The 116,532-nt window shown below is 41.7% G+C and overlaps 3 protein-coding genes across 17 annotated transcripts; 2 read left to right on the top strand and 1 right to left on the bottom strand.

Moving 5' to 3' along the window:
* Positions 1–1,485: 1,485 nt before the first annotated feature.
* POMK (protein O-mannose kinase) lies at positions 1,486–21,058 on the top strand. Of its 9 annotated transcripts, none has more exons than XM_086703562.1 (6): positions 1,486–1,577; positions 4,465–4,555; positions 8,374–8,442; positions 9,006–9,103; positions 10,529–10,831; positions 19,574–21,058. In XM_086703562.1, the coding sequence occupies exons 5-6, from the start codon at positions 10,550–10,552 to the stop codon at positions 20,342–20,344; spliced, it is 1,053 nt and encodes a 350-aa protein (XP_086559688.1). In that variant the 5' UTR covers positions 1,486–1,577; positions 4,465–4,555; positions 8,374–8,442; positions 9,006–9,103; positions 10,529–10,549; the 3' UTR covers positions 20,345–21,058. The 9 variants fall into 9 exon arrangements, with proteins under 9 accessions (XP_086559688.1, XP_086559682.1, XP_086559687.1 ...); XM_086703561.1 differs by lacking the exon at positions 1,486–1,577 and adding an exon at positions 1,635–2,464; XM_086703563.1 differs by lacking the exon at positions 1,486–1,577 and adding an exon at positions 2,906–3,354.
* An 11,809-nt stretch (positions 21,059–32,867) lies between these two features.
* HGSNAT (heparan-alpha-glucosaminide N-acetyltransferase) lies at positions 32,868–77,029 on the top strand. 4 transcript variants are annotated; one of them, XM_086703552.1, is made up of 18 exons: positions 32,868–33,122; positions 44,026–44,141; positions 53,559–53,695; positions 53,898–54,019; positions 57,064–57,133; positions 59,315–59,384; positions 60,070–60,179; positions 62,317–62,393; positions 63,369–63,399; positions 64,775–64,935; positions 66,088–66,203; positions 68,453–68,574; positions 68,956–69,082; positions 70,451–70,537; positions 72,737–72,814; positions 73,431–73,501; positions 73,597–73,709; positions 74,436–77,029. In XM_086703552.1, exons 1-18 carry the CDS (start codon positions 32,903–32,905, stop codon positions 74,615–74,617), a joined length of 2,010 nt encoding a protein of 669 aa, XP_086559678.1. In that variant the 5' UTR covers positions 32,868–32,902; the 3' UTR covers positions 74,618–77,029. The 4 variants fall into 4 exon arrangements, with proteins under 4 accessions (XP_086559678.1, XP_086559677.1, XP_086559679.1 ...); XM_086703551.1 differs by having other exon boundaries at positions 44,023–44,141; XM_086703553.1 differs by lacking the exons at positions 57,064–57,133; positions 59,315–59,384; positions 60,070–60,179; positions 62,317–62,393 and having other exon boundaries at positions 44,023–44,141.
* Positions 77,030–81,282: 4,253 nt separating this feature from the next.
* Positions 81,283–114,188, bottom strand: INTS10 (integrator complex subunit 10). Of its 4 annotated transcripts, none has more exons than XM_025922346.2 (18): positions 113,972–114,188; positions 113,346–113,413; positions 112,017–112,120; positions 111,178–111,317; positions 108,655–108,736; positions 108,017–108,157; positions 107,418–107,589; positions 106,816–106,985; positions 105,895–106,028; positions 101,080–101,233; positions 99,183–99,265; positions 97,963–98,115; positions 94,631–94,739; positions 89,525–89,604; positions 88,046–88,208; positions 86,916–87,009; positions 83,886–83,963; positions 81,283–81,682 (listed from the first exon to the last, which is right to left on the bottom strand). In XM_025922346.2, exons 1-18 carry the CDS (start codon positions 114,098–114,100, stop codon positions 81,526–81,528), a joined length of 2,211 nt encoding a protein of 736 aa, XP_025778131.1. In that variant the 5' UTR covers positions 114,101–114,188; the 3' UTR covers positions 81,283–81,525. The 4 variants fall into 4 exon arrangements, with proteins under 4 accessions (XP_025778131.1, XP_086559675.1, XP_086559676.1 ...); XM_086703549.1 differs by lacking the exon at positions 113,972–114,188 and adding an exon at positions 113,748–113,965; XM_086703550.1 differs by lacking the exon at positions 113,972–114,188 and adding an exon at positions 113,748–113,965 and having other exon boundaries at positions 112,017–112,103.
* Between the last annotated feature and the right edge of the window lie 2,344 nt (positions 114,189–116,532).

The raw sequence follows: 116,532 nt of genomic DNA, 5'->3' as shown, positions 1-116,532 counted from the left end.
AGCCCTTGGATAAATGCCTAGTAGTGCAATTGCTGGGTCTAGGGTTGTTCTATTTTTAGTTTTTTGAGGAACCTCCATAATGTTTTCCAGATTGGCTGCACCAGCTTGCATTCCCAACAATGCTATTTTTTTTAATGGTTATTTTACTTATTTTGAGAGAGCGAGAGCACACATGTGGGAGGGACAGAGAGAGAGGGAGAGAGAGAATCCCAAACAGGCTCCATGCTATTAGCGCAGAACCCAACACAGGGTTTGAACCCACAAAATGTGAGATTATGACCCAAGCCAAAGTCAGATGTTTAACCAACTGAGCCACCCAGGCATCCCTACCATTTTAACTGTTTTTAAGTGGTATTATGTACCTTCGTCTTGTGCAACCACCACTACCATTCATCTCCTGAATTTTTTTACCTTCTCAAATTGAAACTCTGTACCCATTATACAGCATCATTTTTAACAGCTGCATAGATATAATCTCTTTCAGAAAGCCCTATTGTTAAATATTTAGGTTTGTTTCTACAGTAAACATTCCTTATCCACAACACTTCATACAGTACATCTTGCACATGTATTCAATTATTTCTGCACGATAAACTCCTAGAAATGGGATTTGCTAGAGCCCTTTATATATAGGAGGAATTGATACGGGTTATACAAATTTACACTAATATATGGCTGTGGGGAAACTTTTAGATTCTGTACATCAACAGTAGGTATTACCATTCTCTTTCCTATTTGCCAATCTGAAAGCAAGTTGCTTCTAGTTATTTTACTTTTCGTTGTTCGGATTCCCAGTACAGGTTCAGTTTTTAACCTGCATCGAATTACACTCTTGATTCTGAACTTGGAAAATATGTCCGTGTAGAAGTAAATAGCACTTCTAGTTTAACCCACAAAAAGTTATATAGTCTAACTTTCAATGTTGAAACTTTTCCATCAGGTACAGATGCCAGTGCGATGCATTGAGACCTTCCAGCTTCCCTCCCCCTTTCCAGACAGTACTGTACACCTCCTTTGGCGTTTGTCAAAGTTCTTGCCTGCCACCCTTTGAATGCGTGAAACTCAGCTTTCCTGCGCAGGCTAAGCCCCTGAGTTTCCCCTCCACCAGTGGTTCTCAACCTTCAGAGTCTTCAGCATCACCCAGAAGCACAGATTGCTGGACCCCACCCGCCGCCAGGTCTGGGATGGAGCCAAGAATTTGCACTTTTAACAATTTCCCTGGAGACGTGAAGCATCTGCTTCTGGTCTGAGGACCACCCTTCGGGACCACCGCTTTGCAATGATCAGGAGCTTTTTGAAGGGTTTAGATCTTATAGCTCCACTCCACTGTACGCAACTCCAGGCTGGGCGTCCAGACTAAAGCAATAATAGGTCAACACATCATTGTCCTCAAGGACTCAGAGAGAAGCCAAGGAGAGGAGACCGGTGGGGCGCACCGGGGCTGGAATCCTGTCTGCGAGGGCCTCCAGGTGCGCGGCGGGAGGCGGACGCCAGAGGGCAGCCTCGCGCTCTCTCTGCCCCCTCTGGTTTCCGGCCGCGCCGGCGCTGGAGGCCGCGTGCCGGAGTGGGGGCCGCAGGTAGGCGCGGCGAGCGGGAGGTGGGGAGACGGGGAGGCTGGCGAGAGAGCGCGGGGAAGCCACGGGCCCGGGCCCGGCGTCCCGCTCGGACTCTAGAGAGACATGGGGCTGCGGGGCGGGCAGGCGCGGAGGGCAGAAGAGCTTCCTGCGGGGCCTGCCCTTGGCCGGCGGCGGCCGCGGCCCCAGCAGCGAGCGACTACCCTGCGGCCGAAAGTGGCACCTTTACGTGACGGACGCCTCCGCCCGGGTCGGCCTTGGGCTCCCGCTTGCGGGCTCCTGTGCTGCCTGGGGTCTTTCGTGCCGCCACTCCCTGGGGGCGGGGCTCCGTGTTAAGGGTATAGTCCAGTGCCGCCCGGTTTTTAAAGGCCGGCCAGCCCTTTTGTTAGTAGTCTTGTCTTCTCCATCCTTTACCTTGGCTGTAGCACCTTTAGGTTAAGAACGCATCTGGAACATTTAAAATAATTATTTTAATGTGCCTCGTGTTCTACCGGCAAACTGAGATTCTATTCTCAATTTTTTTGGGTAACGCCAATTCGTTTTTCCTCTGGTTGAATTCAGTATTCAATCAATTGGTAAAAACTAATTTTGTTCCATTGCCTTCTTTTAAATAAGCTGTGATTGTAGAGCAGTGGTTTCCAGTTTTTTCTGTTACCAGCTTTTTCCTATCAATGTCAGAAATCCTTTGTGTCTAAACATCGCCTGAATTTCTCTTACCCAGCCGGCCCCACAATCTTTATTCCCTAACTTGCAAAACCAGCAGCAACTTTCAGTGTCATTTATGCTTATTTCAGGACAAAATTCCTTCAGCCATACAGCCTATCCACAGCCCTTGGCAGCCTACTCCAGAAATACTCCTTTCAAAGAAAAAAGGCCCATCAGGTGTTGGGGTGGGCTAAAGCTTTCTTTAAGAAATGGGCAGTCTTGGGGCACCTGGGTGACTCAGTCTGTTAAGTCAGTCTCTTGATTTTGGCTGGGGTCATGCTCTCTCGGTTCGCGGGTTTGGACCCCGCATTGGGCTCTGCATGGACAGCAGGAGCCTGCTTAGGATTCTCTCTCTCCCTCTCTCTGCCCCTCCCCCATCTCTCTCTCTCTCTCTCTCTCTCTCTCTCTCTCCAAAAAAAAATAAAGTTTAAAAAAAATACTAGAATATTAAAAAAAAAAAAAAAAAGGAGAGAGATGGATAGGCAGCTTCACAGCATCCACCCTCAACCCCTGCAGTGACCATGCTATGTTCAATTCCTGAACCTTCAACACCTGAAGGTTGAAGGATTTAGGGGAAGAATGTGAGGCTGGAAAACTTGGCTCCTCCATGTACAGTTTAGTGACCTTGGCTAAGTCACTTCACCTCTGACTCAGTTCTCTTATCTGTTAAATGGGAATAGTAACAATTATATATGCCTCACAGAATTAGTGTGAGGTTGACATTGTGTAAAAGTTGAGTTTTTGGATGAGTCTTTTTTTGAGCATTCGGAAGTGGATGTGAGGACTTAGGGATAATTGAAAGACTATTGAAGCATATAACTAACTGCAGGGCCCATAAGAAATGCATTAAATGGTAACTGGGTAATGGTGATCTAAGGTAGATTAAAAAATATGAATTTTTACAGAATTTGTACCTGATGTTGGCACCCTTTGCATGGAAGTGAAGAAAGTGTTATGCCTCCAAAAGAAAAAATATGGTATAAGCTTCAGGCCCTATACAACTGAATCTACTACCAGTGGCGAGGTGGAATCAGTGGAAGGTTGTCGGCAAGGGGGTTTGCGAATTAAAAAGATGGTGAGTTCAAATTGGAGTTGGTGCTGGATGAGAGCATCAGAGGACAGGCACAAGAAGAGATGAAGAGCAGATTTGGTGGGACTGAGAAAGCAAAGAGGAGTCAGTGTGTGAGGCTGTGAAGACAAGGAATCCTGGGTGATCAGTCAGTGCATTTTTACTGAGTTCTTGGCTATTTTCCAGCTGCTGAGGATACAGGGGTGTGCAAAGCAGGCAGATAGTCCTCCGGGAACTCACAGTTGAGGAAAAAGGAACCCACGTACTGGAGCCTGGACTTCTCAAGAGGGGCGCCTTCAAGGGTGGAGGAAAGCTCAGGGCCTGGAATGTGGGGTGCAAGGAGGGGTCTGGAAAGGCAGACAGGCTGGATCTCAGGGGACCTTATAGGAGTTTGGACTTTATCATGAGGACAGAGGAGGACTGTTAGATGGTTTTAAGCAAGGGGTGATCAGATTTGTGCTTTAGAAAGACCGCCCTGTGTATACCAGCAAGAAACTTCTGCACATGCAGGAGTGTGTACAACACTTGCTTTGCTAGTTGTGGAGTTGAATGTGGCAAACTCGAGCTTCATGTGTCTGTGTGGATAAACCTCATAAACTTAATATTGAGCTTTTAAAAGAGCAAGTTGCAAAGGGTATATACAGTACAATACTACTTGTGTGAAGCTCGTGAAAACATCCATATATTATGTTATTGTTTATAGGCACACTGGTGGTGAAAATAAAAAGCATGTGTGGGAATTATATACGTCAGTGGTTCTTGGACTCGAGCATGCCTCTGAATCACCTGGAAGACTTGTTAAAACACAGATTTCTGGGCTTCACTTCAGTTTCTGATGCAATCGGTCTGGAGTGAGGACTCAAGGACTCACATTTCTAGGTGATGCTGCTGCAGGTCCTGGGACCGCAGTTTGAGAACTCTGATGTACATCAACTTGTGGATGGTGATTACTTCTTGGGAGGGAGAAGAATAGGACTGGGAGGGGTCCAAAGAGGCCTCAACTGTATTTCTTTTTAAAAGATCTTCAAAAAAAAATATGATGCACTGTTACTTGACAAAGCTTGATGGGTGTTCATGATATTATTTTTTAGATTTTTGATGCTTTAAACATTTCAGGAAAGAAAAAATCCTGTTTGCTGTTTGGAAAATGGACTGGAAAAGAGAAAGAAGTGGGAGTCCATGTAGAAAACTGTTGGCAGAAGCCCAGGTAAGAGATACTAGAGGCTTAGACCAGGGTGGCGGTAATAAGAAGGGATTTGAGAGAGGTTTGGATGATAGAACTGACTGTACATGGTGACTGGTTGATTTAGAGGTCGGGGAAAGAGGGGACCAAGTCACTTGCTTTGTGACTGGAGCCAAGTAGGTGGATTATGTGTCTGGCACTGTAAGGGAATCCTGGAGGAGGGGCATGCTGGTGACAAGAAAGAGCTCAGTTATGGACATCCCCGGCCTTGAGGAGCCAGCTGAGTGAAGTGTAGGAGAAAGACCTAGGCCACAGTGGAGACTTGGCAACCAATAGCATCACCATGTCTGTGAATGAGATTACGTGGAGGGAATGTGTAGGATGGAAAGATGGTCTGTGACAGACCCAGAGGAATAGTGTCAGCTAGGGTAGGGCCCAGCCAGCTTCTGCTTGCCACTTGTATTTGTATGACCTGCAAGCTAAGAATGCTTTTTACCTAAAAATGTTGGGGGGAAAGGTCAAGAGAGGAATAATCTTTTGTGACACAACTATATGAAAACTACATGAAATTCAAACTTCATTGTCCATAAATGAAGTTTTATTCAAACACAGCCACACTCATTTGTTTATGTACTGTTGCAGGCTGCTTTCACACCCTGGTGACAGAGTTGAATGGCACGATAGAGAGCTTGTGGCCTCTTATCACTTTGCACTGCTGCTTGGTGGGTCATAAGTCATGTGATGCCGTTGTCACTGGATTTCAACTTTTCGCTCCTAAACCTAAATATTTACTGTGTGGCCTTTTATAGAAAAAAGTGCTGATTCTTGACCTAAGGTCTTAAGTTAAGACACACTTGGTCATTTTTTGAATGTTGTAAAAGAGAGATGGCAGCCGTTTTATCCATTTCTTTAAGAGCATCTTGTGAGAATCAGGTACTGGTGGAAGAAGCTCAAGAGACTGTGAGGCCTGAGTGGTCAAAGTCGTCATTGTTCCAGTTGAAATCCATGAAGACAGGAGGGGATGGGCCAGGGGGAAAGATGCGGGCCTGGAGTCTTTATGAGAAAGGTAAGCGAACATCCATCAGAACACTGATGGGTGTAGCTGGAAAGACTGAGGGCAGGTTGAGCAGGTGGCATTGTTTCAAGAAAAGAAAGAGATTTGAGGCTGGAGCAATTCAGTAGAGCCGGTGTTTACTGGACACCTCTTAGTGACAACCAGGACATGCAAAGCAGCATTTTTAAAAATTATTATTAATTAGGAAGAACTACACTGGGTGGTAGAAGAGTCCCCTACTTCTAAGATTTTTTGCTTAGAGGAAGCAGTGTTGCTGTGCTGACCCTTGACATGCAGCCTCATGGGCTGGGTCACTGGAAGAATAAAGTTGTCATTTACTGAGATTCTGACCACTAGAAACAGCGGATTTGTGGGGAAAGAGCAGACATTGAGTTTGGGAAGTATTTCTGTTATCTTTTTTTTTTTAATAAATTATTATTTTTTTAATGTTTATTTTTGAGAGAGTGCAAGCAGGGGAGGGGCAGAGAGAGAGGGAGACAGAGGATCTGAAACTGATGTGGGGCTCAATATCATGAGCTGCAGTCAGACCCTTAACCGACTGAGCTATCCAGGTGCCCCGTTTTGTTATCTTTTTAAGTTGAAATATAATTCATATGCCATAAGTTGTTTTTAATTAATTAATTTATTTTTATTTTTAAATCTTTATTTTTGAAAGAGAGAGCATGAGTGGGGGGAGGGGCAAAGAGAGAAGGAGATGCAGAATCTGAAGCCAACTCCAGGCTCTGAGCCATCAGCACAGAGCCTGACGTGGGGCTCGAACCTATGGACTTGTGAGATCATGACCTGAGCCAAAGTTGGACGCTTAATCGACTGAACCACCCAACCGCCCCTAAAGTTTGCTTTTTAAAGTGTATGGTTCAGTGATTTTTAGTATATTCACAAGGTTTTGCGACCATCACCACTAATTCCACAACATTTCATCCACAAAAGTAATCCAGTGCCCATTAGCAGCCATTCCCCTTCCTCTTTCACTCAGCCCCTAGCAGTCACTAATCCACTTTCTGTCTCTATGGATGTGCCTGTTCTAGATATTTCATATCAGTAGAATCCTATGATATGTGATCTTTTGTGTCTGCATGTTTCATTTAGGATAAAGTTTTCCAGTTTTATCCATGTTGCAGCATGTATTAGTGCTTGATTTCTTTTTGTGGGTGAATCCTATTCCATGTTTGGATATATCAGATTTTTTGTCCATTTATCATGAGGGACTTTGGGTTATTTCCGCTGTTTGGCTGTTATGAATAATGCTGCTGTGAACATTCACCTACAAGTGTTGGCATAAACGTATGTTTTCAGTTCTCTTGGGCATATACCGAGCAGCAGATTTGCATGGGGAACTCTATGTTTAACCTTTCGAGGAACTTCCAGACTATTTTCCACAGTGGCTGCATCATTTTATATTGCCACCATCACTGTAGGAGGGCTCCTATTTTCTCACAGCCTCCTCTGCACTCGTTCTTGTCTCTTTGATGACAGCCATTCTAGTGGATATGAGGTGGGTCTCATTGTGGTTTTGACTTGCATTTTCCTGAGGACTGTTACAGTTGAGCATCCTTTTGTGTGCCTATTTGCCATCTGATATCTCCTTTGGATAAATGTCTGTTCGAGTCCTTTGCCCGTTTCTAAATTGAGTCATTTATCTTTTTATTGTTGAGAAGAAATATTATTTTTGCATTGTCTGTCAGATGTTTAAGTGATGTCAAGGAGCCAAGGGTGGTGTTCTGAGGAGGCTGGGACTAGGGCTTTACAACTGGGAGCTGTCAGCAGGTGGGGACAGAGAGCCAGAGTCTGGATGAGGTCACAGAGCTTGAGGGAGAGGTCTGTCTGAGCCCTGAGCACTACAGCAGCTTAGAGTCAGAGGCAAAAGGAGCCCCCAGAGTGCACCTTCCTGGGAACCAAATAATAAAGGCATTTCAAGAAGGAGAGAGTGATCAGCCATTCCAGATGCCACTGAGCAGTCAAGAGAAAGAAGAGAAAGGGCTGAGGCCATAGGAATGAACTTGTCAGGTGTATTGACCCATTTCAGTGGATGTGACTGTGGAGCAGTGGAACATGGCATCTCAATCACAGGAAAAGAGAGTTATTTTTATAGAATTTTGGGGGTGAGGCGCCTGGGTGGCTCAGTCAGTTAAGCGTCTGACTTCGGCTCGGGTCATGATCTCGCAGTTTGTGAGTTCGAGCCCCGGGTCAGGCTCTGTCCTGACAGCTCGGAGCCTGGAGCCTGCATCGGATTCTGTGTCTCCATCTCTCTCTGTCCCTCCCCCAATTGTGCTCTGTCTCTATCAAAAATAAATTTTAAAAACTGTAAAAAAAAAAAAATTAGAATTTGGGGGTGGGTGGAGTTTAGGCAAAATTGAAAGGAAACAATGTTTTGATGGACTCAAAGTTAAGCAGGGCTGCCTGTAAAGATGTCAAGATCTGGTCCGGACTGCAAAGTGGACCCCAGAGTCTGGTTCCTGGGAGACCACAGGGTTCACATAGATGTTGAATGCCTTCTCCAGAAACTGCTCATGTGCAGTTCTGCACCCAGTTGGAAGCAGAGGTGGCTTCTCTGTATCAGAGAGACTTAGCTCCTCCAGGCAAGAGTGGGATGTTTCCCTGTTCTTGGTAGGACTTTGGATGGCAAAATTTTTGATAGTGTGTGACTTTAGAGAGCAGAGTTTCTCAGTGAGTAAGAAAGCAGTCTTCATTCAAAGAAGGGAGTTGTTGATACTTTATACCTGTAGTGTGTCCTTAGGAGAAATGCTGCTTTCTATGAATTTTGCAGTTGGCTTGATCCATGTCTGGTGTCCCAGCTCTATGAATGGCAAGTGGATTTTACTTTCTCCAGGAGAAGGTATGAGAGAGCTGTCCCCTCTCAAGCTTCTGTTCTCAGTGTGAATCCTCAGAGAGGTCTTCTGGCCCAGTATCATCCAGGGAATTTCTTCTGTTATTCTCTGTCCTTGAAAGCTTATCACAATATCTGAGAAGCTTTTTTGTTTACTTGTTTATTGTCTGCCTTCTCCACTGGCTTTCCTCTAAGGTCCTAGAAGATAAGAACCACATCTGTTTTATTTACTCACAGATCCCCAGTGCCTAGAGTTGAGCTTATGGAAACGGCTTAATACATGTTGAGTGAATGAGAGGGCTGGAATTTAGTGATGGAGTAGAGGGAGTGGATTATTGGAACCAGATGCAGGACTCTGAGCTCACACCAGCTGGCAGGGCTTCACGATGGAAGCCAGGCTGTCGCAGGATTTCCCACGGCTGCCACTCCATCCTGGAGTTCAAGGGCCTGAGGGATACCTGGACCCTAGGAGGGCCCCTGAAGAAGGTGGACCATTTGAATTATTGCCATTTGTCTATGTGCAGAGTTGAAGTTTTTATTCAGCAAACCTCCTTTTTGGTACTTTGTGACAGAGTATTTTCAAACCAGTGCCTGGGGCCAACCAGAACGCTGAGTGACCCAGGTGTCTGGGTGGAAAACTGAGCTGGGAGAAGGAAGACGCCCGTGGAAGGTAACTGTTCATGTCACAGTCATTTCAGACATAGGAAGCACAGAGTCAATTCTGTCACTAGTGTTCCCCATGCATCCCAGTACTGATTTTTTTTTAAAGTTTATTTATTTTTGAGAGAGAGAGAGAGAGAGACAGACAGATAGAACGTGAGCTGGGGAGGGGCAGAGAGGGAGGGAGACACAGAATCCAAAGCAGGCTCCAGGCTCTGAGCTCTCAACACAGAGCCTGACATGGGGCCCGAGCTCACAAACCATGAGATCATGACCTGAGCTGAAGTTGGACGCTCTACCAACTGAGCCACCCAGGTACCCCTTTCCCAGTACTGATATTAAGTGAGCACACTGTTATGGCCATCTCCTGTGTCAGAGTACTGACATGCTTCCGCTCTGATTCTGAAACAGCTTCTGCCTCAAGCATTCTTGAGTGTCAAGCATCTGATGTCCAGGGTCCTTCCATCCCTCTCCCTTGCCAACCCCTCTGCCATCCAACAACTAGGCAGTAATGCTCCACTGCGGGCCTCACACTGGCTCTGATGCTAGAGCTGAACTGGTGAGTGTCCAGCCTTCCTGGCAGTTACTTGGTGCAAGGATCACCACCATCATTCCAGCTCGTGTGCTCATCAGCTCTTACCCCGCGGCACTGCCAGAGCCTTTTACCTGGTCTCCCAGCCTCCATCTGTTCCACCCCAAACACATCTTTCACACCTAACCTTGCTTGTTAAAGATGCTAGGGAGCGGGACACCTGGGTGGCTCACTCATTTAAGCATCCGACTCTTGGTTTTGGCTCAGGTCATGATCTTATGGTTTGTGAGTTTGAGCCCCGTGTCTGGCTCTGCACTGACAGCGTGGAACCTGCTTGGGATTCTCTCTCTCTCCGCCCCTCCCTCGCTCTCTCTCATAAATAAATAAACTTTAATTAAAAAAAAATCCTTAAAAAAAATTTTAAGGAGCTTTCTAGCACCTTCCAGGGAATATCCCAGCTCCTTAGCTGGGTTCAGGAGACCCTCACCATCCAGCCCCTACCCCTACCCCTACCCCATCTCCTCTCTGGCTCCTCTCCTTTGTCCATCTTCTGCCCTGGCCCCGCTAGACTAACAAAAGCAGTTTTCTCTCATTTTACTAATTATTCATTAAATATCTATTTAGTGCAAATTGCCGTGGGAGAAACAAAGACACCTTCCTTTTAGTTGAATCTAGAGTGGATGAACCCAGACGTTAGTTTGTAATAAAAAGACAGTGATCTTGAAAACAGCTGACATTGAGCATTCTGTACCTTCTTTAATCCTAACAAAGATGATAAAGCATGCAAGATCCTTGGGCATAAGAGGCATGAGAGGCTGTGTTGTCCTTAACCCCTTGTCACCCAAACACCTTAATGGACGTAAAAATTGACTGGTATTATTTCTTGTTTCATTTATAATTCAGGAAATTACAGGTGATAACAGTATGGAAAAGAAAACCCAGGACAGCAGAAAAGGTGCCCCCCACAGAGCAGTGCCCCCAGCTGTGGGGCTGCTCTTCTCCATGGCCCTCATGAACACGCTCCTCTACTTCTGCCTTGATTGGTTTTTCATCTCCCGTCCACGCTCTGCTCCCAGCTCTGCTCACTGTCCCCACGGACACTTCAGAATGGGACAGATGAAAAACTGTTCACCGTGGCTGTCCTGCGAGGAGCTGAGGACCGAAGTGAGGCAGTTGAAGCGTGTTGGAGAAGGAGCTGTGAAGAGAGTGAGTTCTGGGTTACAGCTGAGTGTTATTGGGGTGGTGTTTCAGGATAGCAGCTTGGCACGATGTGTTAAGAGCCATCAAAATACTTTTGGCCCAGTGATCTTGCATCTGGGACTTTATCCAAATAATCCATTGGAAGGAAAAAAGCTAAATGCATAAAGGAGATTTTGCTTTGTTATTTATAGCAGTAGAAAACCAGAAATAATAACTGTAAGAGACTAGTTAATTATGGTCCATCCACTTGATAGAATGTTCTGCAGCCATTAAGTGTAGTTAGGAATCTCGTGTGAAAAAAACATATGATGAGAAGTAAAAAAATGCAACATGCAAAATTGCACAATACATGATTTTCAACTGCAAAATTAATGTATTTATGTAGAAAATATAGAAATTACAGAAATTGTGCTATAGTGAAGGATTATGAGCAATTTTTTTCATTCTACTTTTCAAACTCTGTCATGGTATTATATTGATGTTTTAAAAATTTTTTGTTTATTTTTTTTAAGTTTATTTATTATGAGAGAGAGAGAGCAAGAGAGCAGGGGCGGGGCAGAGAGAGAGGGAGAGAAAGATTCCCAAGTGGGCTCCATGTTCATTGTGGAGCCCCACACGGGGCTTGAACTCAAGAACCATGAGATCATGACTTGAGCTGAGATCAAGAGTCAGACACTTAACCAACTGAGCCAGCAAGGTACCCCTAAAGTTTTTTTATTAAAAAAATTTTTTTTGTTTATTTTTAATGTTTATTTATTTTTGAGAGAAAGAGAAAGAGCACGCGCATGAGCGGGGAAGGGGCAGAGAGAGAAGGAGACACAGAATCCAAAGCAGGCTCTAGGCTCTGAGCTCTCAGCACAGAGCTCGACATGGGGCCTGAACTCACAGACTATGAGATCATGACCTGAGCTGAAGTCGGACATAGCCTGCCAGCTGATGTCTGGGGTACATAGGGTTTGGTGGGACTGGGAGGACCGTTGGAGCAGTTTGAATAGAGGGACAAGGTGGTGTGTGTGTGTGTGTGCGTGCGTGCGTGCGTGTGCATGCACACTTTCACACGTGAGTACAGAAGAGACCGAGCTGATTCCTCATAAAATAAAACACTGGTTTAGCTTTGATGGTTTCCTCAATATACAGACATGCAGCCAACCTCGTCTTTCCCCAGACTGTGTTTTTGATTTGTGTTTGGGATTGCCTGGAGCAGTGTGCAAATTTGCCCCTGAAAGGCAGATTGACTTGTTGCTTTTTCTTCTCTGATTTTCTTTAATTATAAAAGCAGTACATTCAAATATTCAGAAGGAGGTGAAACACAAAGTAAATTTCCCTTCTACCTCTTGGATTCCCCATCTCTGATCTTATTCTCTGGAGATAACAGTGAGAGATTCATCTCTTTTAGATTTTTTTTTTTTTTTTTGGTAAAATTTATTTCATGTGTATTTTTTAAGTTTTTACTTTTTTATTAAATTTTTTTAAATTTTTATTTGAGAGAGAAAGAGAGCACCCAGAAGCAGGGGAGAGAGGCAGAGGGAGGGAGAGACAGAGACAGAGAGAGATCTCAAGAGAGAGAATCGCAAACGGGCTCCACGCTCAGTGCAGAGCCCAACTTGGAGCTTGATCCTATGACCCTGGGATCATGATCTGAGCTGAAATCAAGAGTTGGACACAGGCCCCCCTTCAATTAGGTTTTTAATTTTAATTCTAGTACAGTTACCATACTATCCCTTTTAGATTTTTTTTTTTTTAATTTACGAGAGAAAGAAAACATGAGTTGTGGAGAGGGGGCAGAGAGAGAGAGAGAGGGAGAGAATCTTAAGCAGGCTTCATGATGAACACAGAGCCTGACATGGGGCTCGATCCTACAACCTGAGGGCATGACCTGAGCCAAAATCAAGAGTCGGATACTCAACCAACTGAGCCACCCAGGCACCTCTCACTTCTAGATTTTTATTTATTTGTTTGCTTATTTTTAAATAAATTTTAAGACATATTTTATTTTTGAGAGAGAGTGTGCAAGTGTGCTCTATGAAGGGCAGAGGGGGAGACAGAGAATCTCCAGCAGGCTCCATGCTGTTAGCACAGAGCCCTGGGCAGGGCTTGAACTCACGAACCATGAGATCATGACCTGAACTGAAATCAAGAATCAAGTGTTTAACCAACTGAGCCATCCAGTGCCTGCATTTTTGATTTTTAAACCCAAGATTACATTAAAAGAATGAGATACATACTCTGTCAGCCATCTCAAAGACAGAAATACCCACATCTTAAGGGCCTGTGCATTTTCTGAAACAGATTTGGTGCAACAGTACTCGTGAGAGAGAAGAAAGATTACAGTGGAACCAATTCTTCCAGAAGGCAGAAGGTCCTGCCATATTGCTGTGGATAATGAAAGCATGATTCAGGTCACACCCTGTTTTGAACAGGGGTGAGCAGAAGGTGGTATAACCTCATGTGTCATTCCGTGTGCCCAGCCCATGATGTTGACTTTATGAGATCACAGATCACTGTTAGAGTCTTTACAGCTGCATGTTTTTCCTTTAAAATTAAAATATAGTACAGGGATGCCTGGGTGACTCGGTTAAGTGTCCAATGCTTGATTTCAGCTCAGGTCATGATCTCATGGGTTCTGACAGCATAGAGCCTGCTTGGGATTCTGTCTCTCTTACTCTCTCTCTCTCTGCTCCTCCCTGACTCATTCTCTCTTTCAAAATAAATTTTAAAAATATAATACATCAAAAAGCCATAAAATTTGGGTTGGATCCTTTTAGAAGAAAGAATTTGATTCTCTTAAAATTACTCTGTAGTCCTCTAGTTTTCTGTAACATTTAGAAGGATGTTATGTGATCTATTTTTAATACTTCAGGCTGAAAAACAGATGTTACATGAATTGTCTACTTAAAAGTATGAAATAACAGTGTCCACTTCTCAGTCCCTTTTGCAGGGTCTACCTCCTCATCCCCCTTAACCTTGGATCCTTCTTCCTCTATGTTCAGTCCCTGAATGACTTCATCCAGCCTCTTACATTTATCTGCACAAAGACCTCTGCCCTGAACTCTCTAGATTTTTCTATACAGCTGCCTACCCCACATCCATCTCCACTTGCATGTTAGAAAGGCTTCTCACATTGACTGTGTCCCAGACCATCCCCCCAGCCTGCTTTTCCTTTATTCTTCCCCAATGTGGTTAATGACAACTCCGTTAGCCCAGTTGCTCAGGACACACACCTGGGAAGAAGCATCCTTCACATGTTTCTTTCTCTCACATCCATGTTTAGTCCATCAGCAAGTTCTATTGTCTCTGCACTCAGAAGAGATCCAGAATTTGGCCAGTCTTCAGACTTCTCTGCCTGTCTCCCTCCCCCCATTCAAGCCACCATCATCTTGTACCTGGATTATTTCAGTAGCCTCTCAAGTGGGCTCTGTGCTTCCACACTTGTCCCTCTCTCAGCCCTTCACAACCAGAATACTGCCATTAAATTCTAAGTAGCATCTCTCCTCTGCTCAGAATTCTCCAATGGCTCTCTTTCTCATTCAAGTAAAAGCCAGAGTCCTTTCACCAAGTTAAGGGTTTTATGAGGTCTGCACCCTTTTTCAACCTTATTCCTACTCCGTTCCCCTTTGCTTATTCCTCTCCAGCCACTCTGCCTTGCTGATATGGCAGCCTGTGGGCATGCTGCCACCCCAGGGCTTTCGCCTTTGCTGTTCTTTCTGTCTGGGCCATGGTTACCCCAGATAGGACATGGCTCATGCCTCTACCTCCTTCAGGTTCTTGCTCAAATGTCACCCCAGTGAGAGCTTCTCTAACCCTATTTAAAATTGAAAACCGGGGCGCCTGGGTGGCGCAGTCGGTTAAGCGTCCGACTTCAGCCAGGTCACGATCTTGCGGTCCGTGAGTTCGAGCCCCGCGTCGGGCTCTGGGCTGATGGCTCAGAGCCTGGAGCCTGTTTCCGATTCTGTGTCTCCCTCTCTCTCTGCCCCTCCCCCGTTCATGCTCTGTCTCTCTCTGTCCCAAAAATAAATAAACGTTGAAAAAAAAAATTTTTTTAAATAAAAAAAATAAAAAAAAATAAAATTGAAAACCCTTCCCTGCTTAATTTTTCTTCAGAGCACATTTTACCCTCCAGTATACTTTATACATGTCCTGTTTATTTTCTTTATTATCTGCCTCCTACATTAGAATGTGAATTTCATAGAGGCAGGGATTTATATCAGTTTTTTTATTAACACAAATATTTGTTAAATTTACGAAGACACAATAGTTATTTTTTTACTACAAAAGACCGCATAAAGTAAACTAATTATTTTCTAAAATTTATCCTTTACATTTGTAATAAAGGATCACAAGAGCTCCTAGAAATTAATAAGCACAAAACAACCCCATAGAAAATTGGATATAGGACAATGAACATACTTTCTGCAGAAGACCTACAGAAATGTCAACAATGATTAAAAAGTGCTCAGTCTCATTAGTAATCAGGGAGATATAAATTGGGACAGTAAAATGTTTTTCATTTTTCAGATTGGTACATGTTAGCAAGATTGATAATATCTAGCGTGATTAAGGCTGTAGAACCTAAGATTCACTCATACACGACGAGAGTGCCTGCTGGCACAGACTTTGGAGGGTCATGTTGGCCATCCATATTCCTCATTCAGTCACCTGTCTACTTACCCAGCTTATAGAAATGCTTGAGACATGCACAGAGTTATGAATATAGGGCTATTTATTGTAGGATTGTTGTTAATAAGAAAAAAAGGGAAATAATTTAAATGCCCATCAAGTCTTTAAAATAGATCACATAAAACCATGTTAAAGATTATAGAGCTGCATGGAAGAAGGAACTAATTCATCTGACTACATCCATTACAGATTTCATGAGTCTTTATTATATTACACTTCAGTTTTAAAGAAATGATCATCTGAAAAATCTCACTGAAAATACACTAGCATAGGTAGTGTACCCATACTGTGAAATATTGTGCAGCTTTAAAAAGAATGACCTTTAGGGGAACCTGGGTGGCTCTGTCAGATAAGTGTCTGACTTTGGTTCAGGTCATGATCTCATGGTTTGTGAGTTTGAGCCCCATGTTGGGCTCTGTGCTAACAGCTCAGAGTCTGGAGCCTACTTCATCATCTGTGTCTCTCTCTTTTCTCTGTCCCTCTCCTTCTCATGCTCTGTCCCTCTCTCTCTCTCAGAAGTAAACATTAAAAAAAAAATGACCTTTAGAAAGAATATATATACAGGAAAGTGTAAGGTATTAGTTATGTGAAAAAAAACAAGTTGCAATATGACATGTATGTTATACTCTTATGTCACTGTAAACTCAAATGCTATTTATAAAGTATGCATTAACACATATACACACATAAAGAAATGGCTGTGAGGTTACCAACCAACCAGTTAACAAGTTTCCTTTGGGTGAGTAAAAGTAGGGGAAGGAAATCTCCTTCTGTTTTTGAATTTTTACCAAGAAGAGTATTCTTGATTAATTTTATAATTTAAAAAAAAGGTAAAACTGCTCTCTCTAAATAAGAGAATTTTAGAAAGTGTAATAAAGCAACTCAATTAGATATTGCTAAGAAATGATTTTTTTTATATAAAATTTTTTTAGTGTTTATTTATTTTTGAGAGAGAGAAACAGCACAAAGGGGGGAACAGGCAGAGAGAAAGAGAGTCAGACGCAGAATCTGAAGCAGGCTCCAGGCTCCAAGCTGTCAGCACAGAGTCTGACACAGGGCTCCAACCCATGAACTGCAAGATTATGACCTAGGCCGAAGTCGGCAGTCAACCGAGTGAGCCACCCAGGCACCCTGCTAAGAAATGATTCTTAAACAATCCCTGACCTGCGGATATTTAACTTGGAAGGTTTCAGATATTTGTGAGTGATTCCAAAGACTTTCATTTATCTGAGGCACAAAAATTCAATGTAAACAAGGGTTTAGGAGGAAGTCATAAGGCCTGTGGTTGAGCTTCTTCCAACATTTATTTATTTACTTATTTAATGTTTATTTTTGAGAGAGAAAGAGAGCATGAGCAGGGTAGGGGCAGAGAGAGAGGGAGACACAGAATCCAAAGCAGGCTCCAGGCTCTGAACTGTCAGCACAGAGCGCATTGTAGGGCTCAAACTCATGAACCGTGAGATCATGACCTGAGCTGAAGTTGGACACTCAACTGACTGAGCCACCCAAGCACCCTACCATTTATTATTGAATAATGTATGAATAAATTGTAGCAGCTTCCCTAAAGTGATCACTGTTTTTATGTGAAAAATGAGCCTAGGATACCAAGGCGTCTGCTGGAGTTGGTGGTCACCATGAGGAGATAGGTCTAAGGAACTGAAGGCCCTCAACAAAAAATAAGATTTTTATATTGGAGTCAGATGTCGAGTTCAGTGTTGATGCAGGTCTATGGAGAGAACGTGTTCCATGTCAAAAAATATATATACGAATAAAATATATATATGAATAAATATATGTATTCATGAAACTTTTAGTGAATTTAGCAGCCAGAGCAAAATGGCTTTTGAAAAATTCAAATATAGTTAACATACAGTGTTATACTAGTTTTCGGTATACAAGTAAAATGGCTTTTTAATAGAAATTATGATCCAGGGGCACCTGGGTGCCTCAGTCGGTTAAGTGTCCAGCTGTGGCTCAGGGCATGATCTTGTAGTTTGCAGGTTCCAGCCTGGCATCAGGCTCTCTGCTGTCAGCATAGAGCCCACTTCGGATCTTCTGTACCCCTCTTTCTCTGCTTCTTCCCCACTCAACACTGTCTTTCTTTCCCAGAAATAAATGAACATTAAAAAAAAAAAAACTATGGGGGCATCTGGGTAACTCAGTCGGTTAAGCGTCCAACTTCAGCTCAGGTCATGATCTCGTGGTCTGTTGAGTTCGAGCCCTGTGTTGGGCTCTGTGCTGACAGCTTGGAGCCTGGAGCCTGCTTTGGATTCTGTGTCTCCCTCCCCCTCTTCCCTTCCCCCACACTCTCTGTTCTCTCTCTGTCTCTCAGAGATGAATAAATGTTAAAAATAATAATAATAAGAAGAAGAAATAATAAAAATTGTGATCCATAGTGAAATTTCTCAATTTTGAGTTTTTGAAAAGGTCTTGAAAGATTTCTTTTTATTTATTTATTTTTTAAGTTTTATTTATTTTGAGAGAGAGAGAATCCCAGGTAGGTTCTGTGCTGTCAGTGCAGAGCCCGATGCGGGCTTGAACTCTCAAACCGTGAGATCATTACCTGTGCTGAAATCAATAGTAGGGCGCTTAACTGACTGAGCCACCCAGGCGCCCTGAAAGATTTCTCTGTAAATATTAAGGGTCAACTGTCGGTACCTGGGTTTTTCCATTAATGAACCTCTCTTTTCAGATCCCAAAGAAATCTTCACAGGTCTCTAACTCACCTCCATTTGATATATTTTTGATTCTTTTTAAAAATGTTGTTAAATATGAAAGTCATGTATATTCATTCTAGAAAAGTTGGAAAATACTGTGACTCATAAAGGAAAAAATCGCCCAGGATCTTAGCATGTGAAGAGAACTGAAACAGCCTATTTCCTTTGATTTCCATGTAATTTTGACTTGTTCTATGCAGTTAGAACAACATAAATGAAATTTTGTATCCTTTTTCATTTGTGACATTACTTTTATCTGTGAAAACTCTCTCAATATGTGCATTTTGCTGACCCCATCGTCTTCTTTTGCGTGGTCTACCATTACTGAACTACTCCCCATTTTTTGATGGACTGATAAGTGCCAGTTTACGCTTTTATAAGTAGTGCCAGATTTTTATTCCTAGAGATTTGTTCTATCTCAGATTACTTCCTTAGATAGATTTTAGATTTGATGTTAAAGGCACTTGATAAATCATGCTCCAGATTGGTTTCGAAAACCGTAAGCTTTGTTTTAAAGAGTAAGTAGAAGCACAGAGAAACAGCCCGCTAGCAGCAGAAGCAGCCTGGGGCAGCCATCTCCCCACTTCTGAGCCCGTTTTCTCTTGTGCAGGCTTCTGCCTTCCCTTTGGGGATTTAAGCAGAAGATCAGAGGTTCTTAATGACAGTACTTCCCACAAGCCTTTCCTGGCTAATAAAATGGAGAACCGAGGCTTCCTGTGCAGTTGTTCCCCTGCTGGCCACACCAGGATGGGCAGCTCTAGTGTCTGCGTGTGTTTCAGCTTCTGCTGTTAAGTTGAAGTAACACAAAACCACACGCCATGTAAAATTGTTTTCCTTACCTAAAACTGTTTCTGTGGTTTTCTATACTACCTTGAAAAATGAACAAGTAATATTGTGATGCGTGAGGTGCTGGCCAGGTGGACTCCCCACTTTTCCAGTCTTCTCCCCTGGTCCTCCCCATCCTCAGCCCTTTCTGCTGCAGGAATTTGGACCTGGTCATTTTGCCACTCCGTGCCTTTATACAGCAGCCCCCTCTTCTGGGAGTGCACTTCCCATTCTCCACATCCACCCTGCAAGCCCCAGTCATCCTTCAGCCCAACTCCCAGGAACCTTCCAATACCCTCTCCAGATGGCCCTCAGCATCCTAAGCACAGTCCCTCCTGGGCCTGCCCTAGGCCTTCTGTACTGGGTGCCTGTGTTTGCTTAGCAGTGAGTCTTTGTGACCAGGCTGAGAGCCACTCTAGGACTGGGTTTGTCTGCCTAGTTTCTACCTTCTCTGCACCTGTGGGGTTGGTTTCCTGCTCACTAACACAGGTGACGGTTTCAGGTTTGATTGTCTCTGGCTTGGTTTCAGGTCTTTCTGTCTGAGTGGAAGGAACGCAAAGTCGCGCTGTCACGGCTCACCAGTCTGGAGATGAAAGATGACTTCCTGCATGGGCTGCGGATGCTGAAAACCCTGCAGAGTAAACATGTTGTCACCTTGCTTGGATACTGTGAGGAGGACAACACTATTCTTACCGAATATCACCCCTTAGGTTCCTTGAGCAATCTGGAAGAAACGCTCAACCTTTCCAAGTACCACAGTGTGAACACGTGGCAGCACAGGCTGCAGCTGGCCATGAATTACGTGGCCATCATCCACTACCTGCACCACAGCCCCCTGGGTACCCTGGTCATGTGCGATTCCAGTGACCTGCCCAAGACCTTGTCCCAGTATCTGCTGACGAGCAACTTCAGCATTGTGGTAAACGACCTGGACGCCTTGCCCCTGGTGAACCACAGCTCAAGGACGTTTGTGAAGTGTGGCCACAGGGAGCTTCACGGGGACTTTGTGGCTCCAGAGCAGCTGTGGCCCTATGGAGAAGACATGCCTTTTGACGATGATCTCATGCCGTCATATGATGAGAAGATCGACATCTGGAAGATTCCAGATGTCTCTAGTTTCCTTTTGGGGCACGTTGAAGGAAGTGATATGGTCCGATTTCATTTGTTTGATATTCATAAGGCATGTAAGAGCCAGACTCCTGCAGAAAGACCCACTGCTCAGGAAATTCTAGACACTTATGAGAAGGTTTTGAATCTGCTCAGAGAAACTGTGATGTCCCAGACAAGAGAAATGCTATGAAAACCATTCAGTCAGTGAAGAATGGGTTTCAAAGAATAAATGGAATCATTATAGCAATTCTTACTCTAATGGTGAGTTTTTTGCTGTTCAGTGTGTGGTTCTTCCTCTGTATCCACATCCACATGCACGTGTGAGCGTTGCTTATCCCCTGGTGGGACCTGGGCAGATGCCTCACCTTCTCACACTGATTACTCCTGCTGAACTTGAGAAGCAGTGGATCTAGCCATATCTGAAGGAGGTAACAAAAATGTCACTACATAGGGGCTTCACCTGCCCTAATTACTGAATTTGTAAACTTGTAAGAAACATATAAAGAAAAGATCCGTAAATGGCAGGATATGAAAGAAATGTACAGTGGTTTTCCAAAGAAGTTTTTTTCCTCATTTTTTTAGATAATAGTCAACATTACCAGGGTCATGGGAGTATTTGTGGCCTGTCAACATCACATGGTGTTGATGAGGCCATCTTTACTGTTTTAAATGATTGTTTAAATGTTTAATGAATGTGAAGCTCTTGTGCCATCCTCTTTCCAAAAATCTAAAGGAGAACTATGATAGCTTGCTCTTTGAAATTTTGAATGGGCAAGGAATATTTAGAACAGCAGGTATGAGGGAAATTGTATTTATGTTACTGCCTTGGATGGTGTTTGTGAAATTCCTATTTACCTTCCAGCTAGGTTTTCTGTGTCCAAAATAAATTATTGTGAACAGTTTACATCAACAGTGTCACTCATTACTGGAAAGTATCAAATCCTTCCACTTGAGTTGCATGATGGAATCCTTTAGAAAGTTCTTTCTTCGTCACTGTCATCTTCCTTTGTAGGGGATAATGGATTTGGTGTGTATTAATCATCACTAATAAGATGGTTAAAGCTGACATTGAGGGACAAAGATGCCCTGCAGCAGATGCTGCTTTCCCTTGAACTTGAGCAGGTGTCAGGATCACTAGACTCACAGGAAGCTGTGTCTCACCCTAGAGTCTCTGACTCAGTAGGTCTGGGGCAGAGTCTGAGACTCTGCATTTCTAACTGGTTCCCAGATGATGCTGGTGCTGCTGGTCTTGGGACTACATTTTGAGAACCACTGCCCTTAATTGTTAGGGAGGGCACCACAGCAGTAGGATAGGGTAGTACAATCAGTATTATGTCCTGTTCTACCACCTGTGGGGCTCAGTGGGTCATGTGCTTGATCAGAGAATGTGCTTGCCTAGAAGATTTTAACTGTCACTTTTTGTTATGAAGACTCTGCCACAACCAACTAGAATGGCTGTGATCGAGAGGATGGACAATAACAAGTGTCGACAAGGATGTGGAGAATTAGAACACTCGTACGTTGCTGGTAGAAGTGTAATGTGGTGCAGCTGCCTGCAGAACAGTCTGGCAGTTCCTATGACCCAGCAATTCCACTCAAGACAATTACCCAAGACAATTGAAAATATGTCTACAAAAAATATTGTACATGAACATTCATAGCAATGCTCATAATAGACAAAAGATGGAAATAACCCAAATGTTCATCCACTGGTGAATGGATAAAGATGTTACCAGGACACCTGGGTGGCTCAGTCAATTAAGTGTCTGACTCTTGATTTCGGCTCAGGTCATGATTTCACTTTGTGAGTTTGGGCCCTGCAGCGGGCTCTGTGCTGACAGCACGGAGGCTGCTTGGGATTCTCTCTCTCTCCCTCTCTGCCCTTCCTCTGGTCGCTTTCTACCACTCTCTTTCAAAAATAAATAAAGCAACCTTAAAAAAGAAGAAGATGATACCATACAATAAGATATTATTCAGCCATAAAAAGGAATGAAGTATTTACTGATATATGTTCCAACATGGATGAACCTTGGAAACATTTTAATTGAAAGAAGCTGGTCACAAAAGACCACATGTTGTATGCTTCCATTTATATGAAATGTCCAGAGCAGACACATGCATACAAATAGAAAGTAGATTAGTGGTTGCCAGGAGCTGGCGGGGTTCGGGATGAAGAATGGGGAACACTTGCTATTGGGTACAGAGTTTCTTTTTGGGGTGATGAAAATGTTTTGAAATTATATAGTAATGGTCATATAACTGAATATACTAAGTAACACTAAATTGTATAAAATGAAAAATCTTATGGTATGTGAATTCTATCTCAGTAAAGCTGAGGAAAAAGAACCCCACCTCTCTGACAAGGCTATGTATCCTTTATGACTCTTTTCACTTGATGTAGGTGGTTATTGTGTGGAGTTGTTGGTTTGGTATTACCCTGTTCATGATGCAATTCTTGTTTGGGGGTTTTCTTAGCTTTTGGACTTTGTGTTGGAGCAAACTATCAGTTTAAACAAATTTGTTTTGAAATATTGACAGTAGAGCTAAAATAAACAACATGGTGTTGGGGAAGGGACACTGTGCTAAGGCAGAAGACCCAAGTTCTAATCCCAGCTCTGCCTCTGATTCATTGTGTGGCCTCAGACCAACTGATTTTTAAAAAGAGAGGGGCATTTGGTTGGCTCAGTTGGTAGGACATGTGGTTCTTTGATCTCAAGGTTGTGAGTTCAAGCTCCCACCCTGGGAGCCATTTCCTCCACTGTGCCTCTCTTAAGTTCTCTCTGATGCCTTGTAATGCCAGTGCCAGATGCCAAACAGGACCTTGCTGTCAGGGTTCAGTCATTAGCTTGTGCTCAGATATAATTCAGTACCCAAAGAACTGTAAAATCCTAAGAACAAGTTACATCCTGGCTAAAGCCTAGATGGGGAGTTCACTGCCCATTTAGCTTGCTGCCTTGGCCTTCAGCTAAAGTCTAATCATAAGAGGAGGTCAAGAAGGTAAGCCATTCTTAAAGCACAGCCAAGGATTCAGTGCTCTTTCCCTGTTCACCTTATTCCAAGTGTTAAAAAAAAATCATCAGGGGCGCCTGGATGGCTCAGTCGGTTGAGCGTCCGACTTCGGCTCAGGTCATGATCTCACAGTTTGTGAGTTCAAGCCCCACATCGGGCTCTGTGCTGACAACTCAGAGCCTGGAGCCTGCTTCAGATTCTGTGTCTCCCTCTCTCTCTGCCCCTTCCCTGCTCATACTCTGTCTCTCTCTGTCTCTCAAAAATGAATAAACGTTAAAAAAAAAAATCATCACCACTCTATGGTTTCTAATGGGCTTTCTCAGTTATCTCATGTGGTGTTACAAACACCCCAAGCCTCTGGGGGCACCCAGTGATTATTAACGATTCAGCAGAGACAGAATACAGGCTGTTTCCAAAAGGAGACACATGCGTGCAGATAGGAGTGAGGCGGAAAGCTCATCTGCGGTTCTCTCTAGAAAGTTCTTCTTTGTATCCCCCCCTTTATTTATTTTAAAAATAAATTCCCTCAATTTCAGTAATTACTATTCTATGCGTTTTGATCATTTAAGGGTAATTTTAAATGTGAAATTTTGCTTTTCTACCCCCTTTGTAATATTTTGTGAGGACAAACAGAAAGAAGGAAATAACTTAGATTCTTTGGAGCTCTACAATGTAGTTTGGGATCAAAACTCCAATATCAGCAGGAGTACTGCATCCAAGTTTAATGTTTTTATTTATACCTTAGGCCCTGGTCAGAGTTCTACCTAGAATTAACTCCTCTGGAAAGAAAATTTGGTTCATTCACTCCTAATTCCATGTGATTGATTGTGTAGTATTTCACATGGATAAGGTACAGTACTCATTTTTAACTTCAGAAGGACCTGGTGCCTGTGAAAAACTGCACAGTTCAGCTGACTTTTTGATTATAGCCATCCTTATGAGTGTGATGTGGACATTTCATTGTGGTTTTTCTTTTGGGTGGGTTTACTTTACTATATTTTTAGATGTGGCTTCTGAAACTTGGAATTTGAATGTCTTCAACCTTTAAAATTGTCTCACAAATCCTCATTTCTTATATATCAAGTAGAAATGATAATAACTTTCTTCCAGGATGGTTCACTTCCCCACTTTTTGTAGTAATGTATACATAAAATTTAGCATTTTAACCATTTTTAAATACGTACTTTTGTTGAATCAAGTATATTCACATTGTTGTTCAACCATCACCACCACCCATCTTCAGGACTTTTTTATCTCAACTGAAACTCTGTATACATTGAGCACTGATTCCGCATTCATCACCCACCTCTCCCTACACCAACATATTGCTGTTATAAACATGAGCGTACAGATAATTGTTTAGAGTCTGCTTTTATTTCTTCCAGGTATATACCCCAAAATGGAATTCTGGATCATATGGTAGTTCTATACGTTTAATTTTTTTAGGAACTGCCATACTGTTTTCCATAGAGCTATTCCACTGTACGTTCCCACCAGCAATATACACAAGTGTTACAGTTTCTCCACATCTTTGTCAGCACTTGTTATTTTCTGGGTTTCGTTGTTGTTTTTATTTTTTTTTATTTTTTTAATGTTTATTTTTGAGAGACAGAGCATGAGCAGGGGTGGGGAAGAGAGAGACACACACACAGAGTCCTCAGCAGGCTCCAGGCTCTGAGCTATCAATAGCGCAGAGCTCAAACTCAAAAACCGCAAGACCGTGACCTGAGCCAAAGTTGGACACTTAAACAACTGAGCCACCCTGGCACCCCTATTGTTTTTAATAGCCATCCTAATGGATATGAAGAGCTATCTCATGGTTTTCATTTGCATTTCCCTAATGATTAGTGATGTTGAACACCTTTTCATGAACTTATTGGCCATTTGTTTATCTTTGGAGAAATGCCTATTCAAGTTCCTAGCCCATCTTAAAATTGGATTGCTTGTGCTTTCAACAATAGCCAAATTATGGAAAGAGCCCGAATGTCCATCAACTGATGACAAAGAAGATGTGGTTTATGTATACAATGGAATACTACTTGGGAATGAGAAAGAATGAAATCCTGCCATTTACATCAATGTGGATGGAACTGGAAGGTATCATGCTAAGTGAAATAAGTCAGAGAAAGACAGATATCATGTTTTCACTCATGTGGAACTCGAGAAACTTAACAGAAGACCATGGGGGAAGGGAAGGGGAAAAAAAGTTTCAAACAGAGAGGGAGGCAAACCATAAGAGACTCTTAAATACAGAGAACAAACTGAGGGTTGATGAGGGGGATGGGGGAGGGGAAAATGGATGATGGGCATTGAGGAAGGCACTTGTTGAGATGAGCACTGGGTATTTTATGTAAGTGATGAATAACATGCACCAAACCAAGAGCACACTGTATACACTGAATCTTAGCTAACTTGACAATAAATTCTAAAATAAGTAAAATTGGATTGCTTGTTTTTGTTGTTTTTGAGTTGTAGGGGTTCTTTATATATACTGGATATCAGTCCATTATCAGACATATGATTTGCAAATATTTTCTCCCATCCAATGGTTGTCATTTCACTGTTGATCATGTCCTTCAATGTACAAAAGTTTTAAATTTTGATGAAGTCCAATTTATCTTTTTGTTGTCTTTGCTCTTGGTGTCATATCTAAGAAATAATTGCTAAATTTAATGTCATGAAGCTATTCCCCTATATTTTCTTCTAAGAATTTTATAGTTTTAGCTCTTACATTTAGGTCGTAGATCCATTTTGAGTTCACTTTTTTATATAGTGTAAGTTAGGGTCCAACTTCTAGTTTTTTTGCATGTAGCTATCCATTTTCCCAACATCATTTGTTGAAAACATTGTTATTTCATGTTGACAATTATTTGATCACATATGTGAGTTTATTTCTGGGCTCTCTATTCCATTGCTTGGTCTATAGCTCTGTCTTCATGCCAGTACCACACTGTTTTAATTACCATAGCTTTGTAGTTTTGAAATCCAAAAATGCAAGACCTCCAACTTTGTTCTTTTAATTTTTTTCCCCAAGATTACTCTGGCTATTTGGTGTCCCTTATGATTCCATCTAAGTTTTAGACAGCCTTTTCCATTTCTGCAAAAAATGCCATTGGGATTTTGATAGATATTGAATTGAACCTATAGATAGCCTTGCGTAGCATTGACATCTTAATAATACTGCCTTCCAATCCATTAATAGGGCTCATTGGGGCTTTGATTTGCATTTTCCTGATGATCAAGGATGTTGGGCATTTTTTTCATGTGCTTACTGGCTATTTGTGTATCTTTCATGGAGAAATATCTATTCAGACCCTTTGCCCCATTTGTTTTCTTTGCCTATTTTAAACTTAGGTTGTTTTGTGGTGATGGTGGTGGTGGCAGTGGTTGTTGAGTTGTAGTTCATTATATATTTTGTGTACAAGTCCCTTATCAGATATATTATTTGCAAATATTGTCTCACATTTGATGGGTTGTCTTTTTACTTTCTTGAAAGTGTCTTTTGAAGCATAAAAGCTTTAAATTAAAACAAATTATTTTTTATTTTAGAATGGGAGCATGGAGGAGAGGGTCAGAGGGAGAGAGAAAGAGAATCTTAAGTAGCCTTCATGCTCAGTGTGGAGCCCGATGCTGGGCTTGATCCCACAACCTGGGATCATGATCTGAGCCAAAATCAAGAGTTGGATGTTCAACCACCTGAGCTACCCAGGCACCCCCCCAAAACTTTAAATTTTGATGAAGTCCAATTTATCTATATTTTTCCTTTTGTTGCTCATGCTTTTGGTGACTAAGAATCCATTATCAAATCCAAGTTCATAAAGACTTATCCCTATGTTTTCTTCTAAAAGTTTTATAATTTTTACTCTAATGTTAAGATCCTTGATCAATTTTTGTTTAATTTTTATATATGGTGTAAAGTAAGGGTCCAACTTCATTCTTTTGCATTTGGCTATTTAGTTGTCTCAGTACCATTTTCTTGAAGTGTCTATGCTTCTTTATATTCCTTTGACTCCTCCACTCACTGCAGTCTGATCTTTGCTGCTACCCCTGTACAAAAACTGCTGTCACCACATCACTAATGTCCTCGTAGCTAAACTGAGTAGATAATTTTTGGTCCTTTCCTTCTTGAAATACCTCTTGACTTCTGTGATGTCACACCCTCCTAGATTTCTTCCTACCACTCTGGCTTCTTTTTCCTAGTCTCTCACCATCCCAAGTGTTCCTGAATGTTCTGTTGTCAGCCCTACACACATTATTTGGGTGATCTCGTCCTCTTACATGACTTCACTTGCCATCTCTGTACTGATTTTTTCCAAAACTTAACTCTCCTGACCTTTATATCAATTTTATTCGCAAATCATATATTTGATAAGAGAAGTTTAATCCAGTATACATAAAGAACCCCTATAACTGAACAATAACAATACAGCCATCCAATTTAAAAATGAGACTTGAATAGATAGACATTTCTCCAAAGAAGAGCATCTCAAACTCAACATTTCCCAAATAACTTTATTCCTCCAAATCTGCTTCTTCAATGTTTCTTACATCTATAAGTGGCATACAATCCATTTGATTTCCCAAGGCAGAAATCTGGTTTATATACTATCAAATGCAACCATTTTGTACATCTCAGTGAGTTTTGATACATTTCTGTACTCCTGTCACCACTGCTACAGATGAAATACAAAACATTTCTATCCCCTGTAATTTCCTGTGTCCCTTCATGTTCAATCTTTCCCCCACTACTGGCCCCATGAGAGAACTCTGCTTTCTTCCTAGAAAGATTAGAATTTATTTTCCAGAGTTTCATATAAATGGAACTATATAATATAGTATATTCCTTTTTTTTTAAATTTTTTTTTTAACGTTTATTTATTTTTGAGACAGAGAGAGACAGAGCATGAACGGGGGAGGGTCAGAGAGAGGGAGACACAGAATCTGAAACAGGCTCCAGGCTCTGAGCTGTCAGCACAGAGCCTGACACGGGGCTCGAACTCACGGACCGCGAGATCATGACCTGAGCTGAAGTCAGCCGCCTAACCGACTGAGCCACCCAGGCGCCCCAGATTCCTTTTTTTTTTTAAGTTTTATTTTATTTTTTTTAAAAAATTTTAACATTTATTATTTTTGAGAGACAGAGCACAAGTGGGGGCTCTGCGGAGGCTCCAACTCACGAACTGTGAGATCATGACCTGAGCTGAAGTTGGCTGCTTAACCCACTGAGCCACACAGGCGCCCCAAGATTTTATTTTTAAGTAATCTCTACACCCAACATGGAGCTTGAACTCAACCCTGAGATCAAGAGCTGTATGCTCTACCGACTGAACCAGCCAGGCACTCCAGTATATACCTTCTTGTGTCTGTCTTTTTTCATTAAGTGTAATGTTCTTGAGATCTATTCCTGTTGTATGTATTAGTAGCTTATCCCTTTTTATTGGTGAGTAGTATTCCATTGTTTGTATATACCATAATCTGTTCATCCATTCATCTGCTGATGGACATGGGTGTTTTCCAGTTTGGCAATATCATGAGTAAAATTGTTGTAACATTCAAATACAAGTCTTTGTGTAGACTTTGCATATTTACCCATTTGTCTTGGGTAAATACCTAGGAGTGGTCATATGTAAGTATATGTTTCACTTTACAAGAAACTTCTGAGCTGTTTTCCAAAGCAGTTGTACCATTTTACATTTCTATTAGCAATGGATTCTATTAGCAACCTTTTTTTTTTCTTGCCAACCTTTTTATTATTATCAACCCATTTAATTTTAGCTATTCCAGTGGATGTGAGGTAGTATCTCATTGTAGTTTTAATTTTCATTTCCCTGAAGACAAATGATGCTAAGACATTTTCATATGTTTATTGGCCATTCATATACCCTCTTTGATGGAGAGTTTAAATCTTTTGCCCATTTTTAATTTTTTAAAGTTTATTTATTTATTTTGAGAGAGAGAGAAAGAGCACAAGCCAGGGAGGGGCAGAGAGAAGGAGAGACAGAATCCCAAGCAGGCTCCACACCATCAGTGCAGAGCCCAATGTTGGGTTCACCTATGACAATGAGGTCATGATCTGATCCAAGATCAAGAGTTGAATGCTTAACCAACTGAACCTACCCAGACACCCTTGCCCATTTTTAAATAGTCATTTGCTTATTACTGAATTGGAATTGGAATTAAGAGCCTGTTATCAAATATGTTTTCCAAATCTTTTCTCACAGTCAGTGGCTTTCCTTTTCTTTTTCTTAAGTGTCTTTGTCTTTTTTTTTTTTTTTTTGTAGTGTCTTTAATTTTTCAAAAAATGGTTTATGTGGGGTGCCTGGGTGGCTCAGTCGGTTGAGCATCTGACTTTGGCTCAGGTCGTGATCTCACAGTTTGTGAGTTCGAACCCCACGTCAGGCTCTGGTGCTGACAGCTCAGAGCCTAGAGCCTGCTTCAGATTCTGTGTCCCCCTTTCTTTCCACCCCAACCCTGCTTGTGCTTTGTCTCTCTCTTTCAAAAATGAATAAACATTAAAAAAAATTTTTTTAATCAAAAAATGGTTTATGTACTATTTAAGAAGTCTTTTACCCAACACCTAACTGATTTGCCTTTTAATAAACAGTATACGGGAGCGGGGTTGGGTGGATAGGAAAGAAAAGTAAATCCTTGCTTAATCCAAGGTCATAAATATTTTTCTCCTATTTTTTTTACAGAAGTTTTATAGTTTATATATAGTTTTATAGCTTTTATATTAATCTAGTTTTGTGTGTTTGGGTTTGTTGTTGTCGTTTGTTTTGGTATATGGTATGAGGTAGGGGTCAAGGTTCATTTTTTCCCCCATGTGAATCATTTAATTGTGGCATCATTTGTTGAAAAGAATATCCTTTCCCCTATTAAGTTCCTTTGGTACCATGGTGAAAACCCAGTTTTATGTGTTTATTTATAGGCTGTCTATGCTCTTCTTTGATCTGTATTATCCTTATGCCAAAAACAAACACTATCTTGATTACTATAGTTTTATAATAAGTCTTGAAATCAGATTATGTAATTCCTACAAATTTTTATTCAAAATAATTTTGGCTATTCTAGGTCCTTTGGATTTCCCTATAAATTTTGGAATCATTTGTCAATTTCTACACACATGCAAAACAAAAACAAAAACAAAGAAACAACCCTGCTGGAATTTTGATTGTGATTGATCAGTTTGGGGAGAATTGCATCTTAACAGTAAAGATACTTTCATTTATTTATTTTAAAAAGTTTATTATCTGAGAGAGGTTTTTTTTTTTCCTGCACATGTTTCCTTCACATGTAAAATGTGAATGCAAATCACAGGCATCTCTTCTGCAAAGGGGCTTTAAGAGCATTTGTTACATTATCTTCCCAATGCTTCAGTAATGATAGAAACTCTTATTGAGGTGAAGCATTGGACATAAGTGTGAGCAAGAAATGAACTTTTGTTGAGATAAGTCCAGGGATTTGGGGGCTGTTCATTATAGCCTAACTGAGAAAGGTCTTAGCCTCAGGACAAACTCTTTGCCTTTAAGGAGTTTACATTTTGGTGCAAGAGAAACAGATAAATCCACATTATAATGTCAGGTAGAAATGAGCACAACACAGAAAACAAAGCAGATACAGTGACACAGAGGGTTAGAGAATGGTTTAACTTTAATGGGGAAGGCTTCCTTGAAAATAGAACAGTTGAGCTGAGACCTGAAGTGAGGGAAGGAACCACGAGGTGGGTGCCTGGTGGAAGGGTAGACAGGTAGATAGGTAGACAGTCATGCACTAAGACGGGAACTCCAGACTCTCCTGGGCATGGGAGATTAGGACAAAGCTGAAAGAGCAGTCCTCAAGGTGAGAAGAGAGAAGGGCACATCTACCCAATGGCCCCTGTGGGCCATTCTGGTTCTGTGGGAACCAGAAGCAGCTGCTGGACAGTAGACAACTTGTCAGCAATGGTCTTGCCAGACTGCTTAGACACCACTGTCCCATGACTTGAGATTTTGAACAGTGGGACAAAGAACAAAGAGGGAGTAACTGAACTTTTTCCTGACATTCAGGCAGGCTTGTTTTCTCTGAGAAAAATAATGTCCCTGACCTTTGTGAGACTTCATGACCATTATTTTCTTGAAAGTTATTCTCCACCTTTAAAATTCATCAACAGCTTGCTACCGTCCTTAGGAAGGAAGCCAAACTCTGTTGTCTAGCTCTGTCACAGAATTCTGCTTCAGTCACACTAGGTTTCTTTTAGTTCCTGCACTGGGCCCTCCTTTCTCAGAGCCTTTGCAAAAGCTGTTCCTTCTGTTAGGAACATTCTTCATCCCCTGTCCTGGCTAACATCCCTCAAACGCAGTTTAAAGGTCAGTCCTCCTGGGAGTCTTCCCAGACTAGTTTCGGTGCTTCTGTCAAATGTTATCTTAGCATCTTGTTCTTCTACCAACATAGCACTCATCATACTGTATTGTAGCTTTAAAACTTGTCAAGTAAGTCAGACATACAGAGAAGTATAAAAAATAATAGAGAGAGCACCCATATATGCCTGTCACCTTAGTTAAGCAAGGGAACATTGCCAGCTGAAGCCCATCGTGATAACATTTTGCTCTCTCCCTACTCCCAACCATTACTTGAATTTAGTGTTTATCTTTCCATATGTCTCTATACTTTTATTACTTAGGCAAATAATCTAAAGAACACATAGTACTTTTTTCTTGGCTTTACACTTTACATATAAATTATTACAAAGGTATTTCTGCAACTCGCATTTACTCCTCAGCCTTATTTTTGTGATTCAACCATGTTGATACTTGCAACGCTAGGTCATTTCTACAGCTGTATATATTATACAATTTGCCCGTTTTCTCCTCTGATTGACATTTATTTATTTAAAAAAAAACTTTGTGCTTTAAATTTATTTTAACGTTTATTCATTCTTGAGAGACAGAGCGCAAGCTCAGGAAGGGGAGAGAAAGAGAGAGACACAGAATCTGAAGCAGGCACCGGGCTCTGAGCTGTCAGCACAGAGCCTGATGTGGAGCTGGAACTCACAAACTGTGAGATCATGACCTGAGCTGAGGTCGGATGCTTAACGGACTGAGCCACCCAGGCGCCCCCCGCCCCCCCCCCCCCCCACTGTTAGACATTTAGAGTGTTTATAGATTTTTGCAATTTCAAACCACTCTGCTACAAGCATTATTGTACCTGTCCCCTTATATGAACGACAGTTTCTCCGGACATATTGCTAGGAGTGCAACTGCGGAGTCATAGTACCTGCGAGCCTCTTTGTATCAGAGACTCTTCAAAGTGGTGGTACCACATAGTGGCTTCGAAAGCGCATCTCTGCACGGTGAACGCCTTGGGGTCTGGGACTCCGCCTGTCTTACTCACCATGGCATTTCCAGAACTGTGAGCAGCGGACACTAAGCCGTTTGTGTGGTGAATGACTGGACCCAGGAACTGAGCAGAATGTTGCTCAGGGGGGTGGCCAGAGACTGGGGAGCAATGGCTCGAAGCCTGCAGGAGGTCTCTCCCCCCGCGACAAAGAACACTGCGCGAAGGGTGCGAATGTGGACTCCTTCTCGGTGAGCGCGTCCCCCAGCCCCCGCAGCGACCGGCCCCGCCCCCCGCAGCGACCGGCCCCGCCCCAAGCCGGGACAGGCCCCCGGTCCCTCCCGCGCGGGCCGTCCCGCCCCCAGCTCCGGCTTTGCCCCCGCCCCCGCGGGTGACTCAGGCGGTGACGGCAGCCGGGAAGGAGGCGATGACGGGCGCGCGGCCGTGCGCCGCGGAGGAGCGCAGGTCCCGGGAGCGCGGCAGCTGCGGAGGAGCGGCGGCCGAGGCGGCGGCGGGCGGCATGGACGGGGCGCGGGGCGCTGGCCGGGCGCTGGCCGCGCTGCTTCTGGCCGCGTCGGTGCTGAGCGCCGCGCTGCTGGCCCCCGGAGGCTCCCCGGAGCACGGTGCCGAGGCCGCCCCGCCGCGAGGTGAGTGCGCGCCGCGGCTCCGGCCCGGCCGGCTCGGCGGACCACTTGCCGCTGCGCCCCCCTCCCGCCGCCGGTTCCGCGGGGGGCGCGCCGCAGGCGAACGCTTGGAAAAAGCAAGTCTCCGGAACTAGTTGTTTCCTCTGCGTTGTAGTGAGCGTCCCCGGACCAGGATTCTCTCGGTGTAACCGTGTTTGGCCGTTGTCGCAGGCACCGCGCGGGGCGGCGTCGCGGGCCCAGGGGAGTAGTGCAGTGTGTGTGTGTGTGTGTGTGTGTGTGTGTGTGTGTGTGTGTGTTGGGGGGGCCCACCTGGAGTAGTGCAGTGTGTGTGTGTGTGTGTGTGTGTGTGTGTGTTGGGGGGGCCCACCCGGAAGGGAAAGACGCGGGAGCGCTGCAGGCCGCGGGGAGAGCCGCGGAGCTGACCAGCCCTGCGCTCCCTCACGCACGCCCCGAGGCTGCGGGGCGCCGAGGTCTCCGGGCGATTTTTGTCTAAATAGTAAAATGTCTGTGATTGGGAGACCTGTTACTCCCCAAATGCAAAGCTAAATAAGAGATGCACTGGCCAAGAAGCTGGTGTATCCGGCATTCAGTCCTCATCTAGCCTATGGTTTGCAGGGACTTCTGCGCAAATGAAGTCCGTTTCCCGAAGAGGACGGAGAACTTGGCGGGTGGCGTCCTGCGCGGTGGGATGGCAGGAGCGCGGGCCGCTGCCCTGCCAGGCCGCTGGAATTGCGGGGCACCAGAGCAGGGCAGCCACAGTCCGCAGCCGGATGGCGAAAAGCCTCCCGCCGTGCTGGGATTAAACTCCCGAGTAAATGTCCGACATAGAGTAAAAACTCATAGCGGCGCGGGGAGGGTGTTGACTGCCGGAGCTGGTTGTCCAAACTCGAAGCCAATCTCGAGGGCCCTTAGGGAGATTTTACAGCTACGGGGATGCCAGGGACAGTTGATGTCGCGGTTTGCAGGAGCCCTGCGGTTTTGCTGGGAAGCCGCGGAACCAGGTCTTTGGCCTGGGAGGGGCTGGACGGGGTATTTTGCTGGGGGTGATTTTACTGTGTGGCTGGGAGTAGAAGCATCAGCTCCTCTAGTGTTTTCCTAATTTGCCTGGTCTGGGGGCGGGGTGGGGAGGATGGTGAAAAATAAAGTCCACGGCTTCCCCTAGACCCCCTGAAAGGAGAATCCCAGGGCCCCAGAAGATGATGGTCCCCAGCCCCTCCCCAGGGGATTCAGGGATTGTGGGGAGCAGTCAACTGCAGCAAACACTATTTGGTCAGGGTTTGGGGAAAGGTCTGCCTGTAACCTGCCTGTCTTCTCCGTCATCCCCTTTTCTGTATCCGAATAGGGGGGTCTTGGTGTCAGTGTGTGTAGTTCAGACTACCTTTCCTCCCCAATCAGAATCTTGTAGGACAAAGAATGCATTTTGGAAAAGCATTTTAGCTGATTACTTTTTGTATTACTGCTTCCCCCATCCCTGACCTCAAGTCTCCATACTCCCCTTCTTTGATAATGGAGGAAAGGGACCCTTAGAGATTACATAATCAGTCCATTCATAAGTTGTCAGGGAAAGATCCTGTGCAAGGCTTTTTCTTTGTGCTTTAGCACCAGTTAATAACCATAATTATTTTAGGAAAAAGGTGGTTTGTAAATAGTAACTCTATGTAGTGAGGGAGAACATATGAATATTCTTCTTTTTTTTTTTAAGTTTATTTATTGATTTTGAGAGGGGAGAGGAGCAGAGAGAATCCCAAACAGGCTCTGCACTCTCAAAGCAGAGTTCCATGCAGGATCCAAAGTCACAAACGGTTAGATTGTGACCTGAGCTAAAGTCGGTCCAACTGACTAAACCACCCAGGGGCCCCACATATTAATATTCTTAGGTGATCCACTCCAGAACCTTCATGAAGCTGTGTTGAGAGGACAGCTAGGCTTTTAGTGCCACCTGGAGTCCAGGTTTGGGTTGGACAGCTTCCTACTAAGAACTCCATCTTCATATGATTTGAGGACTCAAGTTTACTTTGAAAGAAAAAAAATAGAGTATGTCTTCAAAAATTTGCCCCGCAGGGATGGCTTAGTCAGTTAAGCATCCAGCTTGGGCTCCATTCATGATCTCGTGGTTTGTGGGTTTGGCCCCTGCATCCTGCTCTGCACTAACAGTGTGGAGCCTGCTTGGGATTCTCTCTCTCCCTCTCTCTCTGCCCCTCCCCCACTCACACTTCTGCTCTCTCTCAAAATAAATAAATAAACTTAAAGAAAAAAAAAGAATTCCTCCCCCCCCCACACTTGAGCAGAGAGCTAGAACCATAAATTAAATATTTAGAAACAAAAGTCTCCTATACAAACAGCACAGTTACTTGGGTACCTATTGAAGGATGACTTTATTTGGTGTATGTCCTCACCAAGACATTGTGGACAGGAGAGGAGGAGAGAATTGTTCTTTTGTATATAAAGCTTCTTATGTGTTGTCCTGGTATTTCTAAGGTCAGCAGTATCACAAGTTGGCAGCTTTTTCTTGAAACTGAGCATTTAAATTCAATTTAGATGTCATATTGGATGGTTTGGGTGTTGCATCCTTATGATGACAATTAAGAACAGTCAGAGTCTGAAATTCATATGGAAAATTGAAGCATAAAACAAGAACCTTACTCTACCCCCTACTAAGGACTCATAGGAAACTGAATAAAAGCATTAGTTATTCCAACTATGAAGGGATGATGATATGTAAAACAATTATAAAGGAAAAGGTCAGTGGATAGTGACTATAAATTTGAAAATGAAAACTATCAAAATTGAACCAGGGAAGTTAAAGAGAAGTATTTGAAAACATGGTATGATGTGTGTATGACAGGTATGACAGAGGATTTAATATCTGTGCTATGTAAAGAAATGATACAAATCCCAAGAAGAGTGCCAAGATGGAAGGGGTGTTAAATAATAAAACCCACCTGAGTAAATATAAAGAGCAAATTGTCTTTATTTAATAATTCATGACTGGGAGGGGGGATGGGCTAAATGGGTAAGGGACATTAAGGAATCTACTCCTGAAATCATTGTTGCACTATGTGATAACTAATTTGAATGTGAATTTAAATAAATGAATAAATACATAATTCATGGTATCCTGTCTAACAAATAGAAAGGAGCTCCCTCAAGCTGCAGGAAAGGAAAGGTTTTTAAAGGGAGAGAGAGAGAGGAAAAAAGGAAATCATTAGCAAAGAATGCATGTTAGGCCAGGATGCTCTCCCAGGGGTAATGCAAAGGGACCCTCAGTGGATTGATTACCCTTGGGTGCTGACCAGGAAATTCCAAGTTGCCTGCCTAAAGGTCACTTTTCTAGGAGAGGGTGAAGCTGCAGGTAGTTCAGGTATTAAGTCTTGGTGGGGTGTAGCATAAGTGACTCCATTTTGGGCTTGCTATCTCTTTTCTAACAATTTTCACTGTTTGATCAGACTCTCAGCTTAACTAAGAGATGTGATCAAAGCATAAGGCGCTAATGCCATGCTCAGCTCTGCAGTTCTCGCAGCTTTTTATGAAGTTTTGTTGCTACTTTCGGTGGTATCCATAGGTCATGACTGATTTTTTGTTTTTGTTTTAATTTCTGTGATATTCATAGGCCACATCTTCAAGGTTTACAATCTTTAAGTTGGTCATTCTCTTCACTCCTTTTCTGATGTTCTTATATTAAGGAGATCATTTTCTTGCTGCTTAGTGGCTGCAAACATGTATTGAGAGCTTTTAAGAGTATATAACGTGCCAGGGAAATTACTAAGATTATTATAAGCAGGGTAATTCCCAATGTCTGGAGTGCATTTCAGACCCAAACCAGTTGAAATCAAAATCAAATAAGTCAGAGAAAGACCCTGTTGAAGGAGTCACCTTTGTAAGCCAAGTCGCTTGCTCAGTGATCTTATGTAATTGAGTTTCAACTTCCCCAAAAGTATTAATTCAGGTGCAGTAGGTGGTTTTGGCCACAGTACAGACAACTCTTTTCTTGGCTAAAATAAAACTAAGGGCTATCCTATTATCAAGTACAACTTTGGCCAAAGAGGCTAAGGATCTTTATTGAGCAGCTGTTGTCTTGGCAATAAATTCTGCACAAACCTTAACCATTAAGGAGAGGCTTCTGATCATATTCTCATTTACACTTACTCCTACCCAGGGAAGTATGACCCTGCCAAAGGAAGTGAGTGTGAGTCATGAATACCTCCTGGTAATTCCTTTCTAACTTGACAGTGTAAATCCAGGGGTGTGGACCATTGAGGTGTGGTAGTTCATTTGTGGTAAGTTCAGTAAGCTAAACTAAGAGTCGTTGACCAGCTTTGTAGGCATTCATAATGATAACCACAACAGACGAAGACAAACTCTGTTGGGGCACATATCACTTCCCACTATGGTGGCGCTGTTAATGGGTTCATTCACAGGGATTGTTTGTATGTGCCTGTTCAAGTCAAAGAGTCAACTAGGTTTCCTCCTTAGCCTAAAATATAAAGTTATTCTCAATAAAGAAACAAGGGCCCTGAATGAGACATTGGATCAGATGGACTTGACAGATATATTTAGAACTCTGCATCCCAAAGCAACAGAATATACTTTCTTCTCGAGTGCACATGGAACATTCTCCAAGATAGATCATATACTGGGTCACAAAACAGCCCTTCATAAGTTTACAAGAATTGAAATCATACCATGCATACTTTCAGACCACAATGCTATGAAGCTTGAAATCAACCACAGAAAAAAGTCTGGAAAACCTCCAAAAGCATGGAGGTTAAAGAACACCCTACTAACGAATGAGTGGGTCAACCAGGCAATTAGAGAAGAAATTAAAAAATATATGGAAACAAACGAAAATGAAAATACAACAATCCAAACGCTTTGGGACGCAGCGAAGGCAGTCCTGAGAGGAAAATGCATTGCAATCCAGGCCTATCTCAAGAAACAAGAAAAATCCCAAATACAAAATCTAACAGCACACCTAAAGGAAATAGAAGCAGAACAGCAAAGGCAGCCTAAACCCAGCAGAAGAAGAGAAATAATAAATATCAGAGCAGAAATAAACAATATAGAATCTAAAAAAACTGTAGAGCAGATCAACGAAACCAAGAGTTGGTTTTTTGAAAAAATAAACAACATTGATAAACCTCTAGCCAGGCTTCTCAAAAAGAAAAGGGAGATGACCCAAACAGATAAAATCATGAATGAAAATGGAATTATTACAACCAATCCCTCAGAGATACAAGCAGTTATCAGGGAATACTATGAAAAATTATATGTCAACAAACTGGACAACCTGGAAGAAATGGACAAATTCCTAAACACCCACACCCTTCCAAAACTCATTCAGGAGGAAATAGAAAGCTTGAACAGACCCATAACCAGCGAAGAAATTGAATCAGTCATCAAAAATCTCCCAACAAATAAGAGTCCAGGACCAGATGGCTTCCCAGGGGAGTTCTACCAGACGTTTAAAGCAGAGATAATACCTATCCTTCTCAAGCTATTCCAAAAAATAGAAAGGGAAGGAAAACTTCCAGACTCATTTTATGAAGCCAGTATTACTTTGATTCCTAAACCAGACAGAGACCCAGTCAAAAAAGAGAACTACAGGCCAATATCCCTGATGAATATGGATGCAAAAATTCTCAATAAGATACTAGCAAATCGAATCCAACAGCATATAAAAAGAATTATTCACCATGATCAAGTGGGATTCATTCCTGGGATGCAGGGCTGGTTCAACATTCGCAAATCAGTCAACGTGATACATCACATTAATAAAAGAAAAGATAACCATATGATCCTGTCAATCGATGCAGAAAAGGCCTTTGACAAAATTCAGCAACGTTTCTTAATAAAAACCCTTGAGAAAGTCGGGATAGAAGGAACATACTTAAACATCATAAAAGCCGTTCATGAAAAGCCCACAGCTAACATCATCCTCAACGGGGAAAAACTGAGAGCTTTTTCCCTGAGATCAGGAACACGACAGGGATGCCCACTCTCGCCGCTGTTGTTTAACATAGTGTTGGAAGTTCTAGCATCAGCAATCAGACAACAAAAGGAAATCCAAGGCATGCAAATTGGCAAAGATGAAGTTAAGCTTTCACTTTTTGCAGATGACATGATACTATACATGGAAAATCTGATAGCCTCCACCAGAAGTCTGCTAGAACTGATACATGAAGTTAGCAAAGTTGCAGGATATAAAATCAATGTACAGAAATCAGTTGCATTCTTATACACTAATAATGAAGCAACAGAAAGACAAATAAAGAAACTGATCCCATTCACAATTGCACCAAGAAGCATAAAATACCTAGGAATAAATCTAACCAAAGATGTAAAAGATCTGTATGCTGAAAACTATAGAAAGCTTATGAAGGAAATTGAAGAAGATATAAAGAAATGGAAAAGCATTCCATGCTCATGGATTGGAAGAATAAATATTGTCAAAATGTCAATACTACCCAAAGCTATCTACACATTCAGTGCAATCGCAATCAAAATTGCACCAGCATTCTTCTCGAAACTAGAACAAGCAATCCTAAAATTCATATGGAACCACAAAAGGCCCCGAATAGCCAAAGTAATTTTGAAGAAGAAGACCAAAGCAGGAGGCATCACAATCCCAGACTTTAGCCTCTACTACAAAGTTGTTATCATCAAGACAGCATGGCATTGGCACAAAAACAGACACATAGACCAATGGAATAGAATAGAAACCCCAGAACTAGACCCACAAACGTATGGCCAACTCATCTTTGACAAAGCAGGAAAGAATATCCAATGGAAAAAAGACAGTCTCTTTAACAAATGGTGCTGGGAGAACTGGACAGCAACATGCAGAAGATTGAAACTAGACCACTTTCTCACACCATTCACAAAAATAAACTCAAATTGGATAAAGGACCTGAATGTGAGACAGGAAACCATCCAAACCCTAGAGGAGAAAGCAGGAAAAGACCTCTCTGACCTCAGCCGTAGCAATTTCTTACTTGACACATCCCCAAAGGCAAGGGAATTAAAAGCAAAAGTGAATTCCTGGGACCTTATGAAGATAAAAAGCTTCTGCACAGCAAAGGAAACAACCAACAAAAGTAAAAGGCAACCAACGGAATGGGAAAAGATATTTGCAAATGACATATCGGACAAAGGGCTAGTATCCAAAATCTATAAAGAACTCACCAAACTCCACACCCGAAAAACAAATAACCCAGTGAAGAAATGGGCAGAAAACGTGAATAGACACTTCTCTAAAGAAGACATCCAGATGGCCAACAGGCACATGAAAAGATGCTCAGCGTCGTTCCTCATCAGGGAAATACAAATCAAAACCACACTCAGATATCACCTCACGCCAGTCAGAGTGGCCAAAATGAACAAATCAGGAGACTGTAGATGCTGGAGAGGATGTGGAGAAGCGGGAACCCTCTTGCACTGTTGGTGGGAATGCAAATTGGTGCAGCCACTCTGGAAAACAGTGTGGAGGTTCCTCAGAAAATTAAAAATAGACCTACCCTATGACCCAGCAATAGCACTGCTAGGACTTTACCCAAGGGATACAGGAGTACTGATGCATAGGGGCACTTGTACCCCAATGTTTATAGCAGCACTCTCAACAATAGCCAAATTATGGAAAGAGCCTAAATGTCCATCAACTGATGAATGGATAAAGAAATTGTGGTTTATATACACAATGGAATACTACGTGGCAATGAGAAAGAATGAAATATGGCCCTTTGTAACAACGTGGATGGAACTGGAGAGTGTTATGCTAAGTGAAGTAAGCCATACAGAGAAAGACAGATACCATATGTTTTCACTCTTATGTGGATCCTGAGAAACTTAACAGAAACCCATGGGGGAGGGGAAGAAAAAAAAAAAAGAGGTTAGAGTGGAAGAGAGCCAAAGCATAAGAGACTCTTAAAAACTGAGAATAAACTGAGGGTTGATGGGGGGTGGGAGTGAGGGGAGGGTGGGTCATGGGTATTGAGGAAGGTACCTTTTGGGATGAGCACTGGGTGTTGTATGGAAACCAATTTGACAATAAACTTCATATATTGAAAAAAAAATCACAACTAAAATGGAGAGGATTTTGGCAATGCAGAGCAAAAGCTATTTAAAAAGCTGTAAAATTTTGCTCCTGGAAGTTAGGGAATTATGTCGAAAGGAGAACAGGTTAATATTCAGATGTATGTAGTATCATTTCTTACAACAGGAAAAAAGAGGAAATGGGAAGAAATCGGAAATGAAGTTAAATGAAAAAAGAAGAAACAACCAAAAAATATTCATATGTTCGTAACCCTAATGAAGCCCTGTGTTGGTTAGATGTGGCCTGGACATTGTAATTATCATGTGTTGAATACCTGCTTTGTTTCAGATTCTGTGGCAACACATTACATATATTATTAACTTTAGCCTTCCCAGCAGTACTGTGAAGGACATGCTGTTACAAGTGTGGTTTTTATCAAGAAATGTATGTATTTGGTTTTCATCTTGCACAGGGGCTTCTACAACACTTGTAATTTCCTCAGTGAAGAGAGCTGCCAAAGTATTCCTTGTTATGTTAATTAGGTGATCTTTGGCCTCTACTGAAGGATGGGACTGGTGACCTGGAGAACCCACCCTGTGATTTGAATGTTGGAACTCTCTCTCAGTCCCACAGCCAGCATCTGGGGAAGGGAGAGGGGCTGGAGGTTGAATTAGTCATAAACGACCAATGGTTTAATCAATTGCCTTGGTAATGAAGTCTCCATAGAAACTCAAAGGATGGGGTTCAGAGAGCTTCTGGGTTGGTGAACACTTGGAGATTTGGGGAGAGTGGCAGCCTGGGAGAGGACATGGGAGCTCCATACCCTTTCCCTGTGTCTTGCCTTGTGCATCTCTGCCATCTGGCTGTTCCTCAGTTATACCCTCTTATAATACACCAGTAATCTAGTAGTAAAATGTTTCTCTGAGTTCTGTGAGCTGCTCTAGTAAATTAATCAAACGTGAGAAGGGGGCCTTGGGAACCTCCAATCCATAGCTGGTCGGTCTGAAGCACAGGTGGTACCTTGTGCTGGTGACTGACATCTGAAGGCAGAGTCAGTCTTGTGGGACTGAGCCCCTATCTGTGGCATCTGACACTGTCTCCAGGTACATAGTGTCAGAATTGAGTTGAATTGTAGGACACCCAGCTGGTGTCTGAGAATTGCTTGGTAGTGTGGGAACCTTCACCCAACAATGGAAATTGAGTGTAGAACCTTTGGACTCTTAATTTATTGATGAGGAAGCTGAGACAGGGTGTGATTCAAATTCCAGTTGGTCTAACTTGGAGTCCAGACACTTAACCCACCATGTTACACCCTTGGTCCCAAACACTGCTTCCACTAGAAGACACTCTTCAGAAGGAAAGGATAGAAAAAGTGAGTATAACTTTCTTTAGTGTAGAAGGGGGACAACTTTCAATAGATTATTAAGAGTGATATATTGTGGGTTTTGTATTTACCAAGAGCTAACTAAATAAGGGTACATTAGGGTAAACCTTAAAATGAGGGATTTAGGGGCATCTGGGTGGCTCAGTTAGTTAAGTGTCTGACTCTGACTGTTGATTTCAACTCAGGTCATGTTCTCATGGTTCTTGAGCCCATGTTGGGCTCTGTGCTGACAGAGTGGAGCCTGCTTGGGATTCTCTCTCCCCCTCTCTCTGCCCCTCCCCTGCTTGTGTGTGCACACACTCTCTCTAAATAAATATCTTTTAAAAATAATAAAATGAGGGATTTAGGCTGGCTACAGTGAAAAATTTCCTGAATTAACCATTCACATGTGTTCCTGGGGAGCCCTAAAATAAGCTTTCATATTACAAAATAAAAGAGGCTAGATTATTATCTTTCTCATTGTGTTATTAAATAGTTTCTCTCTCTCTCTCTCTCTGTCTCTCTCTTTTTTGGCCTAGAAGCTAGAGGGCAAATTAATTTCTCTTTTGTACCATATAATAGTATAAATGAGGAGGTTGGTCTAAATGAAACATTTTGCTTTCACTTTAACCAATAATAGTTCTCTTTGTTTGCCTACCATATTGGCAGGTGTAAATGTAGAATGTGCATTGTCTTTAGATTGTCCTAAGAGCATCTAGTAAAGTGGTAAGCTCTAAGCTTAGGGACTCTGGAGTGGTGGGACTTCTCCCTTCAGACTGAGGCTCATCTTGTCTTCTGCTGGAAGCCAGAAGGAGATTCAGAAGTCCAAACCAAAGTGATAGAAGGCAGAGCATCTCAAACTTTAAAGGCATGCAAATCCCCACAGAGCCTTGCTCACCCGGTGTCCTGACTTCTCCCGAGCTGCACTCATAGGGGGGTGGGATTAACATGATTGAAGAAAGTTTGGACTTTGGAATCACACAAATTGATTGGGTTCACACAGTGATTTTGCAGAACCCTGGCCATGCACAATTATCTAATGCTTGTGAGCCTCCATTTTTTCATGTGCTAAATGGAGAAAATACCCAGATTGTGAGGTTGACATATTGCCAAATGGAAGATATGTGAAACTAGTAAATTCAGGGCCTGCCACACCTTAGCACGTGATGAATGTAAGGTCCTACGTAGTCCTGGTACACACAGGACGTGAATGATGTTAACCAAATTCTGTTTTATAGTAGAGGCACATGTACAAAAGGGCAACTCTTTGTGTGTGTGTGTGTGTGTGTGTGTGTGTGTGAGCGCGCGCACGTGTGCACGTGTTCAGGCACGCATGTGTGTGCAAGCACAGTTATGTGTTCACAGAGTAAGGAATGAGACACCCTAGAACCTTAGAGGGCAGGCATTTGAGAAGCACTCCTGTGAAGTTTACACAGGTGCACTTCGTCTCTTATGTAGTCTTTCAGATGCTTTGTTTTTCTGCTTTTTAAAACTTTTTTTCTAATTCTTAGCAGACTTAGATAAAAAAAGGCATGTAGAGCTGAAGATGGACCAAGCGTTGCTGCTCATCCATAACGAACTACATGGAACAAACCTGACTGTCTACTGGAATTCTGAACGCTGTTATCATGTAGGTATTATGTTCATGCTCACAGTTTTGTTTGCTTTGGGCTGTTTGATATGATCCTCAGTGCTCTCACAGTTGTTTTCTTGTTAACTTCAGTTCTATAGGTAAGGAAACATACAGGCTGTATACCAGAAGATGTATAATCAGGGAGAATGCCTAGCAGTGAACAATGCCAGTCTCTTAACTTTCCCCCCACCCATCTTTTGAAAACTCAGTTCTCAGTGATGAGAAAAAGGGATAGACCATATTTTATTTTACTCCTCTAACACATAACCCTCTTGTTGGACCAGAGAATAAAGGAGTGGGACACCTGGGTATTCTCCAGGGGCAAAGGTCGTGAGGACAATGGGGAAGCTCAGGTTGAGGCATGGCAGTTATTCCAGGGATCTGCCCTCCTGATGATAAAGGATTTATTTTTATTAAGTTCTTTAGTACAGTTAACATACAGTATTATATTAGTTTCAAGTGTACAATATAGTGATTCAACAGTTCTGTACATTGCTTAGTGCTTATCAAGATTTGTGTATTCTTTTTAAAAAAATTTTTTTAATGTTTATTTATTTTTGAGAGAGAGAGAAGAGAGAAGAGAGAAGTTTTGAGAGACTAGCAGGGAAGGGGCAGACAGAGAAGGAGACAGAGAATCTGAAGCAGGCTCTGCGCTGTCAGTTGAAAGCCTGACATGGGGCTCGAACCCGTGAACCGAGAGATCGTGACCTGAGCTGAAGTTGGACACTCAACTGACTGACCCACCCAGGCGCCCCAAGATCAGTGTACTCTTATCCCTTCACCTATTTCACCCATCACCCACCTCCCCTCTGATAACCATCAGTTTGTTCTCTATGGTTAAGAGTCTGTTTCTTGGTTTGTCAATCTCTCCTTTTTTTTTTTTTTCAATTGTTGATAAAGGGTTTATTTTATCTCAAGGTATACTTACTAGACCTTGCTGCTTTTTAAGTACAAGACTGTTCTTCAAGGTAAAATAAAATCATCTTCATTTCCAAATTGATCACTTCAGTGTACCACCTTCAGAGGAATTTTAATGTACAGATTTTCCTCCCATGGATTGCATCCCCCTGTAAATTGAAAATACTTTAAGACAAAAATGCATTGAATACACGTAACTTACTGAACAGCATAGTGTAGTCCAGCCTTCCTCACACATGCTCAGAGCACTTACACTAGCCCACAGCTTCTCATTCACTGACCCCCAGGGTTACATGGCTGACTGGGCTTTGTTTTGCTGCTGCTGACTTCCATCATGACAGAGGGTCCTACTGCATAGTGCTAGCCCAGGAAAAGATGAAAATTCAAAATTCCAAGTACAGTTTCTACTGAATGCATATTGCTTTCATACTGTGATAAAGTTGAATAACCATAAATCGAACTACAGTAAGTCAGAGACTGTTTAGGGACCTGTTTACCATAAATAGCTTTTAAAAAACAAACAAACAAACAAAAAAATCCCCAGTGTGCATACCAGCTGAAGAGGTGATGGATGGTCCCCCCTCTGTTTGATTAAACTCACTGAGAGCTCTACAAAGTTATATGAAGCAAAGAAAATGTATAGTGTTAAAAAATATATATAGCAAAGACAAAGGAAAGCTTTATCTGTCTATGTGAAGGACCTAAAAGAAACTTGAAAAAAATATCAATAATAGCTGAATTTCAAAGCCACAAGAATCATAGATAATTCAGAGAATGAGCAAAATGTCTTCTAAACAGACAATAAAGGCCTAAAATTTACAGAAAAGCAATGTGAGGGGGAAAAAAAGAGTGCATTGCCAGGGTATTAGCCATAGGACAACTAAAGCATCTTTAGAATAAAAACAGTAGAATAACTGATACAAAACAGTGATGCTGGTGACAGTAAAGAATCAAAAAACAGAATTAGCTACCTGAGACCAGCTCGGGGAAAAAAACTGCTAATTTATTTACAAGAGCATGGAGATAATTTTGTTTTAGGAAAAAGTGTAAAGGGGTGGTAGAGTTTTCATTGAAACATAGTTGTAGAAAATGTCCCATAATTCCAGAGAAGACTTTATAGTCTGGAAATTGGAAAGACACTTTATGAGCCTTAATGGTTAACCAGAAAATAGAATTGAGACATAACCTGTTTTAAATTTGGAACAGTAATGATAATTTTTAAATCTTTAAGCAAATATAGAAATACATATTCAAAGGAATGCAAATTTTAATAATTTGTTCTATAAGCCAGATAATAAATACCTGGGAATGGTGGGCTTACCAGTTGAAGATATGTCCTCAAGATAAGTTATCTGGCTAAATGAGAATTTCCTTTCCTTAAAGTAGAAACACTTAAGAGACATACACATTAAAAAACACATAAACATTAAAAAAAAACGTGTCGACTAGATTTCATAGCTTCAAGACAGCTAAAGATCCCATGTGTCAGCAAGTGATTTGTGTGTGTGTGTGTGCTTTAAAAGAGAACAAAAATGGGAAGAAGGTTAGTATTGTAATGTTAAATATGAGTAATTATTATAGTTGACTTAAAGTAAGGTGTAAATGACAAAAAAAGAAAACAAAAATTGTTTTTTAGCATCATAAACAGTATTCCTCAGCAGATCTGGAGGTGGTGAGAAGGGAGAAGCAGTGAGTGGGAGACAGAAGGCTTTCATTGCAGTGAAGGAATCCAAAGTGGTGATCTGTTACTTTTGACTGTTAATTATTTTCAGACGTAAATTAGTATAAGCAGGGCCATTTAGTTTTCTTTTTTTTCCTTAGGTAGATATGTTCTAAGTATGATAAATATAATAATGTTACTGTATCTTTAAAATATTATTAAAAAAGAAGAATATACAGGGGCGTCTGGGTGGCTCAGTTGGTTCAGCAACCGACTTCAGCTCAGGTCATAATCTCATGGCTTGTGAGTTCAAGCCCTGAATTGGGCTCTGTGGTGACAGCTCAGAGCCTAGAGCCTGCTTTGGATTCTGTGTCTCCCTCTCTCTCTCTCTGCCCCTCCCCTGCTCACACTCTGTCTCTCTCTTTCAAAAAATAAATAAACATTAAAAAAAAAAAAGGAACAACATCAGAATCATAGGGGTCCCAGAAGATGAAGAGAGAGAAAAAGGGGTAGAAGGGTTATGTGAGCAAATCATAGCAGAAAACGTTCCTGACTTGGGGAAAGATACAGGCATCAAAACCCAGGAAGCACAGAGGACTCCCATTAGATTTAACAAAAATCAACCATCGACAAGGCATATCATAGTCAAATTCACAAAATACTCAGGCAAGTAGAGAATCATGAAAGCAGCAAGGGAAAAAAAAGTCCTTAACCTACAAGGAAACACAGAAGCAGACCTATTTGCTGCAGACCAGGTTTGCAGCAGACCTATCTACAGAAACTTGGCAGGCCAGAAAGGAGTGGCAGGATATATTCAATGTACTGAATTAGAAAAATATGCAAACAAGAATTCTTTATCCAGCAAGGCTGTCATTAAAAATAGAAGGAGAGATTAAAAGTTTCCCAGACAAACACAAATTAAAGCAGTTTGTTACCACTAAGCCAGCCCTGCAAGAAATTTTAAGGGGGACTCTCTGAGGGGAGAAAAGACAAAAAAAAAAAAAAAAAAAAAAAAGACCAAAATCAACAAAGACTAGAAAGGACCAGAGAACACCACCAGAAACTCCCAACTCTACAAGAAACATAATGGCAATAAATTCATATTTTTCAGTAGTCACTTTAAATGTCAGTGGACTAAATGCTCTAATCAAAAGACATAGGGTAATAGAATGGATAAGAAAACAAGATCCATCTATATGCTGTTTACAAGAGACCCACTTTAGACCTAAATACACCTAAATACTTCAGATTGAAAGTAAAGGGATGGAGAACCATCTATCATGTTAATGGTCAACAAAAGAAAGCAGGAGTAGCCATACTTACATCAGACAATCTAGACTTTAAAATAAAGACTGTAACAAGAGATGAAGAAGGACATTATATCATAATTAAGGGGTCTATCCATCAGGAAGACTTAACAATTGTAAACATTTATGTGCCAAATGTGGAATCACCCAAATATATAAATCAATTAATCACAGACATAAAGAAACTCATTGATAATAATACCATAATAGTAGGGGACTTCAACACCCTACTCACAGCAATGGACAGATCATCTAAACAGAAAATCAACAAGGAAACAATGGCTTTGAATGACACACTGGACCAGATGGACTTAACAGATATATTCAGAACATTTCATCCTAAAGCAGTGGAATACACATTCTTCTCCAGTGCACATGGAATGTTTTCCAGAATAGGTCATTACTGGGACGTAAATCAGCGCTCAACAAGTACAAAAAGATCGAGATCATACTGTGCATATTTTCAGACCACAACGTTATGAAACTTGAAATCAACCACAAGAAAAAATTTGGAAAGGTAACACATACTTGGAGACTAAAGAAAGTCTTACTAAAGAATGGATGGGCTAACCAAGATGTTAAAGAGGAAATTAAAAAGTACTTGGAAGCCAATGGAAATGATAACACCACAGCCTAAAACCTCTGGGATGCAGAAAAGGCGGTCATAAGAGGAAAGTATATAGCAATCCATGCCTTCCTAAAGAAGGAAGATAGGTCTCAGATACATCAACCTAACCTTACACCTTAAAGAGCTGGAAAAAGAACAGCAAATAAAACCCCAAACCAGCAGCAAACAGGAAATAATAAAGATTAGAGCAGAAATCAATGCTATTGAAACCAAAAAAAAAAAAAAAAAAAAAGCAACAACAAGAACAAAAAAAAACCCAGTAGAACGATCAATAAAACCAGAAGCTGGTTCTTTGCAAGAATTAACAAAATTGATAAACCACTAGCCAGTTTTACCAAAAAGAAAAAGTAAAGGACCCAAATACATAAAATCAAGAATGAAAGAGGAGAGATCACAACCAACACAGCAGAAATACAAACAATAATGAGAGAATATTATGAGCAATTACACACCAATAAAATGGGCAATCTGGAAGAAATGGACAAATTCCTAGAAACATATAAACTGCCAAAACTGAGACAGGAAGAAATAGAAAATTTGAACAGACCCATAGCCAGTAAAGAAATTGAATTAGTAATCAAAAATCTCTCAACAAACAAGAGTCCAGGGCCAGATGGCTTTCCAGGGGAATTCTACCAAACATTTAAGGAAGAGTTAACACCTATTCTCTTGGAGCTTTTCCAAAAAAATAGAAGTGGAAGGAAAACTTCCAAACTCTTTCTATGAAGCCAGCATTACCTTGATTCCAAAACCAAAGACCCCACTAAAAAGGAGAACTGTAGACCAGTTTCCCTGATGAACATGGATGCAAAAATCCTCAACAAGATATTAGCCAACCATACCCAACAATACATTAAAAAAAAGTATTCCCCATGACCAAGTGGGATTTATACCTGGAACGCAGGGCTGGTTCAATATCTGCAAAACAATCAATGTGAATCACATTGATTGATTTTCACATCAATAAAAGAAAGGACAAGAGCCACACGATCCTCTCAACAGATGCAGAAAAAGCATTTGACAAAATACAGCATCCTTTCTTGATAAAAACCCTCAAGAAAGTAGGAATAGAAGGATCATACCTCGAGATCATAAAAGCCATATATGAAAGACCCAATGCTAATATCATCCTCAATGGGGAAAAAATGAGAGCTTTCCCCCTAAGGTCTGGAACAAGACAGGGATGTCCACTTTCACCACTGTTATTCAACATAGGATTGGAAGTCTTAGCTTCAGCAATCAGACAACACAAAGAAATAAAAGGCATCCAGATCAGCCAGGAGGAGGTCAAACTTTCAGTCTTTGCAGATGACATGATACTCTATATGGAAAACCCAAAAGATTCTGCCAAAAAACTGCTAGAACTGATCCATGAATTCAGCAAAGTTGCAGGATATAAAATCAATGCACAGAAATCAGTTGCATTCTTATACATCAACAGTGAAGCAACAGAAAGAGAAATCAAGGAATCGATCCCATTTACAGTAGCACCAAAAACCATAAAATACCTAGGAATAAATCTAACCAAAGAGGTGAAAAATCTATACACTGAAAACTATAGAAAGCTTATGAAAGAAATTGAAGACACAAAAAAATGGAAAAAGATTCCATGCTCCTGGATAGGAAGAACAAATATTGTTCAAATGTCAATACTACCCAAAGCACTCTACATATTCAATGCAATAGCTATCAAAATAACACCAGCATTCTTCACAGAGCTAGAACAAACAATCCTAAAATTTGTATGAAACCAGAAAAGACCCCGAATAGCCAAAGCAGTCTTGAAAAAGAAAACCAAATCAGGAGGCATCACAATCCCGGACTTCAAGCTGTGTTTGTTACAAAGCTGTAATCATCAAGACAGTATGGTACTGGCACAAAAACAGACACTCAGGTCAATGGAACAGAATAGAGCACTCAGAAATGGACCCACAAACGAATGGCCAACTAATCTTTGACAAAGCAGGAAACAATATCCAATGGAATCAAGACAGTCTCTTCAGCAAGTGGTGCTGGGAAAACTGGACAGCGACATGCAGAAGAATGAACCTGGACCACTTTCTTACACCATACACAAAAATAAACTCAAAATGGATGAAAGACCTCCATGTAAGACAGGAAGCCATCAAAATCCTCAAGGAGAAAGCAGGCAAAAACCTATTTGACCTCAGCTGCAGCAACTTCTTACTCAACACGTGTCTCTCTGGAGGCAAGGGAAACAAAAGCAAACATGAACTATTGGGACCTCATCAAAATAAAAAGCTTCTGCACACTGAAGGAAATAATCAGCAAAACTAAAAGGCAACTGACAGAATGGGAGAAGCTATTTGCAAATTACATATCAGATAAAGGGTTAGTATACAAAATTTATAAAGAACTTATCAAACTCCCCACCCAAAAAACAGAATCCAGTGAAGAAATGGACAAAAGACATGAATAGACCCTTCCCCAAAGAAGACATCCAGATGGCCAACTGACACATGAGAAAACGCTCAACATCACTCATCAGGGAAATACAAATCAAACCCACCTCACTCCTGTCAAAAGGGTTGACATTATCAACTTAGGCAACGATAGATGTTGGGAAGGATGCAGAGAAAGAGGATCTCTTTTGTACTGCTGGTGGGAATGCAAACTTGTGCAGCCACTCTGGAAAACAGTATGGAGGTTCCTCAAAAAATTAAAAATAGAACTACCCTACGACCCAGCAATTGCACTACTAGGTATTTATCCAAGGGATACAGGTATGCTGTTTCAAAGGGGCACATGCACCCCAATGTTTATAGCAGCACTATCAACAATAGCCAAAGTATGGAAAGAGCCCAAATGCCCATCGATGGATTCATGGATAAAGAAGAAGTGGCATATGTATACAATGGAGTATTACTCAGCAATCAAAAAGAATGAAATCTTGCCATTTGCAACTACCTAGATGGAACTAGCGGTTATTATGCTAAGCAAAATTAGTCAGAGAAAGACAAATATCATATGACTTCACTCATATGAGGACTTTACGAGACAAAACAGATGAACGTAAGGGAAGAGAAGCAAAAATAATATAAAACAGGGAGGGGGACAAAACATAAGAGACTCTTAAATATAGGAACAAACAGAGGGTTACTGGAGGGGGTGTGTGAGGGGGGATGGGCTAAATGGGTAAGGGGCGTTAAGAAATAAACTCCTGAAATCATTGTTGCACTATATGCTGACTAACTTGGTCGTAAATTAAAAAAATAAATAAAATGGTAAAAAAAAGAAATATAAAAGAATATTGAATTATTTAATAACTTAAAATGTAATCTTAATGCTGTGATGTCATAAATATTTGGTACATGAACAAAAAGAAAGATTTTTAAATCTTGGTAAGGCTAATGAGGAACTAATATATTGTAATTTTTCTTATTTGACTACTGTTTGGGCACATATGAAAAGAACCATTAAAATGATTATTTTTTATCCAATAATGTAATTTTTGGAAATTTATTTTAGGGAAAGAATTTAAAGGAATAAGAATATCATGTGTAGGAATGCCTGGGTGACTCAGTTGGTTAAGTGTCCAACTCTTGATGTCCACCCAGGTCATGATCTCATGGTTCATAAGATGGAGACTTGAGTCAGGCTTCACGCTGACAGTGCAGAGCTTGTTTGGGATTCTCTCTGCCCCTCACCTGCATGTACATGTGCATGCACATGCTCTCTCTCTCTCTCAAAATAAGTTAATTAAAAAAAAAAAGCACAGGGACGCCTGGGTGGCTTAGTCAGTTGAGCATCCGACTTCAGCTCAGGTCATGATCTCGCCATTCATGAGTTCGAGCCCCACGTCGGGCTCTGCGCTGACAGCTCAGAGCCTGGAGCCTGCTTCAGATTCTGTGTCTCCTCCTCTCTCTGCCCCTCCCCTGCTCATGCTCTGCCTCTCTCTGTCTCTCAATAATAAATAAATGTTAAAAAAATTTTGAAAAAAAGCACATCATGTACAGATCTTTAGAAGCAATATGTTATATAAATTATGTATAACATAAATTAAAAATGTAATTACATATACTGTATGTTTATCTTTTTTTTTTAATATTTATGTATTTATTTTGGGAGAGAAAGCATGAACGGGGAAGGTATGGGCAGAGAGAGAATCCCAAGCAGCTCCATGTTGTAAGCTCAGAGCCCAACATGGGGCTTGATCTCATGAAGCCTGTGAGATCACGACGTGAGCCGAAATCAGGAGCTGGTTGCTTAACTCAATGAGTTACCCAGATGCCCCTATATTTATCTTTCAGAACATAATTTATACAAATTACACATAAGAAGATTAAAAAAGTTTTGAAAGCAGCCTAAATACATTTTTAGTATGTAATGGACTATAAAGCAATCATTAAAAATTTTAAATATGCAAATTAGGTAGAATGATGGAAATTTACTCATTAAACAATATGTAACACAATGGAATGCAAGGCAATATATGCTCTATTTATTAATTGTATGAAAAATTTACCCATGAGTAAAGATTGTATGGCAACACATAGTTATATAGGCAAATTTTATCTAAATTATTGCAATTTAAAAGTTTTTTTGTAAGTATGAAGGAAAATGGGCGCCTGGTTGGCTTAGTCACTTAAAGCATCCAACTCTTGGTTTCGACTCAGGTCATGACCTCGTGGTTTCGTGGTTTTGAGCCCCACATCGGGCTGACAGCATGGAACCTGGTTGGGATTATCTGTCTCCCTGTCTCTCTGCCCCTCCCCCTCTTGTGCTGTCTCTGTGTCTCTCAAAAATAAATAAACTTAAAAAAAATTACAAGTATGAAGGAAAAGTCACCTCAGGATTTCAGATGGGTGGGTGTTCATGTGCTTCAACAGCCACCTGACTTTCAAACACCTCTCACAGTGGCTTGTGTTTTTGTTTTACAGTGCTCATTTCAGGTTCTAGTAAATGTTTCCTGGAGTGGAAAACCTGGGAAGCCTAGCACTGCGGCGGTTGCTGTGAGCACCCAGCATGGATCTATCCTGCAACTTAATGACACTGTGGAAGAGAAGGAAGTTTGTAGGTTCGTATCTGCTTTAATGTGATCTGCTGACACCTGCATTTTCTATTTTTTCATCCCTATTTAGTTTTCAGCTTTTCCTTCCTTCAAAATACAGTATTTTTAAATATCTTTCCTGGTCTGTCACTGCCTTGATGACATTACCATAATCCACTCCTTATTTCCTAATCTAACCATTTTTCTTAAATTTACCAAATTTTTGTAGGCTGGAATATAAATTTGGAGAATTTGGAAACTATTCACTCTTGGTAAAGCACGTCCATAATGGAGTCAATGAAATTGCTTGTGACGTAGTTGTCAATAAGAATCCAATTGACAGTAACCTTCGTACGTATATGCTGTTTGTTAATTTTTTAAAATTTGTATTTCAAAGATTTTAGTTTTTGAGTACTGCTTGTGACACTTTGTGTACTTTAAAACCGGAATTATAGGTTATCTGTCTTATTTAGTTATTTATAATGTATTTATTGTATTTATTGATATTTATTGTACAGTTGTATTATAAGTACATTATATTTATTGTATACTTATGATGTATTTATTGTATTGTTAGTGTATGCTAAGAAAATTATGTGATATTTAAGAAAATTATATGACCAACATATTCTCATAGGTGTTATTTAGTTTAATTATGAAGATAAATAACCAAAAAAAAGTGAATGCAATGGGAACAAACTGGAAATAGGGAAAATGACTGTCAAGTAACTTCCTTGTTTTAGGATATAGGGCACAGTATTCTCTGTATGTGTCTTACATGGACCATCCAGAAGTCCCTTAGATTAAGGAGGGACTGTTCATTCTCTAATAACTCCACTGAAGAAAATCTGTCAGTCTGAGCCCCCATTAGATAATATAATAACCCCCAGGAGCATTAATAAGTACTTGTCTACAGTGAAGCTTTTGAAGACCATAGGGTCAGGTCAAAAGAATGTAAGAGCCCCCCCAAAAAGAATGAAAGAACCAACATGGGACAGTTGAATCATTAAAAAGAATAAGGAATGTCATTGATGGAAACACAAAGTTTGTTATGAAAAAAAAAAAAAACAAAGCTGAGGGTGCCTGGGTGGCTCAGTCGGTTAAGTATCCTACTCTTGGTTTCAGCTCAGGTCATGATCTAATCGTTCATGAGATTAAGCCCCAAGTTGGGTGGCTGTGTGCTGACAGCATGGAACCTGCTTGGGACTCTCCCTCTCTCCCTCTCTCTCTCTCTCTCTCTCTCTCCCCCCCTCCCCTACGCACTCTCTCTCTCTCTCAAAATAAATAAGTAAATTTAAAAACAACAACAACCAAAAAACAAAGCCCCTTCCCTACACAAAAACAATACTTTGGTTGCCTTCGGAGATAACAAGGACCACCTGATGTTAACTGGAGTGACTTAAAATTATCAATTGAAAGGAAGGATCTAAGCATTTATCCTGCCTTTCCTGTTTTTGTTTGTTTGTTTTGTTTTGTTTTTGTTTTATTTTTATTTTAGAGCAGGGGAAAGGGGGCAGAGGGAGAGAGAGAAAGAATTATAAGCAAGCTTCTTGCTCAGCACAGAGCCTGATGCATGGCTCAATCCCACAACCCTGGGATCATGACCCAAGCTAAAATCAAGTCAGATGCTCAACCGACTGAGCCACCAAGGCATCCCATGCCTTTCCTGTTTTAATTGTATTTTAGGATAACTATGTAGTCTGAGATGATAAGGGTAAATTCTTTAGGGAATAATTCCAGCTAATGCATGTGACAGAATGGCAGAATATATGGTAATCCTTAATGAAGGAATTGATGTACACAAAAGTCATGAGTGGATGAAACCATCACATGAAAGGGGAACTTGAGGCTTCCCCCAGCTGACACGTGCATTGGGCACATGGGCATTTGCAGCAGGTGCTCCTGATGTGCAGTGGGAAAGACACAGCTCCATCTGTGAAGCATTCTTGCCAAAAAAAGTTGAACTTTTTTTAGTCAAGTCTTTACAGCTAATTTCCCCTTTATAAAACCTTTGAGGATAGAAGAACAAGTCCAGTGACACCATGAGGAAATATACTGACAGATCTAGAAAAGGAGACGTACTAATAGACGACTTATTTCAAACAGGTCAATGGCTACTTATGATTAGCCATAACATCAGCTGACTGAAGAGCCATAACAAGCAAATACAAAATGGGAACCATGTTTGGGTCCTGATCTGAACACAGTAACTACAAAAAACCTTTTTGAGATAACTAGAGAAATTGGAATATGGTCGCAGTGTTAGCCAGAGAATTGTTAATGACATTGTGATTATATAACAAAGGGTCCATTTTTAAGAAACTTTTAATTTTGAAGTAATTTTAGAAACATTGCAAAAAGGAGTTCCCATTTACTTTTCTCCTAGCTTCCCCTAAACTATGTAATCATAGTACAGTTATCCCATATATACGATCGAAACAAGGACGTTAACATCGGTATAGTGCTATTAACTGATGTATAGGCTTTTCAGATTTCTCCAGTTGTCCCTTCTAAGGCTCCCCCCTTTTGGTCCAGGATGCAGTTCAGGATCCCACAGCCCATTTAGTTGTTGGGTCTCTGCAGCCTTTTTTTTCTTTCATGATCTTGACACTTTTGAAGAGGACTGGTCAGTTATTTTGTTATTTGCACTTGCTTGCAAAGTGCAACATGTTTTTTCTTAACTAGGTAGAGGGCATGCATTTTTGGTAGATTAAGCCTTCTCAGTGTGCCATGTCAGGAATTGCATGATGCTGACATGTCTTTTATGAGGTCTGTGCTTTAGAGATACATATGGAAGATGGATGGAGGAGATGACGTGATGTCTGGGATTTGCTTAAAAATACTATAGGCAAGGGGTGCTTCTGGGTGGCTCAGTCGGTTAAGTGTCTGGCTCTTGATTTAGGCTCAGGTCATGATCTCACGGTTTGTGTGATCAAGCCCCACATCGGGCTCTGAGCTGACAGTGCGGAGCCTGCTTGGGATTCTCTCTCCCCACCTCTTTGCCCCTCCCCCACTCATGCTCTCTCTCTCAAAAAAAATAAATAAATAAAAAGCAGAGGGAGAGTAGCAGTAGATGAAGCAAGAGTGACAGTATGTTGATAATACTAGATAATACTACGCATCTAGGGATGTGTATATGTGGGCGTATTATACAAATCTCTGTTCTTTTGTAGATGTTTTATATTTTTCATAATGAAAATTAGCATTCCCCTAATGATGAGTGTTCTCAATTGTTTATAGGAATATAGGAAAGTTAGCATGAGAATATAGGCTTTTCCCTCACTTGTTTCCATTTTTGTTTGCTTTTTTGACTTACAGATGAAATGTAGTGACGTGACAGCTTCAATGCTTATGATGACGTTTTGGTGATACCGTGTTTTCTTTGATTTTTCTAGCTGTGTGTGTCGCTTTCCTTATTGGTGTGGCAATCATCATTGCAGTCTCATTTCTCAGGTTTTTACTGAGGTAAGCAGATGTTAGGGGAGGACACAGTTGGTGGGAGTAGAATATAGAAAAAGGATATTCAGGATAGTTTGACTCTTTAAATGACTGTTATTCTTTGATTAAATGAATGCTTATGTGTCCTCCATGGCCAGTCTAGTCCTGGGTATTAGGGACCATTGTAGAATAAGCGATGGTCCCTGACTTCAGGGAAATGATAACTAGTTTGAATGGATCTTTGCCTTCAATCCTCCCAAATGGCTAAAAATTAGAAGAAAATGCTTGAGAAGGCATTATTTCCAGAAAGAATCTTGCAGCTTGCTTTTGTAGTGAGTGGGAGAAGCCTGGGCTGATTTCAGGAAGCGGCTGCCCCACTGTGTTCTTCGTCCCCCTCTCTGGCTCTGAGCCTCGAGGCCGCCCTCTGGGCCAGCATCCCAACTCCTGCCAGCTGGGCATCCAGCGCAGATGGAAGATGGGGGGCTGGACCTTTACACCTCGGCATGGACTCGCTTTGCCCTGGTTAGGACGGGCAGGCAGCTTGGCGAGGGGATTCCTTCTCCCCTGTCTGTCTGGTTAACAGTGAGTCGGGTGAGAGTGAATTAGTAGACTGGAAAAATAAAAAAACAAGAAAGTAAAATAGATCCAGGCCTGTGGTGCCTGGGTGGTTCAGTGGGTTTAGAGTCCAACTTCGGTTCAGGTCATGATCTTGCGTTTTGTGAGTTTGAGCCCCACGTCAGGCTCTGTGCTGACAGCTCGGAGCCTGGAGCTACTTTGGGCTTTGTGTGTGTCTCTCTCTCTCTCTCTCTGCCCCTTCCCTGCTCACGCTGTGTCTCTCTCTCTCTCAAAAATAAATATTAAAAATAGATCTAGGCCTGGCAGATCACCGTTCAAAGGAAAGTTCTTTCATGTTTTTAAAGAAATAAGATTGATTGGAATGCTCCGCCTGTTAGAGTCTCATAGATCACAAGGTGTTATGGGTGAGCCATATCTAAACTAGAAAAAAGAAAACCTAGTCTAAGTCTGCCTGCCACCTTGGGGAAACCCAGCAGCTTTGGGGAGTCTATGAAGTCTGGCCCTCTTCCCTTTGTGCATCCCAGAAATATAAGGGTCTGGAAGGGTAAAAGGACTACTACTTGCTCAGAAGCATATTTTTCACTTAACTGCTTTTTAGGGGCAGAGTGTAATTTTAGCAGAGGGGTTTCATTTCTTTGAATTAAGCCATTGTCTTGTCAATCTTTTGATAAGATAAGATGCAGATACTGTTCCAGTTTATTACAGTGTATTCATTTGGTGCTTTCAATATGAATGGCTCTATGACATCACTTTCTAAGGTAATTGGTCTCTGATCTTGAGCTCTTGCACAGGGAAGAAATCACACCTCACTCCACTGTGGAATTGAAATTGCATGTGATTCTGCCTCTGCAGCCTTGTAGGCAGAATGCTCTGCTGGCAAGCGAGAGTCCCTTGTCCCTTGCTTATTACTTTTCAGTGTGCCCGTGGGAGTCCCGGAATGCTTAGGTTTGTCTGAACCAGAAGAATCTGAGGCAGTAGTAAGAATACAGGGTCGCTCGCCTTTCACTGGGAAGACAAGAAAATACAAGAAAATTAAGGGCGTTTTAAAAATTCTAATTTTTAAATATCTTAAGTTCTCCTTTCGGCCTTCCTTAGATGTCTCTGTTTTAATATTTTCATGTGGTGGTGATGTTACCAATGCTGAATGAGGTAGAAAGAAGAGTATGTTGTAGGGAAAAAAGAGAAGAAATAAGAATATGTGCATTAAATATATGGTTCATGTTTAGAAACTGATCTGAACAAATGAACTGGAGAAAAAAACTTATGAGACAAATTGAACCAGCTGTTTGGTGATACTAGGAATTATTGATAATATTTTAAAATGTAATAATGGAACTGTAGTTCTGTTTTCAAAAAAAGAGTCTTTTATTTATTAGAGATCCATACTAAAATGATAAAATGATACCATGTCTGGGATTCTTTAAAATAATCAATCTAAGGCAGGAAAGGGGGCGGTGGGTGGGAGTGTGGATGAAGTAAGATCGACCACACATAATGATACTTTAAAATGTTTATTTCTTTGACTCGTATAGAATATGAACTTCAAATTAATTTTCTTTTAATATGCTATCCAATCGTTTTGAAAAATTTGCCAAAGGGAATAAATTAACAGACTTTTTTATTTATTTACAGTTTGGATGACTTTCATAATTGGATTTCTAAAGCAATAAATTCACGGGAAACTGATCGCCTGATCAATTCTGTGAGTTATTAGAATGCATCATGTGTGGTCTGGGTGGTTTTCTAGATTTGGAATTTATAATTCTGTGTTTAATAATACTTATTGTCTGGCTTAATTAATGTTATTTATATTGTAGAGGGCCAGGTCCTGTGTTCTGTATTCTTAATAAAGAGCAAGCAGCCTTCTCTTCGGCTCTGGTAAAGGGCAGGATCCCCTTCTCTTTTCTAGTGAGTTGGAACTTTGGGCTGCATTGTATGCAGGATGTGGAGACATTTTTTCACTCTGCAGGCAGCACTGTTGAGTCAATACAGTTAGGTAGAGGGTGTCAAAAATAAGAGACATCCATATGAAATCTATAAATCAGTGGCCTCCTATGATGGTTAAACATATTGTGTTAAATTCATTATGGACATACTGCTGTCCATTTATGGACATACTTATTTGTAGCCTTGAACCAGATGCACTCATGGACCAGTTTTTTGTGGTCATTGATCAACATGGCAGCTGCAGGCTCAGCAGATAGCACAAAAACCAAATAACGTGGAAAACTAAACCTCTGGGTGGAATCTTTACAAAAGCAAATTAAAGGATTGTGCAGGACGAGTTTTACTCTCTATTCTGTTAATTTCTTCCCTAAAAAACAGATAACTGAAATTTACTTGCCAGCATTATGAACCGGCATGTTTCTCTCCCCGTTTTTCTGAAGGAGCTGGGGTCTCCAAGCAGGGCAGACTCACTCGGTGGCGATACTCAACCAGGAGGATGGTGTCCACCTGCCTCACCTCCGCGCCTCCGCTGTGTAGACACATTCAGGGGGTATGTGGGGCTCCCTTGGGACACGGTGGGCACAGGTATTCCAGGATCACATGTTTGCACATAAACACACTTCTAACTTAAGGTGTTTTTACATATCATTTACCTTGTAGGGTAGGCAGGACTTCTTGCTGTAAAAATAAATCAGTGGTCTCTCCCTTCTCAAAAACTGTCGTGATAGCAAATATAATAGTTGCAAGAGAGAGTCGAGGGGTACAGCCAGAACGTTTCCACTGGTATGTAGATTCTTCTGAGTTAAGGTCATTCACCTGTGGGCAGGCAGCTGCACACGGAGCCTCTATGACCACCTGCACCCCTGTGTCCGGTGAGCAGCTTGCCAAATGGGAGGGTGTGCCGGTCTGGAAGTGAAGCACCAGCCGTTGCTGGTGTCTGTCCTGGCCCTTCCCCACTGCTAGCAGAACAGCTAGAATATCAGGCCCTTTTGGTAGCAAATCCACAGAGTCATACAACAAGTTGTTTTTCTTTTAGAGTTCAGGTAGAAGAGTGAGGGCTAGGACCCAACTCTGAAAATAAAGTGTAAAACTGTATAGCTTGAGCCATTTGCAATGACCTGGATGGGGCCAGAGAGTATGATGTTAAGTGAAATAAGCCAGTCAGAGAAACACAAATACCCTATGATTTCACCCATATGTGGAATTTAAGAAGTGATACTAATGAGCAAAGGGATAAAAAAAGAGAGAGAGTGAGGCAAATGGAGAAACAGACTCTTAACTATAGCAGACAAACTGATGGTTACCTGAGGGGAGGAGGGTGGGGGATGGAAGAAATAGGTGATGGGGATTGAGGAGTGCACTTGTGATGAGCACCAGGTGTTGTATGGAAGTGTTGAATCACTGTATTGTACACCTGAAACTAATATTACACTGTATGATAACTGGAATAAAAGTAAAACCTTAAAAAGAAAAACCTATATAGCTGAAAATAAACATCTAGGTGTCAGGCCTTCCATTTCTGCCCACGGAGGGCTTTTAAACTCCAGTGATAACCTTATAATTCTGTCCCAGCCTCACCAGATGCTGAGTGCTCCTGGGGTATATATTTGAAGCCAGGCAATAATGAGAGTAATGAACATTGGTAACAATTTTTGAATTCTTGCCCTGTGCCAGGCACTTCCTTGTCATAATTTATTCAGTCTCTCCACCACCCTATGAGGTATAAACTTTTAATATGCCTGTTGTACTGATGAAGAGTTAGGTAATTTGCCCGAGGTCGGCTGGGGACTAAGTGGGATAGCCAGGCAATAACCTCACTGACACACTAAAGTCTTCATTCTTCAGTATCCTGCAGAATTAGCATCAAACAGTCACGTATTCAGTCTATTTTATCATATTCCTCTTTCTTTTTTTAATTCTCATTTTGCTGCTTTTAGAAATGAGATGTTCTCAGGTAGACTAACATTTATTAAGTGCCTAAAATATGCCAAGCACTGGTTAGGCACCAGGATATACATTATTCTCCTCAGTAGTCCCAGTGGCCCCTGTGGGTGTGTTTCCTCTCTTACAGAGAAGCACATTGAGGTAACTGATAAAAGTCTTGCCCTCGTAAGAGAGGAGGGCCCATGATTTGAGCCCTCAGCTCTAACAACTGTATGCCTTCTATTACAGTTCTTTAACCTGAGACTTCTAAGTGATTAGTGTGAAACTGAGTGATGGGAAACGTTTGCTTTGTTTTCAAGTTACACAGTTTAGCGTCAGTGTAACTTTCTTTTAAGAAATCACGTTGGAGGGGTGCCTGGGTGGCTCAGTTGGCTAAGCGTCCGACTCTTGGTTTCAGCTCAGGTCATGATCTCAGGGTTCATTAGATCAAACCCCATATTAGGCTCTGTGCTTACAGTGTGGAGCTGCTTGGGATTCTCTCTCTCTTCCTCTCTGCCCCTCCCCCACTCATGCTGTCTTTTGTCTCTCTAAAATTAAGGAAAAAAAATCATGTTGGAAATGTTGGCAACAGAAGGGTTTTGTGTTAGGGCCTTAATTACAGTGATTAGAAAGAATGGCTTCCTGCTCTGTAAGTGTCCTCTGTGTTGTGATTGCCCCTTGTGAGTATAAATGTGTCTCTTACAGTTGGGCCATTCCTTGTCATGTGTGCAAGCTCTGAAAGTGTGCCCTTTGCTGCTTTACAGGATAGCTCTCATCCTTATGGTCTTCGTTAATTATGGAGGAGGAAAATATTGGTACTTCAAACACTCAAGTTGGAATGGTAAGATATTTCCTTAGGGTAGCATTGCTTGTGTAGAACCCCTCAAAGAAGCGTGGGCAAGAGAACCTCTCGGCATCCCCTCAGGAGCTCAGAGATGATGCCCCACCAGCCTCCTTTGAGTGCTGAGCTCCTGCCCCCATAGGATGATCTTTGGATGATTCCATTAACCCTTTTTGTTTTGTTCTTGTTTTTGTGTGCTGTGGCCTTGCAGTGGTTCACTGTGGTAACATGTAGACGTCTGAGCTCTGCTGCAGGACCATGGGCCTCTGCAGAAGCTGTTAAGAATTTAGTTGTAAACGATTTTTGTCATATTGTTGATATGTCTTTTTAAAAAAAAATCCTTAAAAAAATTTGTTTTAATGTTTATTTATTTTTGAGAGAGAGAGCACAAGCAGGGGAGGGGCAGAGGGACAGGGAGACATAGAATCCAAAGCAGGTTCCAGGCTCTGAGCTGTCAGCACAGAGCCTGACGTGGGGCTCGAACTCATGAACTATGAGATCATTACCTGAGCCGAAGTTGGACACTTAACCGACTGAGCCACCCAAGCGCCCAGATATGCTTTTATTCCAGCCACATGGGAGCTCTATCTTCTACGACTCATGGTCCTCCTCAGGGGTGCCATTGAACTCAGGTTGGTCCTGAGTGGTGGTTAGTAATGGCTGTGAATCTGCTCAGTAGTTGGTTTAAGAATGGATTTTGAGTAGCACTGCTTGAAGATAACAGACTTGTCTACACACTGCTACTTTGGCTGTCCCATGCCCAGTTATGTTCTTAGGAAATGTCTCAGGCCTAGTGACCGGTTGCAGAGTCTCCAGGGAGTATCTGTGCGTGTTACTTCCCAGTGTTTTCCTGTGAACTCTTTGCGTGAGTTTACTTTCCATATATATCAGTATATAATGGTGCCAATCTAGATTTAGGATGTATTTACATTCTAGAGTACTTTTCCTTACTCTTGTTCTTGTGTTATTCTCCAGGACTGACGGTGGCCGACCTTGTATTCCCATGGTGAGTTGCAGTCTCCCACCAGCTCTTCCATAGGTCATCCAGGTTTTTGTTTTTTCAGCGGATGCTGGAGCCTTTCTCTGAGACCAGCCTTGAGTTCTGGGCCACAGGCCTATGTTACTCACAGGTGTCTGCTCTCATGAGGTCCTTCTGTAAATTGTGTTACTGGATAGTTCCTATACTTGGCACAGGGCTTGCATAAGGCCTGCTTATAAAAGATGAGTGATTTCAGAGGGAACATTTTGTTACTGTAGATATGGTATTCGAGATCCTGGAATCTTGTAGGAAATCATAAATTCTGAATATGTAGTTACATCCCATTCATCCTGAAAATAAATATAAAAATCAGTTCCTGAAAGAAATGTAGTGTATTGGCATCAGGAAACTCTGATAAGGTATGTAACAGGGTAATGATAGTAATAAATTAAAATGTAAAATAATCCTGGAGTGAGTGACCCACTCCATCACTGATCATCTGTGGTTTGTTCACCTTGTTAAGGGACCTTGACTTCCTGTACAATGTGGAATTTGTGTCTTTGCTTGTGACTCTTGGAGCAACTTTGTTCCATCTTTAGGAGGTAGTACTGGCTGTTGGTTTAGGTCTTTGATCCCTTGGGTTCCATCACTAATATGTGTTCAGGGTTTTTTGCAGGAGAGCTAGGGTTCTTTTTTGAGATGGGTTTGGGGAGGAGGAAGTTTTATATGTCTGAAGACTGGGTAATTACTTATGTATATTCTTTACAAGGTTCCCTATAGGTTTCTGTTCCTGTTATTAGACACTTTTATCCAATTAGGTGACCCCAAGAAAGGAAGCTGGGGGAACCAAAGAGCAAACTCTTATCTTCTGTTAACCCCACATCCAGTAATTAGAAAGACTGCTATTCTGGCTTTTTTTTTTTTTTAAAGGATTAGTATAGTAAAAAGGAAGGAAAAGAGGTGGGTGGCTCAGACAAAATTAGAAAAAAATAAAACTTCCTTTTTTTTTTTTTCCAGGCAAAAGAGTGAATTTAGAAATGATTGAAATGCATTGTTTCTCAAGGACTTTGAGGGTGTGCTAGTGAATGTCAAGTTCTGCAGATTGTAGCATCTTCTTCATCATTGTTGTCTTTGACAACTAAAAGGGAGTCTTGTCCTTGGAAACTGCACTCAGCCCTGAAGAATTTTCCTTCTAGGATAGGACTTGACGGTGCACAAACCTTATAGTCCAACAGGGTTACCTTCTGACTCCTCCTCCAATGTTACTTCAATAATTAGCCACTTTGGAAAATCAAGTGTTGCTTCTTGTATGTAGTAGATTATAAAATAGTGATGACATATAGATAAAAAAGTAAAACCACCCTAGAAATGGCCACCTTTTAATAGCTGTCTTTTTTTTTAGGTTTGTATTTATTATGGGATCTTCGATTTTTCTGTCAATGACTTCCATATTGCAGCGAGGATGTTCAAAACTCAAATTGATGGGGAAAATTGGATGGAGGAGTTTCTTGTTAATCTGTATAGGAATGTTCATTGTGAACCCCAATTACTGCCTTGGTCCATGTAAGTATTTTTCCCCTGTTTTTTGTATATATTTGGGTTGAAATAGGAAAACTATGTATCAGAATTAAAAAGAAATATAATTCCTTCATCTCAGGTTCCTGCAAAAAGAACAGTTATTAGAAAAGTGTAAGCATGCTTATATAGCATCGGGTATTATTATTATTATCTTGGGACTTCAGACCTGGGAGGAGCTTCCAAGACTACTCAAATCCTTCTGCTGTCCAAAGGAAGACTCTGAGTCCCAGAGAGATTAAAGTGCTTTCTGTGGATCTTCCAAGTGCAGGGACAGAGTAGAGCCAGATCAGGTCACCTGGTTCTCAGACTCTGCCCTCCTGCCTCTTTGGATTCATCAGCTTTCATAATAAGGCTGTTGTGTGGTAGTTCAACAATCCACCTTGGTTATCACCTGTATGCCTGCTGGGTTGCTGGGAAGGAATATCTTTGTTGTTGTTTAGCAGTGTGAGTGACACGGGAAGCTTGAGGGAAGGACACACACCTTGTGCCTGGGACCAGCGTCAGAGTCAGGGAAATTGGTGGTGGCTGTACTCAAGGTTGCTGTACTCAGTGTCATTAGTAAAACAGGACATAGTTACCTGGACAAGAGTCATATGGTCCCTTCAGCTCAGAAGCACATTAGGAGGAGGTAGAGGTCACTTCCATTTGGGGTCTATAAGGAAAGGTGTCACATAATAGTTGATTCAGTGGATCTTCAAAAAGTGAACCACTGCTCCCAGGAGGATACATTGTAGGGCTCATTACATGGTCACACTCTTCCAGTGAGTAGTCACGTAGCCTGTAGGACAGGGAGAATCTATTTGTGGCCTGTGCTGGCTCTGCAAGTTGATGGTGGATGTGAGAGCTGGTTGAACCCATGCCCGGTGTGACAAAGGGCCAGGGGAGGAACCCCAGGGCCCAGGTAGTCCTTGCTTTGTCCCACACCCAAGGAAGACACGTATTCTTGTCCCCATGTCCCAGCCGGCCACTTCCAGCTGTGAGGTTGAGCCGAATCCCATATGTATTACTATCTCCAAGAGCTTCAAAGTGTACTTAAGTACAATAGAGGTATGCTTTCCCCCTTAGAAAAAAATAATGTTGTCTTGGGCAGGAAGAGGAATTCTGGCTAACACTTTACTTAACTTGTGCCTTCTATAGTGTCTTGGGATAAGGTGCGAATCCCTGGTGTGCTCCAGCGGCTGGGGGTGACCTACTTTGTGGTTGCCGTGTTAGAGCTCATCTTTGCCAAACCTGTGCCTGAAAGCTGTGCCTCGGTGAGAAAACCTACTTTTAAATATGGTGGGGCTGGGGGTGCAGAAATCACTGTATGATTTTCAGAACCTACTTTAGTGCTGAGCACAGTACTGTATGTCAGTAGACTCAGAGTCAGTAGACTCTGTTAGTCAAATGCATTATTTTTTTCCTTCAATTAGTTATTTTTATTTAGTCTTTACATCAATCGTTTTTCTTTATTATGGGGAAAAAACACATAACATGAGATGTCCCCTCCTAATAAAATTTTAAGTGTCCAGTGATCAGATGCATTTTGACGGCATTAAATAATATCACCATCATCCAGTTTGCTAGTTTAGTCTTTTGGGGCATTACTGCCAATTTTTTAATTCCTTGCAGTATAAGATATATAGAAACTCATGAAACATTTCAGTGTCTATATACATGCTGTGAAGATTCAACTTGGAGGAAAAATGCCAAGGTAGGGTGGAGGAGAATGACAGTATTGTCTTTGGCTAGTTAGTATTTATTTGTAGGAGGTATGTGAGAGTTTCATTTCTTTCATGATTGCTTTCTTTCTTTTTTTTTTTTAATGTTTATTTTTGAGAGAGAGGCAGAGAGACAGAGTGTGAGTGGAGGAAGGGCAGACAGAGGGAGACCTAGAATCCAAAGCAGACTCCAGCTCTGAGCTGTCAGCACAGAGCCCGATGTGGGGCTCGAACCTCGAACCGCAAGATCATGACCTGAGCTGAAGTTGGACGCTTAACCAACTGAGCCACCCAGGCGCCCTTGTGATTGCTTTCTGTCTTAATATAAATTGCTCAGTGAGTTTACCCAGGTGGAGCTTTTTTTTCCCTGGTAGAGGTAAAAATTTAGGAAGAAGTGTTAAAGTTCTTCCACTTAGGATCCTACTTAATTTATAAAGTTGTCTTTGCTTTCTAGCTCCTTTCTGTATATGTAACTAGCATATTCATCACTGAACCCCACACTCACTTGGCCTTCCCTGCATTGATTGTTCAGTTATATGTCCTTGGAGGGGATTGGATCATTGTTCCTTCACCTGTTCTGCCCACTCTGTTGTTGTATGTGTCCCCTCTGCTATGGCTTTTCTTGAGGTGAAGCGAGAGTAGACATGAACATGGGCTTGGTTAGCCATGTGTGGGACCTAAGGTCTGTGGAGGCTCCTCCACAGCCACCATGATAGAGTAAGGGGTGGGGTGTGACACCAAGAATAGGTGGGCTAGGGGTGCCTGGGTGGCTCCGTTGGTTGGGCATCCAGCTCTTGGTTTTGGCTCCGGTCATGATCTCATGGGTTTCGTGGGTTTGAGCCCCACGTGGGATTCGTGGGATTCTCTCTCCCTCTTTCTCTATCTCTCTGTCCCTCCCCCACTCATGCTGTCTCTCAAAAATAAATAAACTTAAAAAAAAAAAAGGATAGGTCGGCTATATTCCTTCTTTCAACCAGGACAGCTTCAAAAGTTTAAATTTCATTTTCCTTTTTAAAAATGTATTTTTAATTGCTTTTTTAATGACACCTTTATTGAGATATGTTTCACATACTGTAAAAGTCACAAGTTTGAAATGTGCAATTCAGTGACATGTAGTATATTCACAGAGTTGTGCAGTCATCCCCCCTATCCAGTTCTAGAACATTTTCGTTATTCCACAAGAAACCCTGTACTCACTACCAGCCACTTGCCGTTTCTCCACAACTCCCCCAGCCCTAGGCAACTCCTCATCTATTTTCTGTTTCTGTAGATTTACCTGTTACCGACATTTCATATAAATGGAATTTTATAATATGTGCCTTTTTTGTTTGGTGGCTTTCACTTAGCATATTTTTCAAGGTTTATCCATGTTGTGCCATGTTTTAGTTCTTCATTCGTTTTTACTGCTGAATAATACTCCATTTTATGAATGTCCCACCTTTTGGATACATTCATCAATTGATGGGCATATGACTTATTCCCATTCTTTGCCTAGTATGAATAAAGATTCCATGTGTATTTGTGTATAAGTTTTTGTGTGAACATCTGTTCTCAATTTTCTTGGGTATAGGAGTGGAATTACCCAGTGCTGTCTTTTTAACTAATGTTTTATTATGATATTTCATGGAGAGGGGCAGCTAGACCATATGATACATATGAAATAAACGTGCATCTAGTTTTATATTACTACCATCAAGGCCAGAGAGGAATCACACAGAATTTCCCCAATACATATATGCATCTTTTTTTTCCTGTTCTACTTGCATGTAGTTCATATATGTGTTTTTATGCCCCTCACTCAGGAGAGAAGCTGCTTTTCCCTTCGAGACATCATCTTCAGCTGGCCCCAGTGGCTCTTCATTCTGATGCTGGAAAGCATTTGGCTGGGCTTGACATTCTTCTTGCCTGTTCCTGGATGTCCTACGTAAGTGAGCTCATGTACGTAATCCCTTTTTGCATGTCATTTTCTGCCAGGTCAGAGCTTCTGGGGTGATAGCTTGCAAATTTCCCAAGAGGAATTCTCTTTTACTCTTTCTTCTTTGAGTCATAGTGCGTATTGGGAGAGGAGTTGGGTGGATGTTCAGAGGAATGTCTCCGTGAGGCTTTTTCAGGGTCAGTTTGAACGCAGGCTGGCCTCCCACCTTAGCACGCAGGGAGCAGTCAAGTCCAAAAAGCATTGCTGTAGGGTAACATGGCTCCGAGGGGTTGCATTGTGTGAAGCCACTTGTTGGGCTGCAACAATTGCCAGTATATACCCTGAGCCCCTCTGAAGTCTTGTCAGTGAAGTACATGTTCTCTTTCCCAGTGGTTATCTTGGACCTGGTGGCATTGGAGATTTGGGGAAGTATCCAAATTGTACTGGAGGAGCTGCTGGCTACATTGACCGCTTGCTTCTGGGCGATGACCACATTTACCAGCATCCTTCTTCGGCCGTGAGTGAGCCTAGCTTGCACTTAGAACTAGACATTTGGGGGGTTTGAAGTGAGAGAAAACGGAAGGGGCTGGTCAACTGGAAACTGTCCGTTTAGCAGACTGTGATGGGAACTAATTTTTAGTTGAACACTTTGCTGATTTTGGAAATTTAATTTTCATTAAATGTGTGTATTCATTAATTTGGATTGGAAAGTCTGAATGCACTGTGTCAAGCATGCGGCAGGTGCTTTTTCCTGTAGCTCAGTTAGGCTTCCTGGCAGCCGAGTCTGAGTCTGAGATTCGTATGCAGGGAGCCTATCAGGCCGTACTTTTGGGATTGACACCTGCTAGGGATCAGAGGGATCAGGAACTCGCAGAAGGGGCAGTTGGACTGCCTCATAGTCATACCGCCTTAGTTAATCTCCTGGGGGGGCTGTGCTGGTGCTTTACAGTTGTTCTGGAGTGAGAGATCGGGCCCTTGTTAACCCTGGTTGGATACAGACTACCCCCAGCAAGGGAGTGTGGCTCCTGGAGAGGCAGCTCTCTTCAGTCAGGGACAGATCCAGAAAAGGGACTTGGCTGAGAGCTTTCTGGCCATTAATATTTCTACCAGCTCAGGAAACAAATGCTTTAGTCCTGAGAGAAGTGGGGCAGGGGGATATCTATGTGATGCACTGTGGCATCCACTACACTGTATATTTCCAAATTTCTGCAATTTCCATAATAACATTTGTTTTATAATAAAATAATACATACACACACACGTATTTAAATATTTATTTTGAGAAAGAGAGAGAGAGAGAGAGAGAACATGAGCAGGGGAGGGGCAGAGAGAGGGAGAGAGAGAATCCCAAGCAGGTTCCGCACTGTCAGCACAGAGCCTGACACAGGGCTCGAACTCACAAACCATGAGATCACGACCTGAGCCAAAATCAAGAGTCAGATGCTTAACTGAATGAGCCACCCAGGTGCCCTAGTACAGGTATGTTTTTAAATGTTAATTTGCCATAAGAGAAGTTAGGAAAGAACATCTTTTTGATGTTACAGTAGGGTTGACCAGGTTGAATAAGCCTAACAGTTATGAAGGTATTATGCACAGTTTTGGAACTGGGCGGGGAAGCATTGTGTCCCAGGGCACATGAGGTTGAAGTGGCTGCTCTGGACCACGGCTTGTCCCTGGGCTCTGTGTTCCTTCTGGTGTCACACACCCCACACTTTGTCACCCAGAAGTATTCTGCCTGTAATCCCCACAAATTGGCAGTGAATTTCTGCAGCAAAAACAAAAAACATTGAATTCTGGAGTGTACTCAAGTTTGTATTTAGTCTCTGAGTTGTTTGTGTGCGTTTCATGGTCAGTGGGTTCTGCCTTCTTTTTCTGCTTTGTGAAGGTGCTTTATCACACCGAGGTGGCCTACGATCCAGAGGGAATCTTAGGGACCATCAACTCCATTGTGATGGCATTTTTAGGAGTTCAGGTATTTGTTTATTTTATATAGCTTATGATTATTGATTCATCACTAATTCAAAAACTATTTCATTAAGTAACTGGAAGCATATCTTCTGTGGTATAATACATTCTGTTTATATGTGACAAATGGTCAAAACTAGAATTTGCTAAAATTTAGCACATTGAAATAATTCCATATAATTCCTATATGCTTCCCCAGATTCTCATTATTTATGTGGCTTATCTTAGCAATAGAAGCACAGCAGTTTGTGGGCAAAAAGGTTTCCCTGCTGGAGTGTACTGGTGATGTTGGGAAGCCTCAGTGTCACTTGGCACATTTCTTTCATATACACTTTGTATGGTTTCAAGTTATGCATATTTTATGCCAGAGTCAATATAGGTGGTTCTTGGTGTATCTTATGTGCAATTTTGTTAAAATTCTGAACAGCCTAGACTTTTATCCCCTAATGTTCTCCTTATTGATGTTTGAAACTATTGTTTGAGCAGAACTAACTGGAAGAGGAAGAAGCCTGTAAAGCAGCACTAATGGAATGTTCCGTGACAATGAAAATGTTTTTTATGTCCATATGGCTTTTAACTTGAAATGTGGTATACGAGCATGACTGAGGAACTGAATTTTTAATTATATTAAATTAAGTTTTATTATTAAATTTTTAGAATGTTTACTTTGACAGAGAGAGAGAGAAAGCATGAGCAGGGGAGGGGCAGAGAGACAGGGAGAGAGGGAGAATCCCAGCAGGCTCTGTGCTGTTAGCTGTCAGCATGGAGCCTGATGCGGGGCTCAAACTCATGAACCATGAGTGAGATCGTGACCTGAGCCAAAATCAAGAGTCGGATGCTTAACTGACTGAGCCACCCAGACATCCCATGTTTTATTCTTTTTTTAAATGTTTATTTATTTTGAGAGAGAGAGAGGAACGGAGTGAGCACACATGAGTGGGGGAGGAACAGAGAGAGGGAGGGAGAGAGAGAATCCCAAGCAGGCTCCGTGTTGCCAGCACAGAGCCTGATGTGGGGCTTGATTCCACGAACTGCGAGATCATGACCTGATGAGCCGAAATCAAGAGTACGATGCTCAACCGACTGAGCCACCTAGGCGCCCCTAAATTTCATTTAATTTTAATTAATTTAAATTTAATTTCAAATAGGCTCATGAGGCTAGTGGCTCCCATATTGGATGGTGCATGTCTAAAGCATATACATTTTGGTGATTTCATATTTAGAAATACTGCTTTATACTTATCTCTGTTGTACTTTATGGTTCACAGTGGGTACTTTTACATACGTTCATTTAATCCCCGTGTTTGCTCTTGAGGTAAGTCTGTGCCTGTGGGAGCAGCCTAGGATAGGGTTCAGAGCGCAGACCTGGGTCCACACCGCCTGGGTCTGAACCACATTCTACCACTTTCCAGCTGGGTAGCCTTCAGCACGTCCATCCGTCTGTGCTCCAGCAGCATCTACCTCATGACGGTGTTGAGAGGATTAAATAAGCTAATTTATGTACAATTCTAAGAACGGGCATATAGAAAACATTCATAAATTTTAGCTTAATTACAAATTATTATGAATATTTTCTTATCCTTTTATGCTTTCAGAAGTCATTTCCTAATTTCAGGGAGTTTTTATGCAAAGTCCAGATTGTACTGTTTCTAAAGTGTTTCTCTGCCTCTAGTTCCACCCTGTCCCCTTCTGTACTGCTGCCAGAATGGGCCATCTGGCAGGCCGTCAGAGGTCGTCCCTTGTTACTAGTTTTTTTTGGGGGGGTAGGGGGGGTAGGGGAGTGACTTTCCTCAGCTCCCTCTCACCTATGGGAGAAAGCCTGTGCCTCACAGAGAGACCCACAAGCCCACCTGCCTACCATCTTCCTGCCCATCCCAACCCTCTAGCCTTTGACAATTACCTGCAACTCAGGGACACATGCTCTTTCAGCCATTTGACATGCTTCTGTGCATGCTGTTCCATTCTGCCCAGATGCCCTTCCTGCTCTGCAGTCGTAGCCTCAACCCGATGGCACTTCCTCTCTGGCGTTTCCTCCCCTCCCGAGTTGTCCCCTGTGCCTTGGTGTCTAGCTGTCTAGGGCAGGGGTGACGTTCCATCCCAGCATCTAGCAGCGTGCCTGGCAGACGAGTGATTAGGACACTGGATGAACATGAAATACAAATACACCTTAAGCAGGTCTCTTGGTCATCTGTGTTTTCCTCTCCAGGCAGGAAAAATACTCTTGTATTACAAGGACCAGACCAAAGACATACTGATCAGATTCACTGCCTGGTGTTGTTTTCTAGTAAGTAACCTATGTTCCTCACTGAAATTCCTTCCACACGTATATTTCAAAGAAATAAAATGTTTAGCAGCAGCGGATAGCAGCTATCACCACATCACAGTAGCTGCGTTCTTCACTGGAGTAATGGAGAGAAACAAATCTTTATACCTAAACTCTCAGGTTAGTTTTCTTAGCCAAATGTCTTTATAAATGAGAGTGTTTGCTGTCAACCAGCTGGCCAGGAATGCCTGAGGAAGTGGTGTGGGTTCTGGTGGGGAGCCAGACCAGAAAGACCAGGCAGACAGCACATTTCCAAAGGTCCGCTTCCAGATCTCCAGGTGGCAGAGTTGAAAGTTTGGCTGTTTGTTTTATCCCTCATGTTTCCTCTCTAATTTATCAATTACTTTACCTTCAACTCAGAAGAATGCTTTGGAGATGTTTTTAAGAATATTTTTTTGAGAATATCTTTAGCTATGCATCTTGAAAATATTTTTCCAGTTAAAAGAATAAAATATAAAACACAATTTTCAGCCCTCCTTAAGCAATTAATGTATTTTCCAGTTTTGAAACACAGTGGTTTTTTTGAGATAATATAAAAAACTAACGTTCTCCCTCCCCCCCCCCCCCCCCATTTCAGGGGCTTATTTCTATTGCTTTGACGAAAATTTCTGAAAATGAAGGCTTTATTCCAATAAACAAAAATCTGTGGTAGGTACAGAAAACCATGTCATTTTCATGTGGGTTGGTCCTGCTGATACTGGATGCGTTCCTCGGGAGCCTGAAACACCCCGTTCACCTCGTAGGTCCATTTCCTATGTCACCACACTGAGCTCCTTTGCCTTCTTCATCCTGCTTATCCTGTACCCTATTGTGGACGTGAAGGGACTGTGGACAGGGACCCCGTTCTTCTACCCAGGTAAGTCACCCAGAGTCGATGATGGCGACCAAGTGGGTCAGCCCAGAGACGCTGAGCACGCCCAGTGCTACGTCCCTGGGCCCCCGGCCTCAGTGGCAGATTTCCAAGATGCAGGCTGAGGGAGAAAGCAGCCGGGGCCACACTGTCCCAGGCCATGTGCAGGACGTCCTTGGCCTGTTCTGATGCCGTCCACCCATTTTATCTGTTTAGATTGTGGGGTCATAACCAAGCTCCACTTGTTTCTTCAGGAAATGCCGAGTTACGGAGCATCAGAAACCATCCAGGGCATATTAGCCAGCTTCTGACACTTCAGCAATGGGGCCATGCTTGCCTTCTGAGTGTAAATATACTACCTTACAGATTACGCATAAGAAATATCAAGAGATAAACAGAATGGTTTCCATGCAGTTCTACTTGAAGACTCGCTTTAGCCCTTTGATTCTTGTAATAGTTACATTTTTCTAACCCTAGAAAATAGAAGTTCATAATTTTGGCTCTCCTGGCAGATTTGGTATTCATGGATTACACTGTCATAAATATTTTCTGTTTTTGATCGAGCTTACATGTAATAGTATCTAAGATACACATCATGTATTTTTGGCAGTAGCCAATAATGTAGGTGCAAGCTTTTTGTTTTTTTTCACTGAACCCAAGTCAAATTTCCAGAATTAAGTAGATGATCAGATGTGGCTCAGGAAAGCCTTACCTTGTGCATCTCTCCTCCAGGAATGAATTCTATTCTGGTGTACGTTGGCCACGAGGTGTTTGAGAACTACTTCCCCTTCCAGTGGAAGCTGGGGGACAACCAGTCACACAAAGAGCATCTAACTCAGAACATAGTCGCCTCTGCACTTTGGGTGCTCATTGCCTACATTCTCTATAAAAAGAAGGTTTTTTGGAAAATCTGACAGCTCCCACCCAGATGTGTTGCTGGCAGACTCTAGTGGGCCTGGGGGATGTGTTGAAGCAGCCTTTATTAGAGGGAACCATTAATTAAAAATCGATAGGACGTGTGTTTCCAGATGATGGGGAAGAACCCGATGTACTCTGGCTGGTTTACTGTGACACAGCTGTTCATCAGAACCCTGCCTGGATATTTGGGACTTCTGTATTTGCAATGGAGTTGTCTTTTTTTCTCCATCTTCTATGTAAATGTATTTAGAACCTCATTCTGAGGATTTCTCATATAACTTTCCAACAGGGAATTACCGTGGGCATTTTGCGTCTGTGACGGATAAAACAACGTAAAGTCTAATTTGTATTGACCTTGTTTTCCTGCAAACGGCCTTTCCACATGCACACGTGCCAACCAAGAATACCATCATTTCTGTTGCGGCTGTGAGGCTTATCGAATATGAGGTGTAGTAATGTAGCCTAATATTTTCTGGTTAAGTGCACTTTAATATTTCAAGAGAGAGTAATTTCCTTTTCAGATCTGCAAGGCATTGCTGGGTCCAAAAAATGCCTTTCTATCAGAAGCCATTCTCTCCTGTTCCCCACTTGAAAAAGAAGTTAAAATATAAGTGTGTTATTCCCAGTCACTCTTGCTCCTAGTTCCCTACTTACGTACCTGTTTGTTTGTCTGTCTACCCATCTATCTGTCTTTCTGTGTGTCAGATGGTAGCTGGCACCCAGGGTACAGTCGTGGCAGAGAGAAAACACACTGTCTTGCTTGTGGTGCCAGTTCCACCATCCTTGCCATGTGAGATGCCAGCAAGTCTTGTGGCCTCTCAGGGCCTCGGTTTCCTCATTTGTGAAATGAGGGAGAAAGTGATGACCTCTCTGGTCCCTTCCAGCTCTTAGGCTCAGTGAGGCAGGATGATACATCGATCGTTTTTCTGAAATCCTTAGGAAAATAATTTTATTACAGAAAACTTCAAAATAAGTGATAATGAAAAGGTTAAAAAACTCTCATTGGAGTAAATCTTTTCAGAATGACCCTCCACAGTGGAGGCAAGCAACTTTCCCGCTTGGAATCCTAACACCGAAGACATGGTTTCTCAGGAGTGAAGACAGGAGAGCACGCAAAGGCAAACAGCACGTTTCATATGATGCATCATCATGCTTCTGACTTTTCTGGGAGAGTTCCGTATAGAAGGAAAGGTGGAACAGGTTGTACTTCGCGTGGTAACCCGGGGCCACCTCCACGGGGCTGTGGCTGTTGCCACTGACAGACGGCTGTCTGGCTGGTGTTCCAGCTTGGACCTCTACCCCGGACCCTCAACTCCACTGTAACGGCCCGCTAGACCCTCCGCCTGGACGCCCGCCAGCACCCATCCTCCCTTCTTCCCGCCTCTCTTCCCACATTCAGACTTTTCATCTGGATTTTCCTAGCTCGTGGATGGGTCTGTTTGTCTCTAGGTATGAAACTCCGTCACATTTCACCCCCCTTTACCTCCTCTATCCCCCTGTTTTCCATATTTAGCCATTCCCCTCTCTTGTCACTTCCATCCCATCTTCCATCTGAAAAGCCTGCATTCTCACTGTGGCTGCCTTGTTACTTCAATCCGGGCTCTTGTAATCATTTGTTTTTAAACCTCTTTTTATATATTTTGAGAAAGGGAGAGACAGCATGTGAGCGGGGGAGGGGCAGAGAGAGAGGGAGACACAGAATCCGAAGCAGGCTCCAGGCTCTGAGCTGTCAGCACAGAGCCCCATGTGGGGCTCAAACCCATGAATCGCAAGCTCATGACCTGAGCTGAAGTTGGACATTTAACCAATTGAGCCACCCAGTTGCCCCTGTAATTATTTTTAAACGGGCCTCCTCCCTCAGCCCTTCCCTCTGTAAAGTCGCTATCCATTGCCTCTAAGTTAAGCTTTATAAAGCAGAACTTGAGTAAGATCACCTCTGCAACAGCTTTGCCTGGCATTATGTATAGAACCACCCTCAGGGGAGCCCACACGGCTTCCAGACACATCTTCCAGCCACCTGTCCCATGCCGGGCCCACCTTCCTCCTCCTGTCTCAGCACTTAGCACCTCCCGCTTCTGACTTTGGAGTCTTCTGGTTTATTTTTTCCCCTTAATTTGCTCCCGTGTACACCTGACCTGTAGACCCCCTACTTCTAAGGCAACTTCTCTAATCTCGTATTTTCATCCAAAAGTAGTATTTTCTTCCTCTCATAATACTCTACTGGGATCAATCCCATGGCATTTTATCGCTTTCTGCCTCGTATGATGGTTCCTTGTGTACATGTCTAATTTCCTGCACTAGACTGTGAGCTTGAGGGCAAGAATTATGCCTTGTTCATCTGCGTATTCCTCCTGGTGCAAACACAGTGCCTCGTACTTAGGCGCTAAATAAACATTTATTAAAGCAAAGCAATGGTGGTGGCTTTTTTGACAGTATTTTAAATGCTGATAAAATGAGTGTGTGTGGTGTGCCCCATGAAAATGTGCATGGAGCTAATGCGTACAGGGACAGGTACTGAGGAAAGCTGCCGCTCCCCTTCTCTTGCAGTGAGCCACCGCACATGGTCACGGTGTGTCATCATCCCAAATCGCAGCAGGCAGAGCTAGTTGGGCCTCTCCAGATGAGTTATCCAGAAGCATTTCTCGAATGGGGGAGTATTTCAGGGTGTATGGAATCGGAAGGACCAGGTAGTCCTGATTCAGCCTGCTTGCAAGGAAAACTTACCTCACGGAAGGCCTGAGGTGGGCTGGCTCCTGCACACCTCCAGGGGCTCAGCCAGCTCTCTTCACTCTGAGGGAAGTCACAGCATGACTCCTAAGATACCTGACACCTTGCTCTTGTCAAGCTAAGGTTGTTTTCCCTCTGGTAAGGCATTAACATTATGACTGAGGGGGGTTCCTGGAGAAATGGTAAACTCTGTATTTGCCTCAGTTATTTGTCAATGGGCTGCAGGTTATGATGAAATTTAATTTTACCTGTCATTTCCTTCTTGCCTTTTTTTTTTTTTTTAAATTTTTTTTTTCAACGTTTATTTTTGGGACAGAGAGAGACAGAGCATGAACGGGGGAGGGGCAGAGAGAAAGGGAGACACAGAATCGGAAACAGGCTCCAGGCTCTGAGCCATCAGCCCAGAGCCCGACGCGGGGCTCGAACCCACGGACCGCGAGATCGTGACCTGGCTGAAGTCGGACGCTTAACCGACTGCGCCACCCAGGCGCCCCTCCTTCTTGCCTTTGTTTCCCACATCACTATGGAGGGGTGATGTTGAGGCTCCAGGAAACTGAGTCGATAGGTTTCTGGAGGTGGCTGTTGATAACACTGCCTTTTAAATCTTGTAATTTACCAAGCAAGATATTTGTAAACTGGGACTCATGTCCAGTAAGACTGTGATCCCTATCAGTTGGCCATTTGTTTTCTTTCCTCTCCTTTGTCCTGGGGCAGCCAGAAGTGCCTGAGGAGTTATCGCACACATCCCACCTGGCAGGGGGGACGGGGCAGTGTGCTAGCCTGCACTTTGTCCTTAGCCCACCGTTTGCTCCCTCATTATCTAATTGTGTATGTCAAAACACTGCCGTTGACAAGAGATGCCATTATCTTGCTGGCTTTCCTTTGCCAGCAAAGAATTCCATCCAAAGTGCGGGCTGTGAGGACAGCTGGCCTCACTCCCAGCTAGTGGTGAGCACACGGCTTCCCAGTGTCTCATTACCATTTTGGGTTCTGGTGGAATTCTGTCCTATTGGAGCTTTCTGTATAGAAATCAGTTCTGTGGGTTTCCCACCTTTTATGGCTGTTCTTAAATTTGCTGTGGTTTGTAGCCACGCCCTTCTACTTCAATACAGGAGGTAGTTTTCCTTCTGATATTTAATTGAACTCCAAAGGTGGTTCAGCTTGTGAACTGGTCCCTCCGTCTAGCCAAATCCGGCCTGTGTCAGCTCTGCGCAGGGACAGTTTGTATCAGTTTAACATATCCCAGGTGATGCCTCCCAGGTCAAAGAGAAACAAAGCCAGCTAATGAAGAGCTGAGGGCAGACTAATACTACTGCAGTGGGGGCTGGTGTGAACGGAAATCGTTTCCTGGAAAAAGAGTCTGGAGACTTTATTTTTTTTTTTTTTAATTTTTTTTTTTCAACGTTTATTTATTTTTGGGACAGAGAGAGACAGAGCATGAACGGGGGAGGGTCAGAGAGAGAGGGAGACACAGAATCGGAAACAGGCTCCAGGCTCTGAGCCATCAGCCCAGAGCCTGACGCGGGGCTCGAACTCACGGACCGCGAGATCGTGACCTGGCTGAAGTCGGACGCTTAACCGACTGCGCCACCCAGGCGCCCCATTTTTTTTTTTTTTTTTTAAATTTTTTTTTTTTCAACGTTTATTTATTTTTGGGACAGAGAGAGACAGAGCATGAACGGGGGAGGGTCAGAGAGAGAGGGAGACACAGAATCGGAAACAGGCGAATCTGGAGACTTTAAAGGCTGGGTGTGCGGGAAAGCCACCGAGGGCGTGATGGGGTCGGTCTGTGTGACTGGATTTGAGTTGGCGCTTCTCCTTGTGATGGGAGGTGGTGGTGCCAAGTGCAAAGTGCCCGCCTAAGTGAGGCCCTTTTTCTCCTGGATATTTACATTTCAGAGACAGCTCTGGGTGGTAGTTTTACATCTCAAAGGGCAGCGGAAGGATTTATAACTGCCAGCTTTCTAAAAATGCTCTGGGGAGGGGGGTTTTTCAGAGACCTATCTGTTCATCACCATGTTTTGGCTGGAACATGTTTTGGCTGCAGCTTTCTCAGGCAGGCATTTTAAGGGGGGCCTACATCACCCTGGGTCCATGGACTTATGGACCAGCTGCTAGAAGCTGTCCTGGAGTTGGGTTTGGATGACTCCTCATGTGCCAGAGGTCTGCAGCCTCCTCCTGGCCCCTGCCTTGTCTGCAAACTTGATCTGAGTTTCGTTTTACTCTATGGCATTTCCCCTGCAATTCTTCACACAGGAGGGGCACCACTGAATTATAAAAGATGATTGGTTCTTTTTTATACCTACACATTTGGGTATCAGAAAGTCTTGTTTTCATGTATACTGCCCCCAAACACTGATCTGAGGAAGGATTATAAAACCAAAAGGTAAGAGTGTTTAATTTGAAAGCTGTTTTGGGTCCAACACACTCCTCGATAAAAACAGGATGGTTTATATATTTGTAATCAACTTATATTAAATTGGCAAAAACTTTTAAAACGAGCTGGGGGGAATATTTTCTGAAAGCAGATGTCTATTAAACCACTTTACTTATTTTAATACAGTTGACCTGTAGCAGGATTCTTGCACAGGGAGTCGTGACACGGAGGTTTTTCTTTCCAGGAAGCAACTTTATTCCTGCCAGCACCATTCAGTTGGGTTCCTACCCAAAGAACTGAGTCCCGAACACCACATGGCATAGTTTTTATGTATTTTTTACTTCTTTGTCTCCCATATTTGGTAACACAAAAACACGTAGTCTGATTAAGTGGTCTCATGTTACAAGGTCCCGAGGGATGTGGTCAAGTACTAGAATAGCAAGGTTGTCTTGAGGTGTTTTTTTTTTTTTTTCTTTCTTTAGGGATGGGACCCTACCACAGACCCTTGAACAACAAAGGTTTGAAAAGCACGGGTCCATTTATACATGGACTTTTTACAGCACAGTACTGTAAATGTATTTTTTTATGATTTCCTTAATAACATTTTCTTTAGCCTCTTTTATCTTAGCGAGAGACAGCGCGTGCAAGCAAGGGTGAACAGGGGAGGGGCAGAGAGAGGGAGAGAAAGAATCCCAAGCAGGCTCCCAGATGCAGGGCTTGAACTCACGAACCATGAGATTATGACCTGGGCTGAAATCAAGAGTCAGACGCTTAACAGACTGAGCCACCCAGGCGCCCCTCTAGCATACTTTAAGAATATAGTATGTAGTACATATAATATACAAAATACGTGCTAACGGTTTATGTTATCAGTAAGGCTTCTAGGCAACAGTAGGCTATTAGATAAGTTTTGGAGGAGTCAAAAGTTGTATGTGGATTTCGACTGTGCAGTGAGTGGGGGGCATGCCAGCACCCTCAGGAGCCCCTACATCGATCAAGGGTCAACTGTGTATCTTAAATTTTTAATGCACATAACTGAATAACTTCTTAGCCTTTCATTCTTAGCCCCTAGAAACAATATTTGTCTGATGTTTACCTGACATACTTCAGGACAGCAAAAGGAGATAAACCTGAGAGCTAACACTGCCGAGCACTTGGGACAGTTGTTCATCCACACATTTCACAAGAGGTAACACTTCTTCACAGCTGTGAGGGGAGTGCCTGAGGCACAGAGTTAGCCTGTCCCAGTGTGGGGGGTGGGGGCGTTGGGGAAGGGCAGGAAAGGGCTGGGAGTCAAGGGCTAGGTGATGGGAGGAGGTGCCTCACCCCCCCACTGGCTGCTCCTTCACTGGAAGTTTACTCAGGTTCATTTTGGCACAAAAGTTTTCGGTATTAAAACTTCCTGAATGAAAAGGTCTGAAAAGTATTTTGATATGTAATACCTACCAAAGCCTAACTACGGAAAAGAAAACCTTGAGGTCATGAATACTATCCCTTTAAGTAAAGTACACTCTTGTTCAGAATCTCACAAGAACTGAAATAAATTTTTAAAAGCCCCAAATTTAGAATGACTTTTATTTACAAAACAGGTTCTTTTGTTTTACAAAACTTAGAAAAATGACTTAAAAATAGAAATAGCTTCTCAGGCTCTTGGGAACTACTTTTAAGCAACAAGGAGTCAGAACTCAGATGGTTTTCTTCTTTCTAAGAGTTGTAACAGCAACATTTATGAATGCTTTATCGCTTCACAAAAAAATCACACGGCTCTGAGCTGCCTTCCTCTGGTGGAAAGGGCTCTGGTCAGGCCAGAGTCTGAAGGAGCAAGATCTTCTCGTTGATGCAGAACCTGTGTAGCACCACCATCAAGTTCTCGCCACAGCGGGACACCTGACGCTCCATGGCCAGGCGGAAGTCCTCCTTCACGCCCTTGGTGATGCCCCGAGTGACCGTGTGGTGCCTGAGGGCAGCGACAGGGAAACAGGTGGACACCACAGTTAGTGCCGGCATCACCGGTCAGTGTTTCTGGGGCAGGAGTAAAACCTGACTGAAATCTACGTATAAGTAAAACATTTAAAAAAGGAAGAAAAGCCCTAACCAAACAACCCCCCCTGCCCATTCCTTCTCAGAAAGTTAAAACTAGACAGACATTTCCCCATTCCATTAAAGTCTCTTTTAAACACCCAAACATCCAGTAAAGTGCCACCCGCTTTGCTTCTGAACTCTTGCAGGTCTGATGCTAACGCATCCCTGTGCTGACTTGTGCACAGTTCTGTTACTCTGGGCCGCCTGGGTCCAGTCCACGTGGCCACACAGCTCCCGTCCGGACAGGCCAGCCGAGTGCGGAGGCAGCAGCAGGGAGGAGGGAGAGCAGAATGAGCCAGTCACCACACTGAGCTCAGGCCTGGGGTGCTGTGATAAGGCTCAGAGAGGCCAGGGGCTTGTACACAGCCACTGTGGTTCCAAGCGGGTCTCTCTCCCGGTGATGCCAGAACAGGACAGCTCTGCTAAGTGCTGAGCCCACCCAGACTCGGTCTGTGTGAGAAGCAGCGGGAGGAGCTGGAGGTCCCAAGACAAGAGTCTGGCAGGGGTGGGAAGAGAGAAGCAAAACCGCCGAAGAACAGCCAGTGGCCTGCAAAAGCCTACTGGGGACCAGATGCGGTCCACGCGCTCAGGAGGCGTGCACCTTTGTGGAGGCTCAGTGGGAGCGCACGCAAAGTGTCTAGCTACGCCCGGAAGTTGTGCTGCAGAGAAGGAGCTCACAAAGGAAATCCCACAAAATCCCAGAAGACTTAAGTCACCAAAATGAAGAAAGGAAAAGAAAACTCTAGCAAAACTCAATGGATTCAGTTAAGAGGAGAGGAGTTTTAACTACCAGGTGAGTAATGTAGTAGGTGTAGACCAATAGAAGGCACCTCCATTCCCCATGTCTCTACTGCCTCACTTCCCTCAGACACACTAACAGGGATTTTAACTTAGCTTTTTATATATTGGCCAAAATAAAACTGTTGAAACCACTTTAAAATGTTCCTGATTTTTTAAAACTTGTATTATCATATAAAATAAAATACAACAGAAGTCAAAAAGTTACAATGCAACAGAAGTAAAAACAAAACTAGGCTCTGTCAGGCTAGCGAAGATATTACAGGACACTCTACAATGCCCATGGGCATTTTAAAGAACTATACAGTAAAACAGCAGCAGTGCCATGGAGAAAACACAGGGTCCTTTGTGGACATTTTCAGTGAAGTTGGCTGGTTCACTCAGTATTAAGGGCAGTGTCAGTAAGGCTGAGGCCATGAGTCACACTGGGAATAGACATGGACCCATTTCAGCAGCCCTGAGATCCTCTTTTCTGCATCTCAGACTGCAACCCCAAATGGGAGCCAACCCACTGACCACCCGGAAGTTTTTGGTATTTGCAGACAGCAAACTAACAGACAGGCTTTGAAAGCTCAAAGCAAATTCTTCCTTTAACACCAGTAAAAATATAATAAAATGTGTATCCTGCTGATGGCTCAATGGCATTGTTTCTACCTATAAAGCAGTGCAACTCAATTATATTTCTATCAGAGTCTCTATTCCTCTGGTAAGTTTGGATGAAGATGAGAATTAGTTAGCTTTTGTAGTTTAAGGGCCAGATAAATCAGCTAATAAAGGCAGCATTCCAAATATTTTCAATTTAGAAAGGGAAGGTCTGAAAATCAGTATCAGTGGCAGGGAAATAGTGTGCTAAGGCCCAGTTAGACCAGAACATCAACACTGGTCACTAAGATGAAAAATCCACAAATAAAAATTTATTTAAAATAAGCTTCAGCATCCTTACATATTTATGAATGAATGCCTTATGTTTTATCAAAAGAGATAACACAGTCTAGTGCCTAACCTAATGTGCACTTTAACACAGTTTTTTAATATAACTTCCATTTTTTTCCAGATCCATAATGATTTTTAAATTGAACACAAAAACACTGGCAACTTATGGAAAAAAATAAGAAATGTTACAATATTACAACCAGATGGTTTGCCAAGGAATGCAGAACAAATTAAAAAAAATAAATAAAGCATGAAAAAGAGCACTGAGGCACAGAGAGCTGAAAACCATGGGCAGTACAACATGTGGACAAAACGCACACTATGAGCAGGTGTTTTCCACTTGGTACCTGTCAGCAGTCTGTATGCTGGGCTGAAGCACAGGTAAGAATTCCTGCTGCAGTAACCCCATGGGAGGGCTAGAAGGCCTTTAAAAAACAGCAAACAGCAGCATTCAAACACCCACACCGACTCACCCTGCACTGCAAAAACAACACGCCAGAGAAAATGCACAAGACTGGAACAGACTATGCAGAAACCCTTGAACTTCCAGAGGGCCCCTGGCAACAGTGGTGTCTTGGGGGAGGATGGGAGAAGCTAGCAGCCTTCTCCCTGCACCTGCTGCTGGGGCATGTCCAGAGCATCTTGTTCCGGGGCCCCGAGCTCAGCCCACTCAACATCTGGTGTAAAAGCCACCGAGGAAGAGGATGGCGGGATGCAACTGAACAGCAGTGGGGCTAACACGTGAGAAGACACATTTCAAATCCAGCCTCCTTCACTCTCCACTCTGCTCAGGCCCCCGCCAATCCCACTGATAAACCTGGGGATTGCTGGTAACCATCGTTGCCAGGACTGAAGCCTCCAAATGAAGAGGCACTTCCAAGAGGCCTAGAGGGGCTGGCAACGTGTTTGATAAAGAAAGTTTGAGCCTGAAAATCAAAAAGTATTGAGAAAAGGAATAGATGGGGGCAAAAAAAGTCTGGGACCCATGGCTTTGCAGAATTTCATAACAAAGATTTAGTGCACAGGACACTGTTTTTTCCACTTTCATCTAGTCTAATGCCAACTAAGAGACTGCAAATATCAGCATAGAAATAGTTCTCTATTTTAAAATATGTAACGACAGAATGTCTATGTAATGAATAAAGAGTTTATTCCTTCTGTTGGTCAGGCCCCGGGTGCCCTCAGCATCGGTACTGTCCCCACTTGGCATCTGAGCAGGCCAGGATGGACTCACAACCTTACCCAAGGGGAGGGCTGTATACTGCTCTCAACACCTCTGCTACTCAGCTGGAGGCACCCCCCAAAGATCTGCAATGGCTTCAGAGAATTTGTTTGGAACCCAAAGGGAAAAGGAATATAGATAGTTTTACTCAAGATTCAAATCCTAGCCCCCTTAGACGAGCTCTCTGGCTTTCACAGCATGCTTCTCCTGATGTAGTTTATGGGTAATTTGAAATGCAGGTTTCAAATGGACTTTGAGATTCACCTAGCAAAGACTGGGCAAATTCCTACAAGAAATACAGCTAAGTAACAATCCCTATTCCTGCTTCCATGATGATAGAACAGCAGGCTTACCAAGAGGCTTACTGGTCTTCGACAGGGAGTTAGAAGAAATTGAAGTTTATAGTGACCAAGGTGGGGGAGCACGGAATTATCTCTCAAAGCCTAGACACGCATGCTGCCCATCCCTACCTTACTCTAAACAACCCTTTACAATGAGATCATCTGGGCGCTGAAAAGCCCCTGCTTTCGCTCCTTGTCCTAGGGGTTTCTGCAGGTAACCAGGTCACTGTTCAGCACCATACAAACTGCCTATAGAAGAAAGGTTCAGTATAATGAAATCTGAGATCCAACTGTTGATTTTTTAACAGCCCGTTCCCTCACATCTCCACAAATGGTTAAGCATTATCTGAAGTGAGAGATCACCTGTAAGTATAACCCTAAGTAAATGGAGTTGATGCTACTAAGGCTGTCTCCAGATTACGGTGATTTGGATGGTGACTGTTACTGTGAATTAACTAAAAAGCTATTAATAATAGATATATTTTGTATATCCAGCCTCAAAACCTAGGAATCTTTTAAGCCCACAAACGGGGTTACCTAAGCTCCCATATCAAAAAAGTCATCTTTATTCTCAAACACTGTTAAGAGTATTTTAATGATGCAATTATTTTCCCCATAATTCTTAGTTGTAGTCTTGCAGAAGAGAATGGAGAGAGGAAGAGGAGCATGTCCAGACCGGCTCGCCTAAGCATCCTACTGTATAAAGGTCTTGTGTTTTTAAAAAAGAGCATTTTGTTCTGTTATTTTAGATATTTAGAATATTTATTAATAATATTTACAAGATGAAGGACAAAAACCCCATTTAATCTCCTCTCATTCTTTAGAATGGATTCCACAAGACCCTTTTCTCAACAGGAGTAATGTTTGCTATGCCCCAAATTACTGAGGTGATACATATCCAGAATGAGCATCTCATACTTCCCTCTCAACATCTCTAAGGCTCTACAAATATAGAACAAGATGTGAATTTTTGCTCTCAATAACTGAAAACTTGTTCATGTCACAATTGAAAGAAAAAGGAAAATGTTTTCAGCCTTAGTAACACTCCCTTCTCACTCAGGGCTCAGTCTCTTGCAGTGACTCTGACAATGACTCACAGCCATGCTGAGTATGCAGGACGCAAAGGAGGAAGTATGAAAATAAAACTACACGTGGCATTTACAGCACAGAGGATATATTATCCAAACTACAATGAGTATTGAAGGATAGAAGCAAGATTTATGAGCTATTTAAAAATCATAAATGGTCACTAACTTTATCTAGGGGTGGGAGGGCATGCCTGAGACCAGGCACCCCACCATTATTTCTTGGGGCAGGTGTGTTTTGCGTGGGGGCACTAGACCCAGCTACTGACCCTTGTGCTATGTAAGCAATTACTGCTTAGAAAGGCTTCAAATAAACACTGAAATCCAAGTATAGTTTCTAAATAAAGTCTGTAGTTTTCCCTAATCCAATACAACTTTAATTACACATGACTCTTCTTAATTAAAAACATTCTATGTCTAACCAGAAATTTATAGGGTTACCCTGTCAATTTTGGAAAGGAAAAGATAATCATGAATGAGACTTCTGTTTAGTGAAAAGGTTTCAAAAGTGACAGAGGTACCCCAATTTGAACAACGTTTTACTGGAAATGTACTTAAGGAAACACCAAGTTTCAGAGGGTACCCAGAATCAACTCTACTCTCAAAAACAGAGACCAGGTTTGGATTCCTTTCTATTACATTTCTGAAAGACACAGGAACTTATAAATACTTCCTACAAGCACACAAAAGGTGAGCACTTAGCACAGAAGAGCAAGACAGCATGCTTACTTGATCAGCATTCCTTGATTGGGTAGTAATTCCAGATGGATTTTCCCACCTTCTTGAGTTCTTAAGTAGGCGAATTCCTCCAGCATATCGATATCTGCAGGCCAGATTCAGGTTAACCACATGTAGAAACAAGGTGCCCTGCTCTCTGAGATGTGGAACAGGCTTGCAGTGACTGTGTAACTTGCCCATGGCCAGCCCGCTAACTAGAGTCAGTACTGGAACCCGGGTCTGTCTTGTTGCCAAATTAGTGATTCTTACACTAACCAAACCACCTCATTAAGATAAATTTATTTCTCATACAGATGCTAATAAAGACATTCTGTATGGTCATAACAGCAAAACCTGTTTTTCTTTTTTTTTTTTTAAGTAGGCTTCACGCTCAGCACGGAACCCCACGTAGGGCTTGAACTCACAATCCTGAGATGAAGACCTGGGCTGAAATCAACAGTGGGACGCTTAACTAACTGAGCCACCCAGGCACCCCAGCAAAATCTTTTGTTTTCTTAGTAAGCAATGAAAGTGGCAGTGGTGTTGTATCCCCGAAAATAGTTAAGAAATCCTGCTCTAGGTGCTTGGACAAAGACAGCACATTCCTCACACCACAGGTGGTCTTTCCCTAGGAAGAGTATGAAATACAACACTTCCTCCCTATTGTCAAAAACAACTGCTGGGCTACACGCATGTTTGGTGGGGACTCAGTGGCAGCTGTAACAGCTGTGACATGGTGCTCTAACAGCTGACCCCGGGGGGGACAGTCAGGGCCCTAATAGAGGCCCCAGGTAGATGAAGGCCAATGAACTGCTATATTCTATGGCCTCACAGCCAATCTGGGCCTGTCAGGAACTTGAAGGCTATTAATTTAGGCATCTTGGGTATCTTCCCAGAAGTCGCTGCGAGTGGAAAATGTACTTGGGCTACTAATATTCCTGATTCATTGCATCACCTCTGTGAAGCCTTTTATGACTCTCATGAGACCAACTGCCACAGTCCCATTTTTAATCACCATTCTGTCTTTCTTTCCCCCGGAGAAAACCATTATTTCTACCTAGAATGGTTGATTTCTTGTACCATGTGTTCATTCTATAAAAAAAAAGTCAGAATTTCTTATCCTTAAATAAGAAAAAGGATACTTGTAACATAATTGAAAAAATTCTCATATTGGAAATTTCCTTGTTGGCAAATCTTATTGACAGCTTTCAAGAAGAGATTCTCTCCCCGTGGCCACTCTTGCTGAAGCAAGACGATCACATGCCCCAGTGCCATGTCGTCCCTGCTGTCTGTGAAAGCTCGCAGCTGCAAGACAAGGATTTGTGCAGACACAGAAGGAAAAGGAAATCATGGGGTGATCTTAAATATATCAAATATCACTTCCTTAAAAAATGCTGCTATATGGGGCACCTGGGTGGGTCAGTTGGTAGAGTGTCTGACTTTGGCTCAGGTCATGATCTTGTAGTTTGTGGGTTTGAGCCCCGTGCTGGGTTCTGTGCTGACAGCTCAGAGGCTGCAGCCTGCTTTGGATTCTGTGTCTCCCTCTCTCTGCCCCTCCCCTGCTTGCACTCTGTCTCTCTCTCAAAATAAAGATTAAAAAAAAAGCTGCTGTATGAAAATGTGTGATATCAAGAACAAAACAGAATACCTGCTTGCTAAATGCAAACATCACAACTGCCTTCTGATGGGGGTGGGTCCTAACCAAAGAAACCTCGGTTCCCTCTGTGCTGTGAACAAGGTCTCTGGCAGGGCACTCCGTGAGCATTGTGATGGGAGCTGGATGTGCATGGTGGGCTGGAAGCTTTGACTTTGGGAAAAGGGCAACAGAAGTTGAGTCGTTCTGTATATCAGAGAGAGGAATTTGGGGATTTCTTTTAAGGGGACGGTTGTGGGCCAGGGTGGGCAAGAAGCCTTGTAGGAGAGGAGGGTATGAGGAGAACATGGACTGGGGAGAACAAAGGCACTGAGCAACAAAGAAGGAAGCAGGAGTGTGAACTGGAGAAACGGCAAAAGAACTTTTTTGTTCTAAATGAGCAGCGAGGCTTCAAATCACACTTCAAATGGTTTCTGTCTCCCCAGGGAATTCCGACCATGAGTTAAGTCTGGGAATTATGGCCCTAAAGCAGAGACCCAATACTGCTGTTCTCCTGCTCACAAGCCTTGGTGAAATGCAGGCCGAGGCTCCGCTCCACCTGCAGCCACAGGCCTGGTGTTCTTCCGACAATCTTTAAACTGGCCCAGTGGTCATCTGGTGGTGGTCATCCTAATGCCTAGAATGCTTTTACCCCCCACATCTTTAGGATAGTAAACTCACATCCCTCTACGAACCCAATGGCATTTGTATTCTCTTCTTCTAGCCAATACATTCTGACATACGTTAATGCATAAAGTATTTACTGAACATCACTATGGGCAAGGATATTTGCATAACTGTCCCACTATTCTTTGTAAACTGCTCAAGGATGGGGGTCATCTCCTATTCATTAGTGCCTAGTACAGTTCACAACTAGTATTTGTCAATTCCTAGCTCATGTAATCTCCCCACTACACCAAGTCACTCTAGATCATCACAGCAATGTTCCAAATTAAATTTCTTTAATGCCAATCAACTTTCAGCTTACCTTAAAACAAGCTAACATTAAATGCAGGCAGTACGGCATGATGGCCTTACTGGTACAAGGCAGAAGCTTCAGGTCTGAACCTAATAAAAAGTCCACAATATGTTTGTTATTATTGAAGAAAACAGCTTTGAAAAGCAAATGTTTAAGACTTTTTCCAGAAAAAAAGATAAGCAACAGTCATATGACTTCAAATATAGTTAAACCATGATTATATGTAGTGATGATGAAATTGGTTTTTTGAAGGGTCTCTGGATTTCACTTATCAATCTTCTTTCCTAACCCTGCTTAAATACTATTTATAAAACATTTCAAATGTATAGAAAATTACATAAAGAATATTACAAATACCACTGTGATCAACACTCAGCTCTATAAAATGTTAACATTTTGCTTTAAAAATTTTATATAAAATATCACAAATTCAGTTGAAGCCTCCTGTGTACCTTTTCAGACCATGTCCTCTTCCATCACCCTAATGTAACTATTATCCTGAATGTGATGTTTTTCATTTCTATGCAACAACAAAGAAGAAAGTTTTGCAAGTTCTCAGTTTACTAAATAAATGGCATCGTATTATATGCATCCTTCTGAAAACGGTTTTTGGTACTAATACCTATAGTTCTAGCTGACCGTTTTTACTCTTTATGTATTATTCTGCTATTTACATATGCCACAATTCATTTATCCATTCTTTTATGGGGGACACTGAGCTATCCAATTTTTCACTATTACAAACAATGCTGAAATAAACATTCTTATATACATTTTCTTGTGCACTTGTGGAAAAAAAACTTCAGGCAATAATTTTCCAACCAAGACCTTAATCCTTTCCTTTATGGTGTATGCTCTTTATATCCTAAATCCTTCTCTACCCTGAGGACAAAAGTAGCAAGAAATAATGGAGATGTTATGCACACATATTTACACATGTTTATGTATCTAAAACAAAAGGTTCATTGAACAAAAGGTTCAATGTAGCCTTTGTACAGGAGATGCACTCATTTTAATGATACTATTAGACTCTACGTCATTAAAAAAGAAAACATCTGGTTGAAATTCATGACCCAGTGGGTAAGGACCCAAGTTGGAAAGGCACTGATCTAAGAAATTTAACTAGAAGAGGTATACAACTAGGTTATGAGATGTTCAACTGCAACAGCTAAATTGGTCTCCAAAGTGTTGGTGTGAGTTTCTATACCTTCCAGAAGCAGACAGGCAATGTGTGTCTTCATATCCTGGTAACCAGGGTTGCTACTCTCTAATCCCTGCATTCTGATGTGTGTGAAATGGTAGCTTACTGTTTTAATCTGAAGTCCCCATATTGCTAATAGGTTAAAAGTTTTCTTTTTTTTTTTTTTTAAGTTGAACCTATGAACCCACAAGATCATGACCCGAGCCAAAATCAAGGGTCGGATGCTTAACTGACTGAGCCACCGAGGGGCTCTGAGCGTTTTTTCAAATAGTTTGTGGCCATTTGGATTTCTGCTTCTGTGACTCTGTTCGTACTCTTTGCCTGTTTTTCTGTGAGGGGTTGGTTGGTTGTTTCTCACTGGTTTGAAGGAGCTGTTTCAAAATTCTGGAAGCTCACTTTTTGTTGATTCTGTGTGCTGGACAATTTTCTTACAGTCCATGGCTTAGCCTTTCACTTTGATGACACTATCTTTCATTGGTATTTTAATTTTACTGGGACTAAATTTATGTTGTATGCTTTCTGTAGCCTAAATCCTTCTCCACCTAGAAGGCACAAAGAATCTTTTCTGTATTTTCTTCTAGAAGTTTAGAAGTTTTAGTTTCCATTTTTAAATCTTAAAATTTAAAGAATTTTTGTGTAGTGTGAAGAAGGGATCACATTTCTGTTGTTTTTACATTTGGATCAATTATCCCAGCACCACTGATTAGATAAATTCACTCTTCCTCCACTTAATTGCAATACCACGTGCTTCTCGGTTCTCTATTCCATCAGTCAATTTCTATGCCAATACTACACTATCTTTATTACTATAGCTTTAAAATAAGTCTTGATGTCAGCTAGGTCCAGTCTTACCCCCTAGACCTGCTTCTGTTTCACAGAGATACTTAATTTTCAAGGGGTCTGGGCTATTTCTTTCTTTTTTTTTAAGTCTCCCAAGTACCTTAGAAAGCTTCAATAATGATCAAAACTGTCATGCTTTTGTCTTCTAGGAAATTTTTAGTGTCTTAATAAATCTACCTACTAGTTGCAAAGACCTTTTCTTATAAAACATGTTATTGTTTTAACTTTTCCATTTAGTCTCGGCCCCATCTCAGCTTTCCTTTCTCCAAAGAATTACTCTGGTGTCTTCACTAAAAATCACCTCACCATATTTGTGTGGGTCTCTCTGGGTTCTCCATTCTTCTGCCCATACTGTTTGGATAACTGTAGCTTTACTTAAAAGTCTTGCTATCAGGGGGTGCCTGGGTGGCTCAGTCAGTTGAGTGGCTGACTTTAGCTCAGGTCATGATCTCACAGCTCATGAGTTTGAGCCCCACATTGGGCTCTGTGCTGACAGCTCAGAGCCTGGGGCCTGCTTTGCATTCCGTGTCTCCCTCTCTCTCTGCCCCTCTCTTGCTCGCACTCTTTCTCTCTCTCAAAAATAAATAAACATTAAAAAAAAAAAAAAGTCTTGCTATCAGGTAGGGTAAGTTGCCCAGTTTTGTTAGTCTTTTTCAAAACTGTTTTGGCTATTCGAGGTTGCACTTCTATATAGATTTTAGAATCAAGCTTCTCTGGGGGCACCTAGGTGGCTCAGTCAGTTGAGCATCTAGCTCTTGGTTTTGGCTCAGGTCATGATCTCATGGTTCTTAAGTTCAAGCCCCGCGTCAGGCTCTGTGCTAACAGTGCAGAGCCTACTTGGAATTCTCTCTCTCTCTGCCCCTCCCCTTCTCTCAAAATAAAGAAATAAAAAAAAAAAAAAAGTCTGATGGGATTTTAATTGGGATTGCATTGAATCTGTACACACATTTGAGGAGGACCAGAACCCTAAAACATTGGAGTCTTCTGATCTATGAACATGATTTTGCATACTTTTCAATACATTTATCCCTAAGTATTTTATGTTTTTTGATATTATTCTATTTGGAGATTCCTTAGACTTTTCTTTTCTTTTTTTTTTTTTTTTGTTTTAAGTTTAGCTATTTTGAGAGAGAGAGAGAGAGAGAGAGAGAGATCACACACGTGAGTAGGAGAGTGGCAGAGAGGGAGAGACAGAATCCCAAGCAGGCTCTGTGCTATTAGTGCAGGGCCTGATTCAGGGCTCAGTCTCACCAACTTAAGATCACGACCTGAGCCGAAATCTAGAGTCAGACACTTAACTGACTGAGCCACCCAGGCACCCCCCCTTAGGTTTTTCTAACATACGTTGCTGCAAATAAAGGCAGTCATATCTGTGAATGAAGATAACTATTTTTCAACCTTTATACCTTTCCTTTTCTGCCTATTGTACTGGCTAGAATCTCTAGTATGTTTAATTCAAGTGGTAAGAGGAGATAGATACTCTTATTAAATTGTTGCTGATCTTGGGGAAAGCATTTGATATTTCATAGTTAAGTATGATGTTGAGGAACATGTTTCTAGTTTGCTAAGATTTTTTAATAATCATGAATAAATGCAAACATAACTGCATAAATGCATATAGATGCATTTCTATCTGCATCTATTAAGAAAATTATGATTTTTCTCCTTTAATATATTAAAGTGGTAATATTACAGGGACTGATTTTCCTATGTTAAACCACTTTTGCATTTCCAGTATACTTGGATATGTATTACCCTTCTTATATACTGCTGTATTCTATTTGCTAAGACTTTGAGGATTTTAGAATCTATGTTTATGATGGATACTGGCCTTTAATGTTCTCTTCTGGTAATGCTCTTACACGATTTTGCTGTTAGGGTTATGTTGGCCTTAAAAACTGAATTGGGAAGTGTTCTCTTTTACTCTATTTTCTCAAAGAGTATGTGTAAGATTGGTGTTACTTCTTCCTAAGTGCTTGACAGAATTCATCAGTGAAGCCAATTCATCAGTGAAGCCATTCAGATCTGCAGTCTTGTGGGAAGGTTTTTGATAACAAATATAATTTCTTTGATAGATGTAGGAACATTTATATTTTCTATTTCATCTGTGTCAGTTTTGATTAGTTGTGTTTTTCAAGGAATTTTTCCATTTCATTAAGTTGTTGAATTTATTGGCATAAAGTCATTAATAATTTATTCTCCTAGTGTCCTTTTGATTTCAGTAGGATCTGTAGTGACATTCCTGCTATTGGTAATTTGTGCTTTATTCCTGATCAATCTTGTTAGGAGTTTATCAATTTTATTTTTTTTTTCAAAAAACCCAACTTTTAGCTTCATTAATTTCCTCTATTTCATTTTCTATTACGTTGATTTCTACCATTACAATTATTTCTTGTCTTCTATTTTCTTTGGGTTTAACTTGCTTATCTTTTTCTAACTTCTTTTTTTTTTTATTTAAGTTTATTTATTTTTGAGAGAGAGAGAGAGAGAGAGAGAGAGAATGAGAGAGAATGAGAACACAAGTGGGGGGAGGGGCAGAGAGAGAGAATCCCAAGCAGGCTCTGTTCTGTCAATGCAGAACCTGATGCAGGGCTCTAACTCGCAAATGGTAAGATTATGACCTGAGCTGAAATCAAGAGTTGGACGCTTAACTGTCTGAGCCACCCAAGCGCCCCTCTTTTTCTAATTTCTAAGTATTACAACTAAATTTATATAGTTTTATAATCAATGTGCTACTTGAGGTGAAGCTCAAAATAGCCTACAAGCGATATGCCAGGAAACACTTCTTAACGAATCATCTGCAAATTTTCCGAGAATTGATAAAGATAGGAAAAGGAATTATCAGATATTCTGCAGAGATAACAAACTCAGGAAGTGAAGAGAATTTTGGAAGAAAGACAGATTTGCAGCTGCTTATGAAATCAGTGCCAAGGACAAGCTTGGCAAGGGATTAACTTTTTATATAGTCTGTCAAACCCTGCAGATCATGTATCATCTCATCAGGAATTGTAAAGAATTTTCCAGCCTTGGGTAAAGCCATTTTTACAAAATAAGAATAAAACTTGTCACTGTACCTTTTCTAAATTTGGGCTTTATTTTTGAGGGTTCTTCCTGTGATTTGCCTCCATCTTGAATGGGGAGTACCATGTAGCACATCAAATCAAGGACTTTTTCACATGTCATCTAAAGAAGATCAGATTTGAAAAGGTACTAATCTGAAATTTTCTCACTGGAAGTAAATCAACATAACAACTAACATACTTATAGCATACAACAGGGCAACGTGTGTACATGTAGGTCTACAGTGCAGCCTCAAATTTTTAAATTTTTTTTTAAAGTTTTATTTTTATTTCTGAGAGAGAGAAAGAGCACAAGTGGGGCAGGGTCAGAGAGAGAGAGAGAGACAGAATCTGAAGCAGGCTCCAGGCTCTGAGCTGTCAGCACAGAGCCTGATGCAGAGTTCGAACTCACAAACCACAAGATCATGACCTGAGCTGAAGTCAGACGCTTAACTGACTGAGCAACCCAGGCACCCCTCAAGACTATTTATGGGACCATCACTGTTTGCTCAACAGCAAACGTAGAAAAAGTAAGATTAAATATAGGTACTAGACTTTTGAGGGAATAATAACTCCTTCTTTGCTGTTAAAACAAAAGAACAAAAATTAAAAATTAGTCAAGTATTACCTAAACTACCTATGTGTTTAACAGCACAGTGGCATCCAAAGGAAGAATATCCCAGTCTTAAAGACATTTACTACCTCAATGAAGAGAAAAGTCAACAAGATGGGACACAGAGTAGTGGATTAAATGGTATGATCTAGAGCATAATTTAAAATGAAGGAGAAATAGGGGCGCCTGGGTGGCGCAGTCGGTTAAGCGTCCGACTTCAGCCAGGTCACGATCTCGCGGTCCGTGAGTTCGAGCCCCGCGTCAGGCTCTGGGCTGATGGCTCGGAGCCTGGAGCCTGTTTCCGATTCTGTGTCTCCCTCTCTCTCTGCCCCTCCCCCATTCATGCTCTGTCTCTCTCTGTCCCAAAAATAAATAAACGTTGAAAAAAAATTAAAAAAAAAAAATGAAGGAGAAATATATATAAGCTAAACTAGCTGGAAACAGTTTATGTAGGAAGGTTACCTTCACCAAGTCTTAAAGGGGGGCAATGATTTGAAATGTGGAAAAGAGAAAAAAGCAGTTTCAGAGGAGAGAAAGATGTGGGGAAGGGCTGGGTATTGTTTAAGTGAAAGGAGGGTGTGGTTTAGGAAATACACAAAACTGGTCAGAAGCTGCACTGGTGCTGAGGGAAGCCTCAAGTGCCACACTGAGCAGGCTGGTCTCCATCCACAGACAGTAAGCCATCACCTACGGTCTACCTGTCCAATTCTAATGTTAACAACTAGATTCCATTTAGGGAGCATGTTCTATGTGTCAGGCACAACCCTCTCATTATCCTCATTCTACAGATGAGGAAGTGCAGTGTTAAACCCATGCCTCTTAACCTTTTTCATGTCTTGGCACATTCAGAAAATATCTGTAAGGCTGCTCAGAGCTGGCAGTACTAACCTGGAGGCTCCAGCTGCCTTAAGCCACTAACTAAAAGGGTCAGTATCTTGGCACATCCAGAACTCACCCATGGCCACAAGGGTGTGAAGCTAGCTTCAAGAGCTCAACAGCTCGGTAGTTAAAAACTTGAACACTGGAATTAGAAAGCTTGGTGAGGTAACTTGGCCCAGGTTACAGAGCCGGCAAGTGGGAAGGCCAGGATGTGTACTCCAGAGACACATGCTACCATCCTTCAATGCCCACCTCCAGCCAATCTTTTTTGTAAATCCCTCCTTGACTACATGGACCCTGGTGAAAACTCCCTTCCCTGAATGCCTACTGTGCATATGTCAGGGGCATACCACTTAATATCTGACTTTTAACTGTCTTATATAAATACTTGCACTTTTCTCTGTAATTCAAATTATATGTCCTGAATGCAGGGATCCCACATTCCCCACACTCTGCTTATATTTTCCACCCCAGCACGTGGCTCAACTCTGGGCACTTTGGAAGTCAATATTTCAATTAAGTGGAATGATGACAGCAATAGGAAGCAACGACCGTTAACTTAGAGATAAAAAAAAATTACAGGCAAAAAACTCAGTTCAGAGCCATTGATTAGGATGGTAGCAAAGGAAATAAAAGGCACTACACCAAAGACATTAGCTTCATACTGGAAGAATCAAAAAGATTAGCTAGAGTTAAGAGGCAACCACGATTTGAGAGTTTCGCATCTACGGGCCAGAGAACAAGGGAAACTCACATCTGGATGTGATGGGTCTGAGCTGAAGACAGACAGCTGAAGGCAGCTGAGATTCAGGAATAAGTTATAAACCAAAGAGGTAGGCCTAACTGCGATCAGCTTTAATGGAAGTCCTCAAAGAGAATGAATTTGCCTACCTTACTTAAATCTACCCGTTTTATATTCCCTAATACAATGCTGAACAGCAGTGCCTTGTGTAACTGTCTAATTCTGTATGATATATGAATATCTATGTGAGTAAATAATACGTTTTATTTTAAATTCTCAGAAGGAATTTACTAAAACTTACAATTATGTACCTAATGATTACATAAACGATGGCAGAAAAGTATTTTCAATTTTCAATGCACATACTTTACATACTAATTGTTTCTTCCTACATGATGAATTATAAATTGTGTTTCAAAGTTTAAGTTTAAAAACCTAATTTGGGGTTACTAATCACAAAGTAATCAACTTAACATATAGAGAGATGAGAAGAAATCAGAGTTTGTGTGTTAAGTTGTGGTCCTGAATTTATACAGTACCCATGTTCATATAAAGAATGTGCTTATCACTCAGTTCAAACATTTATTAAGTATCAAAGCTGTGCAAACCACTGTGGCAGGTGTTATGAGGGACTCAAATGTAAAGAACAGGGTCCCCACCCTGTGGTAGCAGGGGCTCACAGTCATGAAGGAAACAGACCTGGAATACCCCATGAGGTATAATCATCATGTAAAAAGCAAATTTGAGGCTCAGATAAGCTATGGAAATCCTCCCTTTCCTACTTAGTATATGCCTCTCTGTCCAAGTACAATAGGACTGATTCTGCTCTAAAGGGATTCCAGATAAGAAAGTAAAGACAAAAAAAATCATCCTCCAATAAAATGGAATCTGAAAAGTACTGAAGTCTACTTCAGGAAAGCTGTAAGTAAACAGAAAACGGAGTAAAACAAAATCATCAAGATTTTCATCAGCAGATTAGTTGATTAAAATCTAGGCAGAAAGACCCTTTTTCAAATAAACATGCGCTGTATTAAAAGCCCACTATAGGAAAAAGAGGAAGCCCCAGGGAAGCTTAGTGAATGAGGGTCCCCGTGCAAGGCACACACTACTCACTCTGTACTCTCCTAGAGCGAAGTGGCAAGTCGCTAGCTGGATGAGTGCTCGCTGATGCTCCAGGGTCCCCTGTCCCGTGATCTGTGGCTGAGGAAGTGATCCCTGGAGAGCTGCTAAATGATGCAGGCTGGCTATTGCTTTTTTATATTGACCCTAAAAAAGACATAACAGCGAGGAGGTGAAAAACACTGCCATTTAAATAAATCTCCAGAGTTAATTAAGCAAGCAGCAAGCAACTCCAAATAAGGTAGCTCTGCTTGATCATCAGAGGAGGAAAGAGGAGACTTAGCAATAATCAAACCAACTTACTTAAAGAAAGATGGGGGGTTCTCAATGGAGGTACTTTACACATACAAAGAGTTTTCTCTCTGGTCTTAATTCCTTTTTTTTTTTTTTAATGTTTATTTATTTTGAGAGAGCGAGATAGTGCGTGAGCAGGGGAGGGGCAGAGAGAGGGAGACACAGAATCTGAAGCAGACTCCAGGTTCCGAGCTGCCAGCACAGAGCCCGACGCAGGGCTTGAGCTCATGAACCACGAGATCACGACCCGAGCCAAAGTCGGACCCTTAACCGACCAAGCCACCCAGGTGCCTCCCCACTGCCCACTGCTTTCAGTTTATTTAATGATTTTTTAGTACCCTCTACACTCAAAGTGGGGATTGAACTCATGACTCCAAGATCCAGAATCACATGCTCTACTGACTGGGTCAGCCAGGCACCCTTGGTCTTAATTCTTAATACTAAATAAAATAACACCAAGTTTTGGATAACGTACATTTTGGATATACCATTTCTTATAAATATTTTACTACTAATACCATCTCTCCTTTACGTAGGATGGAAGCAGCACCCTGTCCATTTCAACAATGGAGGCTGGGAGCTCTGTACCCCCTTAGGGAATTTGCTCTCTCCCTTCCAGGCATAAGGAGAGCCAGGCAGAAGGCCTCCATCACAGTGCAGACAAGGAGGGGTGGGAAGTATTCATTTTTTATTGAAAAGTAAAAATCTTACTTTTACAGAGGGGTGTGGCTGGACATCACAAAAGTAACACAGAAGATGCAGCCTTGTCATTTTGGGGTTATTTTGAAATGAAAGACACAACATGTCTTCAGAGCATGACTAGTCTACAGAAGACACACGCACATCTTGCATGCTACAGTCGGTTCACAGTAACAGTCATTCTATACAAACACAGGAACTTAAATCATACATCACATTACCTGATAGATGATCATATCAGTGAGGAAGATTCTTAACCAAAGCCAAGTATCTGTCTTCCATGCCAAACAAATTCTTGTAAATTCTGAGAATTCAGAAGAAAATTTACCAAAAACATGTTAACAGAGAAGCAGAAAACAAAACAAACCCAGCAAAACAACAGAGAAAAACTACCAAAAAATGGATAGCAACTATAGACTTCAATTTCTAAAACAATGGTCTAGAATTTCGGGTGCCTGAGTGGCTCCGACAGTTGAGCTTCTGACTTCCCCTCAAGTCATGATCTCACAGCTGGTGAGTTCAAGCCGCTCCTCGGGCTCTGTGCTGACAGCTCAGAGCCTGGAGCCTGCTTCAGATTCTGTGTCCCACTCTCTCTTTGTCCCTCCCCCAATCACGTTCTGTTTCTCTCTCTCTCAAAAATAAATAAACAAAAAAACAATGGTCTATAATTTCAATTAGACAGTGAAGTTAGAATATAATACACAAGCAGTATTTTCACTAGGCATCAACAATTATTAAGCACATACAATGTCCCAAGAGCTGTTCAAAATACAGTTCACATATTATCTCATTTATCTTGTAAATAACTTTGCTCACCTCAGAAAAAGGTATTGTTTTATTTTCACCCAGTTAAGATAACAAAGATATAACACTAAGAGTTCTACTCATTTTTTAAAAAGTCAATTTACAAATAAAGAAAAATCCCCTCCAAAGGTCAAGGTCACATACATGTTTATAATTCTAGAGGCAACCGAAGAAACCAAGTGATGCTATATTTACTCAGAAAAAATGAAAATGACATGACACATCTGATCATGGGTTCTGTACAGGTATGTGATGCAAGTGGGCCAAGGGATGAAGGTCCACTGGCCAGAAGGAAAGTAAAGAGCCTTGGTTCCAAATTACAGTAAAAACACATTGGTTAGCAAAGTGCTACTGATTTCTAAGTAATGTTGAAATACTTTTTAAAAAACACGTCTATTTGTTTGACACAGAGAAAAAGAGCACATGCACATGTTGGGGAGGGACAGGGAGACAGTGAGAGAATTCCAAGCAGACTCCGCGCTGTCAGTGCAGAGCCCAGTTTGGGGATTGAACTCAGGAACCATGAGATCATGACCTGGGAATAAATCAAAGAGTCCAGGGCTTAACTGACTGAGAGCCATCCAACTGCTCCTGAAATACTTAATAACTGTAAAACTTCCCCTAGTTTTAGGTCTACTCTCAAAGGAAAACAATCTTTCTGTAGTGTGAGTTTTTCAGGTAATAGAGTTAATGCAGATAAAAATAGCATTACCTTTTGTATGCTTGGCTACACTGCATAAGGAAGATACAAGGCAGTAGGTCAGAAGAACCAAAAGCACAAAACAAACAAACCCAACAAGAAAAAGAGGCCAGCAATACAAATGTTAAAAGACCTAAAACTCTCCCTGATACTCCACCCCAACCCTAATTATAATTATACTCGGAGCAGGGGCACCTGGGTGGCTCAGTCAGTTAAGCCTCCGGCTCTTGATTTTGGTTCAGGTCATGATCTCACGGTTCCGGAGTTCGAGCCCCTCACAGGGCTCTACCCTAACTGCACGGAACCTGCTTGGGATTCCTCTCTCTCTCTCTCTCTCTCTCTCTGTGCCCCTCCCCTGCATGTTCACAGGCTCTCTTTCTCTCTCAAAATAAGTAAACTTTAAAAAAAAACCACTCATAGTAAAAGCTAAGAGGTAAATGGTTATTTGATTAATAACTGATTAGATGTCCTACTCAAAAAGAATCCTATAAAACATGTCAACTACTGTGATCAATTTAGTTAGCCATGTCTTATTTCAAGCAGAATAATGTTTTTATTAGCACACTCACCTTATATAAAAATTAAACAGCACCAATACAACAGCATGTTCTTACCCTTGTCAAGGAATTCTAGGGAGTAGAGCAACTCCCAGCTCTCCCTGGCCAGCTTAAAGCTTTCTAGAACTTCAATGGAGTTAGCAAGCTCTGCTTTATTGACTACAATGTGACGATTCCTTCCTTTTGCCGAACAGTCTTCATCATCCGAACTCTGTTTAGAGAAGGTGAAGAATAGGACTAACTTACAGTTATGTATGTGTGACCCTTCAACAGCATGGGTTTGAATGACACAGATCCATTTATACAGATTTTTTTACAGTACAGCAGTGTAAATGTTTTTTCTCCTCATGATTTCCTTAATAACATTTTTTTCTCCAGCTTACTTTATTGTAAGAATACAGTATATAATACATAACACATAACAAATACAGAATAACCAACTACTTATGTTGTTGGTAAGGCTTCTGGTCAATAGTAGGCTGTTAGTAGTTAAGTTCTGGGGGGAGTCAAAAGTTATACACAGATCTGTGACTGTGTAGGGCGCATAGGGCTGGCGCCCCTAACCCCCTTGTTCAAGGGTCCGCTGCACTGGTGTGTTATTATATTTGTTGCCACCAATTCTGATTACCATATGGACTTTATCAAAGGATACTATCCTGAGTATAATTTTTGAATTTTACAATTTAGCTTTAAAAATTAATGTAAATTTTCCATCTTTTCACTCTTACATTCAATTTTTACCTTAAAAATTAAGCTTATTTTTTTTAATTTTTTTTTACATTTTTATTTAATTTTGAGAGACAGAGACAGAGCGCAAATGGGGGAGGGGCAGAGAGAGAATGAGACACAGAATCCAAAGCAGGCCCCAGGCGCTGAGCTGTCAGCACAGAGCCCGATGCCGGGCTTGAACCCACGAACCGTGAGATCATGACCTGAGCTGAAGTCAGACACCCAACTGACTGAGCCACTCAGGTGCCCCTAAGCTTATGTTTTTCTCATGATAAATTCTAAGCTTATGTTGCTTTCAAGTAAAGCTCCAACAGTTTAAAAACATTATCAGTGTTATAAAAGCCCCAAATCAGATTTTTATATTCAGAGATAAAGCTTAAGTAGCATCTGTTTTATAGTTTACTTTCCCCCCCAATATGTGACATCATTTAATTTGCTTCCAAATAAGTTTGTCATGTCGTGGAATAAAATTAAAGCCCAAATGCCCTAAGAATTGAGAGAAATGAGTTACTTATTTTTTTGTTCCCTAGATATATCTTCTCCTGTGGCCACCCCTCTCTTTGGCTCTGCTCCCCCAATGCAAGGTGTCGGCCAGGAATTACTTATCTATTAATGCCTTCTGTATTTTACAAAAGAGTTCTACGTTTCTTGTTCTTCATCTCAAGAAATATTTAGCCAAAGAAAAGAGAGGTCTCAGAGAATTGCTTGTTGTAAGTGTTGTAAGTGTTGTAAGTGCCAGTGAGCATGGTTAGACATTTTGCCAAAAAACAGTAAAGATAAAACAGCTCCATTTAATTTTATTTTGCTGAGAATTTCTTGACTCTTTTATTCTATCTAGGTTATTTTGCCAACTTAATGACCCAAATTAAATTCTCCCTGCAAATTTTTAAATCACTAAGATCATTTAAAAATATGTACAAATATTTTAGCTAAAAACTCAATTCCTCAAGCTAATCTCAGAAAAAACAAGTCCTTCACTCCCACCTTTCTTCCCCTCAGACTTAGTATCCTCCTGCTACTCCTGATGCTTGGGGACCCTCCCTACCCACTCTATTTAGCTGCCACATTCTTATCCTCCCTCAGTAATGACACATACCCCATCCCTTTCACAATCAAAACCTGCTAGGCATCTTATTTTTTCAGGGTCCAGCTCCTTGCCACATGTTGCCAATCTAATAAGATACACTGATATGAATGGGGTAGGCACTGGTGTTGCAACTTAGAGAAAACATTCCTGCCTCAAAATGAGATCGGGAGTTTATGGAAGGGACCTCAGATGTGGTGGGAATAGTATGGAGTTCTAAACAGTTTCTAGAATTTAGAGAAATTACTTTCGAAATGCAAAAGGAGCCTCTGAAGTTCCGAGGGAATGCTGTAAGCAAGAATCCTGACTACAGGGAACACACACAAATGTGTGCGGGTGGAGAACTTATTGCCCGTGGGAGAGGACAGCCCCCAGCTCCAGCCACCTGACATGTCACATGAGCCAAGGAATTCAGCTGGGTGGAGAATGCACACCCATCTCAGGTGGGCAGCCTCTGCCCCGCTCCAAATATGTGCCAGCATTAGGGGCCAGTGTATCAGATACTGTTGTGAGAAATCTCCCAATTTTTTGACGGTTATTAAAAGAAACAAAACACTACAACAAGATGAGCTGATAAGCTGAACTTTGGGCCATCAGATATGTCCTCTGCTGTGATGGCACACACAGACCTGGCAGGGAAGGAGGGGGGTTGGGGGGGTGCAGACTGTGGCACAGAATGAAAACCAGGAAGAAATCAGGAGAGTAAAAACAAAAATAGATGGAAACACAGATTGGCTGGAGAGCCACAGTATGAGAGCAGGGCCTGCCAGGTGACACATGACAGGTGAAAAACAGGAGGAACCAGAGGGCCAGAGGGTTTAAGGAGGCTGCAGAGGGACAAAAGTCTGGGCCTACAGCTAAGAGACTAGCACACAGCCTGCCAGAGAGAAGTACTCCAACCCTAGAGCACAGCCCAGGGGCAGAGTTCCAGGGGTAGGAAGGGGCTCAGAGCACTGGAGGATGCAAAGGCCTGATCAGTAACTGCCTTAAAGCCAAAGTGAAGAGTTTGGCTTTTATTCTGAGCATGATGGGAAGCCACTAGAGGTGGTAAAAGAGTGATGTCTGCTTCATGTCTTTAAAACGTCACTAAGCCTGCTGGGTAGAGAAGAGAGTTGGCAGGGAGCAAGAGGGCAAGCAGGAAGAGGATGATCCTGATGATATACGAAAGACTGGGATGCCTTGGACAGGGAGGAAGTGGTAGAGATGGAGAAACAGACTGAGAGCCATGTTATTTATACTGATTTATATGGGACATGTCATTGCTTTTAGCTAAAACCAGTATTACTACAACCTATTATTACATGGCAGGTATCTGTGGTCTTAACGTGACACACCCGGATAAACCACGCACTCATGGAAACCAAAAGGGAGAGTGAACGAGTTATCCCTCCTGGGAATGTCAGCAAAGAAGGAAAGAGTAGGTACCTAGCAGCCTCTTTTTAAAGCATGACTCAGAGGGCATCCAGGAAATTCTGATTGGCACAGAGTTCTCAAAGTGGGGTTCAGGGTTGGATTTCAAAGCATCTCTCAACCTCTGAAATTATTTGTAGAACAGTAAATGTGTGCATTTTTCTGTGGGAGGAAACAAATGAATTTACCATAAGGTTTAATAACCTTAAAAGCCTTCAGAAGGCTTGGTCTTCCCTGCTCCATTCTATCTCATACAATCTATAAAAACATCAGATTAAACTGACATTTTTTTAAAAATTAAAAAAAAATTTCTTGAGAGAGAGAGAGTGTCAGAGTGTGAGCAGAGAAGGGGTGGAGAGAAAGGGAGACACAGAATCCAAAGCAAGCTCTAGGCTCTGTCAGCGCAGAGCCCAATGTGGGGCTCGAACTCACAAACTGTGAGATTGTGACCTAAACTGAAGTCAGACGCTCAACTAACTGAGCCACCCAGGCACCCAGATTAAACTGATCTTAAGGCACATTATCTCCTCATGCCCCGGTCCAGTAAATGTTATTTAGGGGCTGAAGAAGTAGTGAGGGGACTGAAAGGAGGAGAGGGGACAGGAAGTAGGTGAAACTCTGGGCTCCCCTGAGGTATTCACCTGGAGCAGGGATTAGCAAACTGTGACCTGCAGGTCAAATGCTCCTTTAGTAAATAAAGTTTTATTAGAACACGGCCACTTCATTTGTTTACTATTGTCTATCGCTGTTTTTTTGTATTGTAACAGCAGAGCTGAGTAGCTAGCTGCAGTAGAGACCGTTGAGCCTCTAAAGCCTAACCTACTTATTACCTGGCCCTTTACAGAGAAAGTTCGCTGACTCCTGACCTAAAGCATCTCCACTGGGCCTCCACTAAAGCTTTTCTTGAAAGGATTCCTCTGCATTAAAATTAAATTTAGAAATCACTGTCCCGTCCAGGCCTGCTGCCTGGCCTAATCAGAAGACCAGTGGTTCTTCACATTCTCCGGCCTCTTGCATCTTGTGCAAACTGTCTACTCTTCACAAATTTCACCCCCCAATTGCAAATGACAAAATGCTATACATCCTTCAAGGCTGATTTCAAATGCTGACCTCCTTCATGAAACCTTTCTGACATGTCCCCTTGGGTTGTAATTACTTCCTAGCTGGAACACCTCAGCACTTTCCATTCTGAGGCCAGGACTCAGCATAGCACTCTGTCTAGACGTTCAATGCAGTTCATTTGCCTTTGCTTTTTACATTTGATATCATGCCGTCAAAAGAGGTAGAATTAACTTATACCAGGGTTTCTCAACATTTGCCTTTTAGGCTGGACAACTCTTTGTCGTGGGCCTGTCCTGGTCACTCTGGCATGGTTAGCGGCATCTCTGGCCTCTACATGGTAGATATTAATAGCAATTCCTCCACACCAAGCCGTGGAAATAAAAAAATGTCCCCAGACACTGCCATATGTCCGGGGGGAGGGGGAGGGCAGCAAAATCACTTTAGTTGAGAACCGCTGATTTATACGGTAATTATGACGAAAAGCCCCAACAATTTTATCAATTCAGCTCCAAAGCTATATTTTACAGACTCATTTCCAGCAAACCATAAACATATAATCTGTTAATAATCATATCTGAAAGGATTACCATGGTTTTTTCTCTTCCCTCAGCTAGTTTCCTCTTTTTATGTATATGTTTGTTACGATCAATTTCTACATCACCATACACATTTGATACATCCTCAAGAAGAACCAGTGGAACTTGGCTTGGGGCATTAGGACCTATGGATGGGGGGAAACACCAACACTTAAAAATGCGGCAAGGAAAAGAAAACAATATCAGGTAGAAGTTTACTCAGCTGTAAATACAGGTCATTAAAAAGTATGTTCAGTGTTATCCCAGTTAGGTAGACAAACAAGTGTACAAGAATAAGAAAAAAGACTATACAGATATACACCAAATAGTTAATAAAGGTTCTCTCTCAATGACAGATTATAAATCAAAGTTCCTTCTTTGTTATTTGTTCTTACTTATCTAGAAATTTTTTATAGCTATCATGAATCATAAAATTAGCAAAAAACACTAAAAGTGTATTATATGTACAATACATTATAGCTACAAATTCCAAACAATATCTAAATATATGAAAGGCTATAAGGCAATACACAAAAATGAGAGTAGTTATATTGGATGGGTAGGTGATTTCATGCTCTTATTTTTCTATTTTTCATGTTTTATATGAATTTATATGCAAATATATTCCTTAAAAAATCTCTGTCTACTGCAAAGTCTTTGTGAAATCTACTTTAACACTTTGCTACATCTGCTGCTTTTTAAAAACAGAGGCACTGAATATCTGTATTTAGTTTCACGGTACCACTATATCCTTTAATATAGAAACTGTAAATGAAAACACACTTACATAAAAACTACCAACAACTAAAAGAAAGCCCTGGTGTTACCCCGCAGTTATTTGCATCTAAGAACAATGTTAAGGTTAACATTTTCATCTTTCATCATCCTAGCCAAAGTCAGTATTTTGGGAGACTCTAAAATTCTTAAACCAACCTTGGAACAGAGATGGTTGTATGCTGTTGACATACTGGAATGCATTCTTAAAGAAGACCAACATAGTGGAATAAACCACTTGGTTTTTATATTTTGCATGAGCTTCATTATCAAAGTTGGTCATGTATCTGCAGAGATCCTTCATTCTATGCAAAATATCACCATAGCTTCTGAAAGATGAAGGATGACAAAAATTAATTACTCTGGGCTTGACAGCAAAAGGTCTAGAGAAAAGCCCTAACAGAAGCATTACATTTGCCAAATGTAGCAGCAGGCATTTGAAATTCCCCTTCTGAATTAGAGCAATAATCAGATCACTATTTCAGGACACAGACACAACAAAATAGCTATTGTTTCCTCTGAATGCGAAGGAATGCTTCAACCTCAACATCTTCTTAAGAGTTCACACTTTCATTGCGAATCTTTTAATAAAGTGAAAAACCACCCTCTTTTGCATAAATACCATGGTTACAGAATTTGCCCAAACAAAAGTATACCTATGCATTATACACTTTTTAAGAATGTGATTTTGTTTTTAAAGATCTTGAGAACATGGTATCAGAAGACTTGCTAAGCAATTCTAGAAATGAACAATGTTTTACCGTCTTCCTTTATCCATCTGCCATTCACATCTCATTCCAACAACATTTAAAATCTTAAACAACCTCTCCCAAGGGTCCACAATCTGGGATGATTTTTCAGTCAGCCCTTCTATTATGTACTTCTGAGAGCTCCGTTTGCTAGGTGACATTAAATCAGATGATTCTTGGGCACCTGAGAAATGAGAAGAGTAGTCTACAATTAATCTTACTACTTACTATGTATGTGATACCTGACAGAGAAAGAAAAAGAATCCCCATTCAAAAGACAAGAGCACAGAATCCAAACACATTATGTGCTTTGTTTAAAGACCCACAACTGGCCACGGGTATAGCAGAAAATGACTTTCAAGCTGTGGTACACGTATGAAGCTTGGTGCACTCACATCATAGTTCAGCAAGTTGACTGTTTCAGTCAAATGGTAAAACTGGTTCCAGAAAAGTTTTTTCTCTTACCTGTAGTATTTTTTTTCCAGGAACCATCTTTTAGAAACACTATCAAACTGGTGTGTATCCAGAGAATAATCAGAATGATGAGGGATTTCTGAGTTTGCAATTTACTAAAGTCTGTATAAATAAAACTGCAGGATATTTTCACTTACCTTGGTGCTGACTCTCTATCTGAGTAGACCTAGTGACGTAATTGATATAAAATTCAGCTGCTTTGTTCAAGTACTTATATAATAAATTGGCAGGCAATCGAACATCATGGTTGTTAATTATTAGTGGAAGAACATCACAAACTGTTCAAGGGGAAAAATAAAAAAACGATTAAGTTGTCTGTCTACCCTACAATTGTGAGAAAAACAGAATTTGTTTTAGACTTTACTTAATGTAATTACTTAAAATATATAGGGGAACAACCCCCTTATGGCACATTTATTTAAAATTTACAGTGCACAGGGTACTAGTGGCTGGAGCTAGCAAGGAAACACACAGGCAGATTCTACATTATGGGTACTGGTCTAGTTCTTGAACTAGTGACAATTCAGATGTTTATTATTATGCTTCATACTTGAATATATGGTTGTACATATTCTTTTGGAGGTATCAAATATGACAATAAAAATTTAGAAGTTGTTTAAAATGCTTTCTGGACTAAAAAAATAAACCAGGATTTAAATTTCATAATATGAAACGTTCTTTTGCTTTCCACAAATGACCTTATCACTAAAATGATACTTACTCCAGCATATTCTACTCACTGCAAAGAATTAGTACAAAATACAATTTTTCTTACCAAATAATTTTCTAAAGCAGTTAACAGGAGATTCTTGTTCTTCAATAGTTTCAGCCTCTAATAGTGCTTCCCCAAGGCCAACCTGTTTCAAAATACAATTAGTCATTTAAATGCGCTACAGTTTAAGATGTCAGAATTACATAAAGAAATGGCTTTTAAAATTTACCACACAGTCTGTATATGCAAACTTCCCCAGGAAACAAATATTCTCATTTTAAAGACTAGAAAACAAAAGGATACATCAGCAACACAGCCCAGAAGGAAACCCTAAATTCACCTGATCAACAACTACTTTGGCTTGGTTATGCTCCTCTGAACTAGCAAAATTAAAATGAAAATTAAATGTCTACAGAAACTTAAAGGAAGGGTTGGAACTGATTAGAATAATAGATTTTGTACCAAACACAGAAACTATTCTCTGCATCAAGATATATTATGTTGGCAAACCTTATCACTTTCAAGAGTTGTCACAAGTAGGCAATCATACAGCCTAGGCTAGGCTAGACACAACTGTTTGACTTTTTTTTTTAATTTTTGACAGAGATAAAGAAACAGTGTGAGCAGGGGAGGGCCGGAGACAGGGAAAGAGACAGAATCCCAAGCAGACTCCACATCATCAGCACAGAGCCTGATGCAGGGCTCAAACCCACAAGAACCATGAGATCATGACCCCAGCCACAATTAAGAGTCAGATGCCTAATGGAATGAGCACCCAGGTGTCCCACAACTGTCTGACTTTTAAGGCCACCTTTCCATTACTTTCTACTATGTATTTCCTAGCATAGTAGAATGTTAGCTTATCAAAACCCAACAAGGTGTCTGTGTTATCTCCTTGGGGTCACTTGGGGATGCTTGGGGTAGGGGTAGAACAATGTAAAAGATAATATAATACAAACAGTTAAAAGTTGAGTAATGATTAAAGAATGTATTGGGTTGAATAGCATCCTCCCAAAATTCATGTCCACCTCCACTCAGCATTGACCTTACATATATTTTATGCTATAAAAAAAAAATAAGGTCTTTGTAGATGCAATTAGTTAAGATGAAGGCATACTAGGTTAGGACAGGCCCTAAATCCAATGACTACAATCTTTACAAGGTCATGTGAAGACACAGGAACACAGGGAAGACACACAGGGAAGGAGGCCATATGACAACAGAGGCAGACACTGAAATGATGTAGCTGCAAGCCAAGAAATGACAGACTGCTGGTGACCACCAGAAGCTAGGAAAAGTAGGAAGCATTCTTCCCTAGAGCCTTTAAAGGGAGCATGGCCCTGCCCACACCTTGCTTTTTTGAACTTTCAGCTTCCAGAACTGTGAGAGAATAAATTTCTGTTGTCTTAAGCCACTCAGTTTTCTGGTACTTTGTTATAGCAGCCCTAGGCAACTAATATAGGGAGGTACAGAAAAGGTTAACTGGGGCCAAAGCTTGAAAAATGGTGTGGGAAAGAATAGGCAACAGAGCTGGAATTAAGAGTTAGTGATTTGAATCCTGACTCTTCCATTTGATGGCTATGGAAATTACTAACATATTTAAGATTCAGTTTCTTCATCTGTATAGTCAGATACTATCTACCTCAAAGGGTCTGGGAAGTACAGGAGATACCGAACACTTACCAATGCCTGCCAATAGCATTCAATAATTATTACAGATATAAGTAATTGAGGGAAAAGTACATGAGAAACATGCCTGTTAAGACTACAGACTATGGGGGCGCCTGGGTGGCGCAGTCGGTTAAGCGTCCGACCTCAGCCAGGTCACGATCTCGCGGTCCGTGAGTTTGAGCCCCGCGTCAGGCTCTGGGCTGATGGCTCAGAGCCTGGAGCCTGTTTCCGATTCTGTGTCTCCCTCTCTCTCTGCCCCTCCCCCGTTCATGCTCTGTCTCTCTCTGTCCCAAAAATAAATAAATGTTGAAAAAAAAAAAAGACTACAGACTATGGCTCTCATTTAAATTCAAACATGTTCTTGACTACAACGGAGTAGGATTTTTAAAATAATTTTACTGTACTTTACAGACTGCAAATAAACAGCACTGTCAAAGCTGGCTGTTTCCTTACACCAACAGGACAACTTCTACTGGAAATTTATAAAGTTTGATAACAGTGACATACTTTTAGCTTTACTGACAAAGATTTCTTTTTTTTTTTTTTTAATTTTTTTTTTCAACGTTTATTTATTTTTGGGACAGAGAGAGACAGAGCATGAACGGGGGAGGGGCAGAGAGAGAGGGAGACACAGAATCGGAAACAGGCTCCAGGCTCCAAGCCATCAGCCCGGAGCCCGAGCCCGACGCGGGGCTCGAACTCACGGACCGCGAGATCGTGACCTGGCTGAAGTCGGCCGCTTAACCGACTGCGCCACCCAGGTGCCCCTGACAAAGATTTCTTATATTCAATCTTACCTAGTGCTCTTCAGAATTTCTGCTCTAAAATAATACACACTATTGCTTTTAACCCAACTGATGAATGTGTTGATCAATTTTATTTTCTCTTAAGAAAAAGGAAATGATCAAATCATACCCCATGCTGTACCACTGTTTCAGGGAAGCGTCTCAAAAGCAGAAGCAACATTTCTGATCGTTCCAATGTGTTGAAGCATTGTTCCGTTACCTTTAGTAACATTTCGCACTGGACTCGACCAGGGAGAGTTTCAAACAAACCTGTGCACAACACATTTTACTTTAAAAAGTTTCTTTCAGAAAGAAAATCTTGAAACTAATATGGAAGTAAGGCATTTTCATGTACAGAACAATAAATACTACATTTAGAATAACTGAGTTTCACCTACAACCTAGAAGGCTTTTGGGTTAGATGGTAATGGACACAGATGTTTGCTGAATGACCCTAAAACCCTTGGAGGCCTTATTGGATCCAGGAGACAAGAATGGCTTATGTGAAGGGTCACAATAGTGCTTGCTGTTGGCTGAGATAAAGAGGATGCACTTGTTTATGCTGAAATGACCTTAACTACCTACTTTCTGTTTTATCCAGAATTTGAAATCTTTGGCTATAGCAATCAACGCAAAGTGAGGGTTAACAAGAAAGGTCATAAATTGCTAAAAGTTTCTCTCCCATTTTGTGGAGATATGCTTAATCTATAGATGCTTTCTGATCACTGCAAAACCTGTTAAAAATATATTCAATTCCCTGGGCTAACTGATAAATTTGCACCCTTTAAGGAAGCTTATGGGTTTCTAAGCAAATGCTCAAGAGACCAAGTGACACCATTTGTACAAACTTCAGTTGTCGAGCAAAATATACATGTGGGTACCAATACTACAGATGTGAGTTACCATATATAACTTAGTAGTCCAGAAATGGTAATTTATACACCCATTAAGTTATCACTCCATTCTTACTTCTTAAAAATTGGGTTTGTTTATCCTGTGAATCATTCCTTAATGCTGATGTAATAATGCTGATTTCTCTCCACACCACCGGCTGATCTGGGAAATTCACAAACCTATTTTTAAAATGAATGCATTAAATTAAAATGTCAGATTCTATATAGTATTCAAAAAAGAAAATAAGATTAGCATATAGAGAAAAACACATTTTTCTTTATTCCAAGTAAATATGTAGATGTAACAAAACAAAGCAAAATAAAAATATAAAATAAAAACTAAGGAAAATGAAGTTAATCACAACAGTCTTTAGAGTTTTTATAAGTGAAAAGACAAACGACCATAATATATAAAGCATTTGTAAACATCAACAAGAAAAAGGGACTAAAAAAAAAAAACCCCAAAACCAAAACCAAACAACTACCCAAAAGTGGGCAAAGGCAAATCACAGAAAGAATGCAAAGAGAACACTTAAAAAGCTACTCAGTCTTATTAGTAATACAATGAACACAATTTTTTTAAAAAAGCAACATACCACTTTCCATCACAATGGCAAAAATTAAAATCTGAAAGACTGATAACATACAATGTTGGCAAATGTGTGGGAAAATGGACACTCTTATACATTGTTGGTAGAAATGTAAAGTGGAATAGTATTTTTTGGAGAGTGATTTGCTAGTGTATCAACATATAAAATACTACACCCTTGACTGTGAAAATCAATGTTTAAGAATCTACTCTATAGAAAAACACCACAATATGGGTTCAAAATTCCTTACTGACACTGAATACAATCTCAAATAACTGGAAAGTATCTAAATGTCCACCAATGTTATGAAACCTTATGCAAATATGAAAAAGAGCTCTACATCCTGAGAAAGCATCCCTCCATTAAAGTGGGTGAAGAAAGCAAGCTGCAGCATGATATAAGTAGTATGATCTCACTTTTGTAACCCTTCCCCACAAATACTTTTATGTCTTCTGTACTGTGTATGCATGTATACAGAGACACCCAAAACTTAACTCAGGTTGAGTTGTAGGGACCTTCACTTGTCATTCTCTATACTTCAGTATTGTCTGAACTTCTGCAAAGAACATGTATTATTTCCAAAATAAAATGAATTATAGAAAGAAAAGTTTTAACAAGAATAAAACGGAAGATTTCTCTGCAGAAAGCATGTCAGCAGTTAACTGAAGGCCTAGACTCACGACTACGTAAGCTTTAGATACCAGAGACGTAGATGAACTTGAAGATCTTCCCCCAACTCCCACTTTCACACACAAACAAAACCTCCGTGAAAGATCCAGGGCAGTGCAAGCTTGAAGTCCAGCATCCCCACTCACATGTCGTACAGCAGTCTCCCGGCGGTGGCAGTCCTCTCCGCATTCCGCTCGATGGTGTACATCTCATACTGCAACACAGATCAGACTCAGAGGTCACAACCTCCGCCCGGGGCCGGTCCTGGCTCACCGCGCGCAGCGCTACTTGGCCTTCACTGGGCACCCCCAACTCGGGAGGGCCTGATAGTAAAGCATCACGTGGTGACGCAGGGCCACGGCGCTTAGGAGTGCGACCCTAGGGCCCTTCGGCTCCCAAGATTGGGGAATAATGTCTCAAAAGTAGCAGGCACTAAACAAATGGCTGCCATGATGATGAACGAGGGAGCGAAAGGCCTCTCCCAAGGCCGAGGCCACCGTTCGGGCCACCGAGCAGCACAGCACCCCCACACTTCCAGTCACTCCAACCTCGAGCGGGATCCCCGGTGTCTCCAGGTGCTGGCCTCGAAGGGGAGGAGGCGTGTGAGGGCGTCGGAGAGCAGGGCGGGGGAGGTGGAGAGAAGTGGGACGAGAGGGAGCGGGGCGGTCCGGCCCCCGAGGCGGGCGGGAGCAGCTCGCGGCCAGGGCAGCCCCGGCGCGGCGAAGCACTCACACCTTCACGGATGCTGCCGCATGCACGGGCCTGACCTCACCTGGATGTTAAAGTCGGCGGGGTAGAGGCTGCGGGCTGTGATCAGCCAAGCCTTGGCTGCCCACAGGTCCTGCTGCACCAGTTCCCGGGCTCGCTGCACCAGGAACTCGCAGTCCCCCTGGGCCGACATGACCCAGGAGGCGTCAGGCAGCCGGCCGCTCAGGCCGTACCTTCCGGCTCTGGAGACTCAACCGCCGCCGCCGCCGCCGCCACCGCCGTCGCAGGGGAGGCTTCTGCGCATGTCGGGGTTGGCGCATCCGGAATTATTTCCCGGGTTTTACGAGCACCCTCTTCCGGTCCGCTCTCATTGACCTTCCAGCCCCTTCGTTCTTTGAGGACCCAGTGTTTTGGTACCGACTTTTCCAGGTCACCTCCAAAATGTGGAGAAGTGGATTTCCACGCTTGCGGGCTCTAGCGTGACTCTTGTTAAGCTAGGGGGCATGCGCTGGAGCCTCTAGTTGCTGAGTTACGGCACGGTGTTCTTCCGTTCCTCTCCCGGAGACCTGCGGGTGGGCGGTATCTGGTGTCTCGAGGTCTGGCACCCGAACCTGGCTGACAAACTTCTATGTACAAGAAGTTTGAGAGGAACAGGCAGAGGGGGGCCTAGAAGGCGGCGGGAAAGAGCGCGCGGGGAGCTCCCTTGGCCAGGGCAGAGTTGAGGAACCTGCCCCTGGCTCATTGCCCGGCTTTAAGTTTACGAGAAAAAGTCTGAGGCCAGACTAGTGTCCAAGGTCAGAGAGGCATGGTAATGCCTAGAGATCGCTCTGGTGCATTTTATCTTTTCAAAGTATGTCCACATTACATCGTTATGCCTTTATTTGCTGATTTCTGAAACAAGCATTGAGCTCTTGCAGTAATTAGTACTTGGAAAGTGCTTTGCTGCATGCGGTGGGAGCTACAAAGATGATTCTTGTCCCAGCAGAAGTTTTACAATGATGTGGGCATGTGACCTACAGAAAAATAGGCCGTTTTAATGATCTCTTTCCACCCAATCACTGTCATTTTCACCAAAATTCCAGATTTGTTTTCCATTTGAGAGAAGGAAAGAGAAATAATCTCCCTGCTCTGGAGAAGGGAGGCCGCATTTCAGAGCTGGAGAAGCACTATTTACCTGCCTAATAGGAAGAATGTACCAAAATGTGGATTCATTAGTTTTCAATCCAAGTTCTATATACAGAAAGTTTTAGCAAGTTCTGTTTACATCTGGTATCTTCAATTTATTCAATTTAAAGCCAAGAAATTAAGGATTCAAAGCTGATTTGTTTTAAAAATAGAAGTTACTATGTGTTTCTATACATGAAAATTTATATTTTTAATAAACATGGGTATATACATTACTATTCATGGTTATATGTAAGGTTTAATATATGCCAACTAATTGTGATAATTTATGAATAAACGATCTTAAAGTTAATGATGAGCTAATTTTAGAGATAAGTATAGAAAGGGCAGACACAAAGCAGCAGTATAAAGCCCCAGTGCTTTCAAATCTATTAATGTCCAGGCTCTTTTATTTTGCTATTTTGCTTATGATACCATTCTAAAAATAACACTTTTAAATATCTTCCCCTTTCTCAAAATTCTGAAAATTTGATTTTGTTTCATTAGTATCCCCAATGATGTCTTTAGCTAAGAGTCCCTGCATTAACATCAGTCGTTCTGTGATCTATTGATTGAATGCTCCAGGAAACATTCAGGTTCCAAAGGTGCTATTTAATGTGCCCTTATTATGCACAACCAGAGCCTAATTGTGCCATCACTTTAGGCCAGAATTGCTCAGTGACAGAATGTTTTTGGCTTTGTAGAAAATACAAAATTGAACAAATAGCTCAATGTCATTTTTACCTTATAATGTATAGGTTATAAAAATGGGTTGCTAACTTAAATTTTTTTCATTATTTAATTGATTTTAATACATAAAGTGTTATGCTAGGATTTACAAATGGCAAAATGACTAATTTGGGTTTTTTTCTATTTGTTTGTTTATTTATTTATTTATTTATTTATTTATTTATTTATTTATTTTAAATTAAATCCAAATTAGTTAACATATAGTGTAATGATCATTTCAGGAATAGAATTTTTGTGATTCATCCTCTACATATAACACCCAGTGCTCATCCCAACAAGTGTTCCCCTTAATGCTCCTTACCCCTTTAGCCCTTCCCCTCATGCAGCATCCCACCAGCAACCCTCTGGTTGTTCTCTGTATTTAAGAGTCTCTTATGCTTTGTCTCCCTCTCTATTTTTATATTATTTTTGCTTCCCTTCCTTTATGTTCATCTGTTTTATATCTTAAATTGTACTTAAGAGTGAAATCATATGATATTTGTCTTTCTCTGACGTATTTCACTTAGCATAATATACTCTAGTTCCATCCAGTTGTTGCAAATGGCAAGATTTCATATTTCATTGTGTGTGTGTATATATATATACTATATCTTCTTTATCCACTCATGAGTTAATGGACATTTGGGCTCTTTCCATACTTTGGCTATTGTTGATAGTGCTGCTGTAAACATTGGGGTGCATGTGACCCTTCAAATCAGCACTCCTCTATCC

Source organism: Puma concolor, chromosome B1, assembly GCF_028749965.1.
Source record: "Puma concolor isolate L17-30 chromosome B1, mPumCon1.1.hap2, whole genome shotgun sequence".
NCBI classification, from domain to species: domain Eukaryota; kingdom Metazoa; phylum Chordata; class Mammalia; order Carnivora; family Felidae; genus Puma; species Puma concolor.
This window is presented reverse-complemented; position numbering and strand designations above follow the sequence as displayed.

What these genes read in the sequence shown, in the direction of transcription:
- POMK (XM_086703556.1), top strand. Translation starts at nt 10,550, where the DNA reads ATGGAAAAGAAAACCCAGGACAGCAGAAAAGGTGCCCCCCACAGAGCA. An exon ending in GAGAAGGAGCTGTGAAGAGA is followed by an intron (nt 10,832 to 19,573) that starts GTGAGTTCTGGG and finishes GCTTGGTTTCAG; the next exon opens with GTCTTTCTGTCTGAGTGGAA.
- HGSNAT (XM_086703551.1), top strand. Translation starts at nt 32,903, where the DNA reads ATGACGGGCGCGCGGCCGTGCGCCGCGGAGGAGCGCAGGTCCCGGGAG. An exon ending in ATTCTGAACGCTGTTATCAT is followed by an intron (nt 44,142 to 53,558) that starts GTAGGTATTATG and finishes TTTGTTTTACAG; the next exon opens with TGCTCATTTCAGGTTCTAGT. An exon ending in TCCAATTGACAGTAACCTTC is followed by an intron (nt 54,020 to 57,063) that starts GTACGTATATGC and finishes TGATTTTTCTAG; the next exon opens with CTGTGTGTGTCGCTTTCCTT.
- INTS10 (XM_025922346.2), bottom strand. Translation starts at nt 114,100, where the DNA reads ATGTCGGCCCAGGGGGACTGCGAGTTCCTGGTGCAGCGAGCCCGGGAA. An exon ending in AAACAGTGGTACAGCATGGG is followed by an intron (nt 108,737 to 111,177) that starts GTATGATTTGAT and finishes ATTTTGAAACAG; the next exon opens with GTTGGCCTTGGGGAAGCACT. An exon ending in AATCAAGGAATGCTGATCAA is followed by an intron (nt 83,964 to 86,915) that starts GTAAGCATGCTG and finishes TGTTTTTTAAAG; the next exon opens with GCCTTCTAGCCCTCCCATGG.